This window comes from Pezoporus occidentalis, unplaced genomic scaffold (assembly GCF_034315485.1).
Source record: "Pezoporus occidentalis ecotype Australia unplaced genomic scaffold, CSIRO_AGI_Poc_V1 ctg15, whole genome shotgun sequence".
Lineage (NCBI taxonomy): Eukaryota > Metazoa > Chordata > Aves > Psittaciformes > Psittacidae > Pezoporus > Pezoporus occidentalis.
The window spans coordinates 3853164-3980136 of record NW_026913316.1 but is presented as its reverse complement, the minus strand read 5'-3'; the positions used below and the strand labels follow the sequence as shown (position 1 = coordinate 3980136).

The 126973-nt window shown below is 40.2% G+C and overlaps 3 protein-coding genes across 10 annotated transcripts; 2 read left to right on the top strand and 1 right to left on the bottom strand.

Moving 5' to 3' along the window:
• Nucleotides 1-5883: 5883 nt before the first annotated feature.
• Nucleotides 5884-29497, bottom strand: NSUN2 (NOP2/Sun RNA methyltransferase 2). Its single transcript, XM_062610880.1, has 19 exons — nucleotides 29369-29497; nucleotides 29133-29290; nucleotides 28917-29021; nucleotides 28708-28813; nucleotides 27997-28068; nucleotides 25323-25407; nucleotides 24322-24514; nucleotides 23857-23931; nucleotides 22675-22805; nucleotides 15541-15614; nucleotides 13763-13893; nucleotides 13550-13646; nucleotides 12268-12443; nucleotides 11639-11731; nucleotides 11128-11263; nucleotides 9763-9843; nucleotides 9402-9540; nucleotides 8324-8363; nucleotides 5884-7626 (listed from the first exon to the last, which is right to left on the bottom strand). The coding sequence occupies exons 1-19, from the start codon at nucleotides 29459-29461 to the stop codon at nucleotides 7221-7223; spliced, it is 2391 nt and encodes a 796-aa protein (XP_062466864.1). The 5' UTR covers nucleotides 29462-29497; the 3' UTR covers nucleotides 5884-7220.
• Nucleotides 29498-29834: 337 nt separating this feature from the next.
• SRD5A1 (steroid 5 alpha-reductase 1) lies at nucleotides 29835-46883 on the top strand. Its single transcript, XM_062610911.1, has 4 exons — nucleotides 29835-30148; nucleotides 39358-39459; nucleotides 41006-41156; nucleotides 44033-46883. The coding sequence occupies exons 1-4, from the start codon at nucleotides 29971-29973 to the stop codon at nucleotides 44097-44099; spliced, it is 498 nt and encodes a 165-aa protein (XP_062466895.1). The 5' UTR covers nucleotides 29835-29970; the 3' UTR covers nucleotides 44100-46883.
• A 14635-nt stretch (nucleotides 46884-61518) lies between these two features.
• On the top strand, nucleotides 61519-121872 carry TENT4A (terminal nucleotidyltransferase 4A). Of its 8 annotated transcripts, none has more exons than XM_062610866.1 (12): nucleotides 61530-62641; nucleotides 76791-76914; nucleotides 78433-78479; nucleotides 81556-81676; nucleotides 82680-82787; nucleotides 83488-83616; nucleotides 84622-84835; nucleotides 91293-91419; nucleotides 98084-98184; nucleotides 98443-98615; nucleotides 110378-110536; nucleotides 119603-121872. In XM_062610866.1, the coding sequence occupies exons 1-12, from the start codon at nucleotides 61818-61820 to the stop codon at nucleotides 119777-119779; spliced, it is 2304 nt and encodes a 767-aa protein (XP_062466850.1). In that variant the 5' UTR covers nucleotides 61530-61817; the 3' UTR covers nucleotides 119780-121872. The 8 variants fall into 8 exon arrangements, with proteins under 8 accessions (XP_062466854.1, XP_062466851.1, XP_062466855.1 ...); XM_062610872.1 differs by lacking the exon at nucleotides 119603-121872 and adding an exon at nucleotides 109860-109916 and having other exon boundaries at nucleotides 110378-110516; XM_062610865.1 differs by having other exon boundaries at nucleotides 61531-62641; nucleotides 119600-121872.
• The last annotated feature ends 5101 nt before the right edge of the window (nucleotides 121873-126973 follow it).

Sequence of the window (126973 nt, the reverse complement as noted above, 5' to 3'; positions counted from 1 at the left end):
ACCCTGCCCTCATTTCATTTCATTTCATTATAGTTTTTTTTTTTTCCAGGAAATGAAGATGTTCTAAAATCGCTCAGATCCGCCCTTTCTATCTGAAATTCATAGTTGTTATATACAACTCATGCTCTGCCTCTAGAGACAATGTAACATTTACAGCTGAACATATGACTTAACGAAAACAAGAACAATTCAGATCTGTAGATGACTCACATTACTCGTGTACTGCAGCTTCCTTCAGTTAGGAATGCAGCATTTTGAAACACAGGACACGATTCACCAGCCTTGTGCCTTCTGTAGCATTACTGAAGCAATGGTATGGTGTGGTGACACAAAAAGCAAAGGTGGAGGCTCCTTTCTACCATAGCAATCTAACACTAACAATTTCATCAACAGTTTCAACTCAGTTCTCATTTATTCTCTGATTTATGACAAAGTTGAACTAACAATAAGGTTGTTCCTACTGCATTTTGGCAGATTCCACTGAATTAACGTGAACTACAGTAAATGAAAAGCACTAGCAATACTAAATGACTGCACATAGTCAGGGGATGCAGTGACTACGCTGTTAAACCACTGCACCTGGTTTAACTTGAGTTAAACGTGCTCACATTCTTCCCTCATTGCTAAATGCAATACTTTGATGTCTGAATAGCCAGAGGGTGGCAAAGGTGCATTGAGCAGAAGAGTCTCAGAGAGCTGCGAGTGTCTGTACATCGCTGAAGGCATTCACCTGGGGTGATCTGGAGGTTAGCTCAAAGCAAGGACAGCTTCACAGCTAGATTAGTTTGCTCAGGGCCTCCTCAGCCAAGTTCTGAATATCTCCAAGGATGAAGACCCACAACCTCACTGGGTACCTTGCCCCAGTGCTCAACTCCTCATAAACTGGAGCGTCCCTTGCTGCATCTTCTGTCCTTTGCTATGAGTCCCACCACTTTGCCTGGAGAAGTGGCTTTGTCTTTTCTATTGCCACCTGTTACTTACTAGAAGACAGCAATTAGATCTTACCTACCATTTCTTCTCCAGGCTGAACAAACCCATTTTTCCCAGCCTCACAGGCCATGGGCTCCAACCTCCTAACCACATTGGTGGTCCCTCACTGGTGGACTTTTAATCAGAAAAAGAACCCATAAAAAGAATGAAAACTTCTTCTATTTACTAAAGTAAATGTAAAAGAATACATACATCTAAGGAAGAAATATGTGAGAAATGAGATTCAATTTGGCAAGAGAACTACAGGATATCAAGAAATCACTCTGCAGTTTGTTCTTACCTTGTTGAACAGCCCGAAGAAAACACTGATAAATAGATTCAAGGGAAAGGAATGAGCAGTTGATTTCAAGCTGACTGCCTATTGCTCCCTTTGAATCTCTCCTCTCTAAATAGTAACTAACATATCTAAAAAGACAAGCTATCCCTTTAAACAGATGGGGCTGTTCATGCACATAGTCTTAGTGAAAAGGTCTGAGGGACCAGAGAAAGAACCAGATAGAGAGTAATGAAATGTTAGACCTAACGGAATAAATAAGTTAGACATCTTCAAATTATACAGCCTTGATAAGCATTACCTAAGGATGCCTAGAGATGTGGCTTCCGCTGTCTCAGAAGCCTTAGCAGTCATCTGAAAAACTGAGTTATGGGAGATTAGAAAAGAGCAGATGTCTGAAAGGCTGGAAGAAAGGAGCTGGGAAATAACGAAACGATCAGCTTAACTTCAAGGCTGTCAATCTGGCACCTTCTACAAGCCCTGAATTATTTTTACCAAAACAATAAAAAAATACAGATCCAGGTAACTTAAGCTGATTTTGCAGCAACCAATTTAAACTTCCCCCCCCCCCACGCCTTGCAAATGTATTACTAAGGTGTAGAGGAACACATATTTCTAAGACCACTTCAGATCAGATGAGTGTACTTGTCCCTCTACACTCAAAACAAAACCAAGCCCTGAAAGCTAGGAAATGGTAGGATATAGAGACATGCATGAAAAATAAGCTTACTGTAACCACCATAAGGTCTGCGTGTATGCAAATGACAGATTTGGCACTGCAGAACTCAAAGAGGTGTTATAATGTCCATAGCAGCAATTAAAGTTTCACAAGAAAAGTGGCAATGTTCAACCATTTTGGAAAGTGGGAGGCTGGTTTCTTTCTGTCCTTGTGAACAGCCATTCAGGATGAAGGTGTCAACTCACTGCTTCTGTGGATTCCTGCTTAAGATCCTATAGGTGCTAAGAAATTACATTACAGAGGACAGAGGGAGCTTTCATCAGAAAAGGTGGATATCTGGGCCACTAACAGGCGGCTCCTCATGTTATCTGTGGGAGAAGGTGCAAATACAAAGAGGTAAGAGCTCCTCTTTCTCTGTAGTTTAGAGAGGTTTTTCATCAGTGTGATAAGTAACCTGTTGCTAACAGAGACCTGTGAGCACTGTGAGGGCCTTACACCAAATGATGCACATACTCTGGATTCCTGGGCTATCCAGAGGCCTCTTAGCACCAGCCCAAACCTAAGAAAACACAGTATCTTCCATCCGTCATTCTATCATAGTTGTACTTTCTGTTGAGTTTCTCTCTTTTCTAGGAGGGGGAAGAAGTTGGGTGGATTCAGCCCTGCTCAGGATCAGAAGCTGCGCCATCTGAAATCCTAACTTACAGGTTTAATGGGATTTCAAGATAAGGTGGAGAGCCCCGCTCAGAAACCCAGACAGGACCTCAGAAGAGGGGATCAGAAGCAGTTTGCACTGCTGCATCACCAGTAACTGTCCCCGAGAGCAGATCCATTACACACCGACCCAGACAGCAAGACTCAAAGCACTCAAACACTCTTTGCCTGCAGGACATATGTGTGTAGGCAGTGGACGAAGCTGGGAGCTTCTGGCTGTTCCTTTTTTATCATGATGTAGTCATGCCCTTTGGCTCCACTCTATACTGCAGTCAGAGATGAGAAGCATCTTTTCTGCCTCCATAGCCTGTATTTCTAGAACAATGCATTGCTTCTCTAAGTGGAGATCATGTGGCATTCCCATGAGTTCCAGGCCTTTTCTGCATTAAGAGATAAGTATTTTGAGGTGGAAAAGAGGTACGCAGCTTTGCATTAAATATGATCCACACATTAATTATAGTTTTTAAAATCATCAGAGTAATTTACAGTCTCATCACGAGTGTGTCACCACACAAAAAGCCCTTCAGCAACGATTACTGAAAAATCTTTGCATTTCATTTTATTTTCTCTTTCAGTTCAAGAGAACTTTGCACAGTGCTGGCTGTATCCTCTTGTGCAGTCAACTGGCACATTTTGAACAGCTGCACAGATTTGTGCCATCAAGAGAACAGCGATCTCAAAAATCAGAATATGAAAATGAAGTTTCAAGGCATGGAAATCCACCAAGAATATTCCAGAGTAAATGCAGCAGCATATACTTCCTGAAATTTAAAATGCTCATGAAGTCGCTATGGGTTTGAGGACAGTGATTACTCCCCTCTGTTCACTGTTTGTGAGGCTGTATCTGCAGGACTGTATCAAGCATAGGTCCTCTATTAGATTTCCCAGTGAACTGAAGATGGCTAGGAGGATGCAATCCATGATGGATGAAGAGGGGAGAAGAGAGCTAGGTCTGTGCAGCCTAGAGAAAATGGTTAAAGGGGTTTCAGCTGCTCTCTTCAACACCCCAACAAGTGGTTACAGAGAAGATGGAGCCAAACTTTTCCAAAGGGTACACAGTCAGTGACAGGACAAGAGGAACAGGCAGCAACTGTAGCAGGGAAAATGGGAACATGAAAAAACTTCTTCCCTGTAAGAATGGCTAAGGGCTAGAAGAGCTTGTCCAGACAGTTGGAGCATTGTTGGATGGTGCTTGCACCACCTTTTGTGCACCACTTGAGAATTCCTACATTTTCAAGATGGATCTGGACAAAGCTCAGAGCAAACAGGCCTGTTTGCTGGGAACAACAGAACTGCTGTTGTACCCACACCGCTTTGCTGGGCCTTGTTTACAGGATTGATCCTGGAAAGGCAGCAGGGCAAGACCACGGGCCAAGCTCAGCTCCAGCAGCAACATGGCACGAGCACAGCACTGCTTGCTTTCCGGGGTGGAGTTTTGCCACTGGAAGAAACGCATGCACTGATTTCCCTGTGCTGCAGCCGCAGACAGGGATTGTTCCAGGAACTAACCTGCTTTCTTTCACTGCCAAGGTTAACTCTGAAGATTTAGGCAGGAGTTTTTCAAGGGGCCTGTGTACATTGAGAAGTCTCATTGGCTTCTAATAGCACTCAGACATTGAAGAGAAAAATAAATCACTTCAGTGGCCCTACACTACTGTATATTGATTTTGCATCAATCTAAAGTCTGAAAATTATAACAACCTTCCAAAGCAATTACTACCTTTAGATAAATCCTAAAGAAAAAGCTACAAAGGAGTATTGCACGTGGTGTTTTCCCTCCTTTTCATTCTAGGCTTTTCAGTCAACAGATTATCTTCTGAAGGCTCCAGCTGCTTCTCCTAAGGACATCTCTAAGTAGAACATAATCACACCATTTAAATGCAGGAAACTTTTTCTTGCTCCCCCCTCAATCACATACAGAACCCCCCTCCATCAGTGCAAACATCTAGAGTCCAAAAACCAGCAATGCTAACTACAGGAATCTTTGGACTTTAAATCTTTAATAGGGACTGCTTACAAGGATGGACTTAGTGAACTTTAAACCTAGTGATTTTTAAGACTTTCACATTTTCAAACTTAACTTGATTGCGCATTCTCTTTTGCCTTTCGTTTGCAGCAGCCCACATTCAAAACCACCAAAGCAGAGGTTCAGCACCTGACCATCAAAGCTGCAGCAGGACATAGCAGAGACACACAAACAAAACAGTCCCTGTTTCATCAGGCTCCCAGCCCAAGAAGCTAGGACAGCATTTTCAGCCACCATGTAGAGCTTTGGACATTTTCCTTTCTGGCAGTAAAGGCAAGACTAACTGGGACAGAGCAAGTGGTGTAAGCAACCTCAATCTCTGGGGGTTTTTTTGAGATAAGGAGTAAAACTGCTCATCAGCACAAGAAAATTACCCTCCCGGTTTCCTGATGAAATCTCCCACTTGCACTTGACAGGAAAAAAAAACAACTCCAAAAAAAAAAGCCAGATAATGCAGGACAATGGAACTATTCAAAGGATTTAAAATGATGCAGATGCAGGCTCTTACTCTATGACAAGTCTAAGTTATACCCAATTCCAGCTAGTTTATGATCCAATAAGCTACTTTTCTTTACTGCCCAGATAAAATCTTTCTACTCTCATTTTAGTCTGCCAGTGGTAAGCTCAGTCCATAAAAAAACAAGATTCTTTATTTTCTATAAAGTTCTTAGCTTTTGGTGATTTGTCTGGATTGTCTGTATCACAAGTATTCTTATCAGCTTGTCATAAACTTGTATCCTTAGCAGAGCCACTGACTGAAACAAAGCTTAAACTGCTGCTAAGGCACATCAGTAGATACAGGCATAATTCAAAAACTTAATTCTGGTTTCTTCACATGAGTTTTAACACTTGACCTTCTAGCAATTTATGGAGATTATTACAGCATAAAAAGATTAGATGGATTAAAATCAAGTCATCCTCAGGGTTGAGTACTGCAGACTGTGATGGTGATGAGGATTTAAAAATGATCCTGGTCTTCCACTTCAAATGCCAGAATAAATGCAGTGATGTTTCATGCCTGAAGTTTCAAGTTGCTTTTTTTTTCCTCATACACTTGTCAGAATTAGAAATTGTACTCTGCATATACCTCGATTCAAAAGAAATTTCTCCTATGCTTCTCTTCAGCCTAAGGACCTGCCAAAAAGGCACCTGTCCAATTGTAGCTCCTGATTGAAAGAACAAACTCAGACGTTAGCAAAGTACAAGGGCAAGAACTGATGTTTTATTAACCTATTTTACAGACTCTCAAGAGGAAGCTAGTCCTGTCAATGGGTCTTCACTGCATATCTCATCAGAGGACATGCCATTATTTCACTTTTACATCCCTCCCTTAAGAATACTCCCTCTGATGAAGTATTTCAAGGGCAAGCATCACAAAGTGCTGTAGCAAGGTACAGCAAATGGATCCGAGCCACATTAGGACGTCATTGGTAAAAATAAACATGGTGAAACTCAGTTTGACAAGCAACACAAATATTTGCATCACCATGTGATTGGCATTGTCCTACAGAAGGACAATGCCTTGTACCTTGGGTCACTTTCCTTTCAGGTCCACTTGATACAAGTATAAAGAGTACTGCCGAAACTAAGCCACAAAGGATGGAATTTATAAGTTTCTGAGGTAGCCACTATTTTTTTCAAAGTCAGATTAGGTAAATTACCCTTCTGCACCTAAATAACCTCTTTTAGACATTTACTATACAACAACATTTATACCTCCACAGGGCTTTTTAAACTGTTATTTCAGCTATAAACAAGTATGTTGCAAAATCAGAGATTACTCGCAACTGAAGAAATGATGGAGAAACAGATGACTGCAGCAGATTTGAAGGAAAGTCACAGACTTTTAAAACAGGCACATTTCAAGGTACAAGTCTCAGGTATGCTCAGCATAGCTGAAGATCTAGTAAACAACATTCACTAGCTGTGCCTGTCAAGAAATTTGTCACTCTGAAGAAGAATTTCAAACATCAGTCTCCGGCAAAATGTGTTCTGCATTTTTGTTTCCAGATGCGTGGTTTTGTTAACCAGGTTCTCAGTTATTTATCCTATACATGCATTTTTATGCATACTCACACTGATTCCCTTACCCATTTAAGAACCTGTGTAAGTAGTCATCAGACTGGGTGGTAGATGGAGTAAGCAATATTAAGAGAAAACTGTTGTTCCAGGACTAATGTGTTTTGAAAGAAACAGGTGTTTTCTTCTGGAGGAATTCTCGATCAGTTACACAGGTAGTTTGTTTGTACATACCACTATTCCATTTCAAATATGGGCTTTAGCTTTTACTGGCGCGTGGTCTGTTGCCAGCAACAGACACAGAAACCCACCAGTAATAGAGAGCTTAAAATGGTAAAAAGAAGACACACTTGAAAAGAAATATCTTTATATATAGTATTCGCTTAAAAAATAAAATAGGTGGAACTTTAAAAGAGGAACATCCCATTCCGAATGAAAATTTAAAATACACTTCCATGCTAAAAGCACAAGTCTGGATGTCAGCCTCACAGAAGCTGCCAAGTAACAGAGAAAGAAACCTAATCTTTCACATTACTCTTCTCTGTGTCTTTGCTTTCCTGAATTACATGACTATTGGCATTTTTACCAGATTGACCTAAATCCTCGATTTTATTTTCTACTTCCATAGCACTGTTTTCCACAGGACTGTGGGAAGATTCTTCACCTATTTCTGCTTCCATTTTTGTGACTAAATCATGTTCTTTGTCTTCTACATCCATTCCTTCCTCTGTTTGTGCCAGCCTATGTTGAACTTCTTCCTCTGCTTTACTTTTCGATTCCTCATCTTTCCTCTTTGCTTTAAACACTTCAACTCCCATCATCCTCAGGTAGTGAAGTCTCTCATTCCTGGGCACAAAGGCACGGAGTGATGTCTTCCCTTGCCAACCACACAGCAGTATAGGGCACTGAAGATCATCAGGTTTCCTATAAACAAGCAGTTACATTCAGTTGACTATGAGAAAGTTAATCTTCAAAACTTAACTTAATAGCCATACCCTGTCTGCACGTACATTAAGTGCACAATCTTTAACACTGAATGCATTTTATAAGTAATTACAGAAGACAAGTAAATTTGTCTTAACTTATAATATCTAAACTTAACTTACTTAATATCTAAACAGACGCCTGGCTGTTTACAAGCAAGCAAGCAAAACAAATAAGCTCAATGTTATTAAATTTCTGCAACAGGCAAAACAATTTTCTAGCTCTGGTTTCAAACCAATATAAGCAACAGCAAGATGAAAGCTTACATTTTAAAAGTTCTCAAGAGCTTCTAATACTACTTTACAAGAAACAGGAACAACAAAAAAGTTTAGCTTTTTCTATTCCAAATACTGGACTCCACAGGGTAACAACCAACCAAACATGCACACAAATCACATGCAATGATACTGTGAACCTCTGGCAGAACTACTAGCTCTCCTTTATAAAGCTAAACCCTACAGCTGTTTTAAGAATACACAAGCAAGATAGCTTCTTTCCCTGTTATATTCTTTGTATCCTGTCTGGTGCTACTGTTGGCCTCACAGCCCCTCTATGCCTCCACTTCTGTTTTGGCCGAGTGAAAAATTCTTGTCTAAGTTATAAAACTGCATCAACAGAAAGCAACACATCTACTTACGCAGGGTCTGGGTCGTACTTCAGAACTATACTTCCCATTGCTACAAGGAAAGGGAAGGGGATGGGGGAACAAAACCAAAACAGATGACTTACTTGGTACAATGTTAAAATTACTGCAATTTGAAAATGTTCAAGAAAACAAGTTTTTAGACAGTCACAAAGTACGAGCTGTTAACAGTTATCTATGTCAGTACAGTGAGCTATAGACAGTTATCAGTTTTAATCTTTTTATTTTGTCTTTTTTTCTCCAGACCAAAGTGTTTCTATAATTACAAAAGCAACCGCTAACCCTGCTCCCACACAAACAAAGAAATCAAACTAAAAAAACATGTAGCGGATTACTTTACTCAGTGAACCTAGGAAGCCACTTTCACTTAAGTAAAATGAACATTAAGAGTATACCAGCCCAAACTTTAGAACAATTGTTCCTCCCATTTCATCTCATCAAACACTGAAGTACAAGGACCAGCGATGATTTGGAAATAAACATAAACAAAAGACAGAAAACCAGCCTTCCATTTCTTCAAGCATGCAGCACAAAGGAAATAAAAACTTATTATGACTAGACATTGATCCCCATATTTAAGAAAATAAAAACCTGAATAACTGAATTTGATACAGAAAATAATGATAAACAACTGCAGATGACAAACAGTTTCAGCTGGAGCACTAACACATAAATATCAGTAGCATATATAAAATCTATGGTCATAAGGTATTTTAAATGCTGCCTCACACCACTGTGCCACAGAAGTCACAAGTTTGGTGTCTTCTGTTCTCTGGAGTTCATAAACGTTAAAGGCTGAGATCAGAAAGGACTACAGTTTGTAGTAGCACGCTAGGTTTCCATAATGCTTACTTACTTAATTACTAAGTATATTTAAGATAAATCTAGCCAAAATTTTTAGCAGTTTATGTGGCAGGATTCTCATAGTCTTTTCTATATATATATAAAATATATATATTATACTACATTATATATAAAAATATATATGTGTATATATATATGTTACATATATATAAATATATACAATATGTATATACAATACTTTTGTCATAGCACAAATTAGAAGGCTTACCCATGTCTTTGACTTTCTTCTGTGTTTCACTGCTAAATTTACTTAAGAATGGATTTTCCTGGGTTAGCAGAATTTTAACATCTTCTATGCAGACATTTATAATCCTTGCATGAATGAATGGGTACAGAGTATAAATTCCCTGTTTAATAAATAAATGTAATTATTTCAAATTGCAATCTCTACTTTCTGAAGAAAATTGTTAAACCAGTATTTTCTTTAGCTAATGTCAGAAAACAATTTTCACATTTTAAACCATACTGAAAATGCTAATTGTCATTAATCTGACAAAGTTAATGCCAGCTGTGCTATAGGCTTTAGGAGAAATGAAAGTATCTCCATTGAAAATACATTCTGAAATTACCTCTTGTGCTAATCTGAACGCACATCCAAACTGTTCCCCATCAGTGTTGCGAGACCAGACTTTTATCCCTGTGTTAATAACCTGCAAATGGCAAAGCCAAAGATTATCATTAAGGAGTATAAATTCTAAATTACCACTCTGAACTTTGCTTTTTCTCAACTGTTTTCACTAAAAGAAGGAATAAAGAATAATTCTGCTGTAATGTTCATTTGCACTGGACACTAAATTAAATTCATGTGAAAATTAATTCAAGGGAAAAAGGAATTCCTGCTATCAAAACACAATTCTCTCTCAACATAAACGTTTTTTACTCCTCTTCATGTTTAAACCTGAACACTGTGAAGAAGTGGCAGTCTTAAAATGAGGGCACAGAACTATTAAGATCTAATTTTAATTTTGAGAAAGAATTTTCTGGGTGATTCTGGGAAGGTCGATCAAGACAGGATTTTTAAAGTGCACAAGTGCTTAATATTAGGACACGACATCCTTTGCAGTACCCAGAGTCTCACTACCTAACATAACTGACAAAACTTTAAGGAACTGGTGCATTATGTAGCCACTTCCTATATGTTAGATAAAAGCGTAATTATTTATCCATCTCAAAGACCTGCAAAGATGCAATGAGTATCTTTGGACACCTTCAAGATTTGATTTTACGAGGCCCTGAACTCTCTTACCTAGCTTTGAAGTTAGCTCTGCTTGGGGCAGGAAGGAAGCTGGACTAGATATCCCCATTCTAACTTACATTATTCAACAAGTTGTCAGACAAATCTTTAGCATTTGCAAGGCATTTTCTATGGGGAGTCATATAAAAAAAAAAATATATATAAAATTTTCCCCTCTAATTCACAAAAAATACTTCTTATCCCATTACCATTCAGCTTAATAACTTTCCAAAATGTTCAGTAGTTAAAATTATTTAAACAATGTCCCCATGTAACACAGCCAGCTAATAATTCAGCTGAAGTTAACTATTATTTTTGGTAGGTTTCAAAGCTCTTAATACTTTTATAATTAAGGGGCTCATAAATACAACAGCCTTAATGTAAACCTGTGAAAGTAGCTGAAGACCATGCAAAAACGCCGGTATACACACAGCAGTTATAGATTCCCTTCTTCTATTCTTAAGTTCCCTTGCATCTGCCAAAAAACATACCGATTTTAACCTTGGAGAGCGTTATTTACTTCTCAGAGACAACTCCTCATCTCTTGAAGAAAACATACATACAAAAAAAAAAAACCAACGCAAACAAGGCCTATCAGAGGGCTAATCTATATAAACAACAAGATCTGCAATAAAGTTCAAGGCGACATTCACTGATGTTTATAATCTCTGTTGTGAAAACATGAAGAGATGAACCATACCTTCATCTTCTCACTGTTGTTCAGAAGCACATTCCTTAGCTCCTTAGAAACCATGTACAGCTGTCTCTTCTTTCCTTCTTGAGTTCGGGTTAGTAAATTCATCTTGGGAAATGATGGGTCCAATGCATAAAACTTCCTGTGGCCATAATACTTGTTTTGATTAACTAAGCAATGAAATTACATACTCAAAATGCATGGCTCAGCCCATTTCCTCAAGCTATCTCTGCAAACACTTAACTCTGGCTCCAGAGCTAGACTTTCTAAGATGCATGACATCAGAAAAGACAAGCTGTCACAGACATGAAGATACACTTGAAAATTTCCAGTGCAAACTAGAGTTGGCTATTTTCATATAACAGTTTTAAGTGTTGAAGAGAGGGGCACCTGGTGCAAAGTCAGGGAAAAGTTTTATGTATGACTAGCTGGGCCCATCTTTTGTGATGAAGTGAACTACTGATATTCTTAAACTACTAGAAATCTTACAGCCAAAACAGAAACATTTTTTTCTTACTGGATAGGAAGGAACAATGGATCATCTTCAGGGAGAAACACAAAAGGGTCTTCTTTAAAACCAAACAACTTCATTTTTTTAGATGGTGGTGGTCTGAAAAGAAAATGCCACTGCAGTTTCAATTTTAATAAAAGTAGCCGGTTTAAACTCAGTATATTCAGTTCATTTAGTCAACATTTGTCTTATGGTAACGATAATATACCAAGCAGAATACTGACGTTTTCCTGTGCTTTATTAAGAAAACACTACCCACAATTTAACTTCCTCATTTTAAGAAGTGAAAGCAATGCTTGAGAACAGAAACCGTAGAAATGGTAAAAAGATATTTCTGAGGGAGTAATTGTGAAGACAGTAAAGATCTTCCAAAGGTTAACTTCTGAAAGTTGTTTTTTTTTTTTTCCTTAACAGAGAAGAAAGGACTAACAGACTTTACAAATGCTAGCAAGAAAAGTAGTTATTTTCCTAACTTGCTGAAATACAAAACAGAGAATGTGGAAATAAAGGACAACTGATCAAATTAATTTATTCTTCTTGATCGACTTCTAAATGAGTCCAGTAACAAAAGAACTATAGAATACTCAGCAATTACGAATCTGTCATAGGACAAATACTGAGACATGGCCTCTTACCCACATACTCCTTCCTTTTTGCTTTGTTCAGTGTCTGAATTCTGCAATTCTTGCTTTTTCTTAGACTCTTCATTTTCATCAAGTGTTAGTTCTTCAGTAATATGTTCAGAACCATTATCTGAATTGGCTGCTGTCACTTCAGCATCTCCTGTTCTTTGTGGTAATTTCTGATGAGCCTATTTCAAATTGCAGTATTTTCAACAAAGCAGAAATAGTGTCTAAGTTGTAGTAAGAGGTACCTATATTCTCTCTTTGCACGTACTTAATGCTTATCAATTTGTATGTAAGGACTTAAACAGATCCATTTAGGGAGTTAATCTGATTACTAAATGAAGATACCATTACAAGTTGCATTTACCTCTAGTACTGATCTGGACAATTTCTTACTAACTGTTTAGGAAAGCTATTTTTGTACCATTTACAAAATCGTGTTCAAGCACTCAAAGAGAAGACTATTTTAAGTCAGGATCTCCTGCTTTCCTTCTAGCACTCAAAATGACTCACACATCTTGCTGCTGCACCCTTTTTGTAAGAGTGCTACAACATTAAACTTAGAACAGTATAAACTGTTTGGATGATGCTTGCTTCTGAATAAATGCTTCTTCCTTACTGCCACATACACTTCTAATGATGCAAATCAAATAAACAGAAACAGCTAAAAAGGGTACAAACAAGAAGTTTCTCTCAAAGATATCAGCAACATAAGAGATCAAACAAATCATGTCAACTTAAAATCCTGTTGACAGGATTTTAAAGACAATTGACAACAAATGGATTAAAGTCAGGTGGCTGAAGCTGCTGCTGCTCCTAACAGGTTTATATCCATTCCCTGGCTGCTGAGCTGCTAGACTAATCTGTTGGTGAATCACTTCTGAGCAACCAGCCCAGAGTAAGATAAACTGAAATCAGAATTTGCTTACAACACAGCAGAAAAAAAGCCTTCAGCAGAAGGACGAAGGAAGTGACAGCTCTAGCAGCCCAACCTGATCTGCTTCTGTAGTTCTTTCAAAACCTTAACTTCGGGTTCAAGTTTTACCTTGCTATTTTACTATGATTTCAAAATTTTTAGATTTTTTTTTTTTTTTTGTTTGTTTGGTTTTTTTTGTTTTTTTTTTTTTAGTTCTTACAGGATTTAGGAACTTATTTTTAACTGACAATCTGAACTATGACTGAAAGGCAGATACAAAACAGTTATAGTATATTTTCTATCATATAAGCTTTCCAAAAATAATCCAGAAATGTTAGTAAAAGTTAACATTTTAGCTCCTTTAAAAGAAGTTACCTTAGGCTGGCGTTTATTCCAAGGCATTGGTGATTTTTTTATTAACACAGCCACAAAGAAACCTCCTGTGTTCTGATGATGTGGCAATATCCTAAGACTAGAGGAGAAAAAAATGTTGCAATGCATTCATCAGCAGCATTCAGGCTTTCACAGTACTAGAAGCATCACATTTATATTTACTTTCAGGGTAAAATCTACTCTTGGAAAACTTACCAACGCTCTAGATTCATTGCCTTCAGCTTCTCTTCATCTTTTACAGGAAACATAGTGGGACGTATTTGTGTTTGTCTATTTGAAGGCACATCTTTCCACTCTTCAAGCCACTGTCCATCTTTCAGCATTACCTTCAAAGGAGTAAATATAAATACTGTGAAGAATATGCATCACCATTTTACAAGTTTTAATTAAAATACATTCAAACCAAGGTTCAGATGCTAAGAAAGGCAAGTTATTTTCTGGTATAGTAAATCAAGTTCTTCAAAGTGTATTGTTTCTTTGTGCACTGTATGTGTACATGAGATTCTTGCCAGCTGTACCTCTTAGCTTCTTGTATGCTTCAAAAAGTGTGTAGTCAAGTACAGACTTGTGAAGAATAAAATCCAGTGATCTCTGGTAACTTGCTACAACATACAGACTGCCAAAATCCAAAGGAAGAGTAGTGGTAGAACATGTAAGAAGATTAGTAAGGCATCAAATTTAAGATACACTACTTTTCTGCCATAAGACTGGCTGTGAAACATTCTGCTATAGGCAGCTTCTGTGCAATACACCAAGAGGATACTGCAGCCTAATAAGGGTTTACAAACAAGGAATCCCAATTTCATTACATAAGAAAGATCCAAGAATGCAACACAACAGCTTGGTAAGCATGGACCCCTGCCATAGCACATATAGGTCATGATAAAGATGTTTTCAAGGGAAGTTACTGAAGAACCATAAATTTTGTAGTGCCTGTATTTTCAGCCAGGATTCAGAACGTATCTGTAACTGCGGTCTAAGATTAATTACATAATACAGTATTATAGGGAACAAGATATACTCTTAGGGATCTTTATATATATATGTATATATTGTACCTCTATGCAGTAAAAATATAGTAAAATTAAAATCATAAGCCAGTTATGCATTTTACATTTATCCTTCAGTTACAAGCATGAAATTTAATTTTTCAGAACTTTCAGAAGAAAGAAACCAGCTGGTTTCTAGGCTGAATTTCCAATGGCAGAACATAAACAAATCTTTATTCCATGCATCTTGTGGACAGGCATAAACCTGCCAACTACCATTGCAAGAGACTAGTGAAATGGTGAGAGAAGACAGAGCCACCAATGGGGTCACTAAGGCACTCGCTCATAATCAGAAGTTCATCAGAGCTTCTTTTCCTACTACCAGGAAGAACTTCTACTCTTCTGGATTATACTCTTATCACGAAGCTGAAGCAGCTCTGGGGGGTTTTGCTCCTCCCTGCTAGTCTGTTTCCAGAACCGAAACCACGGAAGTTGTGGAACAGAATATATAATTCCACTAATATTCTAGGATTGCTCGCAGCACTGCAGATTTTATTGCTGACTTCCAGAAAGGGTTTAACAGCTTTTACTTCCAAATAACTCAAACGGACCAGCTCAAGAACTGTAAAATCTAACACTCACAGGCCGTACAGGCAGGAGCGGTAACTTGAAAGTGGCTGAAATTATGTTGCCACCTATAGGCCACATGCGCACGTTAGAAAAGGGAATTCTATAAAATACAAGAGACAGCAAAGAAAGCTAGAGGAAAAAGATGACAGCAGATGAGGAAGTAAGAACTTACCATTAGAAAGGTTTTTAGCCCTCTCCCCTACAATGCTATATTGTCTAAACCTCTAAACAGCAAATCACTACCATTACTTCAGCTCAATCTTATGTTTTGAAATGTTAAATAAACTTCAATATCTCCCTAACTTAACACTCGACCACAGACCAAGAACTTCACAGAAGCATGAGGTGCAGTACCTTCCATTTTGTAACTCCTGGCATCCTCTTCAAACCTGGTAACTCAGAAGAGACATCGGCAAGTTCTAAGGCACCTGAAATCAAGAATATACACGTTCTTTAAAACAGACTTGACAGTTGTATTCCTAATTAACTTTTACAAAGATAGTTTTCTGTCAAGTTTAAAGACCATTTTAAGACCATTGCTTTTTAAAATTTTCAAGGAACAAAATATTACAAAAGCACTGCAATGTAAATGAACTAGATGTCAAGAACTGTTCGTAGTAACTCCGTATGTTTGCAACCTATAAATTAACCAAAACATAATGGTAAGATATTTTTTGCAGCAGCTGCATAGAGTAATACTGTACAACCCATATCATAAACGTCAGTGTTCCAGGCAATGCAGTCATAGAAGTTTTTATCCTCACTTACTCAGTATTTCTCAGAAAGGTACTCTTTTGGGGTGACTAAGCCTTTTAAAATGCTTGACAGATTCTCATTTTATGGACTTAAAATCTTAATTTATTCCAGTGTGAGAGGAAAAAGAATTTATTTTTTTTTTAATGGAAAGGAAACTTTCAAACTGTAACAGTAAAGTACATGGATGTGCTTAAACAGTTCCAGAGGAGTGCCATGAAGATGATCAGAGGGCTGGTGCACCTCTCCCATAAAGACAGGCTGAGAGAGCTGGGGTTGCAGAGCCTGGATAAGGCTCAAGGGAGACCTTATAGCAGCCTTCCAGTACCTAAAAAGGGGCTACAAGGAAGCCGGATAGGGACTTTCTACAAGGGTGTGTAGGGATAGGACAAAGGGCAATGGCTTTAAGTTGAAAGAAGGTAGATTTATATTAGATATTAAGGAAGAAGTTCTTTACTGCGAGGGTGGTGAGGCACTGGCACAGGTTGCCCAGAGAAGTTGTGCCTGCCTCATCTCTGTCAGTGTTCAAGGCCAGGTTGGATGGGGCTTTGAGCAACCTGGTCTAGTGGAAGGTGTCCCTGACTGTTGCAGAATGACTCTAAGAGCAGAACCATAGAGTTCTGGAGGACTGTGCAAGCAAGGCAGGGGGTGGCCCCCACAGGTGGCCGGAGACCGGACCTGGGAGGAGAATGTGGAGGAAGCTGTGGGGGCTAACCAATACTGTTGTGCCAAGAAGGAGTGGCTGAATACCACTCCTATATATGTGTGAACTGCGTCACAAATAAACCAGAAGTTGTTTATCACTCATATTGGGTTGGCCTGTCTGCTTCTCCTCGCCGCTTACAAATGGCGCCCGAACAGGGACGCGGATTACAGGGCCCTGGTCGCTGGGGACCTGGATTATACGGCTCCGACTAGCGGGGACCCGGGATACAGGGCCCCGACTAGCGGGGACCCGGGATACAGGGCCCCGGCTGACGGGGACCCAGGATACAGGGCCCCGACTAGCGGGGACCCGGGATAAAGGGCCCCGGCCGACGGGGACCCGGGATACAGGGCCCCGACTAGCGGGGACCCGGGATACAGGGCCCCGACTAGCGGGGACCCGGGATACAGGGCCCCGGTCGACGGGGACCCGGAACGGCGAGAGAGCGGCGCCGGCGGCAGCGGCCGGGCAGCGCGGGCAATGCTGCTGCGGTGGCGTGACGGACCCGGGTGCTTGGATCAACCGAAAGAATCCGCCGCTGGGGTGAACCAGACACTGCTGCGTCGGGAGGCCGATCCGGAGACTGAGGTTACAGGACGACCCAGAAGAAGACGATCCGGAAAAGGCTGGCCATGAAAATGGACCGAGAGGTAGCCCTGGACTTATTACAGTGCTTTTTATAAAAGCGGGGAACTGAGCCCTGAACTTTTTACAGTGCTTTTTATAAAAGCGGGGAATTGAGCCTGAGACTCTAAAGCAGCTAGCAGGTCTACTGCCTGTAGGGAAGGCTAAGAGATTTTTTTTGCAGATCCTAATACAATATTTGAGGAGAGTGAGTGGCGAAAGTTTGGTGATGAACTATTTGACTCAGTGCTTAATGATTATAAAAAGGCAAAGAAACTCGGTAAACCACGGAGGGAAGTAATGAACTGTATAAAAAGATACAAGGCAGAAAAGAAAACTGCCGCGGTAGCAACGGAGAAACTAGGAACAGACGTCCCCGGTCGGTTGAAACCGGGGGAAGATTACAACTCGTTCCCCCCCCCCCCAACTCGCGGGAGCACAGGGTTTCCCACCCCCCCCTTCCTTTTCTCCCCCTCCATCAGAAGGTGCCGCGGAGGAGGTGTAACCCCTGCTCCCCCACCACCCCAGTTCCGAAAGTAGGGACTTTGAAAAGGACAGAGAAAGTATATTAGAAGGTATACGCATGATAAATGTCGAGGAATCCGAATGAAAGAGGGCGGTGCCTCGGCGCCGAATCGATTGCAGCGCCACTGTGAAGCACGCAGTAAAAAATAGGGATCATGCGCTAGCGGGAGACTTAAAGGAACCGTGAGCCTCTCCAACCCACTATGCCCTAGAGTGAAAAAACTTTTAACTCAGTCACGGAGGAGCCAGGTCTGCAGATGGCCACATACCGAACGAGATACATCTGATAAGAAAGACACAGCTGCGAGCAACGGAGACCCCGAGTTCGGCGCAGGATCAGCCCCCGAGTCCCCTGAATCCGAGCCAGATTTGTGTCCTCTGCTTCCAGACCCTGACTCTTTGTCTCCCGGGTCGGTCTGCTCAGACTTGCTGGCCCTGAAGACGCTCAGTTGTAACAATGGGTAACCAAATATGTGATCATTACTGGGGAATTTTCTGCAATGGGCATTTTTGCATATCTTGTGTTTACTACACAGCAGGGGCTAAAGAGTGGGAAGCTCTTGATCTCAAAATAGTTAAGGAGGCCTGGCAAACGGTGACCACGTATGTGTTAAAATCCTCTTATACTCAAGCTGTATATATTATGATTTTTTTCTTGCAATTGACAGGGGGAGCCCATACAGTTTCTCTGTGATACTCATGTACCAGAAGTTGGTAAATATAAGTATGTCCAGGTTTCTGTCAACCCTTGGAGACCTCTGTAGATACTGCTGGCCACTTCTTCCAGCACAGGCTGGCCACCTGTGTCGGAATGAGTGTGCATTTTGGTCAGTATAAAAGCCCAAGCCTCATACAATGTGGGGGAGGCAGAGCCTCTGCGGGGACGCCCGCTAAGGTTGAGCCTGCCACCTCGCACTGCAATGATGCTTCTCGGAGCTGGTTTGCTGTTAGTCTCCACAGGGTCCTTGTGCCACGTTCTGTACGTGGGACTGTAGTGGGAGTAATGATGGCTTTTGCAGGGACTCAAAAAAAAAGAGGGGGGAGAGAGAGAGTAATGATGTTACATTTAACTTTAACCTGTCTACTTCTCAAGAACTGATAACCTGGGGGAGGGGGTATATTTGTGCCCTCCTGCCTACAGGTCCATGGCGACTGTGCAAAGTTTGTGAAGCCCTGCCATGAGCTGGACAGACGAATGGATAAACCTGATGCCTCAGCTACAGGAGCTGACCGTGATTACCCCAAGCAGAATGAGATGGAGGAAGAGAAAGAACAAATAACTGCAAAACATCACTTGGGGGCAACTGAAAAGTAACATCCTGAATATGTGTGCTTGTAAAGTAGCTATATTAGAGGTTGTGATTTTGTGTATAAAACCACCTGTATTTACTAGCTAGTTGTTAATAAGAAACTGCACCTTGTATTGTATAGATTTGTCACTTGTAAATGAGATGTTAGAGTATGGAAATTTGCAGTAGCTCCTAGAAAATGCTAAGGCAAAAGCTAGAAAAATTTTAATACAATGGTAGTGTTATAAAGCAGGTGATGGAACAAATTAAGAGGGGGGAGAATTCCACTGGTAAGAAATTTCTTTGGCTAGTCCTTCACTGCCATCAGCATCTTCAACATGCTGCTGCACCCTGTAATAGTTACTCTGCTAATGTAAATGTGTGTGTGCCTTGCTGTAGTAGCGACTTGTTACTGGATAAAACAAAAGGGGGGAGATGTGGAGACAGTGTTCTCACAGGAGAATGCATAATTGGTACATAAACTTTGAATAGTCCTGAAAGACACAGCAAGGCCATGAGAGGCCTGAAGAAGCTTAAGCAAGCAAGATAAGAGGCTGGAATTCACCAAGTTAATGAGAACTGTGGACTGTTGGCAAGCTTTCAAGGTTGAGTTCTCACACCTGTGTTTAACCAATTATATGTTAGTCACTAAGGGTCTTCAAAACATGTATCCAATCATAATATGCCGAATCACTGTAAGTGCTTCAGCCGGGGCCTTGGCTCAACTAAGCAGACTGGGTTGCTGAGTTGCTAAGCAGACAATTCTACATCGAAGGCAATTCCTGATTTGTTTTAATGTTGACTCTGTAAGACATGCAACACTGCAGAACCTTTTGTTGTTGGAACAGGGACATGGATGTGAAGAGTTTGATGGAATGTGTTGTATGAGTCTCTCTGATTATGCTAATTCGATGCACGCACAGCTGAGAACCCTGGCTCAGCTTACCCAGCAATAGTAAATGAGCAATATCCTAAGAATAACTAGATGGTTGTCTTCACGGGGCATTACAGGTTGAGTCAAACACTGCTGTTTAAAGTATTGCACTTATGTATCATTGTTAGGTTAATCATCGTAGCTATTAGACTTGTTTATAGTTGTGTGATAAAACAGGTGAACAGAATAACCCATAATGCCTTGCTTGCACAAAGAAAAAGGGGGGAATTGTTGCAGAATGACTCTAAGAGCAGAACCATAGAGTTCTGGAGGACTGTGCAAGCAAGGCAGGGGGTGGCCCCCACAGGTGGCCGGAGACCGGACCTGGGAGGAGAATGTGGAGGAAGCTGTGGGGGCTAACCAATACTGTTCTGCCAAGAAGGAGTGGCTGAATACCACTCCTATATATGTGTGAACTGCGTCACAAATAAACTAGAAGTTGCTTATCACCCATATTGGGTTGGCTTGTCTGCTTCTCCTCGCCGCTTACACCTGCCCATGGCAGGGGGGCTGGAACTGGATGATCCCTTCCAAAACCAAACCATCCTATGATTCTACGACAAAAGGCGATGTGCCTACAATACATAATGCTACAAATAACATATAAATAGTCATGCTACAAAGACATATAAAATAAATACATCTACAAATGACATCAACAGAGTATAACTTCCTCTACTGAATAAGAACTTAAAGCTGTCCCAACTCCAGAAAGAATGGTATAAAAACTTACTGTTTAAATAGGTGATCTCTCTAAAGAATAACCTGAAAATTTCTTTTTTGTGATTCTGAATTCTAACAGCTAGGTAGGCTTTTTCTCATGTTGTACACAATTTAACAACCTGTTCTAAATGACTAACCATTTACTCTTACAGTAACACTTTAAGCAGGTCTTAAATAAATGACTGATACATGAATTTATGGATGAACTCCAAAAAGACATTTCAGATCTGATTAAACCTGTCCTTTAAATATTCCTGCCTACCTACAGCATGACTTCAACTGATACCTCAAGACTACATCAGACTGAGCAGGCACTAAATAGTTTGTCAGAAATACTACAATTCTCAGTAGAGAAACATGGTACAAAAGTGCCTTTTTCTTACTCCAGGCCTAAGGGGAAAGCAATCTCTGATCTGCTCTACAAGTAGCCATGTAACACAGTGCTAGGATTAAGTTAACACCCAAGAACCAACAAATCTTCTAGACTGACCTGAGCAAATACTTGAGGTTCAATGCCCCCTGCAGACTACTGTGTTACTTTATCCTTCTTTTGCTACATCTACATTGAAGCCCCAAGGATAACATGCACTCACTGGGACACACCATAGCCTCCAAGTAAGCTTCAGAATACCTCCACTGGGCAGAGACAAGATCCAAATGCCACAATAGCCAGTCAAGATCCTTATTTTCAAGTACTGAATTTGCCCAAGATGCTACAATTGTTGGCCTCATTAACATCCATACTGCTCTATGCTCCTACACAAATTAGTCCTTACTGCTTTCCAATAACCTTTTAACTTAACTCTGGTGTACTACAGCCTTCAATAAGCCAAGCATACTATAATTTACATGAAACATGTCTATGTCGTATAACACGCTGTTCTCCCGTTCATCTACCAAAGAAATTACCTCTAAATAAAAATGTCCTTTGACTGGAAATTGAATAGTCAGTTCTTAATTATCTCCAGGCATTTTAGCTAAACTGCTTTTCTGAGACAATGAAATTTCACACGTAATTGGTGGCCAGAATAGTGACTGGAACAAAGAAAACATTACACAAAACAGACTAGTCTACTTCCAGAACCAGCTCAGCTCCAGAGGCACTACAACTGCTTCTGCTCTGTACAAGGCTCAACTTAGTCTGTGGAACTTTTAATGTGAAATCCAATTAGATATCTCCAAACTTCAGGTTACTCACTCGGAAAAAAGTGTCCATCCGCTCAAGACCATAAATCTGGGCTACTAAACCCTACCATCACAAACCGGTGCAGCGCTGCTTCCCAGCTCATCTTAATTTTTCTACCTCTTGTTACTTCAGATGATAAAGACCTAACAGCAACTTAAGCAAGCCTTCATATGCAAGTCAAAAGTGTAAAAAAAACCCGTAAGCTTAAAGACTTTAAAAGTCCAAGTCTGCCAAACTGTGGGTCAAAAGCTTAAAGACTTTAAAAGTCCAAGTCTGCCAAACTGTGGGTCAAAGGATGCTAAAGGTATCAGTGACCTCCACCTGCTGATGCACAGTAACATTCCTCTACCTGCTTAAAGTGTACTCTGGGCTTTTTACTCCTGCAACATACAGCGCTAGTGTCCCACACCATGTTTTCCGAAGGAAATATGAATATCAGACATGGAATCCAAACAGTGGAATCAGTTAGCAGAAGCCAGATAACACAGACCAAATTCCACTGATCTGTAGAAGTCTTTTGTGTATTATTAACACAACTTGTTCAGGTTTTATATTTGCATCCGATTTAGGCCAATTTAAGATGACTGCTCATATCAACAACACTGGTAAAATCCTACAGCTACCAAAAAATTGCTGCAGTTTTGCATAGTAGGAGCATGTTACCTACACTAAGCTTATTACTAGTAGTTTCATACACATACTGTGTTTTGGCCTCAGGAAAAGATTTCCCCATCTTGGGAATTCTCACCTTGGCTCTTTTCCAGCAGAGATGCGATCACTGCTTCATTTTCAATGGGGTTCAACGAACACGTGGAATACACCATTCTCCCGCCTTCTGCCAGCTGTTCAACACCACGGGTTGCAATTCTTAACTGCAATCTAACAGAACACTCTTGATGTAGCCAGGTATCATTCAGGAACCAGAAATATTTGTCATCAAGTTTCTTACATGTGAAGCTATACCGCAGGCACATAATGCTCCATGGGCTAAACAGCCTATACTGCAGACACACTCACAATTACATCTATTAAAACAGCAATTAGGTCAAACATTAACAGTACTGCATGATAACTTCTAACATAACATTCTGTATGTTGTTCTTTCTAGTGTCCCATTAAGTTTATTATAAAGTACTCCATACTAGAAAAATAACACCCCAAAACCTGGCTCTCCTTCTCAGAAATCTACAGTCAAAATGAGAAGCAATCTATTACAAATATTATGGACAACACAGCTTAGCTAGTATTGGCTTTCTGAGAAAAGTAACACTGAGCCAGATGATGAACTTATAACCTGCTTGCATATTGACAACTAAAACAGAACCTGCAATTATGAGTTATCTAGCATTACCACCACAGGTCAGCTGAGTCACAGTAACTGACAGCATTCCCAGCTTGTTACAAAGGCACAGTAAAATGTTCTAAGCTTCTCCATCTGTGTTTAAATTACTGCTTTTTACCATGTGCCTGCACTAGGCTAAGTACTCATTCACCACCATTTAACATAAACAAGTCTCAGGTAACTGAAACCGTGTATGTATCATCTCTAATATTCTTAAGACTTTAAAACGTTTCTATTAAATCTTACAAGTTGTTGTATTTTCCAACAGTATTTTACCTGCCTAAACACTAAGAATCCCAACCAAATTATTTGTTCTCTCTTTCATTAGCTACCTTGTCTAAATGAACTCAAAGAATGTTAGTATGTCAGATATGCTTAAGAAAACAAGCAATTTAGATTCACAGACTACACTCCTCATATCTGAAACACTACACTTTCTCTGAATGGTACATCAGCTCTTGATCTGAGAGAAAAGTGACTCTTCTCAGTCTCTGCTTTGTTATATATTAACATATGAATGCATGCAGATGTTAACAGGAAAAGGAGCAGAGAGAAATGAAAGTGCAGATGTGTAATAAGCATTTTTACCCATGGAGCTGCAAACTGTTTTGTGTCGTCCATTTCTTCCATACATCAATGTTTTTCCTCATAGTTCCATCTCCACTGTAACAGAGGTCAAACAGATCTGTATTATTTGTGGGTGAAACTTATTTCATATCAAAGACATTTATGGCAGCAAAGTATTAACAATCCCTCTCCCACATTAATGAGTCCTCCTATGTCATATTGTTTGCTTCAATGCTATCTTTGTATTTCAGAATCCTGAGCCCAAGTTCAAAAGTGGTCCAAACTTAAGTACCCCTTAGAATGAAAAACGTTCACCTTGATTTGGTATCTTCTTACCCAAGAAGTTTAAGGCATTCACCTGCTTTGGAAGTTACTATAAATCATAACTCACTTAACAACTCAAAAAGCATAACTCAGTAAGACAAAAATTGTAACACTGCACTTAGTGCACTAAAATCTGCACACCGAAGATTGCGTGCAAGATACCTGCAGGGGACGTCACATAAAATCCTGTCATAGAAGAGGATCTCTTTTCTTCCATCAACATCTATTTGTAGATTAGGAATGCTGGAGGCATCATGATTTACCACCATGATGCACGGACTGTTTAACCTCTTAGCCTGATGAACCAGCAAATAGCAGCGCTTGTTGTCGACATCATTAGCAATTACAAAACCCTCTGGAAAAAAAAAATATTAGGAAGATGCTTTACTACTCAACAGCTAAGTAATTTTACATAGTTTACTGCTTTATCTTCAAAGTTGTGTAAGCCTTTCACTAAACAGTTTTACTTAAAAGACTACTTACGAAGAGAGGACCCCTTACTGAACATAAAATAACATGAAGTATGCTGAGGTTTAACTGATGTGTCAAATACAGTCTCAATAGTTCTAGCTTCCATGCAGCAACAATAAGTAACTTCTCAAAGTAAAACCTCTGTAACAGAAAGAACCTCCACTGCCATTGAACACAATCTCTGTACATCAGATTTCCAGAAGAATCCAGAAAGAATCCCCTCCCCCTAACTTCGCAATTTCCATGGGCACTATTTTCTGTGAGCATCTAACTGAAAGTAAAGATTCTGCAGCTTAAAAAGAAATAAACAAGATAAATATAATGACCATTCTAAGGCTAAAGCTCCTCAATTCAGTGTTTGCAGGATACAACTGTAACACAAGGGTTTATGGGCCACCACCTACTAGGTAAACCTGATATATATAAAAAAATTAAGTGCTAATCAGATCTACTGTAGTCTGAACTGTGAAGATATCTACCTATATCTATATGTAATCTATCTCTCTCTTCTAGCCAAGGAAGCCCACAAAGTTTCAAAGCAAAGATGGGGGTATCTTGTATCATTCCAACACACTGGGGGTTCAAAAGGCAGTTAAATGCAGTTACTTAACTGTGATAATTATAACAATCTTTTACAAGAAAAAGCAAAAATTCAAAGTCACAAAAGTTTTTGGTAGTTTTTTCAGACTTACTGGGAAAAGGATCATTCATGTCTGCATGTAGCATTTCAATCAGTTGGGCAGTCTTAGATCCAGGTGCAGCACACATATCTAGAATCTACAAACAGTAGAAAATTAAATAACAAGTCCTACCTTTACATGGTTTTTAAGTCTGGGAAATTTACTATGTGTTCTTGTTGAAATTAAATATTTTTGCATACAGCTGCAGAATTATAATTGTTCTGAAGACCAATTTACAAAAACATAAAGTTCTAGGTTTTGTACGCTTTATCTCTGAGGGTCTAATATGTAAAAAGGACTTTAGTTTCTAGCGAACAAATGCACGAGCTGAAAAAGAAAGATCTGAAAGAGAAATATGAATGTAGATGGGGGATATGGTCTTTTTATCATCTCAATTTCAGCTGAACTGGAACTTTACATACACACGCACATTAAAAGCAAAGTCACGCTAAAGAACAAGTAGTATTTTCCTTTAACTATCAGTAAATTAATCAGCCCAGTTAATTATACAGATTTCATAAAAATTAAGTTCTATCTCTCCCCACACATTTGCATTTTAATGCCAAAAAAATCAGGGCAGTATAAACCGCTTCTTTCTAATATCCTTGAAGAAGCACTTGGAAATTACCTGAACTGTCCTCAGCAACAGCACAGAACAGCACAGCTACCAACACCTGATTTCTAGCATTACTTCTCACTCCTGGTTCATCACAAACTTGGCTTGTGGTGGAGTCATTCATACAGTCACTTTCACAGCAAACCATCTGACAGCTAACACTGCCTTCTTAAGTAAGGAAGCTTACAGTCTTCTTGCATAGTTACATAAACATATGAATATCTTTGGACCTTTAGCACAAGAAACGTTAGCTGAAATTGTACAACAGTATAAAAGACAGGGATGGATCTGATCCAGTTCCCATACAAGCTCTTGTCATGAACAAGACTAACCTGGATGACAGATCCCAGGGAGATGCAAAGAGCACTTATGGAGAGCTTCAAGGAGCATGTGATAAGCACTGCTTAATGCATCATGAAACACACTCAGTAAGACACTGTCATGCCTGCCATTTAAAGTAACAGTTGTAACACTGACAGTTTCCACTTTTGCAGATAATGCACAAAAAAACCAAGAATGCCTTCTGCTGGAAGGCATGCTAAGGCACATGAAAAACAAGTGCGTTGTGACAGCCAGCATGGCTTCACTAACGGGAAATCCTGCCTGACCGATTTAGTGGCCTTCTATGATGGGGCTACAGAACTGATGGACAGGGGTAGAGCAGCTGATGTCATCTATCCGGACTTGCGTAAAGCGTTCAACACTGTCCCACATGACATCCTTGTCCCTAAATTGGAAAGACATCAACTTGAGAGGTGAACCACTCAGTGGGTAAGAACTGGCTGGTGGCTGCACACAAAGAGTTGTGGTCAATGGCTCAGTGTCCGGCTGGAGACCAGTAACGAGTGGTGTCCCTCAGGGATTGGTGTTGGGACCAGTCCTGTTTAACATCTTCGTCGCTGACATGGACAGTGGGATTGAGTGCGCCCTCAGCAAGTTTGCCAATGACACCGAGCTGTGTGGTTCGGTCAATACGCTGGAGGGAAGGAATGCCATCCAGAGGGACCTTGACACGCTTGTGAGGTGGGCTGATGCCAACCTCATGAAGTTTAACCATGCCAAGTGCAAGGTCCTACACCTGGGTCGGAGCAATCCCAGGCACAGCTACAGGTTGAGCAGAGAAGAGATTCAGAGCAGCCCTGTGGAGAAGGACTTGGGAGTGTTGGTTGATGAGAAAATAAACATGATCCATCTTCAGTGTGCGCTCGCAGCCCAGAAAGCCAACCATATCCTGGGCTGCATCAAAAGGAGCATGACCAGCAGGTCGAAGGAGGTGATCCTGCCCCTCTACTCTGCTCTTGTGAAAACTCACTTGGGAGTATTGTGTGCAGTTCTGGTGTCCTCAACATAAAAAGGACATGGAACTGTTGGAACAAGTCCACAGGAGGACCACGAGGATGATCAGGGGACTGGAGCACCTCCCGTATGAAGACAGCCTGAGAAAGTTGGGGCTGTTCAGCCTGGAGAAGAGAAGGCTGCATGGAGACCTCATAGCAGCCTTCCAGTACCTGAAGGGGGCCTATAAGGATGCTGGGGATGGACTCTTCATTAGGGACTGTAGTGACAGGACAAGGGGTCACGGGTTTAAACTTAAACAGGAGAAGTTTAGATTGGATATAAGACAGAAGTTCTTTCCTGTAAGGGTGGTGAGGCACTGGAATGGGTTGCCCAGGGAGGTTGTGAATGCTCCATCCCTGGTGGTGTTCAAGGCCATGTTGGATAGAGCCTTGGGTGGCATGGTTCAGTGTGTGAGGTGTCCCTGCCTATGGCAGGGGGGGTTGGAACTAGATGATCTTAAGGCCCTTTCCAACCCTAACTATTCTATAATTCTATGAAGAATAAGCAAGCATAAACATGCTTCAAAATTGTCCAGCAAGCTGATTGTGAGGGAAAACGAAATTGTGAAAAACAGATTAAAAATTAACACAACCACAGAGTGGTTTCATGGACATCAAGCTGATTCTTCCATAACAGAATTCTGCACCAGCCTTGATACTGCTCTTGTAATTTGTAGTGTAATCAAACTATCTGCTAGGAAAAAATCCAGTACACAGTATATTCTGGAGTTACCTTATGATGAGGGTTAACATTAAGCAGCAGAGGTGGGATCATACTAACAGCCTCCTGTCGACTGATATTTCCCTTGAAAGGAACAGAACAAAAATAAAGATCAGCACCCCCTCCTTTTTATTGCACAAGAGAGCACATTTCTCTTGCAATACTTTTTTAAATCTCTATAAAATAAAATAAAGCAATCTAAACCACACTATTATAAATTCAGGATTGAAATTTGGTAGCAGGTAACAACAACAACAAAAATCAACATTTTTCATCCAACTGAGATCTCTGGTAATTGCATATTTGTTCTAATTTTGTTAAATCTATAGATATAATTTCTGCTCAGCAGAGATGAGAAACTGGATTCAAGCAAGTGAGAAACATGCATTACTAAAGGTAAGTGTTGTTACGTATGCACACACGCTTTTTACAGAATTTAAACACCTATTTTCTAAGAGCAACTCATTATTTCACAGGGACTCATTTTCACATTCTCAAGCAAAAAACAAATGCAATTAGCACAGGAGAAACATCTGTAACTGCAGTTTTGCAGCAGTTGTAGGATTAATTACTGTCAACACCAACACTAAATCGAGATTCTTCTGAGCTACTCAGCTGCTGAGAGAAAAGGTGCGGTCTCAATGTCTCATAACACAGCTAAACAAAACACGGCTCGGGATTTGCAAGAGAAAAGAAACAAATCAAGGTGTATCTAGGACTTACACATTCTGTCTCGCTAACCAGAAACTGATGAAACTTCTCCAGCTGCGGTGACTTGCGCAAGATTTTTCTGCTCAGGTTGGTGTGCCAGGCTAGCTCTTCTGGATACCTGGGGCAAAGAGGCAGAAGAAGAGCAAAGGCAAATGAAACCAATTCATGAGGCTGGATGCCGGGACTGCACAGGATGCCTGTCTGACTTGCACCTCGCTCACCAGCTCAGCGCCTGCGGCATTTCGACTTTCTGGCCATCCACTTCCAGGTCCTCCAGCTCCTTGAAGTACTTTTCCTTTAAGCAGTGGAGAATCTCTCTGGCGTGGCTGCACAGGAGGGAGGCGCACAGGATGAGGCAGGATGGGGACCCGCCTTCCCCAGGCGGCAGGTAAAACCGGAGGGTACCTCCGAGCCCGGGGCCCCCTGCCAGCCCCTACCTGCGGTAGCCGGTGATGCGCAGCGTGGCGGGCAGCGGCTCCCTCAGCGCCGCCATGAAGTCTCCCCACTCTCCGTCGGGCACGATGCCCAGCTCCCGGTAGTACCGCTCGAACAGCTCATTCTCCTTCACGATCTCGGGGTAGCCGCCGGCCCAGCCCTGAAACACGCCGGCACCGTCAGCCCGGCGGCGATGCCGCTGCCCTCCCCTCCCCGCCCGGCCCGGCCTGGCTCTCACCGCCTGGTCCCCGCCGCCGCCACCGCCGCTGTCACCGCCTCGCTCCTGCCGCTGCTGCTGTTGCCGCCTGCGGTCGCGCGCGCGGCGGCCCATGGCGGCCAGGCGCCGCACGAGCCCCGCTACGCGCCCAGCCGTCGGTGCGGCCTCTCCCGCCCCTCACGAGCAGAGGGGCCGCACGCACACACACACGGCAGCCGCACCGCGTGCTCGCGCCGGTATGCGCATGCGCTGGTCCTACCCCCGGGAGCGCCATTCGGGTCACTTCCGTGCCGCCGCCACCGGGGCGGAACTTCCGATCCGCGAGCGCCTCTCCCGCCGGCGGCAGCCCCACCAACCGGAGGGTGGGGGCAGCGGTGCCGGTCACGCCCCCACACGGCGCCGATTGGTCCGCGGCGCAGGTGGGTGTGCCCTCTGCCGGCTGATGAATGGAGGCGCCGGGGCGCGTTCGGCTGTGCGGTGTGCGATGGGTGTCCGCGACGTTTGCGGGTTGTGGCTGCGGGTGTCGGGCCCCGAGGAGCAGCGGCTGCTAGAGCTCCTCTCCTACGGGCTGGTGGCGCTGGGCGCCGGCTCCGCGGTGCTGCTCCGCTTCATACGCATGCCCTATGGGCGTTACTCCTCGCGGCGCTTCGGCTGGCTGCTGCCCGCCCGTCCCGCATGGGCGCTGCAGGAACTGCCTTCACTCCTCGTCCCGATCTGGCTCGCTGCCTGCGGCGGGGCGGTCTCCGCCGCCTGGCCCAATCGCATCCTGCTGGGCTGTTTCATCGTGCACTATGTGCAGAGGTGCGGTGGGGTCTGCGATGGAGCGCTCGGCGGGGGCGGGGGGAGCTCCTTTCTGGCTCGCCTGGAGAGCAGGAAGGACGGGGGGGGGTGGTGGTGGTGACAGGTGAACGGGTGTCGTTCTGCGGCAGCTTAGTGCCAGTCCCGGCAAAAACACCTGGCTGCTGCTCTCTGACTACAGGGACTGAAATTCTGCCTTTGATTAATTATTATTAACTCTTACTATTCTCTGTAACAATCGCTAACGTTTTTTCTGTATGTGTTAAGATGCTGTAGGTTTTTACATGAGCTGAGCAAGTAATTGTGGTGGTGCCGTGCTCGCTGCTTTGCCCTGCTGTGTGGGGTGAGGTGGAGTGCTCGGGCATCTTTCAGAATAGAGTATTTGATGTTGTAAGAGTACAATGTTCCAACACGGAAAGGTCCGCTGTAGGTGCTGATACAATTTTACTAGGGGGAAGCGGTAGTGATTTTTCAGTTGCGTGGGGTTTGCTTCGGGCGTTTGACTCGATTCTTGTTTGGACCCTCCCAGCTCAGGACGTTCAAGGATTAGTTAAAACACCTGCATAGCTGGGGCTGAGTGCCCCGTGTTACTATGCAGTCAATGGTATCTGGATATTCTGTAAGCTACTTAGGAGAAAGGAGACTGACTAGAGCTTAGGCAAGATTCTGCTGTTCCCATCAAGTCATGGTAGCTACTGGTAGTACTCCACAAGTGATAATATGGCAGAGAAAGATTTGTCAGGCTAATTTTGAGTGTGTGATATATGTGTTGGTATCAGCTATGTACAGTACTTATTATGACGAACTGTTGGTTTTAACCAAAAGTATTCCATATCTTGGTGGTAGAGAAGAATGCAATGTAGAGTTGGCCTGGTGGCTAACTGGCTTTGCAAACCCAGGACTGTGTCTTTACTCCCTCTTTTCCAGCCTTACAAATAAAGACATTAGGGTTGACATGGGATGTTAACTCATCCTCTGTGTCTGGGAAAATCTGGAAATGAAAAGGCAAGGCTTGCACAGAAAGCTGAGCTGTACTGCAGCTTCTTTTTTTCCAGTTGCTTTACTGCTGTCTCTGAACAGAGGGACTGTTCTGTAGTTGAATGTAGACTGTTACCCATTTGTTGTAACCTAGCGGTCTTTAAGTAATTTAATCGTATTAATGATTTTGTTACGCTTTCTTGAAAGCTGTCACGGCTTTGCTTCCTCTGAAGCCGTAATCCTGGGGTAGCTGGAAAAACACGCAAAGAACGTTCAGGCTTCAGTAATCCTGTTCCTGTATCATTATAGATTGCAATTAAATTGATAGGTGATGGGAAGTTGACTAGCCATGAGAGACAAAGCACAGAAACCCTCACCTGCTTTTCTTGTTTGGAGCCTGTTTGTTTACTCATGATGTAATTGCCAGGAAAAGCAATCAAGATTCCTTTCCAAAATGAGATAGCAGCTGTGGATTTGTCACCTGCCTTTATCAGGTGTCATAGGGTAGACCAAGATTATCAAGGCAAAGGTGAAATTAATATTTTTAGGTAACCTTAAGAGTAAGGAGGAAACCAGGTTAATTTCAAGAGGATTGACTTTCCCCCTGGAAGTGCTGGTGGATTTGATGTAGGGATTGTGAGACTTGGCTTGTTTCAGAAAGCTTAATTATACTAATGAGGACTCAGGAGCAAAGGAGGACAAAAATATGCTTAGAACACCAGTTGGCTTTACTCCTATTGCCAAAGTAATTGGCTTGGATACAAGGTTCAACACTTCTGTCATAAGGAGTGAGAGGACTGATAGGGTCCTGTTAGGGTGGTGAGGCACTGGAATGGGTTGCCCAGGGAGGCTGTGAATGCTCCATTCCTGGCAGTGTTCAAGACCAGGTTGGACGAGGCCTTGGGTGATATGATTTAGCGTAAGGTGTCCCTGCCCATGGCAGGGGGGTTGGAACTAGATGACTTTAAGGTCCTTTCCAACCCTAACTATTCTGTGATTCTATGATCTTGTAATTCTGATGAGGCAACAAAATCATTTAGGTGTCAAAACAAGTGTAACTCTCCTTCTGAAATGGGATTAAAGACTGCTGAGAATTTCAAAAGCAGGATAATATGGGCTATGGATTACCGTTCTGGACATCAAAAATATCTTTTCTGTTTGTTAATGCAACAGTTTTTCTTTCCTCGTCTGTTATAGGGCACTCATATTTCCTCTTCTGATCCGGGAAGGAAAGCCAACACCGTTTTTCACTTTTGTGCTGGCGCTTCTGTTCTGTGTTTACAATGGATATTTGCAAGGCCGAAGCTTAAGCAACTATGCAAAATACCCTTCAGGCTGGTTAAAAGATCCGTGTTTTATTACAGGTGAGTTAAAACATGTTATGAGAATATTAGGTGTAGTTTTCCTTTGTCTTCACAGCTTTTTATTTTTCATTACAATTTTATAGTGTCTTCAATCCCATTTTATAACTTTTCTCATAGTTAATTCTTCCATTTGCTGTAGCTGGAAGCCTTTAACCTTTTTTCTTTTAGAATTGTGAACTGGCACTTCTTCCCACAATGTCAGTCTTAGCTGAGCTGACTGTCATATTTATTCTTTAACACCAAAGTAAATATGGGTCATGTGGTTGGTGTTTTTTTTTGTTGTTTTGTTTTTGAATATAAGAACTTGAGGCCTGAAATGAAACCATCAACGTGCAGGTTTAGAACAAACAAAGCAGACTTTCCATATAATATGTAGATTAAACTGAAATCCCTTGTTCCTCAATGTTGTGGGTAGTAAAGGTTTGTATGTGGCCAAACAGAAGTGAATGAATTCATGGAGTACAAATCCAGTAAGGGTAGTTGCTAAATACCAAGATACCATTTCTAATGCCCAAAGTCCTCACTGCTAGGGTATTTAGGCGTGCACTCACACACATGCACCACCCCCCCCACCCCTGTAATATGAGTGGGCTTTGCCGAGCAACATAACTGGTCCCCCAAGAAGGGTTTGGAGAGGTGGATCACTCACTCCTATCAGGAAATGAGGTTGCATTTATAGTTGAAGTCATGCGTATGATTAAAAGGCTATGAAGTCTAGTGGCACCAGGAAGATCTTCTTGATCTAAGGATAAACCAGAATATTTTTCCTTATCATTCAAAGGCATAATACTGGGCTGTGTGGATCCTTGATCTGACCCAGTACCACTCTTGCTCCGACTCTGACTCTGGAATAACAAATGGGTGTTTCTCCCAGATTTCTCAAGACTTTTAGAATAAGCAGCTTTTATCTTAACACAGCAGTCTATTGTCATCCACAGTAACACTGCAGTAAAATGCTGTCGTGACTATAAGATTGACAAAATGTAAATCAAAATAGATTGTCTTGCCAGGATTACGAGGTGGTACTGCTTGTGTTCTAAAAATGGAGAAATTGAGGCACAAGGGAATTACTTCAGTGGGTGGTAGGCACTTGAAGTGCTTGAAATTCTCTTGGTATTTTTGAAATTCCAATCTTGTTAAACTTGGATCTGACAAAAAAAAAGATATTAAAAGATCAGTGGATCAAAACTGTTGAAGGCTGATGCACCATAGATTTGTTTCTAATGCCCTAGTTTAGTACCTTAATCAAAAGATATCTCAATATAGTGCTGTTAAATCATGAGTCAGGAGCCATAAAACAATTCATCCTTACTGTAAGATCTTAAAAACTTAAGGTCATAAGACTGCTGCTCAGGTTTCATTGGTTTGTTTTTTTGCATCAATGATTTCTGAAAGACGTAAATGTATAAACAATAGCTGGATTCATGTGCCTTCTGTTGTGAATACTTCTGTGTATGAATTAGTTTAGTTTGGTTTTGTTTGCTGGGTTTTGGGTTGGTTTTTTTTTTCCCCAAATAATATCAGTTTGGAATATATGCTTATGTATATTTCTAGTAATGCTAATTGTAAGCAAAGTGTTGCTTTCATGACTGTTTTGAGTCAAAAATATTGCTTTAAAAAGTTATCCTGAAAACTATGAAAGTGAACATTCCTGTTAATGGTATTAATGGTACTATTATGAGTACTATTAATTATTAGTATTACTAATTAATGCTGTTATCAGTTCTATTAATAGTACTATTAGTAATGCTGCTATTAATGGTAGCAACCATTTTGGATGTCACTTGCTGACTTTTCTGAGTGTTATTACAGTAAATTTTTAGTTTGGCATGGCTATGAAACAGCCAAACCGAAGATGTCTTGTTTTTTATTGTACTAGAACATCTTCTGGGCTTTTTGGGGTTTTCTTTTCATTTTGTAGTGCACAGCAAGATAATTGGAACACAGATGATATTTATAATTATTTGGTATTCATCTCAGCTAGGTATCACCAAATTTGCAGTTTATGCTTGTAGCTTTGTTTAACTTGAATGCAGCAGTGCTGTATTGTACACCGGATACTCCCTGAACAACAGGATTATTATGTTCTGGTTCTTAAAAAACATCTGGCAGAAAAAAATGAGTAAAAGATTATAAAATAACAATTGCAAGAAGGCATATTTGCTCAGGGTTAATGAGGTATTTCTTAAGTCCACATAAAGTTACTGAGTAGAAGAGGAATGGGAGAGTGCTTACAAGTAGCAGCCAAAACAAGGTTCAGTAGTTGGAAGCTGAAGTTAGATAAATTTGCAGTGAAGACAAAAATTTGGAGAAGTGAGGCTGATTGACCATCATGGTGGGAGGTTTCAAACAGCTGATGTGTTCTCTCTGAAGCCTTAATATACAGATGGACTGTTTTCAGATGTTTAGGAGTTAATTCTGGGAAATAAATAGCTTATCCTTACTCCAGCAATTATTTTAGAGCAGCATACAGTTTTGATGTGGTTTGTTCAGTTTCTCTGGACTGCATGTAGGTTTAGGTCAGAGCAGTGAACTTCAAATGCAGTGCAACACTTGATAAAACCATGAGCTTGCAAATCAGTGTGGGAGCAACTTTGTGATTTTTTTAGCATGTACCTTACACACTTGTGCCAGTAGAAAGCCTGTGAACTTGCCAAAAGAACCCAAGATACTCTGAAGTGGCGAGTGCTGTAAACAGGCATATATATGCATCTGCATGTTTTCCACTTGTGTTCTTTCCTAATCTGTCTGCACTTCTAGTTGGAAGCTCTTTTCCTTTGCTTGCTTTAGCTTCATCAGACCTGTTGTAGTATGGGAGTGTGCCATATGGCTTGTCTTACTACTTTAAATCCTCCTTCAACCACTTCCTTTCATGTTGATGGCTAACCCTTCTGTTCATCAAAACACTTTTCTCTGCAGCAGCTATGTGAAGGAGAGTAGTACCTGTAACTCGGAAGGCGCAGATGACAGAACATCAGCACTTAATCTGTTGCGTGAGGCTTGTTATCTGGCAGTCAGGCAACCAAGCACGTGTGCCACCTTAGCCGTCTATACAGAATAGACGTGAGAAGAGCATGGGTGTATGTCCATATCTGCATATGGTCTTGTGACTGAGGGATGAGGGTTAGTCAGTATATCTCCTAATATCTATTGGCATCTGGATGCTCCAAATGATTTTGTGCCTTCTTGGAGAGACTCATCACAGACATGAGATGAGGCACTTGTTCACTCTAAGTGTCTACAAGGCACTTCTGGCACCTGTAGAAATTGGCCTTCTGCTGTTTTTTATATATCATCTTGCACTGCATATTCCTGAAACCCAGAGTGCAGAGGTGAACCAGATGGCAGTTATCATGCTGTCATTCTGAAATAGTCTGAAGAAGGATAGGTCATTTTGCATGAGATTCTATATAGGTATGGGTGAAGAGGGCAGTGGTGCAACAACGCATACGTGCTCTACTGTTGCACTACATTGTTTGGTAATGTACACCTAGTTGTTCTTATGCAAGGGTTCTCCTAATATGAAGCCAGGCCTTAACCTGCAGGTTTATCTAGATGGAGAAAAGCCTCTTGAGTTGAATAGATGACCTCACAAGACTATTATGTATGGGGTATCCTGTGGTTCTGAGAATCTACTGGGATATGCTGTGGCTTCCTTCCTGTTTACATGTCCACGTTTCCCTGTGGTGGAAGCCAAGTCAAGTAGATTGTGGTGCATAACCAGCTCTTCGCTTTGTAGAGTGCAGTCCTAGGACTTAGTCATGGTGAGAATCTGAGGATTAGGACAGTGAACCAATCACAGAATCGAATAATCATTAGGGTTGGAAAGGACCTCTAGAGATCATCCAGTCAAGTCCCCCTGCCAAGGCAGGGCCACCCAGAGCAGTTATACAGGAGCATGTCCAGGCAGGTTTTGAATGTCTACAGAGAGGGAGATTGCACAGCCTTTCTCTCAGCCTGTTCCAGTGCTCTGCCACCCTCGATGTAATGAAGTTCTTCCTCATGTTGTGGTGAAACTTCTTGTATTTTAGTTTCTGGCCATTGCTCCTTGTCCTGTCGCTGGGCATCACTGAAAAGAGTCTGGCACCAACCTCCTGGCACGCACCTTTGAGATATTTACATGCATTAATGAGATCCCCTCTTGGTCTTCTGTAGACTAAGCAGGCCCAGCTCCTGCAGTCCCCCCTCATGAGAGTGGATCCAGACCTTGATCATCTGTGTGGCCCTCTTATGGACCTTCTCCAGTAGCTCCTTGTCTGTCTCGTGCAGAGGAGCCCAGAACTAAACACAGTACTCCAGATGTACTCCCAGGTCCTTCTCAGATGAACTCTAGTAGGTCAGAAAAGCTGGAACACAGCATTGTACTAGCTACTAGGGAAAAAAAACTATTGCAGCTGAAACCAGGACAGTATCCACCCTTTATTGTATACCATTTACGTCATGCTCAGGTCCCACACTTTCCAATATACCATCTCTTTAAAATATCTCTATAAAGTTTGAGTTCATTCAGCCTGTGATGTTGGGTTTCATCTGTCGTAACAGTCCTTCAGGGCAGGAGAATGGTGTTGGATTGTTGCCTACTGACGTCAGTTATGATTTCATCACTGCTGAGCTTATCTGATTTCATCAAAGGTCATCCGCTGTTTGGGTGATGATTGAAATGAAGTCATATTAAGTCAGGGGTGATCTGTGGACAGTACTGGGAGACTCCCACTGCTGGCGTTCCACACCTTTATTCTCTGTCCATTGAGTATAGGTGCAGGAAACACAGTTATGCACAGTACTTCAGCAGGGGAAAAGTGGATCTCCAAATCAAAGAGGGGTGCTGTTAAAATAGCCTACCTTCATTGGCTTGCTGTCCATGAAGAAAGATTTGGTTTCCTTTCAATGTGGTAGTTTTCAACAAGGAGGGGTAAAAATGCACAAAATCAAACTCATCTTCTGTAGTAAATGGACACTCTTAAACCAAGTTCCAGTCTTTTTGCATTATCTGAAAACTTTTTATAGTAATTTGCAAACAGATATGAATACTGAATATGCAGATAATGTTCTTGAAAATTATGGTGGCATTTCAGAGTAGAAATGTATGCGTAGAGACAATGACTTGCTTGTTTAGTTATGTGAATAACGCCCCTTATTTTCCAAGGTAGTCTCCATCTCCTCTGGCAATTAGCAAATTGATACATAATTACTAATGCTAAGAGAAGCAAAATATTTTTGTTGCTGAATGCACTGGAGAGTCAATATTCGTTGCTGGGATAGCGATCTGCTCTGAAGGAAAAAAGTTGAATTACACTTTTAGGAAAAAAGATAATTTTAACAGCATTTGAATTATTCATCCTGTGTTTTTTTTGAATGTTGTTATATGAATTGGTCTGTGAATTCCTCATCATGTTGATCTAATTCATCTCTATCTCATGATGATGTCATTACATTGAATATATAGTTGAAAGGATTATGGTAAAATTTCACTGCAAAAGACTTCACATACAGCAGTTACACACCTTGACTGCTAATGGAAACTTACTGCACTGTGCTGTATGAGCAAAAGGTTAAGAAACACTCTTGTCCACATGACTAAATTTTGCAATTAGTTTTGTAATGTAAGCAGATTGTAACAAGCTAATCAAGCAACTTTCTTTATATAGGTAAATATTGAAAGAGCTTTCATGCAGAAACCTTCATTTCTCTGCAGAGTAGTCATTTCCTCCTAATCCCTGTGAAAGCAGACAGCTAGATGCTTTAGGTAAACGTATCCCATAGGGGAGCGTGAGAATAAACTGCCCATTGAACAACATGTTTGAGAGGCAATGTTCACTTACATCTGTAGTTTCACTTTGAAATGTAGCTTAAGTCTCGGTAAAGCATGTTCTGACAACCTGCTGGTCTTGCAACATGGCCCTTTACATCCTGATATCCACTTGGTGTCGTTGCTGAGATGGTCATACTACTGTATTGCTCTGTATTGAAAGAGAACCATCTGAGAGACTCGCATTATGGGTGCAAAAAGGCAAAGCTGTCTTAGTCTGATATCTAAAGGACTTTGTCCTAGAAGCACATCACTGGCATATTTATCGATAATAAAAATCGATAACTTTGGATGTAGATTCAAAGCAATACAACGGATCTGCCCTCAAAACCTGAATCCTGTCTGCTCCTAGTAACAAGGAATGCTGCCTTCAAAGAATGATAACATAGGTAATGTAGCCAAAGACTCAAAATGGAAGGGTGAAAATACCAAATTTCAATCCTAAATTTCTTTTGATTTATCTCATGCAATTATGGCAACAAAACATAAGGGTGCAGAATGCAACAATAATCTTAGTTTCTGTGAAAGCCTGGTATAAATGGTTAACACATTTTATTGAACAACACAAGTAAATGGTGCCTGAATTCTTTCACAGTTTCATTATCTCTCTTATTGCACAGAAGCCTGCTGTGGAAACTCTGGTGTGATGTCAGTAAAAAAAAAAAAAAAAGGTGGGACAATGGGACTAAAATGTAACCCTCTGGCAGGAATAAGAACAGTTGTTACTTTCAGCGATTGAAATTTCAAATGTATTTTCCTGTATGGAAGTCAGTGAAATATTACATCTGTATATATGTACACATGCATACATTTATATAAGAATAAACTTTATACTTACAGTGCTATTCCTTTCTAGAGACCTGTTGATCACTGTGAGCTCTGCTGAAGAGCTCAGTGTGGGAGTGGGATTGTGCAGGATGTCAACAGAAGTGCTTATACTGCTTACATTATTACTGCTTTGAGATAACATGCCTAATAAGTGATATATGACTGTAGTTTGTTTTCTGAACATACTTTGGCTCAAGTGTATTAACAATAGTACTTTAAATATTTCTCTTCAGGTTTTATGGGGTGGTTGATTGGCATGGCAATCAATATTCATTCTGATCATATTCTCAGAAATTTGAGAAAACCAGGAGAAACTGGCTACAAGATACCAAGAGGTGAGTAAATGTGTTAGAAATCTATATAGCAAAAGAAGCATCTCCCATACGAGGAGAGGTGGAGAGAGCTGGGACTGTTTGTTCAGCCTGGGTAATTGAGGGCTCAAGAGACTCTTACTGATGTGTAATATATAATGGGAGGGAATGAAGAAGAGGGAGTTGGGTTCTTACCCTACCTTTCATGAGAATAAGTAGGTGGATGGAGCAAGAAGACCTTATCTAAGGTCTTAGGTAATCGGAAAGCAATGACTACTGTGATAAGGTAGACACAGGGAAAAGGGGACAGACACCCAGAGGAAAATTAGGCATTATAAATTCTGTTCTTTGTGCGAAAAATGAAGGCTATGAAAGGACTTTTTATGGAGTCTAGTGAAGTGTTAATGCTTATTGACACTTTTGGAAACATTAGACTCTTCCAGGTATATTACAATGTATATTACACTCAGTGCGAGAAGAAAAATAGTGGTTACCTCTGAATTCTAATATTTCTAAGTGTTTCCCTTAAGTTGTTGCTCTTTTGGTTTTTAGTGAGACTTTTAAAACTAAAACTGGAATAACTATATATATAAGGCAATAGATAGTTATTTTTCACCAAGGCAACTTATTAATAGGAGTAAATCCAAGTGCCCATGTGAAAATAAGTGTACTGTATTACATTCAGTGTACAAAAAAGTTCTGAAGGAAATAATGTATTATTTGGTGTACAGTCAGGATGAGTTGGTCTTTTTGATATTGCTTATCCAGTTCAAGTCCTAGAATTCTGCTTCTCTTTTCAGAGGCTAAGGAATTATAATTAAAGCAAGGTCAAAACATGTCCTTTATTACACTTGGCAAATACTTGTTTGTTTAGTCCCACTGGTAAACCAATGTGAAATGTTAATCGGTTTGTACACTAACTTTGGAACTAGGGTGCAAGTTCTTCTTTTATAAAATTCCCAGCAGGTGAGTACTGATTGTTTATGTGTAAATGGCTATAAAACACATTTAGTGCAGACTGGTAATCGCTGCTTTCACTGAGTGCTGGGGCTGAAGCAGTAGACCGGACAGGGGATGATCTACTGCAACGCATTTTAAGCTAGAGGATAAATTTGGAACTTTAATTCATAATAATGTTCATAATTAATTTCTGAACAACTTAAAGAAATTAAACATTGTATGCTAACTAACCCTATGGGTATTTTTGGGGACTCTTAAAGGGGAGCATATTTTCTGTTTTTACACATTATAAAAAAGGTTTAGTTTGTGATCAAAAAAAAAAGTTTGATATCATTTTTAAGTAATTATTTAGAAAGACATGAACTCACTTCAAATATTGATAAATCTGCCTTTCTGTCACGATTTAAATAAGAAAAATGAAACTGGAGAAGGTCAGTCTAGGAGTAAGGTCTGAAGTGATCCTTTACTGTACAGCTTGACATGAAAACCACTGCCTTTAAAAATTATATAGAGACACTGGTGATATAGCTCTTATTAAGTTCTCCTTGAGCTCTTATTATGGCTCTGAAACCTTAATAAGAGTTTTAAACTAACTCTGCCCTGCTTTCAGGAGGAATGTTTGAGTATGTCAGTGGAGCCAACTTTTTTGGAGAGATCCTGGAATGGTTTGGGTTTGCCCTTGCCTGCTGCACTATTGAAAGCCTTGCATTTGCGTTGTGCACACTTTTCATCTTGGGTTCAAGGGCAAAACAACACCACCAGTAAGTGTTTGGGGTTTATAATTTATGTTGTCTCTATGCCACTCTTCATTTCCATTTCACAAATTAACACCTCGTTCCAGAGAGATGTTGCAGAGCAAGTATTGTGAAAGACTGCTACTGCGGTGGAGAGTACAATAGAGAACACTGAGTAGTATTAAGCGCTGCTGAATTGCAACAGGATAGTACTGAGCATAAGCACAATGAGGTGGTCAAAATAATGCTTAAATGAACACAGTTCATCCTGGATCTGTAAAGATTATGGATGAGTTTGGGGAAAATTTTCTTAATTGCTCATCTGCTATACGTTCCCTTGCAATTCAAATTTATTGCTATAATATTAAAATCTTGAAAATCACTCTGAAGTCTTCTGTCTCAGGCACATTTTATAGTCAAGTCTGTATCATATTGTCTATAATCAACTGTACAGACAATATGAAGACATTTCTGGTAAGTGATACTTAATAAAGTTTCTGCTTTGTAACTAAACAATCTGACTGCTAATATGACTTTTCTGCTAACAGAAGGATCATAGTTTGAGAAGACTTGTTTCTTGAAAGGAGTGGTGCTTAGGGACGTGGTTTAGTGGTGAACTTGGCAGTACTGGGTTAATGGTTGGACTCGATGATCTTAAAGGTCTTTCCAACCTAAATGATGCTATGCTATGACTCCCTTTAAGGAACAGCATTTTTAAAGGAATTTGAACACCTTAATCTTTTTTTGGTTATTTTCAGCTTCCTGCTTTGGTTCTCATGCTCAAACATAGTGACATGAGAGGAAATAAACATGAATTTATGGAGGAAATAGGTTGGGGGAGGGGAACCCAACAAAACATTGCTAACAGCCTGTCAGGGCAGCCGTGGCTATGTCTAGTGGGGTCTTGAAAATCTCCAGAAACAGATGTTCTCCTGCAGCTTGTACGTAGGGTGTTCCAGATCTGTATTATCTTCTCAGTGAACAAGCAGCCTGCACCTTCCAAGCCTATCGTCTGTGACCATCTCTCCTTGTTTTACGACTTGCTATTTCTCTGGAGTCACAGAGTATCTTAGGTGGGAGGAGCATCCAAAGGTTGTCCAGTCATCTGGCGTAACCTGCTCCATCCAGGGCTAACTGCAAGGCTATACATAGTTGCCCAGGGACTTGTCCAGTTGAGTTCTGAGTGTCTTCAAGAGTGGAGGCTTAAGCACATCTCTGGCAAAGCACTGGAACAGGGTTTTCTCCATTCTCACTGGGAAAAGGGTTTCTTCCTTGCATCTAGTTGAAATTTTCCATGCTGCAACTTTTATCCCCTGCCACTTGTCCACTTGCTGTGTGCTTAAAAGGGAGGATATGGTTATGCTTTCTCTCTAATATGGTGGTAGGTAGCAGAAGACTGCAATTACTTCCTAACTTCATTTCCAGGCCGAACAAGCCTAGTTCCCTGAACCTCTCCTTTTATGTGTTCCAGTGATGTAGTCATCTTAGTGGCCATCTGCTGGATTCTTATCCAGTTTGTGGACATCTCTGTAGCACAGGAAGCCAAAAACTGGAGACAGTAATGCAGATGCAGGCTCTTAACTGCTGAACAGTGGAGAATAAGCAGTTGGTGGCTCTATGCTTGTTAAAGCAGGACAGTATGCAGTTAGCCTTCATCATTACAGGAATCCGTACTGACTTGTGTTCAACTTGTACACCAGGATGTCCATACCCTTCATGCACAGCTGCTGTCTAGCCAGTCAGTCTCTGGCCTGTACTTTTGCATGGGGCCATTGCATTCCAGCTGCCAAGTTTGCATTTCATTCATAGTTTGGCTCCATTGTCTTTAACTCCCCTTCCAATACTTGTAGGCAACAATAGCAGTGACTCTTAGTCTCTTCCTCACCAGACAAAGCAATGCCAGGTTCCTCAGCCTCTCCTTGTATATTATGTTCTATCTTATTATGCCTTGACAGAACTCTTTCAGAGCTCTTGACAAACAGGGCTTTATGAAAAGGTAAATGTTACAGGAAGTAATTGGCACTAAAGGAAAAATGCATAAATGGAAGAGGGGTACAGAAAGAAAAAAACAACAAACTATTAAAAATAGCAAATCCATGTAAGTCAAGAAATATTTTGATGTAATCTGTTTAGTGTGAAACACTTAAGTTACTGAAAAGGATAGATAGTGTAATGCTGGCATTCCACAGCTGCAGATTATCATACATTGCATGCTGCTTGCTTCAGCTTTGATCTTGCAGTTAGCTAGTATTAGTACCTGCACCTCCAAGGAGCCCAGATGAAGTTAATTTCTTTTGTAATCTTAGAGAAGCAGAAGGATAAATACTTGAAAATGGGAGTAAATGTGTTTGTGTTATAAAGTCTAGATTTGAAAATGGTGGTGGTCTTTGAGGGGGATTAGCAGTAAGGGTAGTGTAATGTTTGTCACATTCAGTTTTATCTATATTCTGACTGGAGCTGATGATCACAAGAGGACTGTCATTCCATTATATGAAGTATTCCTTGCTTCCACATGAAGTCATACAATTTGACATGTTATCCCCTTGAATGCTTTGGATTCTTCTTTCCCTGTACTTCTAAAATGCAAATATTCAGGATGCACAGCAATATTATTTTGCAACAGCAGGCTATTCCTTCCTTTCCTGGCTGCTCTCACCATACCTGTTGATTTGATTTCCCACTGCCTGCAGCAGTAACTTTGTTTCCTTATAGCTGGTGGTTAGATGTCATAGGGTGAGGATGGGAAAACAATTTTCTATCCAGAGTATGTTCTAAAAGCTCCTTTTAGTTGTTTGTAGTTTTAGAATATACGGATTAAATTAAATGCATTGTAAAGTTACATAATTTTCTTGACAGCATTTTGAAGATTCAGTATTCATGAGATCCCTGTCTTTCTTCTTCAGATGGTACCTTGAGAAATTTGAAGACTACCCGAAGAACAGAAAAATTGTGATTCCATTTGTGTACTGAGCTGTCCTTTTAACATTGGTTTGTGAAATGGATGCTTTCTGTAACAGCTAATACTTTACGGGTGGTACTCTGATCATCACTGTGACAAAGGCCTTGCATCAGTACTAGTGAATTACTGCTTTTCCTTTTCATGAAAACCTGGAATCTGATGGATGTGGTTAATAGGAATGGAAACTCTTTTTCAACAGTGGAGCACCATCATAAATACATTAGGCAATGTGTCACATTATGGAAAATACTGTATGGGACTTCTAGTGCTTCCTTTTCTTTCTATGCAGGCTTCTGCTGTTTCCACTCAATATAGCTACTGTTCTGAGGATTATGCTGTTAGTCCAGTCACCCTCACTGCAGTCTGGATGGTGTGTTACTTGCCAGCCTACACAAATGGGGTCAGTTTTCTCCCTATGCTTTCCTAATCCTTTCTTCCACCAACCTGCGTTTCCAGGAGAACTGATGATGCAGACCAAGGACATTAGATGAATATAGTTGCTGTTAGGTGAAAGACAGTGCTCTTCCTCCTCTGCATAGGTAAGACTTAACACCATTTACATAAACAGTTTTGTGCTACCTTTCTCAAATAATAGATTGTCACCTACCTCGGAATTTGATAAGTATCTCAATATTAATCTGTTTTCTCACTCCAGACTGTTTTTTGGAAGACATTATGTATTGTGGGATACTTAGGCCAGTACAGGACTGTGAACAATTGTGTAATGTTTTCTGAGTTACTTTATAAAAAAACCTTGGATTTTTACAAGAACTCCTTACTATTCTGTTTTAAAAATTCAAGTGTCTTCCTACTCCTGTGGTAACACCAGATGATTTTATAATCAAAAAATCTGGAGTTTTCTAGTGCTGCTCATTTTATTAATGTCAGTTCTCATACACCTACATTTTTCTCCTGAAGGACTCCAGAAGGGTTTCAGAAATGTGACTGAATCCCAGGTATACTGACTTTCAAGTTTAAGGCATATCTGCATCCTTTGCATGCTTGTGATGCTAAAGAATTTTTCAGAAGTGCTGAAAAAGAAAATTCTAAGAAATTCTACAGAAAACTTAAACCTAAAACCACAAACCAAAACCAGCCAAACAAAACCACCACAAAGTCAACAAACCCAAACCAACAAACAAATAATAATTAAAAAACCCAAAACCAACCAAAACCACCAAACCAAAAAGCCAACAAACAGAACAGCTTCCCACAAAAAACAAAACCTGCTGCTGATACGCTTTAGAAATCAAAGGAAATCAAATTTCCCGATCTTCTGATCTCTTTACACTTGATATTTGGGTTATGTTCTTCTAAAGAAATCAGTAATACAAGTTTGCCAGATGTTGAGTTTTCCAGTTTGGCATTGCAGTAAGCTTTATCTCAAAATTCTGTGTTTGCTGTTGAGTTACACTGCTGTAGTAACCAGAGTAATGCATATGATGAGCTTTACCTTTAAATTAAAATTTAAAATTAAATGCAAGTTTAGAAAAAGTACATTCAGGAAATGAGCAGTGAAAAAGGACTTTGTGACCCAAGCTTCTGCCATGTTTATTGCAGTACTTGCTGCAGTAAAGTTCTGGCTATCTTTAAGGATATATTCAGTTGTGCAGCAAAAAGTTCTATTGTTATAGGCTGAAATAGTCAAAGGAAGGATGGGAGGAAAACTGGCAATCCTGCAGCGATAACTTATCTAGAGTTAAACCCTTGGACTGCCAGTTGTTCCTCACAGCATTGACAAGGATGACCGATCCTGCTCTCCGCTAATACCCAAAATGTCCAGTTCCAAGAGCATTTAATAGTATCTGTTCCTTTAATACTAGTGTCATTACTCAATTTTCAGATTGTTTAATAATTTATTTAGTGTTTATATCTTTCCTTAGTGTTTTACAGGAAGTTTGAGGCTTCCCTTTTTTTTTGTTATTACACTATGATTTGATATTTGATCCTAGCTGTTCTGATGAGCATGAAGTACCCTAGGGAGAGGACAGTGAGGAAGATGACTTATTCTTCAGTATGTTAAAAGTACTAAAGTGGTGTTACTGGACAAAAGAAGTTCAGTAGGATCACTTAAAGCATATTCTGAAGAGAATTTTAGAAACCTAGTCTTAGATGTTAAGATATTTCTAAACCATATAGCATCCCTGTGGCAGTTTTTCTAACGCCTGGTATCTAAATCATTCCGCTATCAAAATCTGGTTTAGGGGAAGAATATAGGATTCAAAGAGCACTGTCTACTCTTGCATAGTTTAAATACTTGCATAGTTTATGGTAAACTAATATATCTTTAGGGGTATTTGTTATTAAAAAAAAACACACCTCACTAATAGGACAAGCAACCAGTAAAAACAAAGTCTGGCTGCAGCACTTTACTCTCTAATCTACCACCTCTTTTTATTTTTATTTTTTGGCCTTTATGAAAAGGCAGACATTATTTTAATAGTAAACAGTGAGAAACTGCTTAGTGTTAAGTATGTATCCTCATATTTAAGAGCTGTGGCTCTCTGTAATTGGTAGTCTTTATCATAGTTTACAGAAAATTTGTATTGATGCCTCAGTTTTGCTGTGGTGCTGTGCTGCTACTTATCTTGACTAAAAATTCATCTTATTTGCTTACATAATGTTAATTTATGGTTAACCTATAGTAGGATAGGGATATGATGCTTGACAGCTGATCTGTGTCCTTTCTCTTTTCATGAACAAGAAAAGCTAAGGTCTATGGGATGTTAATATCAGTGTGTTTAGAAATTTGAGTTAATTGGATATTTAAAAAAATAAAGACAGTTTTGTGCTTTGTGTGTTTATATTTTATATTCTCATTATACTGCTGGAACCTTCCTTGAGTAAAGTGCAGAATTTGAGGCAGTTCATTAGAGGAATGGCTGAGGGAACTGGTTTGCTTTTTTTTTTTTTTAGCCTGGAGAAAAGGATGCTAAGGGGAAACCTTATCACTCTTTACAAATGCCTAAAAGGAGGATGGTGCAAGGTGGGTGTCAGTCTCTTCTCTCAAACAACATGAGGTTAGATTGGAGGAAAAATTTCTTCACCAACAGGGTTGTCAAGAACTGGAACAGGCTGCCTAGGGAAGCGCCCAGGTGAAATTGCCATCCCTGAAGGTCTTTAAAAAGAGGCATGTAGGTGTGGCATTTAGAGACATGATTTAGTGATGCACTTGGCTGTGCTAGGTTAATGGCTGAACTTGATGATATTATGGGTCTTTTCTAACTTTCCTGTATTTCAAGACCAAGGTACATTGGTGAAAAGCATACAATCAACTTGGTCAAATGCTAGAACTGCCTTTTGTTTAAACAATATCCTGTTTATTTCTCACACTTCACTCATGCTCCCTTCCCCTTTCAGCAGCTTACAGATTTTCTCTGTTTGAAAATATCTGATACTGAAAAATATTTTCTTGAGAACATGTAGTGTGAAAGTGAACTCTGTTCTGCCTGTTCCAGAAGGAGAAAACATGTATGCTTGCTACTGGGTATAATACCTGTAGCAATTTTTAACAGAGACAAAATCCTCTACTAATAATGGTTTGCAGGGTCTTGCTTGAGTACTTTTTTTCCTGCTAATAATCCTTGCTGCAACTTGTGAAGGTTGGCCAAGGCTTTTGTACCATTGATTTCAATATCTCAAATGAGGTCTTGAGGCTTGCAATAGTAAGGTTGTATTAGAATAACATAGATGGATATGGGAACTTGACAAGATGTACTCAAAAAAAATCATTAAAAGTCACAAGATTTTTTTTTTTTGTCTAGTGATACATTCTGAATTACAAAAAAAACAAGTATGTGGCTGAGATTCTCTACACTTGCAGTTAGAGCAGAATTAACAGAAGCAGAGGTTACTTGTTTGGGTTTCTCTTCTGTTGATAGGTCATGGTGAACTTTTCATTTGAGACAACTGTAGTGCCTGCTGTTTCAACTATTTTTAGTGTGATTCAGCTAGCTTGCTGTCTTTTTGAGGAATTAAAATGGGCAAAGCAGGCAAGAGGTACTGAGTGCCTAACACAGTTTTTACAGCCTGTCTGGGGAGAAAAAACACCTCTAGCAGACACTTGCTTGTTAATTTGAGAATGTCCAGCTTGTTCTATGCTGTTAAGTTTTACCAATAAGTTGCACTTGTTGGGCAGTCTTTCCTACCTATGGTAGTCTGTTTTGTGAGGAAAACAGACCTTTGGGTACAATTCCACCACTTTTTGCAGTGATGCAAAGTGTCTGTCAGCTTGCATGTGCCCACACAAAAACAGATGTGAAATGGTGGAAATGCCTATTGCAAGGCAACTGAAGGGATGAGGGTAAAACAAGGTTTGCATTTGCAAGAGTTGCACAAATGGAACTTCTTGTTGAGCTTCTAAATGAAACATGTTTTGCACATCCCATGCCTCATTTACCATGTTTGCTTTGAAAGCAAAACCAGTACATTATCTCTTGTTTTGTACAAGTGGATGGTGGAAGCAACTGGTAATTTGTTCATGGAGATGAAAAAATGTGTATCACAATTGGTACAACATTTGGTATAATGTCTTTCTGAAGATGACCAATGTGCTAGCAAGAGCCTAGGAGTGATGATATTTGTCCCTGCTCTACCTGTCAATTTTCTGAGAGGACACAGGTGGCTGGATCTGAAGAGGGAGCACTAATGAAGCCATGTGTTCCAGCTGCTCTGAGAGGGAGGGCCCCACTTCTCTTGCACTATTGAAAGGGAGAAACAGTAAAGAAAGAGCTATGTGATCATATCCATGACTTTTTTTTTTTTTATTGACGAGTCCACTTTCTAGTAAAACTAGATATAAAAAAAATCAAGTTCCATTCAAAACTTGGCATACGTGTGATCTCTGATTCAGTCCTCATTTTGTTATTTCCTTTGCTCATCAAGGTCTGGTGTTCTCACTAGAATACCAGGTAGCTATCCCTGGTTGAAGAATCTCTTCCTTCAGTTTCTCTTCCCTTTGTAAAGTAGTTGCTGGAACTCCCTACTTTGGTTATTTGCTGTTTTTTGTTTTTTTTGTTTTTTTTTTTTTTTTCTTAAAGTTGTGGTTAGAAGTACCTGTTTTCCCTTCTGGTGAGTTGACCCTGGCTGGACAACAGGTGCACACCAAAGCTGCTCTATCACTGCACTTCTCAAGTGGACGGGAAGAGAAAATGTAACAAAAAACTTGTGGGTTGAGATAAGGACAGCAACAGCAATTACTGCCATGGGCAAATCGGACTTGATTTGGGAAATTAATGTATTACCAATCAAATCAAAGCAAGATAATGAGGAACAAATCTAAATCTTAAAACTTTCCCACCACCCCTCCCTTCCTCCCAGGCTCAACTTTACTTCTGATTTTCAATACCTCCTCCCCTCCAGCAGCACAAGGGAATGGGGAATGGAGCTGTGGTCAGTTCATCACATGCTGTCTCTGCTGCCCCTTCCTCCTCAGGGGAGGACTCCTCACACTCTCCCCCTGCTCCAGCCTGGGGTCCCTCTCATAGGAGACAGTCCTCCATGAACTTCTCCAATGTGAGTCCTTCCCATGGGCTGCAGTTCTTCATGAACTCCTCCAGTGTGGCACCCTTCCATGGGTGCAGCCCTTCATGTACAGACTCCTTCAGTGTGTGTCCCTTCCATAGGGTGCAACCCTTCAGGAACAGACTCCTCCAGCATGGGTCCCTTCTGTGGGTGCAGCCCTTCAGGAACAGACTGCTCCAGCATTGGTCCCTTCCATGTTGGAGCCAACTGGTATTAGCTCTGTTAGACATGGGGAAAACTTTTGGCAGCTTCTCACAGAAACTACTGCTGTAGCCCCACCTCTGCCAAAACCTTGCCAATACAAAGCTTTATGTTATAAAACTGCAAAGTAAAACAATTACATGGCACTTGCAGGCAAAAGCCTTTTGTTAGTTGCTTTAAGTGAACTGACAGCTGAAACTCTGAAACTGTCAGGCAGTGTTTTGAAAGGTAGACATTTCAATCCCCAGTGGATAATATGTAATTACTACTTTTCAAAGGGTTACTAGCAAAGGTCCATAAAAGTGAAGCAATTGTATTTTGTTTCCTAATTCTTCATACTAGATGAATTGCCATTGCAACAGCTTTTAATTTCAATTCCAAGTAGACATAACAGGTGACAAGCTACAATTGCCTTTGTAACCCCAAATGCTACTTTCATAACATATTTTTTTTCCCTGAATTAATTTCCTTTTAGCAGCATATATTTCCCTGAAATGGTGATGTAAATACAAAATCTGCTCTACAGCCATTAGCACAAATGGTTCACACATGGAATTTTAACTTCTCTATCCACTTCCCCTAGGTGAAGTACTCATGTAAGAATAACTATGATGCCGACTGGCCCATATACGTGCAGGCTGAGCAAAGGGGCCTTCCAAGAATCAGCAGAAAGCAAAGTGAGACTGTGGCCAGCTAGGAAAAGCAAGCTTTTGTAAGTCACTCGGATGACTTTGTTATTAGTATGTCATTACTATTCTCATTAGTCTGACAGTATTAGTCCCTATCTGGGAAATAACTGTGGAGAAAAGATTGCTTACTGAAGCACAGTGTTCCTTTGTTGTTTTTTTTTTCTTGTTTTTCAAAAAAATAATATCAAGACTTTAACATAGAATTGTTTGTGCTGGTGAATTTTAGGCAAAATACTGTTTGCAGGAGGAGCAGAAAGGGAAATGCTGGTTCTGACTAGAAGCAGTTTGGTCCTACATTTATTAGTGATTTGCAACTAAAATATGTTCTCAAGTACGTGAGCGTCGCATAAGTTGTAAGCAGAAGTACAAAATTCAAAGTACAGCTCTACTGTTTATAGAGATTGTTTTCCATAACAGCATATTTATCAGCCTAAGGAAGCACGTCTCTGTGGGCATTTTGAATTGCAGCCTTTGAATGTGCTTTCATTTTAAGTAAACCAGTTTTCCTAAATGCTCTCCGGAAAGCATTCGGAATGGGTATTAGTGAAGTCTCCAAGCAATTTTGGTCTGTGGGAACAAGGTCTCTTACCTCTGTTAACCTCTGTATAGATTCCTTCAGAGAAACATACTGCCTTTTTCTACTTTCTGCTCCAACAGGAAGGCCAGCTGTTTGGCAGCAAGGCTGGGCACTCAGCCAGAGCTCTACTTGATCTAGAAAAGGTTTTCTCTTTCCTAACGTATACTGTAAATGTTTTGTTCTAGCAGATCTGATTTGAAACTTTCCTGGGTGATTGATAAGATCTGCCCTTTGACATCACAGACCATTTCTTCTTCCCTGTGGGTAACTGCAAATGTAATTTCTGTGGGACCAAAACGTCTTGTCTGTAATTCTTGCTGGGTTCCACATGGCCAAGAAGAGAGAGTTCAAAATGAATGAACAAGCTTTAATCAGGTCCAGCAAAGAATTATGCCATGCAATACAAATGTCAGGAAACTGTTCTTAGCAGATGTGCAGAAAACTGATGCAGAGCTGTCTATCCCATAAATGGCATAATCAAGGTCAAACCACTTCCACCCAGTCTCCTAGCCTTATGCCAGAGCCATTACTAGTAATAACAGATGGTTTCCAGGACAGCAGCAGGCAATAGGATCCTTATGGCTAGGCGAAGTATCTCATTATGCACTGTAACCTGTCCTCAACAAGAAACATATTGCACTCAGGGCAGAGGGAAAGATTTCTGTTGTCACAAGGATGCAGAAACCGGAAAATAGCAGGAAGAAATACAGGGCAAAAGGTGAAAAAAAAAAAAGGCAGCTTCCAGGTCTTCAGGACAACATTTTTAGACAGATCCTTGTAGTTTTTACTTTCTGTTCCCAACAGACATAGGCCAAAGGAAGACTCATTCAAGAGTCAGCCATAGATATATACGCTGCCACTCCTGAAGTACTCCACTAGGTAGTATGGGGTATAGACTGGTGCTGTATTGTTCTTAAAGGCAAGTTAATGAAGGGAACAATCAAGACAGAGTCCCCATTAGAGGTACAGAGGGGACTGGTCACTCTGTACCAACAAGGAGCTAGAAGAGGATGAGTGTATCATGTAGGAATTGGTTGAGTCCCTGACACAGCATCTTGTGAAACACTACTGTCAGAAAGGATCACCTCTGGACAGCATAATCTACACAATCAACAAGGGAATAAATAAACAAAAACATTTAAAAAAAAATGGCAACAAAGGTGTCAGAGAAGCACTTTTCAACCAGTAAGTGACAAATGTGTGCGGTTGGAAAGGGCAGTAGCATGTCTATATGCTCAGAATCACTTCTGTGGAGTCGTCTGCATGGCCAGTCTGATTGAACGGCTCCTCACTCATGGTAGATTAACTGAGCAAATAAGAGGCAGAGACTGTACAAGAGTTATACATTCAGTCCCTTTTGTTCTACAGTTTTTTCCCGCCATGCAAGACTCATTGGCAGCACGGATCTTAACTCTACACTCTGGTAGCCACATGGTTTAGCTGTGTTCTGAGAATTTTCCACAATCCTAAAAGGCTTGAGGTTCACACTGTGTTAATATCTGTCACTTTCCGACTATATGCTCAAGAATTTATTTCCATCCATCAAAAATAGGTCCATTGAATCATATCTGTCACCACCTCATGAGGAACCACCTGGGATAAACTTCATAGGTATCACCAGGCAACTCTGAATGAGAAAACATCTACAGCCTAGTGATGAAAAAAAGCTCTCCAGGTCCCACTAGGCAGCCACAGAGCCACAGGCACATCTGGTTTGTGTCTAAATCAACCTGTTTCCAATGAAAAGCAAGTCCTCCATCTACCTTTTTCATGGCATTAGTCAATACCACACCATGAGCTGTGCCAGAGACTCTCCAAGAAAAAAAGTCTTCCATTGTGAGCTTCGTCTGGCAGCAACTATGCAAACAAGCAGCTTCTAGTTAGGGTTATAGTACTGAAGGCCACTGTTCAAAGGCAGGTTGCTGGCTGCAGGGCAGTCAAATCTCTTGCTCAGCTGGGAAGCACAAGAATCATCAGTGAACTATCTGGAGACCAGGACTAAGCAGAGAGGATCACCAGGTAGCAGAATTTGGTGCAAGAAAGTTGGAATGCTGGTAGAAAGTCTGGGGGAGATCTGTCTGAATACTGTTCTGAGGGTCCCTCTCCTTGACTTTGGCTCCTTCAAAGAGCAAATGGCAAATGTGTGTGCTGATGGATGAGCCAGCGTTCTGCCAGTTTTCCTGCCCCCTTGCCAATGCCCACATCTGTCCACTCCGCCTCCTTTGTTGTCCTTCTTCCTAGACCAGGTCTTTCTCTGCATCAGATTAAATGTTCAGCCATGTTCTCTTAATGACACACTTTTCCCATCCTTGTTCCTATTGTGATTCCAAAGGACCTGCTAAACCCTATTACTCTTTCCTATCAGTCCCTATCTAATCTATCCTACAGCTGCTGCACATTAACGTTACCTAAAAACCCTGCCAAAAAAAATCTTGCTCTCTTTTGATCTTCTGTACTCTTCTGCTAACTTATCCTTTGGCCAATGTGAATATGGCTCAGGTCAGCACTTTTATACTGGCATCAAACTATTTCTCTTCTGAAAATCTCCTGCCTGGGGTGTCCAAATGAGTTGTGGCCCAAGAACAGTTAAAAATAATAGCTTTGAAGGTGGAGATGCAGGACATAGATATACTTGAGACGGAGGTGCAACAGAGTGCAGTTTCTATTTAAAAAGCAAATGTGTTTAGATATGTGCATGTGCTGCCTATAGATGAGAAACAGTGGGCAGAACCAATGAAAAATACTTAGGCAGCTGACCATGCAAGATAAATTAGCTTCTGGAAATCTGCACAAGATTAAATATGGCTTTGATCTAGCTTGGAAGCTAATAAAAGTGAGCTACATCTTTCACCATGATCATCTTTGCTGACACCCAACGTAACTTTTCTTTAATTCTACCCACAGTCATTCTGCTATGCATAAGTGATGCTTTCAGGTTTAGTATAGAAGCAGCTGGTGCCCTATCTGATGCCATGTTAACATGGCAGATGAGAGCCCCAGGGCACATCCTCACTAAGCAAATTTTACATCAGATGTGTCACAGCTTGTCCTGTATATCTTAGCACTTATTTATCCTGCTTTTTTATAATAGTATCTTGCTCTTCTCGGCAGAAATCTTAGATCTGAAGGAAAGCATTTTAATTGAATATTGCTCCTAGAAGGAACAATGCATTACTTATGGATTCTTTTCCTAACAGAAAGTCTAGCTAGATCTGATTTTTTCCTTCCATTTTAGAGCACATGCAAACACACTGTAAGCTGGGATCCCTTCTCTTTGCCAGGATTCACACTGCTGGTTCTGTATGCCCTCAACTGTTCTCTATGCAATAGTCTGGAGAACGACAACTTGAAAGATGATCCTGGGACCTCCCAGTTTGGAAACATAAGTAAGGGAGGAATCGTGACCAGTTCATTCCCATGATTTTTCATAGAAGTCTCTTTGACGTCTTCTCTCAACCTGTAATTCAAAGGCAATGATACAATGATGCTGTAAATGGCTTGGGGGGGGGGGGGCTGGGAAGGTAAGAGAATGTCTCCCTCATAGGCTGACCACCCAAGGAGGGGAAAAAAGATGTGTAATTGCTATACGCTTCTATTATATACCACCCAAAGTATAGAGGTGGTGACCACACTGGGAACGCAAGCCAGATCAGTTTTATGATCAATGATTCTATTATATTACAAGTCATTACCATAAAGTACAATGAGACAAGAACCTTAGCCCAAGCCCCCCACCTGATAAACACTAACACAGCAAATACAGGCTCTAAGTAAGGTACGACATGTTGAAACTGTGAGATCAGAAGCAACAAGTTTTGAGCACCAATAAATCAGCATTGTGATGAGTGACTATTAATCCAAAACAATGTATGTTTATCACAGATATGATTAGACATGCTCTGGTCAGATCTGTTGTTATCTCAACCCTTTGTGCTCCACATTGGGTACCAAAAAGAACTGTTGTGGTTTAAACCCAGTTGGCAATTCAGCCACACAGCCCTCGCTCACTCCCCCCTTTCCTCCCCTCACTCCTGGAGGGATGGGGAGGAGAATAAAAAGAATGTCACTGCCATGGGTTGAGATAAGAACAGTCCAGTAACTAAGGTGTAACACAAAACCACTACTACTACCACCAATAATAATAATAATAATAAGAGAAATAAGAAGGGAAGAGAATACAACCGCCCACCACCCGCTGACTGATATCCAGCCTGACCCAAGCAGTGATCTAGCCCTTCCAGGTAACTGCCCCCAGTTTATATACTGGGCATGACGTGCTGTGGTATGGAATACCTCTTTGGCTAGTTTAGGTCAGGTGTCCTGTCTCTGCTTCCTCCCGGCTTCCCCTCCTCCCTGGCAGAGCATGAGACTCAGAAAGTCCTTTGTCAGACCAAACACTACTAAGCAGTAACTAAAAACATCGGTGTTATCAGTGCTGTTCCCAGGCTGAAAGTCAAAACCACAGCACTGCACCAGCTACTAAGGAGAAAAATGACTGCTACTGCTGAATCCAGGACATCTTGCTATCACAATTTAATTTATCACAATTTGTTATGACTAAATAAGGTTTTGAGGTAAGATCTAATTGTCTTCAATTAGGTGTTAGTGCTGGCAGCACATTCTCTCTTAAGAAAACTGCCACGTCTTAAAGGCAGAAATTCCTAAACAAACCTTTCAAACCCTGTATCCTTCCAAACTTTCTCTAGATGAGGAACAGAAACAAAATATAACACAATAACAATCTGAAAATTTACATAGACCACCACTGATAAAGAACACTTAGTTTTTAGTGACTTAATACATATAATTAAATGTTTTAAGTCACTGAAAACTGTAAAAACTGCTGTATAAGTATTTAACTACTGTGTAATAAGCCAAGATAAATACTCATAATAAAGAAGAATTTTAAAAGAAATCCCTATTAAAGCCCCAAATATATCAATGGAAAAAGAACGTGGGTATATCAAGGTGACATGCTTATCTTGCTCCTCTTGTAGTACTGCACATCTATACAACGTGTGCAGTGCTGAAAGGTCTCAGAGCATTGACACGCACCCAGCAGCATGAGGCAAGGACCAGACTTGGCTGTCCATGCAGCCTCTCCCCCAAGCTGGCTGCAGGCATCACTGAATGGTGTGCGAGCCACCTCCCACGCTCTCTCCATTTATCGCTCAGCTATTTCATACAGGCAGCTAGGGAAGGGTTTTCATGTGTATGAACATGCCTGGCTGGGAGCTGCAGCTGCTCAGCTGTTGATTTATCATCTGCTCAGCTCCTCTGACATAGGGCTGGCAACTCTTGTAGGGGTGGGGAAGGACGGATGGGAAGAGGAGGCGGCTGGTCGTTGACAGCTGTTTCAGCCTCTGCACTTTAATTGGCTCTGAATATGCCTCAACACCCTAAATTTGGCTGATGCTCAGTGTTCATCGGAAGAGGAAACAGAGCAACAGAGGAAGAACTGAGCAAAATGAAAGATTTAAGGAGGGACAGATAACATGATTTTAGCCTGTTCAGGGTTACCCATGCCAGGCTTTCTTTAACGGGAGGGAGAAGCCATTTTGAAGAAGGTAGAAGCATGTGTTTCCAGAGGACACATATGAAGAATGCCCAAATCATGCCTTGTAAGAACCAGAAACTCCTGTTCTAGTATTCTGCTTGTGTCCCCATTGTGATCAGCTCATTTTCAGAGATGAAAACTGTATCTCCACTCCCCCATCCAGAAATGTATTTACTGACAAAAAGTTCACAAGACTGCAGCTAAGGAAAGTCTCTACGTCCTCCCCAACACTGTCTCCTGGTGACTAGCACATTCTGAAGGCAACTGGTTAGAGATGCACCTCCCTGGCAGGACAGCCTGTGTCTCACACCCCTTCCAGCTCAAGACCGTGGTTTGTTCAGGTCTTCTGTCTTCCTGCTCCAGCAGACACAAGTCTGGTCAGATACACTGTTGAGCCCTACTCTCTGTGCCTTCTCCATCCATCCCATGTGCTGCAACGGCTATGAGGAAGGAGATCTGGTGACCACAAATGTGGTGATGCGTAAGAGGCTTGCAGCAAGATTGTGGGTGACCAGAATGAAGGTCATATGGGACAAAATCCTGGAGATGTCCTGAAGCATGTGAACTCTTGGAGAACCTGCTGGTCACCTCTCAGCTGCTGTGTCACCCTGGTGGAATCACACCCGAGCCAATTCACAGTTTCAGAGAACAGAACTAAGATTGCATCACACGGGTATGCTGTATTTGCATCTCATCTTTTCCAGGGGTGTAAACCGAGCCACTTAAAAGTATGAGACACTATCTGTCTGTATCTGTGTTAATGAGTTCAGAGAGCTTGTTAAAAAGATAGACTAGCAAGCATTGTGCAACACTGCCCCGCATATATCCCATGTAGGTATTCAACTCAATTGTTATTACTTACTAAACTATCTAACTATTCACAGAACATGCGCAGCAGTGTGTCCTTGACATAAAAAGGACGTGGAACTGTTGGAACAAGTCCAGAGGAGGGCCACGAAGATGATCAGGGGACTGGAGCACCTCCTGTATGAAGACAGGCTGAGAAAGTTGGGGCTGGTCAGCCTGGAGAAGAGAAGGCTGCGTGGAGACCTCATAGCAGCCTGCCAGTATCTGAAAGGGGCCTATAAGGATGCTGGGGATAGACTCTTCATAGGGACTGCAGTGATATGACAAAGGGTAACAGGTTAAAACTTAAACAGCAAAACTTTAGATTGGATATAAGGAAGAAGTTCTTTACTGTTAGGGTGGTGAGGCACTGGAATGGGTTGCCCAGGGAAGTTGTGAATGCTCCATCCCTGGCGGTGTTCAAGGCCATGTTGGACAGAGCGTTGGGTGGCATGGTTTAGTGTGAGGTGTCCCTTCCCATGGCAGGGGGTTGGAAGTAGATGATCTTAAGGTCCTTTCCAACCCTAACTATTCTATGATTCTACGATTCTATGATTCTAACTGGAATTGCAGTCATCAGAACATGGAACTGATGTCAAAGTCATCAACTATAAGGTTACCAAAGACTCTGGTACTGTCAGTGTTGCCAAATGAAAGATGTATTTGGCTGAAGCTGAAACTGAAATACAGTCTTCATCCAAGAAGGAGCTGTCGTTGTGTTTTCTGTGACAAGCAGCCACATTAAAACACTTTATAACAGATTAATTAAATGACCTCAGAAGTAATAAGCCTACATGTTTAGTCATTAGTTCTGTAATTTCAAAGTTAAATACTACCTTAAAGAAACTGAAGTGATGAAAAGAGAGTAGACATGAGCATATTGTGTTAATGGTGTGAGACAGGCAATGCTAGTACGAGACATTTTAATATGACATTAATAATCTGAATTAAGCATTTAAACTTCCCCAAGGCAAACAAGGCATTGTGTCTCCTGAGGTTAGGATCTTTTCATTATCTGTGCCCTCACAAGTTCATCATTTGGAAGGAAACTCTTTTCAAAAGAAAGCAATTTTTTTCTGATGATCAAAACTATATTTGACTTTCAAACTTTCTGAGTCTTACATTCAGTAGGTAGTTTCATTCAGGAAAGGACAACTGAATTAAATTCAACCAGTCTTAAAAAGAAAATGAAAAAAAAAATCAATCCTTGCAAAGTAAATTCTCACTTACTTTTAGAGGGAAATTGTTACTTTGACAAGATTAGAAATGTGCTTTATCTAGTAAAGATGCTGTAAGAGTAAGAGCTGATGTTAGAAGACATAATTCTTCTTGTCCTTGTGCCACAACAGGCCATTGGGTGTTATTTCTTCATATTACATGTAGTTATGAAGGCAACATTTGTCTCCTTTTCTGCAGAGATAGTTCAGTGACTTGCCGCAAGCTTTGGTGATCACCATAGGATACATGGGGAAACTGGTGTATTAACAAAGCATTGCTTATAGATTTCTTGAAAGAGACTTTCTTCTCTGTGTTCTTCAGATGTGGACCCCCAAGTAGATTGTGCCCAGAACTTCCATCCCATGGTCTATTACACTCACAAGGTATTTGCTGCCTCGATCCCACAGGAAAAAACTGACAGAGCACCATTGTAGCTTCATAAATTCTTTCTACAGAACGCAGTTTAAGTCACTGAGACGCAAGCACTTCTCAGAAGACTGTAGCTACTTCAGGAAACAGCCTGACCCCTTTCAAGACAGCGCTGAGAGTGGTGAAAGTGTCAGGAATACTGTGTCTCAGTCAAAGATGCTTTTGAGTTATTGCCTCTTATAAGGCAGCAGTCTCTAGCAGCTAGACCTCAAAATGAAGCTGGAGATAACCAAAGTGGGAAATCAGGTCCCTTTTGAAAACACTGACTTTTAAAAAATGGCAGCAGGGCAGGGAAGGAAATAAAGAAAAGCAGTCATGAATCTGCAGAGCTTGGAATTACCTCCTTAAGATCAGTCCTTGTGTCTTTTTTTTTTCCTTTTTTTTTCTCCTTTTCCCCAAAATACTTATCAGTATTCATTAAGTAACTCAGCAGCTTTAAGAGGTGATCTTCACCTGCTGTGTGAAAAAGTCATAACACAGAACTAAAAAGGTTGAGATCTGGGATCTACAGCCTCCTCAGTACTTCAAAGTGGATATACAGAGTAACCATTCCAAACACCAGCACACCATACCACCTAGCCTTGCAGAAATACTGCTGATCCAAGCCTCTCCTTCCTGAATCCAGGCCATCATAGAGGCAAGAATGCAAAGTATTCAGGGTTAAAAGAAGAAAGACACAGTATAATTCTGTGGTTTATTCTCATGGCATTTAGATAAAAAGAATGGATTTAAGGGACCTGTTTGTCCCCAAGTTCAGTGAAAAACAAAACAAAAATATCAAAATCCTTCGAGAAGATGAACTGTAAAACCAAGGACTGCTGTCAGTAATTCAAGCAGCTGAAATCTATGCAGGTGATTAATCAAGTCAGAAGGGTGCTTTGATTTCATCAGATGGAAATTTTGGTGAATGTGCTTTTATATGAGACAAGTTTAATGGCTCCTTCATGTGGTTTAGTTTTGGTTAGTTTATTGCATACTTTTATGTTTAATTTGGCTGATAATCCTGGAAAGAGATTTGTTTCTTAACATATGAATGATTTGCTCTAAGTGACTTCCAGTTTCTCTTGCTCCTAACTCCAAGGGAACAGTTAGAGAAAACAGCTGCATGAAATACGACTGCCCTCTGCTAACAAGTAACAGTCCTGCTCTCTTGCCCTCTTTCCAACCCCGTTTTAGTGCCAGCTTTGATCACAAAGTAAACTCATTAAAAATGAACTGCTGAAAACTATTACTTTTCTTCCTATATGGTTTTCTGCTGAATTAACAAGTTAAATTGGCTCACTGATCAATATCAGGGATTGTGCAAGGGAGCAGGGAAAAGGAGTAGCAGGATTATGGAGAGCTGGACCTCTCCTCATTTTCTCTGGCAGTAACTTGTTTCATCACCCAAGATGTACCATACAACTGTTGTATAACTGTCTTGTATTTATGGTTCCCTGATAATATTTGTCAATATGCACGTACAACTCTAAAGCATGTACTGTATTGAACAGAGTCATGATTCCTTGAACACTGGAGGCTCTGGGGGTACCCTGGGGAGTACTTGATCCATACGGGTCCTGAAGCTGCTCAAAGAAAAGGCCAAATGACAGGATCAGAGAGAGAACAGGTGTGGACATCATTCTGGACAGCTAAACTGACCTTTAGACCACGGGAGAAACACAGCGTATTGGTACTTGATCCAACAGCCATATGTACTTCATCCAGTCACCACTGCACATCAAAACCACCCAGAGAGGGTGAGAGACATCCCTCGGAACAGCGCTGATCCCCCGAGATTCAAGCCCCAACCCCCCCCCCCCCCCCCAGTGTATCCAGTGGAAATATAGCACTTCACAGGGCTTTCCCGGCGCCAGGCAAACGGGAAGGAAAACTTCCCCTCACTCACACACTGTGTGCTGCTCCTGCCGCTCCTGAGCCTCCTCCCAGGGGTCAGCCCTGCCCAGCACCCCAGGCCATTCAGCCCCTTTAGAAGCAGGTCTGTCAATCCCTGCTGCTCATCTCGGTTACTCTTCAGAATTCGCCCTCTTATGTCTGCGGGCACAGGGGTACACCTCTCCAAAGAGCTAGCACTCAGCTCCACAAGCGCTGCCTGCGAAAAACCACGACCAAGGGACGGCTCTTACACCTACTACGAGCAGCGGCCCCTCACCCTCCTCCCAGCCGGGGCCACCCCGCGCAGGCGCAGCTGGGCACCGAAGCCCGTCCTCCAGCCCCAAAGCTTCCTAACCCTTCCGACGCCTGCCTGGCGCGCATGCGCAAGGGGCGAGCGGGGGGTAGCTGAGGGAAGCCTTCCCGACGTCCTTCCCCCTCTCCGTTGCCGCCGGTCTCACGTCGGGCACCGCGCATGTGCGGTTGCCAGGGCGGCCGTCTCCGGTGAAGGTTTAAAATCCGCGGGGCATGCGCAGTGCCGGTTCTGGCCCTGGTGAGGGGGACGCCACATTGGAACGGCGAGGGGAGCGCTCCGGGCAGGGTACAGTTTGCGCCGCCTTCGCTCCTCCTCAGCCGCTCTCGCCTCCCCCGGCTCTGTCCTCCTCCCCCCGCACGACACATGCCGGTGCTCCCGGGTCGCGTCTAGCGCCGCTGCCGGGCCCGGCGCGCCGAGGCGAGAGAGTGCGCGGCAGGCGGTGAGCGGGCGGCGGCGCGGCGCTCTGGCCGGGCCGTGAGGGTCGGCGGCGGACGGGCGTGGATGGATCCCCGCGTGGCCTGGATCCAGCCCGAGCAGAAAGGCCCCGCGAATGCGCTGTGGATGCAGATCTGGGAGACCTCGCAGGGCGTGGGGGGCCGGGGCGGCGCCAGCTTCCCGCACTACCTCTGCCTTAACTCCCCGGCGCTGGACTCAGCCGCCGCCGCCTCCCCGCCCCGTGGCCACAGCTGCGTGCGGCTCGGCGCGCCCGGCGGCGGTGCCTGCTGCTCCTCTTCCTCGCCTCCTTCGCCTTCGCCTTCTCCGCCGGCGCTGCTAACCGGACTGGTTCCCCCTGCCACCGCCGGCCCCGCGGCGGTCAACGGCGGCGGCGACGGAGGGCGGCGGCTGCAGAAGTCGCCTTCCGTGTCTTCCTCGTCCTCCTGCTCGTCGGTGGAGTCCGGCACCGACAGCCCCGGTTTCTCTTCCTCGGGATCGTGCAGCGGCGGTGGAGGCGGCGGCTCCTCCTCTTCCTCCAGTGGCCCCCGGGCGGCGGCGGTGGCTCCTCCCGGGCTGCTGGGCAGCGGACCCGGACCCGGGGAGTTTTTTAACTTCCACGAGAACAAAGTGAACGGGCACCACCAGCCCCCGCATCTGGCGCGCAGCCCCCACCCGCCGCCGCCGGCTTCTCCCCAGCAGCACCAGTACCACCCGGGCCGTAGGAAACGAGAAAATAAAGCCAGCACATATGGGATGAATTACCTGCTGTCCGGCAGCCGCGGCGTCGCAATCAACAACTCTCCACACCAGCAGCGGCAGCCGCCTCAGCCGGCACTGCAGAGCCCGGGCACACCCTGGAAGACTAGGAAATACAGCCCCGGCGTGCAGGGGTGAGCAGCCGGGGCCCCTGGGCCTGCTGCAGTCCCAGAGGAATGGGGGTCCTCGGGAGCTTCTCCTACAGCCTTTCCGGGCGTGGGGATGCGTGGGTTGGGGGTCACGCAAACTCCTCAGGAGCCGGCTGTGGCAGCAAGGTTGATGATAGGGGGTGGTGGATCACAAAAACGTGTTCTTTCGTAAATGACCTTAGTCTGTGCTGGCTGGGTGGCTCTTGGCCAAAGCAGTGATGCAGGCAGGGCCTGGGAACCCACGCATTCGAGGGGTTAGGCCTTGCCTTGTAGTAGCGTGAGAGGTGAAGTTCATGCTACTGTCAAGGGGCACCTTCAGTAATTAAAGCAAAAATGGGTGGGGGATGCCTGTCAAAGCTCATGAGGTCAATTCATAATGTAAGAGGAAAGTGGAAGTCTTCAGAGGAGCTCAAAGAAGAGCCTTGCACTAATTTTTAAACGCCTCTCCTTAGGCTGTAGTAGACTGATTACTTCGGGGAGTGTTAGGAACATCAGTTGAAAGGGGTGTGCCCAGTTCTTGCTGAAATAAGTCTGAAAGTCAATGTGGTCTTAGAACATTTTTGAGGGAAATGGAATAGGATGGAGCCAGCCCATATATGAGTTGAAATCTTGACTTTCTAAAGCAAACATGTCTAAGAAGCTCATCCTATTCTGTGGCCGTAAGTTTCTCATATCAGTAAGTAGTTATTTAGGCTGAGTATTCAGCTTGGTTCAGTCAGTGTGTAGAAGGGACTAAACTGGAAAGAAGCGTCTCTCAGGTGTTCTCTGAGATTTCTTTGTTTCAGCTGTCAAATTTCACTCTGGGGGAAAAGGTTGATCTCCAGTGTTAAAGGTTCATGGAAAAAGTGCATTGATTGACCACAGCAGATTTTTGATGTCATTTCAAAAATAGTGTCTTGGAGATCCTAAAGTCCAGGACCCTTGCATGCCCATGGAGTAGAGGCAGTGCATATTTGTAGAGGGAAAAAGATAAAGATAACAGGGTATGCTTTCAGAGCTGGAGAAATTAAGTGGGAGATTTAACCTAACGACAGTGTCTTGCCTTTCTGTTCTGGGTGGAACTGTCAGGCACTGAGTATGTCAAAGTTAGCCAAAAGTATTAAAAGATATTTTTTTCAAGTTTGGGGTGGTTTTTTTTTGTTTTTTGTTTTTTTTTTTCTTCAAACGGTAGCCTTTCCTGAGAAGGACAAGACTACTGTGTTTTAATTCCAAACTGACACTGAAAATTAAAATTGTTTACAGAAGGTGTCATACGCTGGGAGCTTTGGGTCCTATGTTAAGATGTATGTTTAAAGTTCCAGTAGTATCTTAAAAAATATTCTGAATGTATTTGTTTTATTTCCATAGAGATGCAGTAGAACACTGAGTTAACATTTTAATTTATCTATGTTAGACAAGTCAGTGTAACTGAGGTAGATCTCCAGGCAAGTGGATGAAGGAGTTCCCCAGGTCACCCAGCAGGTCTGGGGATTGAATTTGAGCTCTGCAGGTTCTGTCCTCTAGCTGTAGGCAGTACCACCTATGCCAATGACATATCCTTATCTTTCATTTTCTGCTCCCACCTTTTTTCCAGTTGGTTTTCCTTAATAAAGGTTATGTCACCTTTCAAGTGTATAGAGAATCCATAGACAAGAAAATTGTTTAGCCAGGCTTCAGTTGCACTATTCAGTTCTATTGCTGATGTGTTAATGACAAGTTCTTGGCTAAATATCTTTGAAGGTGAAAGCTGTGTTTCCTGATCTTCTGTCAAGGATCTGTATTCCTGCAGTGAGACCTGACAGTGGGAGTGGGACACTAGCAACTACAGTATCTGTGATTCTGTAGTTCTAGTTTCCGTAGAGTAGCAGGGAGCTAGTGCTGAAGGAGAGCATGGAAGCTGGAACCGTGGACTTATAAATATGAGAAGCAGTTTCTGCTTTAAACATCGAGTTCTGTTACCCAGGGTGAATCTTGGACAAGTGTGTATTCTAAAACAAGCTTCTGTTTGGTGTTAGAGTTGTGTTTTTTGTGTTTTTTTTTTTTTTTTTTTTTTTATTCGTGAAGTACTTGCATGGTTGAAATAACAAAAATATTGTCACTGGTGAAGTGGCTGTCTGCCTTCTGCAGTAATTCTTGACTACTGGTGAGTTTAACTTAATTTTCCTGAAACCATATTTGTGTATTACTTGGCTGTTCAAATAAAAATGTACTGAAAAGATGGAGGTGGCAGCAGATCCCCGCAGAAGTTTGTTTGGTTCATTTACGTTCCTCATTCGTTGCCTGGTCTTGATTGGAACTGTCAGCCCAGTCACTTCCATAACTGTGATGGTCTCTTGACAGAGCACCTTCAGTGGTGGTAAACTGGTGTATGCAACTGTCAGAGTCTTCATTTGCAGTCTGCTTTGGACATAGATTCTAGTTAGAAGAACTTGATTATAGATGCTCTTATGCTCCTGTGCATGGAAGTTAGAGCTTACTGTGCTATGAATGTTGTTTTCTGCATTTTTTTTTTCTAATGATTTTCTACAGCAAGCTGCAATGTCTGAGTGACATGCATTAGCTCACAGTGTTACTGTATTGTCTTTTGGTAATAGACTAAGAAGGGTTATCTCTGTTCACCCTCTCCCAGGCTGCAGTAGTACTTTTGATGAAATGCCTGCATGCTTTGAAATAGTACTGTGCTCTCTCTGCTTTCTTGTTCAGAGGTGGAGATGGTCTGTAGCAGTGCAAGTCATCATTGTTTTTTCAAACACATATTCAGTGGCATTCTGGTGGTAGGTGTGATGATTTTTAGGAATGCTTTGTGTTCTAAAGGTTGTGCTTTGCTCTTGTGTATGTACTGCATTCGTTTTTTCTGGTGTACTTGTATCCACTGCTTTTACCACCTTCTGACAGCAGCATGCCAGTCTTTGTGTTGTAAAGGAAATTCTCCCTCTCATAAAACTCAAGTGTGAATAGTCTTGCTTGATTATTTATATCCTAAAGCAGAGCTTTAGGATGCCCTGGATTGACCTGTGTATCTCCAGATTTCTGGAAGTAAGGGATGAGGAGAGTGAAACCATATTTTCGACCAGCAGGTCGAAGGAGGTGATCCTGCGCCTCTACTCTGGTCTTGTGAGAACTCACTTGGGAGTATTGTGTGCAGTTCTGGTGTCCTCAACATAAAAAGGACATGAAACTGTTGGAACAAGTCCAGAGGAGGTCCACAAGGATGATCAGGGGACTGGAGCACCTCCTGTATAAAGACAGGCTGAGAAGGTTGGGGCTGTTCAGCCTGGAGAAGAGAAGGCTGCGTGGAGACCTCATAGCAGCCTTCCAGTATCTGAAGGGGGCCTATAGGGATGCTGGGGAGGGACTCTTCATTAGGGACTGTAATGATAGGACAAGGGGTAACAGGTTAAAACTTAAACAGGGGAAGTTTAGACTGGATATAAGGAAGAAGTTTTTTACTGTAAGGGTGGTGAGGCACTGGAATGGGTTGCCCAGGGAGGTTGTGAATGCTCCATCCCTGGCGGTCAAGGTTGGACAGAGCCTTGGGTGAGATGGTTTAGTGTGAGGTGTCCCTTCCCATGGCAGGGGGTTGGAAGTAGATGATCTTAAGGTCCTTTCCAACCCTAACTATTCTATGATTCTCTGATTCCACTGCTTCAAGAGAGTGATTAAGATAGCAACAGTGTAAGTTCTTAAATGTCTGGGTTTCGGTTAGGAGTATGGATGACAAAATGGTTGGTTTCAGATGCGATGCAGATAAGTGTCCTTTAATATTATGAGGTTCAAACTGTTGTGACTGATGTTCAGAGCTACATGTGGTTTCTTGATAAAGTATCCTGTTGAGAGGTTTTAAACTACATCTAGTATTCTTGGGGTCTGACACTTTTGTTCTTCAAAGTAATACTTTTTGTTTCTGTAATGTAGATATTTTAAATATATGAGTAATTTAAGCATCCAGAGGCTTTAAAAGTGCTGAAATTTTGTTTCAAAATGCTAGTACCACCAAGCTATTCCAATTCTTTTTACTAAGGACTCTACTGCTAGGTTTGCATTGGTTGGGTATACAGGTAATAAGGCACTTTTTCTTAAGATGTAGCTAATAGTTTATTATTAGTATAAAATCATACCTAATTATTCTGCTTCTTAATATGAATTTAACAAAGTAAAGAGGGCATTTTTAACAATACAAGTCTGTTCTGCTTAATACTTTCAACTATATATTCAGATTAATTGTAGATGTTGAATGACATTAGTGCTAAAATACCTGGCGTATCTGCTTGATATGTTGCAGTGCTGTGCAGAAACAACACAACTGGCTTGTTGGGGCTTACTGTGGACACTAGAAGTGTTATGATACATTAGTATGGTGCTCTGCCCAGGCTAATTAGCATTGCATGTCCAGAGTTTCGTTTCTGTAACTGTTCAGATGTGGTGGTGTTACTATATTCGTTTATGTTAGTCTATTGTAAGTTTTGTTTATTCCTTCACCTTTTGCTGAAGCGTTTCTTAACTCCAGTTGTACTGGTCTTTTTGCTTTTGTGGTACATTGCTAAACTTTGGTAACCAAGGTAAACTTAATTCCTGGGTTTTGTGCAATGCACTAAAAATGTATTGCATTCAGGACCTTCCATAGCTCTAGTTGCATGTTTGTCAACCCTTGCTGCTTATTATGCTGCTGTCAGAGATGGGCAATGCAAATTAATGTGTAGGGATGCCATGTTGTCAGCCCCTTTTGCAAATTCTGTTGTACTTCGGCTGAGCTGAAAAAATGCAGACTTTGGAAACTCTGTGTAGCCTTTACTGTCTGCACTGGCATGTCTAGCACATGTAAAGGCTTTAATGGATTTGCAAGGGTGGTATCTTAACTCTTCCCTGTACTTACAGTGCTCTAATACCATCTAATAAAGAGTCAACACAGTGGGTTACGCTTCATGCACACCACTGTTAAATCATTAGTGTCTGTTATCTGTGGTGTTAGGTGGATACCTGTAGTGATCTTAATGTGAGGCAAGCAGTGCTGGCAATGTACACTCAATTTTTACTTAATCTGGCTTTAGCACTGGGGCAGAGCTAGGCAGTATATACTGTAGTATGCGAGGAGGGTGGGAGTGGTTGCCTGTTAGTCACAGTAGATTCCTGGAGATGGGCTTGAGAGAGTGTCAGGATGTGGTTGAGTGATTTGTTTTTCATGGCTAAAGTTTGGTACATAGCAGAGTTTGCTGGTAGCTGTTGGATGAGTTGTCGAAAGAACAGAACACCTCTTTTTTTGTGGTCAACTAAGTTGAGTGGTGTAGGTAGAGATCAAAGATTCCTTGCAAAATGGACACCTAGCGTAGCATTAGAGGCTGATGCTTTCAGTAATGGAATGAAAATATTTTGGCCGCAGTAGACTTGAGAGGACACGTAGTACTAGAGGTCAGAAAGGCTGAGCTACAGTAGTAAAACATTGAGAAGACTTTGCATGACAGGTGCTCACATCTGTGTGTAAAGGAGAGTGGGACATGTTTGGAGCAGTTTAATCCTGACATCAGCTTCGAGGTGCTTTTCACAGTTGTTGGGCTTTGGCAGTAGAGATGATTGGTACTAGGAATATAAACAGCTGTATGGGGTGAGACTATTGGAGGCCAATGCCAAATGTTGGGAGATGAATATATTAATGTGAGCCTATGGTGATATTTCCTGGAATAAGATCTCAGTTTTAAATGATCGATGGTTCTCAGGCTACCTGGGCTACAGGCAGTGCATTGTTCAGCTTGCTATGGATTTTATGTATGAATTTGTCTTGTCTCATCTTGAGCTGGTATGAGCTTCTGAGATCAGCAGTGTACTGTGGCAAGGTGTTCCTCAGATAAAGTAAGCATTATGTAAAGATCCTTCTTTTTTTTTTTTTTTTTTTTGTCCTGAGGCTGTTACTAAGGTTGTCGTTGCTGCCAGCCACAGGTCTGAGGCAGTCCATGAGTGCCCTTTGCAGCTGACTTGAAAGAGAGAAGGAAAGAGGGAAAAAGTTGAATTGCCTGACACTTGTCTGTTTTCCAGTCTATTTAATGGTTGTTTTTATTGAAGCTGTTTCATGCCTCTAGATGTTTATCACATCTGTATGTTTTTCAGTTCTGTTGTGTCTTTGGGACTTGGATGAATCAGACCTGTGTGTGATAGTGTCCCAGTATTCTTACATCGTGGGCTATCTTGTTCTGTCTTGTACTTTGTTTCCTGATTATTAACATCCCATTTGCCTGTTCTTTTTGGCTACCAAGTATTGAACTGACCTTTTAACAGGATTCTTATTTCAAGATCTTGTTTCTCAGTGTTTAGAGCTGGTGCAGAGCCTGTCATTGCATCTTTGTAAAGACAGAATTTTCTCATGTGCCTCTGTTGTGCTTATATGTATCCTGTCTCAAACTCTGCCTGCTACTTCATTGTGCAGTCTGTATTTTAATGTCCATTTGCAGTTCTTGAGCTGGCTTATCCTAGGTAACTTTGCAGTATCAGACTTTTCTGCTTTACTCTTTGTTCCCTTGCCAGATCAATTAAGAGGATGCTGACTAGTGTAGGGCAATTTGGGGTTTCACTAGTGACCCTCCTTTAAGACTGAAACTAAGAGTTCTAGCTGCTTGTTTCTGTTTAAAACACTTCTTTAAAGATCTTAATGAAAGTCTTCCCTCTATTCCCATGTAAGCTTATTTTGTTCATAAGCCTTGGAAATCCAGGTTGATAACGGGATTTCCTTTGTGGTTCACTGATTCTTGGAAATAATTCCAAAGGTTTTCTTTCAGATACTACTTCCATTTACAAAATCTGTGTTGACATCTTGATATAGTCATAACTATTCAAGTGTTGCATTGATTCTACTTTAGGCTAGTTTGACTATTATGGGTGTCTTAATGCTTTTAATAAAAAAAAGAAAAGATTACTGCTTCACATTCTTCTGATACAAATGTGGTATTGAGTGAGTGGTGATTTTGGTGAATTCCAAGTTATTAGGAACAGATTTTGTTGTGAAGTATTTTCTACCAAAAATTGGATTTGGGACAAGTTTTCCCTGTATAGGATCAGGGAAACCTCTCTGGTATTAAAAGAAAAATAAAAGAAAAACCTCATCAGCGTCTCTTCTGATCATGTAATTCACGTAGCAGGTTTTTGGGCTTTTGAGCTATTTTATCCTTTCTCAAGCACAGCTTTGCATCTTGTTAAGTTGTTCCTCATAATCCTTTTTGATAGCCTTAATCATCCAATCCTCTTTTCCTGCTTTGTACATGACTTTTGGGGTTTCTGAAGACATCTTCTGATGGAATCTTGTGACAAGGTAGCAGTAGATCTGATTAGTGATGTACACTTCTGCCAAACAGCCAGTGTCATACTTTAATAGTCTCTGAAACACCTTGTTCTTTTGGTTGAAATTCTTAAAATAAGAAGCTTCCTCTTTTATATGTCAAAATGAAGCAGTACTTAAATCCAGGAAAGGCCTTTCCAGCTATTGTTGTCTTGCAGAGATACTGACTTTAATGTGCAGGGTTTGCTGCTTGTGGTCCTTCGATGGATGCGTTTTGAATTAGACTTTGCTGCTTGAGATTATGTAAGGAGCTGCTGCTCCTCTTAAAGGTTTCAGTGGCTAACCTGATGTAACACATACCTGATCTACATGGACATAATGAGTCTCTCATCACTATTATGTTTGTGCTGTTGCAACCTTTCTGGCTTGTCTGGGATGTTAATCGCTTGCTATATTTGGGCTTTTGGAAAAGAATAGTATAGAGATAGGAATTTCAGTGTTTAGCGGTTCTATTTATTAGCATAGCAAGCTTGCTGATTCAGTTCCAAGATTTAACATATGGTATGTACCTTCACTGATACAACAAAATAATTGTGATGTTTTCTTGGTGGTGTGGTAAAGTCCAGCAGCTTAAGTCACAAGTAATGTACAGCTGTTCAGAAGCTTACATAGTGGATCTATTTTGCCATGATCAATTTGCCATAGATCAGTTTCTTTTCTAGATATTTATAATGCATTTTTTTTCCTAAGTACGTCCTGTCATTAATAAGGTACTTGGTTGAGTTTTACTGGATTGACGTCCTTAACAAAAATAGTTTTCTTTTTCTCTTCCAGAACACAAACAAATTTTGTTACTCAGGTCTACAGATTTGCAGTGTAAATCAGTCCAGCAAGCTTTGGTTCTTGAGTGTGCGAACTGTCAAAAATGCTTCTAAGAGGTAAAATTTAATTGCAAAACATTGTAAAATCTACAACTAGAACTGGTTCTGACTTGCAGGAGTGTGGGATAAAGAGAAAGCTTAGAGAGGAAGTAAGAAAAGTATGATTTTTGTGGAAAAGGTACAATGTATTATGAACTACTCTGTTTGTAGTTGAGAACAAAAGTACTTTTTTCTTTCATTCTCTCTTTAGTAGCTGACTTGCAAAGTAGCCTTCATTCTTGTTTGAGTTTAGGGTAGCTGCCTGTAAAACATTTCACAGCTCTGGTTTGTAAGTTCTGTTTTCTTTTACTCTGTCTTTGAGTTTGCTAACTTCCATACAATTACACTGGGGGGGGGAAATAAGATAGTTGTTCTTTGAATTATGTAGTAACATGAGATTGATTTGGTATGACACTACAGTCTGTGAATGTAGTACCATGTTTTCATAGCTTTTCTCATCTGTAAGCCTAGAACATTGCATAAGGCCTAGAGTACTATTACCCGATTGTTACTGGTGATGAGGAGGACTGGTATAAAAAAATAAAGGCACCTGGTGGGTGCTGTGAGTAGGGTGGGAGGAGAAGAATTGTAAATTCATCTCATTGGACATACTTCTTTTTTTGCTATTTTTGCAGCTGTCTTAAATCTTGGATTATACGGGAAAAAGTCTGTATCTCGGAATATGCTATATTAAATCACATATATATTCCCCTTGATTTCACTAGACTGTTCCTGAGTTTGACTGTAACACTGATTTCTATTATCAAATGCATTTGATTGTTGTAGTGTAAGATTTCACCTGCATTTCCCAGATAATGCATTTCAGCTTTGCAGGAGTGTAGGTGAAGGTATAGTTCAACAGATTTCTGAAATACACACAGTGGCTACTGGGCCATTCACCATTCAAGTCTTGAGACAGCAAAGTCCTCATACACATTTCGGAGCTCATGCTTCATTGAAAGAACATATGGTGTTATTTGCAACCTTTATTTCATCAAAGCTTCTGTTGAAAAGCTGTTTATGCCTCCCTGTTTCTTTGCCTCCCCGTTTCTTTACCTCACCCACATGCTTCAACTCTGGCATCTATTTTCTTTTATAAGGATTCTTGTCTGATGTGTTGGACTTTTCAGTCAGAAACATATTCTATTCTAGTCTAGTCTTTTTATTTTAATCATATTCTTTACTTACTAGAATGTTTTTAAAAAGAATAAGTTGTTCCATGTAAATGATGCATTCTTCTGTATGTTCCTTCAGAATAAATTAATGTGCTTAGTAGTGTAGATGTGATTAAGAAAAGAAACAGGATGTTAGTTTAAAAGATTAAAATTTCTACAGCTTTTCATTTACCTAGTTGATGCTGTTTGATAATTTCATTTCACTGCATTTAAGTTAGCCCTTGAAGTAACAAGTCAATGTTATATATGGTAATAGTTACAGATCCATTAAACGATGAGAGTAGATGATCCTCTTTCCTAGAAATGTGTCTTTAAGGAAAGGCATTACAAAAATTTGAGACTGTCTCCTGAGTATCATTTTAACCTGAAGACTGAAAGTGTGTTTGCCTTTCCTAAAACAGTAAAAGGGATGAACTTTTTGGTAAACAGAAGGTGTCAATTCTCTTGCATAGTTAAGCCTGTAAGCAGCAAATGTTTGCTGTGCTTTCTAGTAATAGTATAAAGTGAACAACAGGTTCCTTCAGGCTGTTAAAATTGGCAAGCTGAATAATGTAGCAAATATTAGTAGCCTCTCTTCTGCATCCCTGTGTTCTAAACTTTTCCACCTTGTGTTAAAAGGACAGTTGTATCTCCAAGTGTTTCTGTAAGTATAGTGAAACTGCCATGTGAAAAACACCATTAAAATGCCTGGTTTTGCTAGGCAAGTAGCATAATAGGCATAAAATGTGATAGAAGATAGGTAGGTGCTGAGGTGCTGTTGACAGCCCAAATTCTTTAACAGACAGAAGGAGGCTGAGAAAATTGACCTGTGCTATATGTTGAAAGAAGTTATATTTTTTTTAAACAAAGAGTTAAGGTGTTGCGTACATCCACATGTACATCATGTGCTGCAAATTAAAATTCTGTTCCTAATGATTAGTCATAGTCCAAAGAAGCAGCAAGTGCTTATGAAGATCATAGAGGTTATGTGGGCAAAATACTTAACTAAAAACTGTTCCTGTATTGGCTGGGCGAATATCATGTAGTGATCTTTTTTTTTTTTTTTTTTCAGACAGCAAATTATTATTCCTTCAGTTAGTAGAGAAGTTACTCTAAGATTAGTTCTGAGCAGTATAGAGCACCTTGTTTTATGTATATCAGAGCTGCCTTTTTTGTGACTGTGTTTCAGTAACCTTGTCTGAGCAGAGGTGTTTATGAAAATGTAAACTACAGTAACAGTACATTTTTAAAAAGCATTTCAGGTTTTCAGAAGGTTCTTGAGGAGGTAGCCTAAAGAATGAAGTACTTGAAGAGGATATATTAAAGATGGTCATGTGCTGACTGTGAAGATAGCATGGATTGTCTTATGGACGTAGTCCAGGAAGATGGTATTCTCTGAGATGTAGAAGCTGTCGAATTAGAAAACTGGAGAAAGCAAGCAAAATAGAAGTCTGTTAAGACAGAGGATTTGAGAACAGGTTTGCCAAGTGTGTTAAAACCTGAGAACCTTTCACATTGAAAGCAAGAAACATGCAAGTCTCTAGGGCTCATACAAAGACATGAAAGGGCACCCAGGAGAAGTTAGATCATGTAGTAAAAACTAAGTGAACTAATTGCATTGCTTTTTGTCAGAGAAGGGCTTGAGACTTCTCCCTAGAACTTTCTTTGACTCCAGGGAACTGTCTTTTTAAATTTCAGTAGGGAGTGTTTAAGTCCATCAGTGGAAAGAAAGCTGTTGTACAGCTCTGTATGGTGGCATACACTGAAGAATTCCAGATGAATTTAACTGTGAAGCCACAGTGTATGGTTTGAATTTTAAATGAGTTTTGATTATCTAGCTTTTGTGCTGTTATCCTGTGCAAACTGAAATATTAAATGAAGTGCTGCCTTGCCAGTGCAAGGTAGGAAATATGAAGTTGACTTGTTAAGAAGTAGATCAGGGAAGGAAATGCAGACTAGTTGGTGGGTGGTCTTTTTTTGAGTCTTTCATAACATGATTGAGAATTGCAGCAGTGTTAATCATCTGAACAGAAGCTTAGTGGGGCATGGCAGTGAGAGTGCTTGTGTGCTTGCTATATTTCTGACCTTGCTGACACACTAGGGGCTGCTTTTGAAAGACTACTCTGTATGGTGGAGGCTGCAGTGCACAGGGAAACTGAGATCCCTTCTATCTCCTCCTTCCCTAATATGGGGTGGCTACTGTAAATGCATTTATTTTCAGGAATGTCTGTGTCTCCTAGAGTGCTTGGATGGGGTTGATTCAGGAAGAATGTGTCTTTTTTGAGGACTTCGTACAAATTGAACAGTCACAGGTTTGCTGGGCTTATGGGTTAACTGCTTAGAAGTAACCAAAGGAAAGAATAAAATACTTTATAATAGGGAAGTGTTACCAGTGGAATTTGTCAAGAGTCTGTTGCCTGATATATTCATAAACACCTGGAGGAAAGAAACGAATGAGAAAAGGATAGAAGGGATAATAGCTGGAGCTGACTGCAGACAGTCACAGTGGGAGTTTGTTGTTCATTAGGCTATAAAATTGCTGGGAAAATTAAATTCTAGTAAATATGGAATCGTGAATCTGAAGGAAGGTAATTCAGACTGAATATACCCAGTGGGTGGGCTTTATGTTCGTGGCTATTGTTCAGAAAACACCTTGAAGCTCTTTGATAATGGTTTCTTTGAAAGAGCCAGCTGTATGCACAGATATCCTTAAATTAGTCATTAGTAGCAATCTTTGCAAAGATACGAACAGTGAAGTGAAAGCAAGTGGACTGAATGGTGTAATGCTGTATTGACTCTGTGCATTTCTGGCCACCTGTCAGAGAACATGGTGCAACAGAAAAGCTGAAGAAGGTCAGCAGTGATCAGACTTCGGACTTTCTCCTGTGTATAGAGAGAGAGACAGATGAGGATTGCTAACTTGAAAAAGAGCTAGTGGATAGAGACAAGTGGATATGAATCAGGAGCCTGAGAAGTGTTATGCTTGGAGATGAGCTGCCAATAACTTTCTTTCCCTCAAGAAAAAGAACATCAGATAAAATCATTAACCAGCAACAGTTAAAGTACTTCTTAGTTCTGATGCGTATTTAAATTGTCATAGAATGCCATGAATTACAAAAGCATAAATGGTCTAAAAAGACCTTGAAAAATCAACGGAAGATGAGCTCTTTGAGCTAATATACATTATGGGTGGGATCCACCTTTAAAATATGCCACATGAAATTGCTGGAGGCTTGGAAGGATTGCTGCAAGGGAATTGGATAACTGCTTTGTCTTTTCCTGCTTTCAGCTACTGCTGATTTTTATAAGCAGGACAATGGCTCCATTGCTGTTGCGTGCATTCAGGTATTCCCTTCACTGGTCTTGTCATCTTGGAAAGGGGAAAAATCCCCAAAGCATACTTCTTAGAAACAAAAAATAGGAGCATCTTGGTTTGTATTTTCTGTCTTCCTCTGAAGGTTTGAAATCAAATAGATTATCAATGAAGTGACATGCTTAGTTGACAAGTCTGCTGTGTAGTTAAAAGTTCTCTTGTGGATCCAGCCCCAGTTTAAGGTAAGAGAAAGGGCAAACAGTAATTTTAAGTATATATGCTTTTTAGAAATATTGTTGTGCTTAGCTGTTAAAATCTATTTGTGTATGGAAAGGAATCCTGACACTTAAAAATTGGACACCTGATCTGTTGGAGGGTATCTGTTATAGTGAGAATCCTCTAGTAAAATGAGTTGTAAAAGTTTCAGGGGAAGAGTTAGGAGTTCTACTAGGGATGTATAAAAATTTCCATTGAAAGGCCAAGCATGTTAACTGAGGATTGACCTGATATTTTTATTTTAGGACAGTATTTGTATTTCACTGCAATATTGAATTTATATGTTTCTTGAATGTTTGGCATGGCTTGATACTTTTTCATTGAAAACAAACGTGATATTCACCTGAAAATTCAAATTGATCTTTCAGATTTGCCAGTGAGTGTTCTAAGGTACAAGGATATGGGAAATAAGTGGACTTAACAGGTGTATAAGAACCCAGTATCAGAACTCCTCATGTAACACTGGTATTAATGTACTTTCCACTTGAGGATACATTTAATACTTCTACACTTTGAGTAGATCAGTTGGAAGGTTGCTTCCTATATAAATGAATTGCTAACAAAGGGCTTGAGTGGTCAAAGGAATCCCTGTCTGTTGAAGTGGGTATTTTTGCATCAGGGAACACTCAAATGTCCCCCTTTTATCACCCTCTACAAAAACTCAGTGCCTGTGGCCTGTTTGCAAGTCTGTGTAAACTTCCACATACACAGGAGTAATAACCCCTGAAAATAAACCCACTTGAAGATTTTAATGGTTCTTGTGCTGCTTCACATTTGGATCATTGTATAGTTTTTAAGACTATGCTTTATTTTTTTTGTTGTTTTACTTTTTTCTTTTTAAGAAAGTAATCTTTGGGAATCAGGAATTGAATATGACCTTCACTGTTGAGCCACTAAGAAGGTCAGTAAATGTCTACTAGTGTTTGCATCCTGTGGCTTTTGACATCTTTGGTATTTAGGTAAAGTGATGAGGGCTGGTGTGTAGGTATTGCTTAGGTTGCTGTGAGGTGCTGCCATAAAAATCAAGTATGAATACACCTGTCCCAAATCCCAGATCCCAGACCCTCCAATTACCTATGTGAATGCCACATCACTTAGGCTTTCATATTCCTTGAAAGTACTGCATGTTTTGGTTAAATGATGATACTAAATAATGCCTATAGTTTGTTTTTGTTGCAGTTTACTGCGATAGCTAACTTGTCATTATAACTGATACTACTTTCTCCTTTAGACTACACGAAGAAATAATTGACTTCTATGACTTCATGTCCCCTCGTCCTGAAGAAGCAGCTATGAGAAGAGAAGTGGTGAAAAGGATAGAAACTGTCATCAAAGATCTTTGGCCGACAGCTGATGTGAGTGTAATTTAAGTGGTGATTTGCTTCTCTGGTAAATTATAGAGCCCTGTTCACTTAACCTTGCTATTATCTTTCTGTGGTTTAGAATTGAACCGATAAGGCTTCAAACTTAAGGCAGTTGACTTAGTATCACAGCTCTTTCAGTACTTTGCAGTTCATTTAAAAAAATGGAGGAAATTTAAAACCTAGATGTAAGGTTAATGAAGGCTACTGATAATTTTATTTTTCATTTTGAGAGCCACAGATGTGAAGAAATTTCCACTTTAAGAAGTGCATTTTTTAAAGTAAAAGCTTATTAAATTGATTGTCACAGTATAACTTAATATTAAACTGCCTTCCTATGTATCTGTTTCTGCAAGGAGTCCTGGCTCTGGATATTTGTAAATATAAATATTTTACAAGAAAATGGTTAAAACACCCAGATTTTTATTTTTTTTGGTACTCGTCATAAATTTGACATTCAGTAAATTACTTTAACTCTGCTTTAGTGTGAACTTGACTTCCTGAGCTACATTGCAGCTGAAGTTGCTGTATTTTCAAGCCCTTTATTGCCTAAACAGTAAGTTTCTCCTAGACAAAAAACATATGGAAGTAGTGTAAAGTGTATCTATAGCATCACCTTTCTGATTACCAGATAGTAATGTTGTGAAGCGGCAGAAACATTGGGATTTTATAGCCTTCAGAAAAAAATCACAGAAAAATTGTGATTTTATAGCCTTCAGTGATGAAAAGTGAGGGCTGTGGCCACAGTGCTGAGCTAAAGATACAGAAAAGCTTCTCTGCTGCATCTTTATCTGTGATTTTTCCTTAGTGATAACATTTTTCTAGCTTGTGGGAACAGAGAGAAACAGTGAAATGGGCTGGTGTTGCCCAACCTTTTCATAGGTAATTTCAAAGAAGTGAACTTGTAAATCGTGCTCTGCTGTAGCGGAGGGAGAAGAATGTCTCAGTTCTCCTCATTAGAAGCATACCAAAGCATTTGATGTGGGCCATGAATGTCCCTTCAGCGTGCTTTCTTTTCCACACACAGACACTTGCCACAATTTCATAACCGTCCTTGCAGTAAAATCTGCAGTATTCCTGTTTATCTGAATCGTATGTTTTAGATGCATTTGGTGTTTTGAAACCTAAAAATTTGGAAAAAATGTTCCCCTTGCACTCTTCCAATTTCAGTAAAGCTGCCCTAGGAGGAAAGAAGGACGTGTGGGGGAAGGAAATTTGTAGCAGCCTATACTGACATCAAAATGGAAATAAATAGCAAAAAGTTGTTTCAAAAGATTGTGCTCTGCTGCTAGCAGGATTGGTTGTCATTTCATGTTAAAAATCAATCCTCTAAAGTTGCATCTATAAGAGAAAGTGTATTTCTGCAGGTTTCGCACAGTATGTAGTAAAGTTCAATAACTTTTTGCTGGGCTGTATCCTTAATGAGTCCAGAAGAATCTTTGTCTTGTGAGAGTGAAATGAAGTGAGCATTCATAATTACAAGTTATTTCACTGGTGTGGGTTTTTTTTCAGGTCCAGATATTTGGCAGCTTTAGTACAGGGCTTTATCTTCCAACCAGGTAAGTAATACTTTATATAAAGATTGTCGTTTAGAATAATGGTAAATTTCAAAGGAGAATTCAGACTGGAATGTGTAAACCTGTCAAACTTCCAGTAAATTTTTTTACCTAATGTCCCATGTTACAAGGGGAAGAGTTTTTTAACTTAGAATTTCAAGTATTTGGTATATCATTGTACTTCTCTAGATACTTACTGACTCTTAGGTGAATTACCTTTACTTCCTTGTGTCTGGGGTTAGTCTTTGTTTTCAAGATAGTGAAATCGAATGTTCAGTGTTTCCTATGTAAAGATTGTGTTAAAAAAGGTGAATTACTGACTGTCACCACAGAGTTAGTGTGCAAAGTTACAAGAGTCATCACAGTTGTTTTCCCATATTTTTGAGAACAAAATTTCTAAAATGTCTCAATTCAGTGTTTTGTATTACTTAGTGGTTCAATAGGTGGGTGTATAGAATCATAGAATAGTTAGGGTTCGAAAGGACCTTAAGATCATCTAGTTCCAACCCCCGTGCCATGGGCAGGGACACCTCACACTAAACCATATCACCCAAGGCTTCGTCCAACCTGGTCTTAAACCTCCCTGGGCAACCCATTCCAGTGCCTCACCACCCTAACAGTAAAGAATTTCTTCCTTGTATCCAATCTAAACTTCCCCTGTTTAAGTTTTAACCCATTACCCCTTGTGCTATCACTACAGTCCCTAATGAAGTGTCCCTCCCCAGCATCCCTATAGGCCCCCTTCAGATACTGGAGGGCTGCTATGAGGTCCATGCAGCCTTCTCTTCTCCAGGCTGACCAGCCCCAAGTTTCTCAGCCTGTCTTCATACGGGAGGTGCTCCAGTCCCCTGATCATCCTCGTGGTCCTCCTCTGGACTTGTTCCAACAGTTTCATGTCCTTTTTATGTTGAGGACACCAGAACTGCGCACAATACTCCCAAGTGAGGTCTCACAAGAGCAGAGTAGAGGGGCAGGATCACCTCCTTTGACCTGCTGGTCACGCTTCTTTTGATGCAGCCCAGGATATGGTTGGTTTTCTGGGCTGCGAGCGCACACTGCCTGCTTGTGTTCATTTTCTCATCAACCAACACCCTCAAGTCTTTCTCCACAGGGCTGCTCTGAATCTCTTCTCTGCCCAGCCTGTAGCTGTGCCTGGGATTTCTCCGACCCAGATGTAGGACCTTGCACTTGGTATGGTTAAACTTCATGCGGTTGGCATCAGCCCACCTCACAAGCATGTCAAGGTCCCTCTGGATGGCATTCCTTCCCTCCAGGGTATCAACTGAACCACACAGCTTGGTGTCATCAGTAAACTTGCTGAGGGCGCACTCAGTCCCACTGTCCATGTCAGCAACAAAGATATTGAACAAGACCAGTCCCAACACTGATCCCTGAGGGACACCACTCGTTACTGGTCTCCAGCCGGACATTGAGCCATTGACCACGACTCTTTGTGTGCGGCCATCCAGCCAGTTCTTATCCGCTGAGTGGTTCACCTCTCAAGTTGATGTCTCTCCAATTTAGAGACAAGGATGTCATGTGGGACAGTGTCAAACGCTTTACACAAGTCCAGGTAGATGACATCAACTGCTCTACCCCTGTACATCAGTTCCATAGCCCCATCATAGAAGGCCACCAGATGGGTCAGGCAGGATTTCCCCTTAATGAAGCCATGCTGGCTGTCACCAAGCACCTTGTTGTTTTTCCTGTGCCTTAGCATGCCTTCCAGGAGAATCTGCTCCAAGATTTTGCCAGGCACAGAGGTGAGACTGACTGGTCTGTAATTCCCCGGGTCATCCATTTTCCCCTTCTTGAAAATGGGGGTTATATTTCCCTTTTTCCAGTCGTCGGGAACTTCACCTGACTGCCATGATTTCTCAAATATGATGGCCAGCGGCTTCGCAACTTCATTTGCCAGCTCCTTCAGGACCCACGGATGGATTTCATCAGGTCCCAGATGAACGTTCAGATTTTTAAGATGATCTCTAACCAGTTCCTCTCCTATAGTGGACCCAAGGTCTTCATTCTCACAGTCCCTGCATCTGCCTTCCAAGACTTGGGTGGTTTGGTCAGAGCCTTTGCCAGTGAAGACCAAGGCAAAGAAGTCATTCAGAACCTCAGCCTTCTCCAAATCCTGTGTATCTAGTTCTCCCGAGAGCTTCCTGAGGGGGCCTACATTCTCCCTAGTGTGTTTTTTATTTGCTGTGTACCTGTAGAATCCCTTCCTGTTATCCTTAATATCCCTTGCCAAGTTTAATTCTAACTGGGCCTTAGCTTTGCTAACCTGGTCCCTAGCTTCCCAGACAGCATCCCTGTACTCTTCCCATGACACCTGTCCTTGCTTCTACTTTTTATAAGCCTCTTTTTCAATTTGAATTTTCCTCAGGAGCTCCTTATCCATCCAAGGAGGTCTCCTGGCCCTCCTGCTGCACTTCCTTCTAGTTGGGATGCAACTCTCCTGAGCTTCTAGCAGGTGATCCTTGAATATCAACCAAGAGTCTTGGGCCCCCCTGCCCTCTAGGGCTATATCCCATGGAACCTTACTAAGCAGGTTCCTGAAGAGGCCAAAGTCTGCTCTTTTGAAGTCCAGGGCAGTGAGCTTGCTGCACGCTCTTCTCACTGCCCTGAGGATCTCAAATTCAAACATAAGCTGTGTCTTAAAGGTTATGTTGTCTTTATATCATTTAAAATTTTGCTTAGGAAAGCACTGGACATTCCACTTTTATGAATAACAATCACTAAAATTGTTTGGATTATTATTGTGCCTGTCAACACTGGGACACGAGGGAAGGATTGGGGTGTGGAAGTCAGAGGGGAAGGAGGAAAAAAGGCAAAAGGAAGAGGAGGATAAAGAACTCGGCAGAGAACTGGAAGCAAGAAACTAGAATACTGCTTTGGGTCTTAAAGCACATTAGGCCATCTCTTTAGCATTCCTACAAGCATTTTATTGGGAATCTAGGTTAAAAGTTGCAAAATGGTCACGCTGGAGGACTTGCAAGGCATAGAGTGCCTTTTTTTTTTTTTGCGGATTATTATGTTTTAGACTTAATGGATCTCATGTTGTGTTCCTTTTGTCTAGTGATATTGATCTAGTTGTTTTTGGAAAATGGGAACGGCCACCTTTACAGCTGCTGGAGCAAGCACTAAGAAAACACAATGTGGCTGAGCCATATTCCATTAAAGTACTTGATAAAGCTACGGTAAGTGATAGTCTTTGGAATACTGAACTGAAGAGTTTTCAGACCCCTTAAGATGTTGGTGATAAATAGTGTTCTTAATTCGTGAAGCAACTTATATTGCCTTAAGTACAATGTTTTGCTCTGTCTGTGCAAGATTTTGGTAGAATCTGTGCTTAACAATAGCATGCAGTGTACTGTATTTGCTGGAAGGCTGTACCTCTGCAGTTGTTGTGAAATGGTGCTATGCTGCTTTTGTTTTCTTTTGGTTGTTTGTTTTGGGGTTTTGTTTTTTTTGTGGTTTTTTTTGCTTGTTTTTTTTTTTTTTTTTTTTTGTTTCCATTTCAGAGTTAAAATAGATGTTATCAGCTGATGTTTAGGCTATGACTGAAGATAATTTTGTGGGATAACTGTACGCAAGGTGGAGGTGATGTGAGACTGAGACTGAACTACAGTACTGGTAGTTCCATAATAATTCATTGCTGCCAAAAGAGGAAGTATTGCTATTCCTGCTTTGCTTTTATCCAGTTTGGCTTTGGTTTGACTCTGCAGTGAACCAGTGCAGCTTGACAAACCAAGAGACAGTGCTTTATTTTTTTCTGCTTGGGTAGTCTTCTATCAGTTTAGCAAGTGAATGGTGCAGTGTTGGGTCAGATGAATGCAGTTTCCACAGGTTATGAGTGTAGAATGTCTCCTATTAACAACAGTGAGTCATTAAATAAATTTGGTTGTCCTACAAAACACTGACATTGCAGCTATGGAGACAGATATGTAATAATTACAGGAAAGTACATGAGTGATGAGAAGTTAATGTGAACCTATACGCCTGTGTTTTTAATCACCTCACTAAGAAGCATTTGCTTTTCATCAAATGGATTATTATCTTTTCTCAAAACCGTATTTTTTTTAGCTTGATAGTTGTATTCATTTGAACTGATAGTATCCTTGTGTCTTAAGTAAATAAGCTAGAGAACAGCACTAGTATTGCATTCTGGGTATTCATAAAACCTTATTTTAATCTTTTCAGGTACCAATAATAAAACTTACTGACCAGGAGACAGAAGTGAAAGTTGACATCAGTTTTAATGTAGAAACTGGTGTGAAGGCAGCTCGATTTATTAAGGAATACATGAAGGTATCAGCCGTGTAATGGATGTTATACTACTTGCAGGGTTGTGCTAGATGCTCAGCTAACCTTTCTCGATATGGCTTAGACTTTTGAAAGCTGATTACTGAAGACTATAAACACTTAATTTAACATGGATATTTTAATTGATTTTCTGCTGGTGTCTGTTTAGTGTTGCCTTTGAGTGCTAGGTGTTTGTGTGGATAAACCTGTGCACTGAAGGGACTATGCAGTCATGGTTAGATCTACAGATAGGTACTAAACTTTACAAGTCTGAAATTTTGTTTACCTTGAATTTGTGATGCTTGATTATTCTTCTGTAGTTACATATTTAAAATCAATTCTTCTGCAGTTACCTACTTAAAATCAAGTTTACTTTTCATGCTCTGCAGTAACAGTATGGTTTAGATAGAAAGCTTTGACTATAATGAGTGACACTGGCATTCAAAGGAGGATGTGAAAGTCTTCCTGTTTGGGGGTGGGTACCAATCTGATACGTAAGCTGTTTGATCAAATAAGAGTTGAAGTTAGCCTTCTGTTCGTAGACTAAAAAAAGGCATGTTTCAGTTCTTCCAGTGGAAACACTTTATAGCACACCACTGAATAACATTTTTGTATGAGAAGATTCTTATTGTGTTGAGATTGTGTAGTTTGTTCTTTGTTTCAGAAAGTTGACACTGTCACTGATAAGACTTACTTTGCTTTGCAGAAATATTCTTTGCTGCCTTACTTGATTTTAGTATTAAAACAGTTCCTCCTTCAGAGGGACTTGAATGAAGTTTTTACAGGTGGAATTAGCTCTTACAGCCTAATTTTAATGGCAATTAGTTTCCTGCAGGTAAGTCTGTTCCTTGTTTGTGTTCTTTAAAATATTTTGGTGTATGTACTTATGTCCTGTTATGGTGCTGGTTCTTTAGACTCCCCTAGCAATGCACAGCTTTACTGTTACGGTTCTAGGTATTTGTTCATTGGCAGCTCCTATGGACTACAGAATTGAACTGAAGCAGCAGCAGGAGCCTTGCAAAAAAGCAGAGGCTGTGCATTGCTTTTTATATCAGGGCCTGTGATTTGGATTATGCTGCTGTCCTGGGCAGCCTATTCCAGTGCCTGAATCATTACTGGTGTTTTGTAAGTCTTCCAGGGTGCAGTTTAAGTTGCTTCTTAGACTGATAGAGTAGTTGATTTCAGTGTTTATTAAAATTCTGAAATAAGTCAAGTTGTTTTTAATTACATGTTGGTTTGGTTTTGACATACTGACAAATATTGTAGGAAACTAATGAAATAGCTAATGAGTTATAGCATCTTCTAGTATATTTTTGTGACAGTAAAATTTGTGTATGATGAGGTGCAATGTTAGTATCTCTCATGCTGTGATAATGGAAAAACCTCCATATTTTGCCGCTGTTAATGATTAATTGAAATATTACTATAATTTTTACTTACCATATATAATATGGGGAGGTTGAGGTAAAAATTGTATTTTAGTTAGGGTAAATAGAGCCCCCCACTACTTTTGAAAACATTGGCGATGGGTTTTCTGGGAAGAAGCAGGCATTACTCTGTTACTAATTAAGCTGTAATGTAGTTTGCAGTACTTTATTGCTTTTGGCTTAGGGAAAAGAACTTACTAAGCCTCAGAAAGCTGGAAGAGGAGGGAAGGAGTTGTCTTCCGGGTGCTACTGAAGTGCTGCCCCCTCTTGGTAGTTTAAGTAGGTGAAGAATGACTCAATTCGGGCTTGTGTAAAGCATTTATACTCAGCTGTTTAAATGAGAGCTTTTTATTGCACTGTGTTGTGGTCTGAAAAGCATTAATTTTTAATAATTAACAACTGCTCTGTCACAGCTGCATCCAAGAATTGATGCCAGAAGAGCTGATGAAAACCTTGGAATGCTTCTGATAGAATTTTTTGAACTCTATGGAAGGAATTTTAACTACTTGAAAACTGGTATTAGAATAAAAAATGGAGGTGCCTATATTGCCAAAGAAGAAATAATGAAAGTCATGACTAATGGATACAGACCATCCATGCTATGTATTGAAGATCCTCTCCTGCCTGGTAAGATTGTACACTTGCAATATTCTGGAGCTTTGGCTCAACTTGTGCTCTCTCAGCTTGTGTTAAAGTCTCTAAAGTGTGCTGCACAGAGAAGAGACTGATGCTGATGTCAAGGTACAATTGTGAAGATGGGCTAAGGAATAAGGACCTGAAGTCTCCCAAGATGCATTGCCTGAGTAAATTGGATTGCATTCAAACAGTGCAGCTACATAATGCATTGGAAATTCAGAACTGTTGAGTGTATAATAAGATTCTCTAAGTAGTTCTGAGGGGTAGTGAAAGAAAGATGTTCAGGAAATCCTAAAAGAGGGTTTGCTAGTAGGAACAACTTTGTTATTCTTTATGAGAGAATGAGAGTGGAGGGTGTAGCTTTTTCTGCCCACAGTCTGTGTTGCCATACCTCAAATATATTATAACATATGGGAAAGGAATGCCCCAGATGAGGTATGTGTCCTGCAGTGTGGTGCAGTAAAGACTGCACTGAAACGTGTGTATATCCATGAATGTGTAGCAAGGGACCAGCTTTACTATGGTGTTGGTGTGAAGAGTGGCTTGCATAACTGACTTCTGTGCTGCACAGGGACCTTCAGGGAATGCCAGTTATATTTGCATGTACTTTTGAAAGTAACTTAATTTTTTTTTCTTTAAGATCTGGTTTTCATTTGGTAATCTTCAAAGTAATCAAGATTAACTTTGGCTGACCTCCTGAAAAAAAAAAAGTCCAATGTTATAGTACTCAGTTTGGATTCTATTTAGACTGTCACAAGTAACTGAAATTCCAAAACAGCTTTTTAACAAGTCAATTTTCAGTTAATTTGGACTTCAGCATCAGTATTTCTGGAATGTAATTGGCACTCAAACTCCATACTGTCACATCTTGTGGGTAGACTGCTTATGTACAGCACTTTTAAAGCAAATACCATGGATCAGGAGCTGAAGTCTGGCACCTTTCTATAAATATTCAATAGGCTGAATGCTCATAGTTCTGTAGAACAGGTTTCAAGCTAATCTACTCATTTGCCTAACCACATCTCTGATATGTTTTTAGCCATGTGTTTGTGTCCCATCATGACTCTTTCATTTGGCCAGGCATGAGACAGCATTTGTAGAACTTTCACTGTGTTATTGAGATTTCCTTCAGTAGCTTGCCAGCAGATCCATGTGAACAGCAGCATGAGCTGCATTTCTTTATAGTCAGAAACATTTACTGTCTTCCAGTTCTGTTCTTCCTATCTGCTGAGGAGTAAAAGAGAAGAAATTACATATGCTGCACAATGTTTTAATCACCGCTAATAGTGCTTTGGAATTTTTGCTTCTCTTTGACTCTTCAGAGAAGAAAAAAAAGTTATAAATCCGGTATGGGCTCTGAACTAATTGTAGTATAAATCTTGCAGAAGTAAAGAACTATAGTTTATAAGACATCTGTCTGTCAAAGAGCTGGTAAGAGTTAAATTTTAGATGAGGTTATATGGGCTGAGATAATGTAATTTTTACAGGATAGGAAGTTTTGGCAAGGGAAATGAAAGCTAACAATAGTTTGATGTTATTTGACTACTGTGTCCTGTAGGGATATTTTCTGGCAGCTACCACAGAGCTTCAGAACTTGCCTTATGGAACTAAGAGGAAAATTACATAGAACATACAGGATGGCTCTTTGAATCAGAGGAATACAGCCTCCTCAGATCTAGACTTAAATCGCATATTCCTATAGTATCTAAAAGTACCTGTCAAGTGTATGGAGATAATGTCTAGAATTCTGCTAATTAGTTTAGTTCTATTACTGCTTGTGTCCCAGTACAAAAAACTTTTCTGTTGCTTTAGGTCTTTGCACAGATGACAAGTAGTCATCTCTACTTGATTAGCTTGTGGTCAGACCCACTCAGTGTCGTAAGGGTCAGTGCCAGGAGGTGGGAACAAGTATTTTGTTAAAGAGTGGACACAGATAGTTCTTTATTAAAGTGTGAATAAGATTCTGTAATTTTTTTCCCTTCAAACCTTTTTGCACTGTACGCATAAGTTTTAAATCTTTTTTTGCTGTCCTTCTTTACCCTCATTGCAGCTGCTTGGAAGAAGACTTTGAAAGGTGACTCCTTAATCCAGGCATCAGCCAAAAAGTATAGGGTTGAAAATAAAAAAATCAATGTCTCGAGATTATCCAAGTAGTGTAAAATTCCCTCTGTGAGTGTATGTACTAGTTCAGTAGTAGGATGCTGAAAGGTATAACTCGTAAGAATAGCTTTAGATATTCTTTTAGGGAACAGGATTAAATTCAATGGGATTAGCTCTTTAAATTGGAGGAAATGTATTTTCTTTGTGTGAAAAGGTGATGTCTGGCTAACAGATAAATGATGTAATCAGAAGGGTATGATACTTCAATTCTACCTGCTCAGTACCTTCTGTTAGTTCCTAGATTTGGAAGGAACAGGCATCAGTCTGTTGTGTTGTTTTGGTCATAGTGGGTTTTGCTGATTGTCCTGGGTGCTGTAGAGTTTCCTCTGAAATTCTCAAATACTAATTAGGATGGTTTGAGAACCAATATTTCAATAAATATGTTGAGGGTCTACGCTTAAAAGTGGGAAGTGTACTGAAATCCGGATTTGGGATGTCGGGCTAATCTAGTTTGTGATGCGTTAAGTGGTGGTTTATACTTGATCTCTTGATCTTCATAGATAGCCCAACGTTCTTCGTCTTGCGGTAGAGTCCTAGGAGAGGGTAATGAGAGGAAAATCTCTCATCATCATCCAAAGAAGGGAGTTTATATAAACATCTTCTAGTTGACATAATTTCAGTTTATCCCGGTAATTATCCTTTCTTTGATGTATGAAAAGTGAGAGCATTCATTTAGAGAACTGTAAAGCCAGACACTCAGAAATATGTTCACAGGAACATGCTGGAGCAGGGTAGATGATGCCATCCTAGAAGAGGTTTGTGCAGAGTTGGTCTTGCAGTATCATGTCTTAGAACACATGACTCTGGTTGCAGGTGAGATATCTTTAATCTATGGTTGTAAAACAAACTTGGCATTCATTGAGCAGATTGTTAGCGAAGTTTATTATTTTATAATAAGCCTTGGTGAATCAGATCATTATCAAGGTCCTTAAGTCATTTCTTATGCTCAGAACAGGAATGAATTTGATCTTGATTCAGATTGGAAGTGGCAAGAGTAACTAAATCGCAGTTTATGACTTGGAGTTCCACCTGCTCCCTTCATGAGAAAGGTTGTTCTTCATTTTGAACTATGATCATGCACAAAAGTTCTAAACCTTAAATTCAGTGTCTTTTCTTTGAAAACAGACTAATTTGCAACACTGATTATGCTTCATGTTGCTTGCTTTATGTTTTGATAGCTCATAAATACATGAAGTAATTAGATTTGAGATTGGCAGCAACTATTGGGATTATCTGATCTAGCCTCAGTGGCTGCCCAAAATTGTTCACTGTAGCTTTTGAATATGTGGTATTTATCATTAGAACCTACAAATATGTGTATATAAAATATATTTATTAAAATGCACAAATGCATTAAAGTTAGTGTCTGAAAGAGCCCCTTTAACGCTGAATGTTGCAAGAAGTATTTACTAGATAATAACATAAAGGGATCTGCTTCAATACTAGCTCATGGTCTTACCTGTACCTTTTCAGGCCACATTCTTAAAACTGCTTCAGGTAATGAAAGGCTGCCTGACAGGGTGGTAATACTGATAGTGAGTGATAGAAATCTTAGACATGCTCCTTTAGGGATGAAGACTTTGTATGAAAGAATGAGGATTGAATTATACATGAAATCACACACTGTCATTACCTACTGATGTATCGGATAATGAGGTCTGAGTGATTTTATTTCTTTTTTTTTTAAGAATGAGAGCGTTTGGGTTATGTGCTTTAACTAATTGGTCTGTAGACTGTGTCAAAAGAAGGATGCTCAGGTATGTAAGATGTGATCTACTAATGAGAAGGATTTCTCAGAGGAAAATCTATTCAGGGCAGCAAATGCAATTATGTGGCCTCCTGGCTTCTTCCAGTCTGTTGCTTTCTGGATTGGGTAGGGGCAGCTTTGTACAGACATGGCTGGCACAGTTCACAGTAGCCTGTGTAGTAGCTCTGGCTTCTGTACCTGCTTTTCAGCTGCAGTGCAAGTCAGAAGCTCTGCAGATTATATAATTGAATAAGATATGTTTATTCAGATATGTTTATGAACTAATTACAGGTGCAGAATGAGGCAATCCGGGAACCTAGGCATGCTATGGCGTGAGCTATCCTTCCTCTGTTCTCAAACCTGCTTCGGTCAAGACTCATACACAACTTCATTGGTGGTTTAAACTAAACTGCCTGAGTTTGCTGTAAGTGGATTAGGGAAGGCTTATGATTTCTTTTGCTGGCATGACAGTGGAGGTGGCAACAACTGATGAAAGGAGTATCTGCCAGTTTGTAGCAGCAATGTCTTCATTTTGGTTTAACACCATGCAAGATGCATATCAAATGTAGCTGCCTTGGCACCAGATTGGGTATGCATTCTTGAATTCCTGTTATGTGAATTTATAGAATCATTTAGGTTGGAAAAAGACCTTAAGATCATTGAGTCCAACTTTAGATGGACTTGAATTCAATTGTAGGTGCAATTGTGCGTGTTTAACCACTTCTATATATTCCATACCTGTATTGCTTCTCAATTTAGTTCTGTCTTGTGTATATGTTTAGCATGTCATTATGTGAAAGGTGGCGTTGTAGGACACAACGATGTGTCCTGACCCTGGAAAATCTGTACTGAATTAATAATTGTTTTTCCAGTCGCATTAACATTTTTGTGTTCTAATTTCTTGGCCCCTGCAATACCTTGGTCTCTATTCAGCTGCCTTTGGACAAAGTCGTTTGTGAAGCTGTCTGCTGCTTTGTAGTGCAGCTCTGAATTTAACCACGATGTGTTTCTTCCTTGCTGTCCTAGGCCCACATTGTTTTCTACTTCAGGACAGTCCAATTGCAGATATGCCACTTAGAAAGCCTTTTGTAATTTTGATCTTAGTAACCACTGGATACTGCAGCAGTGCATTCAGAGCAAGATAGTTATTTCAGTGAACAGGAAATATTTCCTGATAATTTTTTATTTTACCTTATAAATGACTGAGGAAATTGTGTTCCTCACATGCTCTGATTTTCCCTGTCTGTTTTCTTTGATTATGCTTTTAAAGTGGCATCGTTGGAGAATCTTGAAGGACTAAGATGTATTTTCAAGCAGTATAGCCAAGGCTATTTTATTTTTCCCCTGGATGGCAGACCTCAATACATTTATCTATAATGGCTTGGTGGAGAAAATACTTCAGCAAGTGAAGGGGTCCTGTAAAGTCAAATTCAGCCTCATTGGATTTGGTCCTGTGAAGGATAGAGTCTGTCTTTTACTCATCAATTGTCAAAGCAGATTTTTCGTTAAACCCTGTTCATGGGCTCTGATCTGATTTTCAAGCTTTAAATAAACATGTTCAGTGGTTCATTCCTTTTCAGTGTTCTTACAGCATTTCAAACATCATTCTAAATGATGCTTGAATAAGGGAACCTTTTACTGTAAGCAGCTTTCTACCCACTCAAGATCTAGTCTATATTTTATACATGCAATTTGAAGGAAGTTTTCATCCTGTTTCTTAAATTGAGTGGTGACAGTGAACCTTTGGTGTCTGGTGCCAAATATATCTACAGAAAAAAAACCAAAATGTTTCTTCTTGCTAGAAATAGCAAGATCTTTCTGGGTGCTAAATGGGAGACTGATGCTTGTACATTGTCACTGATATAGAATCTTTGACATGTTGTTAAATTCTGCAGTTCCTCACACATGACACTGGATTCGGAAGGAGTTCTGCTATAAATGTCCTTCATGCTTAAAGAGGGGCAACCAAGAAGTGCCACTAACTTCATCAAAATACAATTTCATACTAACTTCTGGAGTCCTCTATGATAGATTAGACAAACTGGTTTATCCTGTGGAGCTAAATTATCTGTATGAGCTGGTTTATCAGTCTCATTTTGATAAGGTTAAGTGGGGGTTGATGATGTAAGTATACCTGGCCATATGAAGATAATGTGGTTGCACAAGTGGAATTTTAAGCTGAATTTGGCCTGCAGAAACTCTACTGGTAAGTGTGACATGATGCTTTAAACTTGGTAGATTCCCTCTTAAAAGACAGCTCTAAGAACTTTAAGCTGGTCTGTATTTTCTGTTTCTTTCAGGCACTGGTACACCGGTATTTTGAAAGTGGTAAATTGAATGCATAATATTAAGTGTCATTCATAAGGTTAGCTTCTTTTATTGAGACAGGCATGTTTAGTTGTTCCTCATGTGAGTAGGATGGACTAACCAGTTTAAGCAGAGTTAAGCTGTATTGTTAAGGTTTCTGAGCTGTAAGTATGAATAATTTTCTGGTTACTGATATTAAAAAAAGATGATCTGATGACTGTCACATTATTTCAGGAAACGACGTTGGCAGAAGTTCTTATGGTGCCATGCAAGTGAAACAAGTTTTTGATTATGCCTACATTGTTCTTAGCCATGCAGTATCACCACTTGCAAGATCATATCCAAATAGAGATTCTGAGAGGTAATTAGTCCACTTTTTGAATATCCATTTGTCTGTATAATCAATTAGGAATGTTTGGGTCTAAATCAATAAAAGTAATATTGTTATTCTTTAACTGTGGCTGTATTGAAATCTGCCCAGGAATTCAGGCTGCCCAGTGGTGTAAGAGTGGTGTAATACCTCAGTGTGCAGCACTGAAATTAAGACAGGCTGACAAAACCCAAGATGTGTCTAATGTGAGGTTCTCTTAGTGTGGAAGGGATCCAGAAGATAATTGGTCTTTCTTCAAATATTCTGTGTAAAGTGTTTCAAAAGAAGGTCTGCTGGTTTCATGTTTGGAATGATGAATGTCTGTACTATGGCAGAAAGAAATGTGCGTGGTCAGGTTCCTTGTTTAGACACAAAACTAGACAGGGTTAGAAGTTTCTCTCGTTCTTTAATACATGCTCCCATAAGCTGTTTTAAAAGGCTCAATATGTAATTAAGCTTTGAGAAGAATCAGTTCAGTTTGGCCATAATGTCAGAACTGCCATTAAAAGCAGCATACTTCTAAACATGCTGTTTTTAATGCAGTTCTTAATGTCTTTCATAGAAACGCTGTACAGCTAGTACTGTCTCAGCTCTCAACATTTGCAAGTTTTCCTTTTTTTTGAAAGGAGGAGGAGAAAGAAAACGAAGGTGTGTCAGCCATGTTGCATTTGCATTCCATCTGCTCTAGCATCTGGTACACTAACTCTCAGTACAAACTGGGACTAGATCAGAGGATGTCTGTTTCCTGAGACTTCCCTAGAATCCCAGTGGCTTTGAGCTCCCCAGCTAATTGCAGGGAGGGATGGATGTAACAAGTCACATAAACCATCTAGATACAATTCCAAGGTCTAGTCAAGCTGTTAACTCCCAGGGCGTTAATGTCATTGGAAGGCAAAACAGTTCTCCTATAGTAGGTTTACCACAAAGTGGATTCAGTCTTTCACTTGTGGATTTAAAACTGGCAGTATTCTAATAGTGCCCATGAATCTCCAAGTTTTCTGTGATATTGCATTCACAAAGATTGAAATTGCACTTGTGCCTGTGATGGAGATAGAGTTATACATAGTGTTACACGCATTTGAGACTGCTGTTCTAAGACAGGTAAAAGGTATATCTGTTAAATGTGTACTCGATGACAATTCTTGGTACTGAATGAAACTTCTTTCATATAGGTAGGACAACTTAGGGATTCCTAAAGCTTTGCTTGTGTCTTGGGTCCTGGCCTTCATTAACTTCTCTGTGGTTCTCTGAATGATGTAGTTATCCTCTTGTGAGATACTTGTGTTTATTACAGACGTCAAAAAGCATATTTGTAAAATGCATTTAATGGAAGCCTCAGATGTGAAGTGCACATGTTGATGACATGTACACTTCTTGCTGTATTTAGGAAAATGTTTGAATTTTTCACAACTTCAAACCTAGGAAGAAGTCCCACAAATAGTGTTCAGGTGTTGTACATCTGACCTGTCTGCCACTTCTGGGCTGTCTGTGCCAGTGATGTCTAAGTCTTGGAACTCGTCATGCCAGTGGCTGCTGTTCTGTCTCTCCCCACAAAAGGGAGTGGTGTGACAAGAGGAACAGCATTCAACAAAGTCCTGTGTGCGGGTAGTTTCCCCAGCATCAGTCTTGTCAATGCCAAAGGACCTGTAGGTGGATGATGAGCTGTTTGATAGCAGTCTTATTGTAGAACCTCAACAGCAGTCCATGGTCAGTGTCAGTCGTTATTTCATGTGTTTTGGTGATCCAGCTATATTTCAGACCCTTTTTCCGCCTGTTAGGCAGAATATTCCAGGGTCTTTATAAAGACTTTTCTGGTGGCCTGACTTAAGTAGCCTTATCCAGAAGCCCTTTGTCCTGATCCAGTTTTTTTCCCCCCTTTCTAGGCTTGTTAATGAGAGGTTAAAGTGTAAATAATGGGCTCCCTTTAAAAGCTGTGACTAGCTGTATGGCATTCTGCTAAAAGGATCAACAAAGACCAAGCAAAGAGCGCTTGAAAGGCTAGGAACTTGCAGGAGGCTGAACTCCGCAGGCTGTCTCGAGTTTATTCAGTTCTGTCATAATTTGGTCTAGCTTTCCCCTAAGTGGAGTGGTTTGTTTGTGGACTGCCTGGTAGGTTTGAATTCATATTGGCTCTTTCCAGGCAGAATTTTTGTGTACAGAATTCTGTTTTGTAGATAACAGTCTCAGTAGATTTCAAATCTTTCTAGGTGATCATTGTTGCCTCTCTTTTTCAGGGCTGGTCCAACTCAAAGGAGCACAAGCCTAAATTAATTTTAGGTTTTCTAGCTAGCTGTTGATTCTGATTTTCCCAGTGTAGAAAAGAGTCAGATTTTGGTCCTTCAGCATAGGCCTTATTCTTGCTCATGTTCTGTAGTAGTGAGTACCACAGAATTGTAAAGGGGTAGATTCAAATCAGTCTTACCAGCATCTTCCTTCAAGCTTCCAAATATGATATCTGGAATGTAATGGGGTTTGAAAGCTGTCTTCTGTCTTTGTGGAAACAGCAGTTAGCTGAGTCCTGAAGGTAGTTCTTACAGCTACAGAAATTTCCTTAATACTGTTATGTCTCTAGCCTCTCTCAGCCATTCTCCTTCAAGATCAGCTCAGAAGAGGTTGATAAATAGTTCAGTAGATTTTATTAGAGCAGATTCCCATCTGATAGGCAGATCAGAAGCAAGAGAAGCATTAGAAGTTCACATTTGGGGGAAGATGCAGAGAATGGTATTGTACCATTTGATGACCATAAGTTATGCTGAGCTGGATGTAACAAAGATGCATCCTTTGGTGTTAATACATATATCTGTAGATAAGGCTGTTGGCTTACATGTTGGCTTGTTACACAGTTCAGATATAAAAGCGTGCTCAGACTGCATCTCTAAACAGCAGTGTAGCCACATTTGGGAGGCAGAAGATGTCCTATGATGCAGGGAATGGAAGATTGGTTCTGCTTTGAAATGTCCTTTCAGTTATAACTTGACTTTTGAGTCCTGGCTTTTGTTTCCTAGAGTTGCAGATTGGTAACAGGTTCCTCCTTGTTGGTGCCAGACATGTGGTGCAGGTAAATGAGGGAAAGGGGCTGTCATGCCACAGGCCAGAGTCTGAGGCAGCCTTGGCAAGGTTTTGCTACTGCATGACTGGAGTTGTCATTTACAGGTGATAATCTTCAAAAAGACAATAGTCTGGGCCATACATAAAGTGAGCTTTCCATCTCTGTGCTTGACAGCTGTTTGGTCTTTTCCTAGTGTACAGTTCAACTGATCTGACTGCTGACAGGTCTGTATGTTAGGTTTGGATTGCCCATGCTTGGCCAAGACAGTGCTGGGGAGGTGTCAAAGGGAATGTTAAATTTTCCTGCTAGATCTGCTGACACAGAAAGCAGAAATGTGCTGTCTGAAACAGTCCTCCTTTTGCTTCACATCTTGAATGGTGGGTGTGTGGCTGTCATTAGGATGCATGTAGTCTCTTTAGAGAGGTATCAGCAATATCAGCTTTTTCTGCACAGAGTATTTGGGTGAAGGTTTTAGTGTTGTAGATTTTTTTTTAGGGGTGTGGTATGTTTGTGTTTTTTATCGTCATGCTCATGCTTCTTAGTCTGCTTTTAGATGATATTGTCCTTTTAATACCAGGGGCGTATTTTGTAAGCTCAGTTAAGGCCTACTGAACAGTTATTCTGGCTGTTCTTTCACAGACTATATGGGGTTTTTATTCCTGCTCTGGTATTCACTCATTCATTTGGAGCCTGGCTGGAGGTTTAAGTATCTGATTTTACTGAATCTTATGTCAGCAATCTAAGCCTATTATAAGATTTACTTGCACTGTAGTTGTGCTGTAATGACAGCTAGAAAGTGTCCCTATGACCTGAAGGCTTGCAGTGTGTAAAAAGAGGAGCTTCTAAGCTCTTATGAAATAATTGATGTATGTAAATAGCTTATTCCTGGTTTTACTATATGGTAGTATTAAGGGAAAAAACTTAGAGGGGTATCTTTCATAGGAGAGCTGTCTAATTCTATGAACCAGTTAACTGGATAACCACATCTTCGAAACAAGAAGAGTTGTAGGAGTGTCCCATATTTCTGTAGAAATTCTGGGCTCAGAAAAAAAACCAAAACAAAAACAACAACCCAAAAGTGTGGAATTTCCTTATACTAGTGGTGGGGTAGATTAATAGGTTTTTTGTTCCCAGGCATTTTCAGTTTGGAAAAAAAAGAAAATATAAGCACAATTTTTACATGTTTATTAAAAAACCAACAATCCACTGTTCTCTGATCCTGTGGATGTGCTTGAGTCACATACATATGAAATGGTGTACTTGAGAGCAGTATCTACTTGATCACACTTCCTTCGTTGCTGCTATATTAAGTATATGGCAGTATAGCCTTAATTACCTTTCAGTTTCTTATGTCTCCTAATGAGTGTTTCTAATTTTGGCATACAAGCAATGTAGCGTAGATCTGCCTTAGAACTTCTGAGCTTATAACTTGGCAAATTTCTCTTATTTTTCTAGAATTACTTTCTTACCATTTTTGATAAAATGAGAGGCTGGGGCTTGGATCTCTGTCTGTGAAATCAGTTAATGAGAGAAGAGATTTCCACACAGGTTCTGTATGTTTTAACTCTGATGTAATTGTTGGTGTAACAGTAGGTTCACCATTTATGCCTATTTGACAGGAGACAGTTTTGGTGTATCAGTCATCCAGGCTGATAAAAATACCATTCTGTATCATTCATTTTCCTTCTGGTGTATGAAGGTACAACTGTTGATTTGTTTCTGGGAAAATATTCCAAGAAGCTTCAGACTTGACAGACTCCTTCATAAAAACTTGTGTCACTCCATGTTCATTTTCTGGTTCTAAGAACACAGCTGGTAATCTTTGGAAAATGTATAGGTGATTTTGGAGTAAAAGCTCAAATCTTTCTGAAGGCATTCTCGGATGAATTTTTTTGGTTCAGATTTCCTTCTCTGTCATGGTGCTGAAGAGATCCAGCCTGTCTATGTTTGAGTCCCATACTGGCATTACTGTCTTCAAAACTGCAGCTTCAGGGCCACAGCTGATCTCTGCAGTATTTGTAATCCTGTCTTCATTCTGTCTCCTGTGGCTTAACTTCCATTTTTGAGATTGAGAAACCAGAACTGCACTGAGTATTTAAAATGCTGTTATATCATGGAGTATACATTAACAAAATACTGTCCTCTTTTTTGTTTGTTCCTTTCTTAGTGTGCTCTACTTAGCTATTGAACTGTGGTTTCCAAAGAGTTATTTTATTACAGTGCAGATCTTTAGCTGCTGAGTGGTGACAATCTGCATGTAAAATTCAAGATTTTATTTTCCAACATGCATCATTTTATCCACATTATGTGTAAATAGAACGGTGGATGACATTAATTCTGTCCATGAGGGGGAGGCCCTTCTGCAGCTGCTGGACTTATAACGTAGTTAAGCAAATATTGAACCAAATAATATTACAATGCTGGATTGCTTTTTTCAGTAATAACATCCTGACATGTCTCTAGAACTGGAAGACTAAACATGGAATGTGTGTTATCTGGTGTTGCATGAAATAGTAATGTTTAAACCAGTAGGAGAATTAATCCTCCTTTTAAAAGTGTTACTATAAAATGACCTAATAAAGGTAGTCCAGATACATTTAGGTGATGTATGTCCTCCTTTTCCATTATGCCTAAACCAAATGAAAATTCCAGTACAGGTACAGTATACCTTTATGATGTGAAATACCGAATAAGCTTAACTGTAACCACTGAAGATTTTCAAAAGTAAAATAACATCAACTTCTCCAAGATGGTAATTTGTCACAGCCCAGTTTTGTACAATAGTTAGTCCTTCACGTATCTTGAGTATGGAGTTCAGTGTTTCAGCCGCTAGTCCCTGATGAAAGGAAAGCTTGAAAGGCTAGTGCTCAAACAAGGATACAACTCTTGCTCAAGTAGAAGTATAATTCAAATAGCTGAATATTGGGAAGGCGTGTTGGAAAAATATTGTTTTGTGCTTGTTCATAACTGGTCACTGTTCAGCAGGACCATGTGGGCTTTTTTTCTGTACCATTTGCTGTTAAGAATCTTCTTAAATTCTAACTTCGGTTTTGGAGCCAGTCTGTTTCTTGCTTCCACTACCTCACGATCCATGGTACTTCCTTTATAATTGTGGGGATTTTACACCTTTCAAGCTGTCTTGCAAATCTGTAAGCAAAGACTAATGAAGCTGTCTATAGCTTGAGGAGCTGGGAGGTTAATGTCTTCAGTGCGTCTCATAACTATTGTAATCCAGATTCTGTGGAAAAAAATATTTTCTGCATTGAGAAATACAAGAACCTGTAAATTGCTTTTATCAAGTACACTGGTATCTGCATGTATGATCTTGATAATTAAGATGCATTCCGTTTAGAAATACAAAGTAAAAATCTTACCTATGTGTCAGGGCTTGCATGTTAGTATGGTAGAAGATAAGTAACATACTAATTTAAAAATTGTGACACATCGGTGGGTTAAATGGTGTGCTAAGGAAATGAAATTTCAACAGGATTCTTTGGTTAGGGATATATTAAAGTGACTTTTAGCATAATTTGATTGCTTATTGAAATGCGTGCAAATATGTACCCAACAGTCTTTGTTTAATACTTAATTGAAAAATTTTTTTAGCACATTAGGTAGAATCATCAAAGTGACCCAAGAAGTGATTGACTACAGGGCCTGGATTAAAAAGAAGTGGGGGAGCAAAATTAATTTATCACCTGAACTTGGTAGGTATAGCAGGAGTCTTTGAAACCAACATAAAACTTTTTCTTGGAATTTGATGTAATTCAAAGTACTCGTGCCTTGAAATTAATCACTTTCAGAAATGCAGGAAAAAGTAAAGGGAATTTGTAAATTTCTAACCCAAGACTAGTTTTCTCTGAGCCTGTTTTTCAGTTAGCTTGTTAAATTGTAACTCTTAGACTTTGAGGCCCAAGTGTTTGTATTCTGTGCTCTTAAATCATACTTACGTTTTCTGTTAACAGATAATAGGTTGAAAATAAGAGACCAGATAGCTCCGTGCAATGGAGAACAGCAACAAAACAGAGACTCGGAACCATCCTACAACCAGCGCTTGGCTTTGTCACTGGCTAGTACACAACAGTTATCTTCCGGCTCATCTGCCTCTTCTGTATCATCACTCTCCGGCAGTGACATTGTAAGCTTTTCCTTTTAATGGGTTAAACTCACAAGAAGCAGAGTTTATAATTCTCTTCAAAGCCTTTCCTGATACAACAGCAGTTAATGTGATACTATCCCTAAGATGCTACAGCAAATTAATACCCTCCCCTGCTCAGAGCAATTACTGAAATAAAATAACTTTTTCAGTTAATTAAACAGGCCTTAATTCCATTCTAAATCTTTGGTACTCTTTGTGGTAGTCGTTAGATGTAACAAAAATATAAACCCCCAAGTTAACACTAGCTAATTAAGTAGAAGAGTAAAGAATACATCTTCATAAGTCTTCCCATCAGGCAAAATCTCCAGTTGTCAGATTCTGGTCCTTTTTCCCCCCACCCCAAATGGAGCATGAACATCATATCGTGCTGAACAATATTCCTTAATATATTCAGTCAAGCAGTCAGTTCATGTTTTAATAGTAATAGGGCCCTCCTATGTGAAGTCTTGCTGTCAGCTTTCTTGTTTGAAAATAATTGCTGGGCTTTATTGTAACTTACTGTAAGAGCAGGCTGTAGTCTCTTCAGGTATGTTCCCAGAATCTTAAGATTCTGTAAGGTGTTTTTGTTTCAGTATGGAGTAAAATCAACACAGAATTGGACAGTGCAGATTATAAAGCACAAAATTGCATTGCATGGCATGAGGTGCTCATTATAAATCTACTGAAGAGGTATTAACTGGAACAAAATGTAATGTTCAGTTAATTACAATAGTGAATAACTTGATAATGCCAAGAGAGAGGTCCAAGTACCTGTTTCTTGACTGATTTCAAAAACTAGTCTAATATGGAACTAAAGGTTGAGAATTATATTCAGTAAAAATACAATAACTTTTGAGGAACAAGTGCCTTCTTTATATGTTCTGTTTGCTTTCTGTGGTGCATTTATATTACTGAATTTTCTGTATTGAATTGTCTTTTCACTTGTCTAGTGAATATGGTAAATGTTTTAGTTGCACCATCTGGCTAATGGAAAAAGAACGGCATGATGCTTGCCAGTGATAACTTCTAGTCATGCTTCTGGTTTGAGTATGTCAGTGTGAAAGATTTTGCTGTAATAAGTTTTAGGGAAAAATGCAAATATTTCCCTAGGATTTTGCCCTCCCAGCATAACAGGTAGTGAGTGGTTGTGACTTCCTGTTAGTCCTTTTTTGCCTGACGTTGAAGATGAAACTTTATTGCCTGATGCCAGATAAATTAGCAAAAGGCAAAGAAGCTCTCAACAAGAAAGACCTGCAGTCAGTTTGGGCATCCACAATGCAAATGGAAATGCTACCCTTTCTAACAAAATAAAAAGCCTTATGCCTATGCGCTTGTGACAGACCATAGTTTAAGCCCTGGCCTTTTATTGTGTTATGTCCTTACTAGATTGCCAGCATGTTATCTTAATTTGGAATGGAATGGCAGGTTTCTGACAAATAACTAATAAGTCGAACTTGGGTATGTGAAGGTGAGCAAGTTCTGGTTGAACAGTCTTGAGCTGCAACTAATTCAGGAAGAGAAGCCTATTGTGCCAGATTCGAAGAGCCTGTCTGTGGCATGATCTAGCTTAATCCTGTGCCCAGGTTCCAGCAAACGAATATCTAGCATGTGTGACAGCTGAGATTTATGCCAAAACTTCTGCTGCACTCCAAATAGATATGAATTGGTGAACTTTGGTACCAGCTTCAGAACAAGGGAGTATGAATATGGTGCATCTCATCACTGTAGAGCTATAGGTAATGTTAGCTCTGACCTTGTGAAAGGATTGTTCTTCAGGAATGATTCTGTATTCATTTAAACTTCTGCACTTCTCTGATACTGGAGACTGAAAGCAAGGTACACATTATGAAGAAAATGCAGTAGGCAGGAAGACCCTAGATGGACAGTTTGATCTTTTCCATTAATTAAGGTATTATTTCAATGGCAAAATATTCATCCCTATGGTGTCACTGTTTACCTTAAGCACAAGGTCTGCATCCAGACACTGTTTCTGGAGATGTGTTTTGAGTGACTGCAGAGTATCTTTTGCTGTGTATCAACTACAAGATCCTAGCTGTCAAATTAGAGACTTAATAGTGTATTTGCTTTTCAATTTACTTCTGAAGTTTCACTGGTAGTAGTAATCAGCTTCATCTTGACCTTTGAGACCTGCCTGCCAATGTAATTGAAGTCAACTCATGTATGCTGAGGAAAAGGAAATAGGCTTGGCAACTTGTGACTTTATTTGGTTCTATTGCCCCTCCCCGAACTCCATCTTCTACTGAAGTTCAAGTATTCCAGCTGTCCACTCTAGGACAGAGGTAACTGTCGTCTGAAGTCATTGTATCACTGTACACTGGCTGTAAATTTGGAGGCCTTCCATATACTTGTCAAAATGTCCTGAAAGCAATATTAACAGTATATATTAAGCATGCAAGCATTATCAAAGCTCAGAGATCCTAGAATTCCTATTAAACCCTATAGTTTAATAGTTGCTCATAACAGTGGTCAATTTAGTTGGGTATAATGCAGCATTCTGTATGTTTTCTAAACATTTGCTTCCTTGAAGGTCTGGCAGCATTACAGATTTTGCCTTATTCTGTAAATATGGCTCAGTAGATGAATAGGTGAGGCTTCTGGTGTCTTGGACTTTACGGACACTTCAGAGATAGCAGTGGTTATGCATTTATTCAAGGAGCAGGTGTCAAAATAGAACAATGAAAAGGAGAAGGTTTTCCTGGAGACTGGATTGCCATAAACCGGATCTAGTATTTAGAAGTCATCCTGTTGACTTTTGTACATACTCAGAATGTAAGAGCTTGAAGTTGCTACCCTGAGTTCTTTGCATTCCTGCTACTCCTTACTGATGGAGACCATACTTTTGAAGATGAGAATTTGTGTATCACTGAGGAACAAGAGAGCCACCTCCTTCGAGGACAGCCTTCTCTTTCTCCATATATTTTATATGTGTGCACTTTTCCTGAGTACACCGCCTCAAGTTCAGGAAGACGATTGCTTTCATCTTTGCATATCCAGGACTAGCTTGCAGGGGAGCACACTTCTGGGCCGCTATTGGCACAGCCCAAAATGAAGAGCTTGATCTGAGACTAAGTCATAACTCCTATAATCCATATCCTTTCATGGATTTTCCAAGGCAGCAAAACTATTTACAGAATGGCTTTTGCTAGCAGTGTCTGGCTAATGAAATTGTAGTTATGTTGTTTTTCATAAGTGTCCTAGCAAACTGTGAAATCTTAGCCACAAAAGAAAGCTTTCATAAGGGCTGGTAAATTTTGGATCAAACACTGTGTAGGAGAGAAATCTGTCTCCTGGTATCACTATTAGTGAGATAGCTGTTCAGTTTATGGGTTTGTCTTACTGTACATAATACAGAGCTCTGACTCTCTCACTGATACTTCTAATGCAGTTCCTTGCAAAATACTAAAGTGTCCACTGTGTTACGTCAGCTCTGTGAAGAATGTAAGTATTAATGATCAGGGGCAAACTGAGGAACATATGGAAATAAGCCTATGGATACAAGGAATATGGATATCAGGATGTATTCGACTGTGTATACATTTCTCTGGATTAATTATCAAACTGATCTACCTAGTCAGTCTTTTCTGAATGAAATACTCTGCTGTGCAGGTATTTAAGATACCATATGCCGCCTGACAAAAAGGCGCATTATGTGTTCTTCACTTAATCATGAAGCAGGTAAGTTGCAAAATGCTGCAAACTTTGCAAACTGTTCCACAATAGAAAATAAGCCTCTGGCATTAAGAAATCTCACTTTAAACTTCATCAAACTAAGTGATTATTATTTAATCTGAAACAAGAATAAATAAGCTATGTTTGCCCCCAGCTCTCCGCTTGTTCTGGCTTGTTGCATACGTCAGTCTGAGAACCTAAGCGGTGACCAAATTCCTATTGAAGATGCCTTTTTTTATTTCCTGAGTGCTTTTTCTGTTCTGGACTTGCACTCTGTAACTAATGACCTGGATTTCTTCTTGCTTAAGCATTGTGGAAAGCTGTTTTTTATTAGCTCAGGATGTCCTGGAGTAGTGCTGGAGAATGTCTGCTGCCTGATAAACAGTCTCTGCCAAGTAAAAGTAATCCTAGGTATGTTTTTGCAGTCTTATTTTTGTCTGGTATAGTTCCTGGTGCTGAGTATGCTCTGCAGTTTTGATGATGTTATGCCAAATAAAGCATAGCATTTTATTTGACAGTGGTATCTGCATATCAGTAACAGATGTAATGGCTTGTACGAAGGTTTTAAAGCCCTTTTCTGCTACCTAACAGATATATAATCTCATATCCAGTCCAGCACAGAATTTCAAAGTTGTCTGTTAGAAGTTTGGATCTGAGAAATTTCATACACCTTATCTCAGTGTTTCAGGTGATAATGTTCTTCGGGCTTCTAAGACACGATTAGTTTGTGAAGAATTCTGACTTCTCAAGACCATGCAGTCATGTCAAGGTAGTTGAAGTTTCAGTGAACAAAATACCAATGTAGCCTAGTTTGGGGGAGAACACAATCCTTGCCTCTATTTAACTTCTTAAAATTTACAGTATGTTCTTTCCAGCTCTTCCTGAAATCTTAGCCTGTAGCCATTGCTCTTCAGGCTTTATAACAAACTTCCATCAGAATGTCAGTGCGTCATCTGCGCACTGTTCCACCCCCATCAGCTAGGGGATAGGCCGAGCAGTATCTTAAGTGTTTGTGTCTTTGAACTGTCTTCAAGTATATTACATGCTCAGTACTTTGATCAGATGCTTACATGTGAGAGTAGTAAATAAATATGACTGATTAGTACTCATTCCTATCATTCTGCTGAATGCTCACAAGATCCACACTGACCTTAAAACTGTTACTTACTCTGCAGTAGTTGTGGCTTAGTACTTGAACTGAAAATGCTTAATGAAGTTATCACCATCTCCCCTTCCTTCCTAATAGTCAAAGACTGTGAATTTCAGCTTATTAGCAGGAACTGTTGTACTTCACTATTCACCATTAGAGGTGAGAGTATGTAACATATCTTGCCCTAATAAATGTTGAGCTTTTTAAAGCGATTAAATTTGCAGGTGTAAGGCATGTGCTTATCTGCAGTAGAGGAATAGACACCTCAGAATAGTTACTGTAACAGCTCTTCTTGTAGCCTTATTAAATCTGTCTTGATGACTGATTAATATGTACGGTTCCAGCTGAAATTGTGTGTGTAGGGAGAGGGAGAAGGGGGGTGGCCTGGAGCTCTCCAAGAACAAGAGCTACAAAGATTTTCCTTCTTTCTACATGCCTGAATATTCACATGTCCTAACCAAAGTAACAATTTAAATATATGTATAGATGATCATCTTTTTGTACAAGAATGCAGATTTTACTTTTTTTTTCCCCCCATCCTGAACAAATAGAGGTAAGTGCTCTAAAATGTAGGCCTCATAATGTTTAGTCTTTAAAAAAAGATAAAAGTGCTGACTTGCAGCGAGCTTGTTTCCAGATAAAGCAGTGAGCAACCCCTGGGCATGCAAACACAACCAACCTGATGATACCAGGGAAAGCATTTGGTTGACATTTGATTTAGGGAATTTAAGATTTTAAGCCCTAAATCATTTAAAACCTTTTCCTATTCTTGCTGTGCAGATTACTAACAGTTTCTGTAGACCAGAGGCGAGTAAATTTTTCCAGTGCTGCTTTTGCCTGTTTTCCTCTTTCACCATATAGTCTCATATTTGTGTTTTTTAACCCATATCTCTGACCATGTGCTGTTTTATACTGTCTCATGCTCTCTTTCAGTTCTTCTGTCTCAGTTGCTAGAGCAGTCTTTTATCTGAACCCACTGGAAGTAAATTTATGCAGAGCTGCAGGAGGAACAATTTTGAACACAAAATTATAAAGTAATGTTATTAAGTTATTCTTAGCAGCAAAGGGTAAAGATCGAATGTATAAATCAGCAAATAAAATTGGGTTTTACTACTACGGTGCTAGAGAGAAGCACACAGTTTTGTTAGTCAAGCTCACGCTATTTTCTCATGCCAAAGTCTAGTCATATTCTGCCATGCTTTAACATTCTCTACCCTGCAAGAAAAGCCAAATACCTCCCCCCCCCCCCCATTTTAGGATGGAAGAAAAACCTAAATTCAGTATTTCTGTTCTAGTGTGGTATATGTTCAGCTTGTGTTATGAGTCCTATAATTGCTTAACTTGAAAAACAGTAAGTTAAATTATTACTGTATTGTTAACAACACAGACCAATTGAAAGCCTGTGAAATTTAAGCACTGGTGGTAACAAAGGAAGTTTGAAATTACATATTTCTGGGACCTTTATTTAAGATGGCTTGTGTGAAATGCAGCGAATACTGATAAAACATGGAATAAGCCCACAGTCAGACCTGGCAGGGTATAATATGGTGGTGTTAAAGGTGTGCTGTGCTTGTATTTAATTTTGGTAAATACTAATTGGATTACACTTTAGTTGTCTTTCTGTTAAAACAAACACTAATGCTTTTGAAGGCTGCATATTTTTCAGTTTGCTTGTGTTTACTATATCTCTTCTTTCACTTTTCCCCTCCTGTAAGCACAATGGCCACAATATCTTCTTTTTCTGATGAGGGGGACTTAAAGCCAGAAAAATCAGCCAATTGTTCTTTTTTCTTTTTGATTTGGTTTTGTTTTTTACTTGAGACTGTTTTGTATTGTTTATAGGCCAGTAAATGGAAATGGTGCGATTGATTGATGCAAGAATTGATACAAATTGTCCATCCCATGACTGCCTATCAGAAGTAGAAATTTTGTTCATCTCGGTGCAACTTTATTTACAGCATAGTTAAAGTTATGGCTCCACCCACCAAAAGGGGAAATGACACAAGCTGATGTGGAAGAAATGAGATGGGGGGTGTGTATAATCCATGAAATCACCTTGGAAGCAGAGTTAAGTATGCTGGGGCTAAAACCATTCAAGCAAGAGCATGCACTGAAGTTCTCTTCCTGTATGTGGCCGTAAACTATGAAATGCCTGAAGTTTTCTGGTGTCGCTCTGTGTTCCAAGGGATGTGGTTTTACACTTTTTCTAAGACAATCCAGTAGTTTGATGCTCTTGCTAGGAATGTTTCTGTTCACTGGCTACTCCTGCTTTTCTGCACTGGTGTTCACCTAATCCTGTGTCGAACTGAATTGGAAGGTGAAGCTAGTAACAAGGTGATTACTGTTTCTGTGGCTCACCTCTGAGTTGGCTTATACGTATGTCGAATGCTAGTTCAGGTATAAAAGAGAAGACCAGAACAGGAAAAGAGGCAAAAGGACTAAGACTGGCAGCAGTCAGCTGTTAAATCACTTTAATTGTGAGAATGGAGAGGAACACATGAAAAAAATCTATATAGTGTAAAGCGCTAACTATAAACACCAATTATCTCACTATTTTCAGTTCTTTTCTTTCAGAGATGGAACAGTTTTTACTGAAATGGTCATTGTTCTCTCACAGCTTCCAGCTCTTGAATGTTGTGGGAAAGGAAAAAAAAATGTTTAATTACTGGGAGAAGTTTGGAGAATGGAAACATTAAGAACCTATTTGCCTAAACCTCTGTACGTCATTCTTGGGGTGGTGGGGAGTCAGGTGTAAAACTCAAATCTGTCACATTAGGAGGAAGCGTGCATTCTATTGTTTAAGTTTTGATTTCTGAATACTGACTCCTAGGATAGTTAGACTCTTACCACTGGGCCAAAACTTGGCAGACTGGGACCATGAATTAATCTCCAGCTTTTAAAAACAAATTGTCTTGGAAAGCTCAAAATGGTAGCTATTGTTACTCAATTGAAACTTCTCGGCTCACTACATCATGAGACAAAGCAGAAGGCACCACTTTTTTCATGCATATAGAATCATGGAAAGAGAGCTCATAACTGAGTGCATGTGAAATTTATGGGAACTGGACTATTGTCTTGAATTAATATACTGTTACAGTTTGTCTTGTATCTTAAGCCTGGAGTTATTAATGGAGTTGAAATAAGATGCTATAGCCAGACTTAATTAATAAGGAGCTCCTGGTGAGTATTCTCTTGCTGATGAGGTTCTGGGACTTGTTATAATGGGAGATGCATTTTGCAGAACAGTGAAGTATCTTTTTTGTAGTTCTCTTCCAGTGTCAGGAAGAGAAATTTGTATTGTAAGATTGTTTCAGCTCTTCATCTTTCATATGACTGCAGTATTTCACTATTTCTGTCTAGACAGGAGGCTAGAGAGTCCCATTTCTCAAGCAAAATTTGCAATTAAATGAGAGTTCATCAGTAACATTTGGGTTGCTAGGTGTCTTCTATAATTTGTTTTCTTTCTAATAAGGTAAATTAAAGACTTGACTCTTTGGTAATCAAGGCTATGAATAGTAGAAATCTGCCTTCCAGGTACTAAGTTCTTACTCAGGAATTTGAAACTGGCTTAAAGAGTATGTTTTAAAGTGGAACGTTCCCAGTAGAAGAAACCTGTATCTGGCAGGTACCTGAGCCTGTATCTGAAATTCCCATTTCAGATGGGTTTAAACCCATTACTCCTTGTCCTATCACTACAGTCCCCGATGACTCGTCCCTCTCTGGTATTCATGTAGGCTCCCTTTTCTCCAGAATGATCTCTAGACGATATTTTCCTTGCAGGATGAGGGATTCTATGATTAGCATCCATAGTAATAAAATTCAAGACATCAGGAGCTTACCTTGGCTCTTAGTGCAGTCCTTGTAGCTTTTATCCTCAGATTATTTACTAAAATCAGTTTAGGGATCTTACCCCTTTATTTTACATTCATATTTTTACAATGTAAACAATGTTAAAAAGGGCTCTGTAGCCCTTGCCCTGGTAAGGGTTAGGTCTTTTGTCTTCCAGATGTGGATCTAAAGTGTCAGCATTATTACCTGTATGCATTTACTTACCTGAAGATTTTCTGAGCTTCTGTAATGCTTCAAGTTTATACATCACACTTCAGAATCCTGTCCAGAAGACCAAGTAAGACTTAATCCCTCAGTGTAGATAGTGCTTGTGGAAAATCACTTCTGTTCACATTGAGCTCAATTTTCTCATCACTGAGGTTAACGTTTTAGTTTGAGTAAGAAAGGTAATGCTCTTCCTCACAAAAGAACTTTGATGCTTCTGAATCGTTACATCAGCTCCATATAGCAATCCAGGAGAGATACAGTCTGCTTCTATGAGACATGTATTGGTAAATAACATTGAGGCAGAAGAACGTACTCATTACAAAATTTAAATAAAGCAACACAAGCTTCCTTGTGCTGAAATTTATCTAGTCTGAGTTAAACCATATGACTCCTTTTTGTCTTCCATCTGCTGCTGCTTCCATATGGGAGTTAACTTTTTGTTGCACAAACCCCTTAGAAATCTTATAAATGGGGGAAGTGTCCCAGGTGGGCTAGGTATGTGACTCTTCAAGGGGTCTAATTGTATCTAAGCAGAAGAGAAAAATAAGGAGTCTTTAAGTAGAGACTAAAACTATATGATCAGGTTTGTGAAGGTTCCATTGCAGAAGATAATGAATTGGTTTGGAGAGACAGTATGATCCCCTTTTCCGTCTTACCTTCCTTCTCATGGTGACTTGTGAACAGGCTCAGGAGTTGTCTAGTCAAACATGACTACCCCCTCTTTATTTTTCACTACTTTTTTAAATAAGCTTATTAATAATTCCATGACCAATAATGTTTAAAGAAACTTCAGCGTAAAAATCAAAGTTCTTGCCCTTATATCAGACTCTACCATGTAATTAATTAATGCATCAGCTTAATCTTGGTGGAGACCTTAGCCTGTTCCTGTGGCTAATATCACAGGATTGGGCAAATGAGAAAAAAAGCCATCTCACCCAGGCGGTCAACTTTGCATGTGTATACAACTAAGCTTAATATTTTGATCAGTGTTTCAGCATGTAGTTGCCTGAATGTGAACATGTTTATTAAATGGTAAATATCTGATTTCATAAATAAGGCTTACATTTCTGCATGGATTCTTGATACCAGTGTATGATAAGGTCTGTAGTGAATTCATGGTGCAAATATCTGAAACAGCTTCACAAAGGTGTACTGTAGCTTTTACCACTAGCTGGCCTAGTAGGAGAGCAGCTCTATTTCTGGAGCTTACTTTTAAGTAAGCACACTTTATATGGACCAGTAAAGGAGTGATTGTTCTAATAGCTGACAGTTTCATTGAAGACTGTTTCTACTGTGAGTGCTCACTTCAGCTGTGAAGTGAAAACTACTTGCTTTCTAATAGTTTGTTGTTAGGCTGCTTGATACTCACAACTGTCAGTCTCTCTTAAATGATCTTCTTTCTCCAAGAAAAGCTCTAAAATATTTCTTGTTTCTGTTCTTAAAAATATTTTCCTAGACAGCCTGTTCTCTAACTGAAGAATCTAATTTAGAAAGCAAGGCCATATGAGGTCAAGTAGTAGTGCTGGAGATCTATTTAAATATTGCTTTGTTTAAGTGAAGTGTCTTTTCTTCCAAGCAGTTAGTGTTTAAAGAAAGAGCAATAGAATATTTCAGTAATTACTTTAACAGTAAAGATCCACGATGATCCAAGTAATGTATTTTAATATGGTAACTCCTAAACTACAAATTGGCCCCATCTTTTGCTATATTTAGAGCCAGATGGCTGGGAATGGAAAAACACTAGCAGTTTGTAGGGTAAAGAATATTTTTTTCCCATTATTTTCAAGTTCAGAATCATTTGGAGTTAAGGGCGAAGTGAAAAGCAGCAGTGAAATGAAGGGAAAGCTACTTATTTGTTGCCATTGTGTTATGGCTGAAAAATAAGTCGTACGGGATCTGTGTTCAGAGTTGTTTCACAAGACTGTAGCTTGCTTTTCAGCTTCCTCAACTTGCAAAATAATCGATCATTTAAGAATTGAGACAGTCAATTGGGTGGTCTCAGACTCGGTGATTCATATAAAAACCTGCATTTGTGCTTGCCTCCTTGCCTGTTTTTCTGCTAAGTGCTCCAGGCACACAGTATTTTAACATCACCAGTATGATGGCTTATGATGCATCTGTAACTGCTGTTGGTCAGGTTGGAAAGGAGGAACAGTAATCAGTAATACCAGTTCCATTAAAGTATCTTTTTCTGTAATCCTGCATCCATCTTGCTTCCTCTGAAGAATTATCTCTGAGGTATCCAGTGGAAAGTGGGGAGGAGCAGAACTCTTAACTGGCAGTGAAGTGGGTGACTGGTGCACATATACTAGTCTTGACTGGCAGACCATCTCCTTGTTTCTTGGTAGGTGGAGCCCTAACTTTGCTGTTGCTGGGTAGGATGGGAGAAGACTATAACAATTACAGTGAGTAACTTTGCTGTACAGATATGTACAATCCAGAACACTCTTCAGAGGACTGATTCTGTCATGACTCCTAAACTTGTAGCCCTTGTATCACTAACAGTGTTGCTGATCTTGTTCTGTTTGTTGTTGTTTTTTGGGTTTCTTTTCTCAGCCTAGTTTTCCCATCTTTTAATTCAAATTTGGTAGAGATGTAACTTTGGCTTTAGATTGCACTAAATGGAACTGATCTGTGATTGCCATAGCCTGTTGACATTGTCTCCTTGATGCAGGTTCAGTTAAACTTTTGACAGAAGTGTAAAATAAACGTAGTGCTGGCTTGTGTTTTGTTTTTGCCATTGGAAAAAACAAATTTTACAGTATTCACATGAGTTGATATTTGGGTGCATTTTCACATGCATAGCTTGTATATACTGTGCTTTCTGTAAAGTTGCTTTTCTTTTCCCCTTTTTCTCTGCCAAAAGGATTCTGATACACCACCTTGCACAGCTCCTAATGTTTACCAGTTCAGTCTGCAAGCACCGACTCAGCTTATGGCCAGTTTACCACCCGCATTGCCTATGCCAAGTGGTAAACCCCAATCTGCGCCTACGAGAACCTTGATAATGGCCGCCAGTAATCAGGTATGAGCCAACTAAATGGAGCAGCTTTGTCATGAGAAAGCAGTCAAATCAGAAGTGTAGATCATTTGCACTGTGCTGTCAGTCTAAAAGCCTCTGAAGATAATATAGCATGTGCCAAACCTCATGTAATCATAAAAGTACTTATCTGTCATGTCGGAAGTGTGGGAAGAAGAACGGGTGGGAAAGGGTTTGGTGTTTGAGATGCATCTCTGAATATAATAGCCTTCTCTGATATGTAGGAGTAAGTTGAAGGTAGTGTCAGATGTCTGACTCCTTAAGTTGTATTTCAGACTCCTAAGCAGTGGGTTGGTTATCTGCAGATCTCTAGGCTATTTAACTTCCTGTTCTTGAAACAGAAACTTCATGTAGGTGCTGTATCTGTAAGCTAGTTTTTGAAGTATCTGAAGTAATAGTACTGACCTGTCCAGGCTTATCTAGTCGTCTTGATTTTGAATTATTAGAATAGCTCTGACTACACTTTTAACTTTCTGTAATACATTTTAAAGATAGAAAATCAATTATGGGCATGTGAACAAGAATTTTTACCAAAATATTAAATGTATGCTTAAATGTGCTGGGAGGCAAATGTACAGGGAAACTGTATGCTACTCAACTGGCCTGAAGTATTTTAGCTAATGTATCCATTATGGTAGAAGGGGAAGAAAAATCCTCAGTTTTCTTAATAGCCTCAGTACCTCTATTTGTAGGAAAACATTCCCTCAATTTTAATTGTTAAAATAATTAGTCAAAACAGCTGCCTCACATAAGCTTTAATGCAAGTTGTGGGTTGTAGGTTGCATATGGTAACAGAATAATGAGCTGGTTTCTTTGAAACCTAGTTTTGGTCAGGTTCTTTTTCTTTTTTCTCAGTCCTTGGGAATCTAGGCCCAGGATATTTTCAACCTAATGACCTTGTCCTTTTTTATATTAATTGGGGTTTTTAGTCTCCAAGGATGGAGATTCCCCAAGTGCTCTGGGAACTTGTTCTAGTAAAAGCTTTTTCTTAAATTTAGATGGCGTTCTTTGCATTAAGCTTATACCCATTGCTTTTTGTTCTTTTCGTGGGAAGAGTCTGGCTCCATCTTCTTTACCTGTCTCATTAGACCCATCAAGAAGATCCTTCCCAAGCTCCCTCTTTTTGAGATAAAATAGCCCTACCTGTGTCATTATTTCCTTATATCACAAATGTTTTTGACCTTATTTATCTTCATGGAACTTCATTGGACTCACTCCCATATGCCCATGTCACTTTGTTACTGGGGAGCCCAGACCTTGGCCCAGCACTCTGTATGGGGCCTCACCAGTGCTGAGCTGAGGGGAAATGATCACTATCCCTTCACCTGTTAGAGATAGTCTTCCTAATATAGCTCAGGATGTTGCTGTCTGATGTTCAGCTTGTCCACTGAGAATCCCTGGTGATTTATGCCAGGCTGCCTTCCAGGTGGTCAGTGCCCAGTGTGTTCTGGTGCATGAGATTATTCCTTCCCAAGGGCAGAGTTTAGCATCTTCCTTTTTCAAACTTCATGAGATTCCTGCAAGCTTATGTCTCCAGCCTCATGCGATTTCTCTTTCTGGCAGCAAAACTGTCTTATGTATAAACTAGTCCTTCCAGTTTTGTATTTGCAGCCATGCTGAGGGTCACCTCTCCCATAATCCAGGTTATTAATGAAGATGTTAACTAGTTTGACCCTAGTATCAGATCTTTAGCTGCTGACCTAATGCTGAAGTTTGTGCTGCTGATCAAAATACTTCAAGCCTGGCATGTAAGGGAGTACTTTTAATTCATCTTGTGAGTTTGACTTGTATGTCTAGATGTCATCACTGCCACTTACTGCAGAACAAAAAAAAAAAACCCAAACAGCCCTAAATCTGTGCTTGAAAGGTTGAATCTTTTAGATGGATATTAGATAAATGTTATCTGGAAACATTTTCAATGTTCAGTAATACCACGATTGAGTTAGGGTCATGTTACAACTTGATGCCCAAATTCTGCTTAGTACACAAGTGCTTGTTTTAGGCACTTCACTGAAATGTTTTTCATTCTCTTTCCTTTAGACCAGGATACTTTCCATTTGTATTCTACCATTTCATTGAAGGCAGGTTAACATAAAAGGGGCACCATCGTTGATAGCTGTTTCTACATGTTCTTTCCAGTTACCTCTGCAATCCTCAGTCATCTAGTAAGCCCCATTTAATTTTCTAAGGGATGACACATTCCTGCCTACTCTTCTCCCCTTTACCTGTCCTCTCTTACCTAGGCAAAACCAGCTTACCTGTGCAGGAAATACTTTCTATTAGTGAGAATCTAATAGAACAGTATAGTGCTTTTTAGTATCTGCAATTGAATATTCACATGCTAGCGTACAGTCTGAAGCTTTGTAAGTTTTTTTTTAAATAAAACTGGAGAGCTAATTTAAGTTAAATTTCACCTATAATACAAACCCTAGTATAGTTTATTCTATCCCTGTGGAGCTTAACTTCATCAAAATGACAAAATAAAAAATCCAGGTTTGAGTCTTGCAGTTGCTGGTACAAAAGAAGCTGGCATCCCAAGTTTTTGCCTTAGTTGTGAAGAGGCAATGTATTGCATGAATTTTGGATCCCTGTTGGAATTTTGAGTCTTGGAAAACAACTGCTTTGTAGCACTTTTTCTGGCTTTCTGTTACTTGGCTGTCCTTTCCAGTACATGTTAACTCTTCCTTTAGTAGTTTATGGAATACATGTTTAAAAATCAGGAAATCTTCTGTGACTTTTGTTTGACAAAGATGTGACTTTTAGATTCATGTTAAATCACAAGACTTTGTTGCTATCTGCAATTCCAGATCCAGAGATGGGATGATGGGGCTTTTGCATCGAATTTACCAAAAGTTTATGTATTGTGAAGTAGGCATGTTCTTTTTTCATAAGGATTATGGCCAAGCCAGAAGTGGGAAGTTAAATAATTCTACCCAGAATGCTCTAAATGTCTCCTTTTAATTTGTTACTTTCTGGAGCATGACTGAGCTGGATTAGGTTGGTGTGTTTCTTTTTGTAGTTGATTTTGTAGTAATTTAAGACCATCCTACTTTAACTTTTAGTGGGCACATTTTACTAGCTCAGAGGACTCCTATTCTGATAGACTTGAACATGGGCAAGCCTTTTATGTAACAGCAAATGTTCTTTCATATTCAAAAGGTTTTTGAAAGGGATTAATTTGTCTGAATGGTCTCTTCAGCCTTTTCCCTGGCAACTTTCTCTGCTCTCAGTTCAGCTTGGAAGCAGTACCTAGGTGTCCAGTACTACCCTCAGAAGGACAAGGTGGCAGTGTCAAGAGCACTGACTTTACCTTGAACAACTTGCAGCCTCCTGGCAAATTTTATGCCATTAGAGCTTCCTAATACTTTCTTTCTTTTGAAATGGCTTTGGTGTGATTACCAGTTCTGTTTATATACTGCATAATTAATTGGAGAATTTCCAGGTAGTTCAGGGATTAATTAAGCTCCTGATGCAGGTCTGTGTGCTTTTCGGTATCATCATAATCAGTTTTTCAAGGTAATCATTCTTGTGCTTTGCTGTCAAAGTTTGAAATTTCACTTTGGAGAGCAAAACCATGGCTGCCCACTGGAATAAGCAGAAAACCAGGTATTGGCATGCATGTCCAGATGAATGGAGGGGGTGGAAATTGCTTCATGACTTCCCACAGGGAAGAAGGGGCTACTTTCTTTGTTATTTTGGGATGAAATAGTTCAGTTTGTTCATGGATTTCTGGTCACTTAGTCACCAATGAAGATTTAAGTGCCATTATTAAGGTGTTTAAGCACTGAAAGTTTTTCAGTCAACCAAATGGCATTTTTCTTATGTTTTTAGCGTGCTCTCAATTAGAGTGGAATACTTTTTCGGTGTCCATGCATTTTCTGAAGCAAAAGAAGGAGGATACTGCTACTATGGAAGCAGTTTTGATTCTAAATGTCAGACTCCTGTCTTCTGTGTATGACGGAACATTGGTTTTTGATTTAATGCATGCAGAATTATGAAAAGATGATATTTTATTTCCTTTCCTAAAGAGCAGAGAGAAGAAAAATCTTTATCTGTGTTTCAGAGGTTGTTCAGCTGAAAACCATCCTTAAGATACATTTTATCTTGGATTGTTGTGTATTTATATAAACAGTCTTTATATGGTGATATCCTTCTGTGTATGGAAAGTGACTCATCTTGACTAGACCCTGGATAACCTAATCTGACTTAATTTACAACAGAAGGTTGGATGAAATTAATCTCCAGAGGTCTCCATATAAACATCCAGCCTAGATGTTTCCATGCAGTATTGTGGCAGTATCCATAGGCGCTGGAATGGGTTGCCCAAGGAAGCTGTGAATGCTTCATCCCTGGCGGTGTTCAAGGCCAGGTTGGACAGAGCCTCGGGTGGCATGGTTTAGTGTGAGGTGTCCCTGCCCATGGCAGGGGGTTGGAACGTGATGATCTTAAGGTCCTTTCCAACCCTAACTATTCTATGATTCTATGACTGTCTGAAAGTCCCTGACCACCTTGGTGGTTGCTTCCTGAATACTTTTTGGGTTGCAGGAAAGACACAAAGTCTAAATAGTTTTTAGCAACATAAATGAACCTATCATAAGTGAAGGTTACTTATGGAAGTGTAGGAGCAATACCTGATTTTTGTTTGTGTAGTGCACCTTTACCTTCCAATGTCACTGTAATTGCTCCCAAACTGAGATTGATCTGTTTATTCACATATGCGTTTCCTCTACTGACTTTCACACATACTGTAGTGATATCAGCTCGTAATTTGGAAAGTGTTTTGGGTCTGCTCACTATAGTAATATGCTTTTGTTCCAAATGAAAAAGTGAGAAATCTCAGGAAAAATTTCTGTTTAAGGTCTAAAATTGTCAGCTTTATGCTAGAGAAGCTATTATCTCCTGTTCTCCTTAATGACAAGTATGCAGATAACACTTCATGGCCCATGTCACAGCAGTAGCTAAGTTGAAGTATGAATTCTGTCTTACAGTGGTGTTTTGACTCTAGCCTCTCCTTTTTGAAACTTGATGGGTGACAGGATCAAAAAGGGTCTTTATTTTGTGTGTCAGATTCTAATTTCTTTATCATAAGGTAGTTAAATAATATGCTCAGATTGAGATGGTAGTATCTACATCAGTCACTCATTCTGGGCACTAGGCCCTCTGATCTCTCAAATACTGGTTTAGCTTTGAACTGATCATACTAACAGCTGTCTAACCTGTTGTTAAAGGTGAAGAGAACCGAAAGCTGCCCTTTGTTACAGGCTACTGGCAGAGCTACCGCATGAAGTAAAATAAGAAATGGATAATGTAACTTGCTCCCTTGTGGTTTTGAGTCTTTCATTCTGTAGATAAGAAATATCTAAAACTTCTCTTGCCTCTGAGCTCTTTCTAGGCTCCATATTGATTTTATTTATTTTGTTTTTCCCTCGCTGCTCTCTCAGCTGGTTGTATAAATGCTGTTTTCTCCTTTTAATGGGAGCAGAAAGGGGTTTTGGCTCGTTTTAGAAAATCTTTGTAGGATTAATCATTCTTGTAGCTGAAAATAGCCAGTAGGTGGAGGCAAGGGGCCCAAAAAGAGGGAAAGTGTCTGATGTTTGCGGTGATTTGGGCCTTACTTCTCCAGATCACCAGTTCAAAACAACTTGAGTAAGAACTTCTTTTAGTTTTGCTGTACTTAAGTTTACAAATCTAAACCTGTCATAAATCTTTCCAGTTTAAGAGAACATCCAGGTAGCTGGTGCCAATATCCTGTAGAATCCTGTTAACTAATTTAAAATAATAAAGCTAGGTTGAATCATTGCCTAATACTTGATTTATTGCTTGTGCAGTAATGACTAAAATGTTGATTAGGTCATTACCTGTTCTTTCTCTGCAAAACAGTAAATGTATTTCATAACGAACAAGAAGTCAAACATTACCTAGATGCAAGATGCATTTTTTAGTATATTTCCAGATGTTGTTATGCTCCAAAAGTGGGAAAGTGAACATAAATCCTTTAAAAAAGGATTCCTTATGGGTTGTTTTGCTTCAAGCCTATAATAGAGGATTTGGAAATAGGGTGAGAAATTGAAAAGAACTGTATAAAATATTTTGAGGTTGTATATTAAGGTATTTAAGGGGATACTTAAAATGTTAATGCTGCATTAAAGTTCTTCTGAATACTACTCTGATATCTGACATGGAATGATTTTGATCATGAGTTTGATAGCAATTCTGATCAACTGCACACTAGATTCAGTTATGTTGACTATAAGACTATGTGATACTACAGCCATTAATCCTGTAGTTTTAATAACAAAATAGTAAATATTTGATCTTTCTAAATGGTCTTATGACTTTTCTAAACTTTCTTTAGCTTTGTAGGTTTGTGCCAATTATTTTTGAGTGCTGTATTTATAATCTCTTAGAGTACTGATGCTTCAGTTTCATTGCTTACACTTCTCTGCTTTTTTGTCTGCTTACACCAGAGATGCTAGAAGGCAAAAAGAAAGAAACACCAAAACAATTTAGTAACCTGTTTATGTTTAGACTTCAGCTCTGTGTTACTTGGGTTATTTCAAAGTGTAGGTCATTTATTTTTGGCTATAAATTTTCCTTTTCAGTATTGATGGTCTTTGAATTTCAGCACTTTTATTCTTCAGTACTGGCAAATTTACTATACAAAAGTTTTGTTTCCTTAGCAAATAATTACTTGATAATTCAATTGCCACCAAATTGCTGCTGTTTGGGGTAAAGGCCAGGAGCATCCTTTTCTTACATTTCTGTTAAAATATCTGAAAGCTTTTTTTATCCTGTCAGCAGACTTCTGTACAAGAAGTCTTCCCTTCCGATCTTGCAGAGAAGGTAGCAGACTTCTCAAAAATCCTAACAACAAAACAAACTACAAACCATGTCATTCATCAGTAGCCCTATGCTGGGAGAGGAGATTATTCTATTGAGAGAAACAGATCTGAAGAAATCAAAACATCTAAACCAAAGATTTGTCTGTCATCACAGATGAAGGGATTTCTTTTTTGATTTTCTAATACTCTCTGTGGCTGTCATCTGCTTAGAGACATGCAATTTTGTAGTGATTATGGGAGTCCTGAGCATGTGAATATACAGAAGTGTGTGGGCAAGAGAAAGCTGTTTGGTACAACCTCTTGGGATTTCCAAAAGGCATGAAGTAAATTTCTTGTACCAAAGGTTCTGAAAGAAATTAAGGTAAATGTCTTCTTGTGAGCAGGTAACTAGTTAGAAGATGAGAAACTAAGATTCAATTTTTGTAGTAAATGGGAGTTCACCAGCAAAGTCCTGCAAGAGTCTCTGCTGGATCTTGAGCTGCTTAACATCTGAAAGGCAATGAGGTGAAGTCTGGTGAAGTTTACTTGTGTTAAGCTCCTTAAGGGCAAGCTGAGAAGGGATAAAAAAGGACTTTTCAAGCCTGTGCATTAGGGGGGAAGCACTTTAAACTTGTAGAGAGTGATAGGCCTTGGGCTGACAGTTTCTTGCAAAGATGAGATCTTGATGTTTTTGCAGAAAACTGCTTTGATAATGCTTTCTGGATTTCCTACTGAGAATCGAGTGTCAAAAATATAGAGTGTTCTAAATTTTAGTTTCATGTTGCTGACTTTCATAAATAGCTTCTAGTAGATGTTTTAGCAACATATGCCAATAAATAGGGTTTGAGGAATTAATATGTCTTAAGAATGAGGGATTCTTTGATTGCATTGCTTTGTCCTTGAATATTTTACCACTGGTAGTCTTTGAATAGCACCTAGCATGTCTATCTTGAGAGTCTAGAAGTTGCATAATGAAGGTTAGTTAGGTGGTTGTAGGACACACTTTACAAAATAAAGAACAGTTTTTACTACCTTGCAGTTAACTTTTTTCTTTGATACAAGTCTTCACCAGTTTTTCTGTATGCTCAGAAGACCTCCAATTATAATTTGACAGTAAAATGTTGCTTATGGAATTATGCCTTCAATGTTTTGTGCGCTCAACTGACATGATGGCTTGGTGTTCTCATATTTCTTTCTACTCCAACCTTGTTTGGAAATAGGGTTTACAAAAGAAGCTGAAGATATTTCATATTATAAGCAGTTGCCCCAAATGTTAGCTTTGTGGTGTTCCTGTTTAACCACTTATGGTAGACAAAATAATGTATTAGCTTTCGTTAAAGGCAGTCATTTGTTTGTCTTAAGCTTTCTGATGTTTGACAGCAATAAATGTGCATCGAAGTTACCTGTACTTGAGAAGTCTCTGTCAGTTTCCATCTTAATTCTTACACCTATTTTAATTGTATGCCTTACATATTGTACACCAATTTATTGTATGCCTTAATGGGCATTATTAATGGGCATTATTGGCCATAATTAAGTAATGGGGATGCCTGTACTATCTTATGGTGCCGTAGATTTACTGAGGCTGACACTAAAACCTTGTTACCAGTTTCTGTTCCAAGTTACTGGAGATTCTCTCCAACGAAAGCATCATGCTGTGTTGTGTATCATTTGTTCTGGATGTGAGGTGTAGTCTAGGAGATGCATAGGCCAATGATCAGGCCAGTAGGATTTACAAGCTCTTTACAAGCCATAGCTTTACCAGTCAGTGAGCAAGATTATGGACAGAGCAGACTTATGTTCTTGTAGGAACGTGCCCTAACATTTATCCATGATGTTTCTGAAAGTCTTACTGAGTATTTCACTTGGTCATGCTCCTGCTAGGATACCTCTAAAGTAGACAGGACTGTCATAGTTAGTATTTAATGTGAAAGGTCTCTGTTTTTATAAGAGTGATGCAAAGTTGAGTGTATTTTGTACTGAGATCCAAGGGTTTTAAGGATGCTTTGAATTCTGTACCATTTCATTTGCAGGACAAAAAACACTCTTTAAGCTGTTAGTGCCATCAGACTCACACAGCTAAAATTAGACAAACATGAAAAGACCAGTTGCTTCAAGCAGTGTTCTGTGGGAATGACTTGTATGTTGAGGAAATACCACTGGTAATATGTGTTTTGTTTCAGTTGTTTTTATGCCTAAACTGAGTGCTTATCTTGTGGTTTTTTAGCAGCACAGTGGAATGAAGTTTTCCATGAAGGGGACTCATAACCAAGGCAACAGCTACAGCCCTGTCAGCAGTGGAGGCATGAGGCAACCAGTTGGTAACCGAGGACATCACCAGTACAATCGTAATATCTGGAGGAGAAAAAAACACAGAGACAGTTTGCCTATTAGTCTGAGCAGATAATGGCAGATGCCAAAATGACCTTCCCTGTTCAGACAGACTGAGGGAATGCCACTCAACTTGAGGGATAGAGACCAGCGTCCAGCACATCGTTTTATTGGTGTTGCCAAATATCTGCAGCTGACTTCTTTGCATGTTTCTTTGTGTGGTGGTTCAGCCCATCTTCAAGAAGTAGTTGTGCTTATCTGTGAAGCCTTATTAAATGTGGAAGTTTGTTTTCTGCCTTCCCACAATGGTTCATACAGCGCCGAAGCAGCTCTCACAATAGAACTGCAAGGACATTTACAAATGCTGTGGCTTTTTTGCTGTGGCAACATCTGTTCCTTTGTGGGTTCTGTTTTGTTTTATTTTGGAAGTGAAGGAAACTTCAGCCCCTTGGAATTCTTTATTTCCCTCTTTTTTTTTTTTTTTTTCCCCCTCTTTGCAGCAAATCACGTTGGGAATTCATAGAAGTAAATTTGCTGCTCTCCTGTTTCTGTTTCAAAGTTCAGATTTTTTTTGCTCTGTAAATATCGGAAGTATAATTTGTGCAATAACTTGGAATTTTTAATTTAATTTCATATTGTCACATAAGTTATATTTAAGGGGAGGAGGTTTTTTTAATTTACAGATCCTTTCCCAGGTTGCATTATCTAAGTTGGGTTCATAGTTTTGGCAGGTTGTCTGAGCAGTGTTACAAACATGACATTTGGTAATATTTGAGGCTTCTTGATTCACAATGAAAGTGCGATTTGGCTTACAGTTTTAAGAAGATATTAGCTCCAAAGCATTTTGACCCTGTGTTTTTTAGCTCATTGTCTGGCCTCTATCAGTTGTCTTGCTCTGACCAATGAGTTTTAATTTTATTCCTTTAACTAGACAACAAATCCAGCATTTGTAGTACCAGAAATAAAACTTTTTGACGGGCAGGGGAAAAAGGTTGGTTCAAGTCCTGATGTGAAATTAAAAAGCTGTGAACTACACGCTTTGATGTATTTTAGTAACGTAACCTGTTAATGTTTGGGTTCAAACAACATTATTAAACAGAGGTACCCGGCTTAAGGAATGTGGAGAAAGGAAATATGTTGATTCCATTAAGGAATCTGTATAGCAGTATGCATTAGTTCTGTTAAGAGCAAATATATAAAAAGTACTTCAGCTGCTCTAAGCATTACGAGAAGTATCTTTTCATGTATTGCAGGAGAGCACAGCCCAGTGTTGTACACAGTATGAGTGGCTGGCACTAAATTTACAGATGCATACAGGTATACTATGCAAGTGTGTATTGCCATGACAAACACTGTCTTTAACTTTTTGAAAAATGTACATCCTGCCTAACCCTGAGTTTTTAAAGCACCACAGTTGTCCTGGGACTAGGTCACATCTCATGCCCTCTAACTTCACATTTCTTTTAATGAGAGCTCTTAAGCTATACAGAAAACTACAGATCAGTTATATAAATCCACTCGCAGAGAAAGCTGAAGAATCGTGTTAACAGGACATCTAAACTGTGTACGGATACAGAAGGTTTTAAAACTGATACCTGAATATTAAAATGAGGTGTCAAGCATGAAGCTTTTTTATACACTGTATGCCTTTGATGCAGAAGTAGTTCATGTTATTACTGAATCTGTCAAACATGAACAGGTCATTGAGGGGATAGAGGGCAACATTCCAAAGTAGAGTAGCGCATATCTGTTCGCAAAAAGTTTGTCTTAATGCTCCAGACTCATCACAATTTAAGAAAAGTTTTACAAATTGTGAGCTGATTCATCAATAATATCTAAGGGCTGTTACATGAGCCTGTACTGCTTAGTCTTCACACACTAGCAATATTGAGCATAACTGCATTAAAGAGCCTTCAAAGGCTTTAGTTGGTGTCTTATACTAGTGTCCATTTTAAAGCAAAGCTCATTTGAAAAGTGGTATCATGTAACACTTCAGTCATGGTGAACCAAATAAATTGGCCTGGCTATCACTGTGGTTATGTGCTACAGGTTTAAAAGGAGATCATGTTTAAATTTTTTGTGTGGACAACTATGTGGAAGCTAAAATTGACATATTTTTATGTAAAGTTTTCTATTCTTTGATTTTTAATAAACTTTGGAGACCAGTCACTCTTCTGTACATTTTTATGGGGAATTTAATGGATGAAGTAGTACATGACCTTATCCTGCTGTTTGACTTGCACTTTGCACATCTGCTTTAAATTGTTCGTGCTGAACACCTTCAGAATGAGCTTGGAAGGTGGATGGACCCTCTCTGCAAAGGTTTGTGATGTGTTAAGAACTGGAGTAGTGAACATGGCTGTTGGGTTTGTAGTGGTGGATTTGACTCTTTGATAATGAGAGAGCAAAGGAACTGGAGATAATCCCCTCTTTTAAGAATATTGTTGGGAACTGACTAACTGATCCCTTGGGATACCTTAGCATTCTTTACAAGTCTCTTCCTGTAGTTTCTAAATCACTTTTAAAATTTTTGTCCTGTTTTCAGCCTCCTTAGGGCTTGGACATAGCTTGTGAGGGTTTTTTTTTGTAAATCCATGAACTCCAGGAAAGGGAACTGAAGTGTTTTTGATAGACAGTAATGCAGGGCTAGGAACTGAGAATCAAAGAGGTCTGTAGTACTTGGTCAGTCTTAGTGAGCATTCACTGCAGAAAAATAGAGAAGTGATGAGAAAATACTAAGCACTCAATAACAGCTGGGTTAGTAACTTTTTTTCTGTGAAGATCAGTTAGCCAGTGGGACATGATTGACAGAAGAATGTGTAATCTCTGCAGACACAAAGATTTAGTGCAGCAGCGCTGGTCTTAGAATGTCAGTTTTCCTGGGCTCCACCTTTCCCTTTTCTTGTCCAGTTGATGGCTTTGCTTTATTCTTCCCACAGATTCAGCCCAACTATTTATCCTTGTTAGTCTTTTAATGCATTAGGAGTCTCCTTGACAATTTGAACCCTTGTTCTTCAACTATAATTTGATGCCCACATGATCTGTTTCCCAGCCCTACTGACTGTTTTGTACACTGTTTACAGGCAAAATTAGTCATGGACTTTAGATGTGGAAGGAAGAGACCGCAAATTGATTTAATGAACAGGATCCACAGAGTGCATTGTAGAAGGAGCTCAGTTGCTGTCTGTTGCTATTTCTAACAGCTGTCACTGCTGCTGTTGGATTCTTTCTGTACTCCATCCCATTGTACTGAGGCAGGGTAAGAAGACAAAAGTGTGACTGCTGGTGCAGTGTTGTTAGTTCAGCTGTATTTCTTTCCACTGGAACAGCTATGTATGGGACACCATCTTGAGAATGGGCATAGCAACAGTCTGTCAAAGAACAGTGTTAAGAGTGTAGTGTACCTTTAAGCAATGTGACCTCTCTATCATTTGTGGGCAAAAAGCAAACTTACATTTTGAATGCAGGTAACAGATAACAGGCAGCAGGTAAGTCGGGGTATATGTGGATGGGGTGAATTTGTCAACTTCTGAGCTTGCAAGGACAGCAAGCCTTATACTTGGTGGCTGCTGCCAGTATCCTGTTATAAATTTAGTAACACCTGGGCTAAACCCTATTTCTCAAGAGTCAGAGCTGTTGATCAGGTGGCTGATCATGTTCTGTACTTCTCCACAGTGATTATTTTGACTGGGGCTTGGAGTGTTCTGTAAAGTAGATGGAGTGCCAAAAAGGAGGATTTTGGAAGTGGTCTTAGAAAGGAGACCTTAAAAGAAAGACACTGGAGACGATGCATGGAGAAAAACACTGGGTGTGGCCCAGGACCTTGGCTGATACTGCCGTGGACTGGTAACTGGGTAGCTGTATAGTGTGAAGGGACTGGCTTTTCTGCCTGACCTTCATGTGCCAGCAGCAAGTCTCCCTGCTGGGAAGGGAGGTGAGATTAAGCATAATGCTTTGGGGGAGTGAGTGCATGAGTGTGTGAAATAACCAGCTGGGGTCAGAGCTCTAATCTTGTTAGTTTGTGAATAAACCCCATGATTTAGACCCAGTATAGGTTACTGTTTAATTTGCCTGTAACAGAACATGGTGTCAGTTTGACAATATTGATCATTTACTGAACCTTGAGTTCACAAGCAGAAGAATGCTGTGGCTGACCTTTCCCAAAATCATCTTCAGGTAGCCTTAAGCTTTCTTTTCAACCAGGATATTAACTTCTGTTAAATTTGTTTTTGTTCTGGTTGTGCTTGTTTCTGTTTTTACTTCCAACACACCACAAGTTTCAGTGGAGGTGCCTTGCCTATTCTGGATGACAGAAATCCTTCTTATGTTCTTGGCAGTAAGAGATCAATTAAGGAAACCTGTGGACAGCTTGTATCTGCAAGAGATTTATTGGGCAAAATGTTTTTAACCTTTTAACCAAGGATTCTTACTAGAATATCTGCTATATAATGTTATAATTGGTTATGATTGCTATGGTTGCAGGCTACAATTCTCAGTGAAAGGATGATGGGGATGCCTCTTGTTAGGACATCTTTGTACCTGAAACATACAAAATTGTTGCCCAAAGCTCTGGTTGCGTTTCTTCTCAGTGTCACACTACTGCAAAAGTTTTAGCGTAGTGTTACCTATTTCACAGCAGTCTTTCAGTTTCAAATCAGCTGGGGATCCTCCAACGATTTGCTTTGTTAATGAACCATTTTTAATGAGGGACTATTGCATGAACATAAGAATGAGTGGAGGTCTTTTTCCATCAATGAGCAGCCCATGTGCATGCTCATACTGTTGGTATACATATCTACACTTGCGATCAGGAAAACTTTCTGCCATGTTATTGCTAATGGCCCTCGTGCCACTGCCACTCAGGCTAGGATATGGGGTGCAAAGGGCATCTTCTCTGACCCCCCGCTACCTTCCCCTTGCCCACTGATGCTATGTCTTTTTCTGTTGTGAATTCCTAGTTGTGCCACAACTGTCCCCTGCTTCAGTAAGTTAGGATTGCTGAACGGTAGGCTGATTTACTGTTTTACTGAAACATGGGTTCCAAATAAATGCTTCATTGACTCATTTTTAAACCTAAATCAATAGGGATTTCGGAGCTCCTACTACAGGATTTTCTGTGTAAGAGGATAAAGGCAGTGTTTAAACTGGAAGCCCATAATCTCTGTGCTATAAAATTCCCACTTTCCATCAGTGAAAACTTTGGTACTGATCCTTTGCCAAAGAGATGCCTTATTGAAAAAATCTGTGCAAGAAGATTTCCTATTTCTTGCCTCTCCTTTCCAGAGAGGAAAGGCTCAGTCTTCTTATGGGCTATATCCACCCCTTCAGCATCTAGGTAATCTGAGGAGCCAAGACCAGTAGGTGAAATCTCACCATTGTCAGGAGTTGCTTGACCAGACGATAACAGACAACTTGAGTATCGCTTATTGCATAATTGTGGGTGAGATCATCAAATCATCTCTGCTCTCTCATGGAAATGTCATAGGAGACTGAGGAGCAGAGAATAAGATCAATCTACTGGTCCTTCATACATCTATGTGCAGTCTTCTGCATACAAACAAAGTTGCAGTTCTCGACTGGAAGTGTGAATTTTGTTCTGCTGTCCTTACAAGGACCTCGGGGCAGCAAAGTCAGCCCAGCAGACATGGTTGCTACTCAGCTTAAGAGAAAATACTGCCACTTCTGCTCAAGAGCAGCTCTGTTGCAACAGCTTTCCAGTTCTTGAGAAAACAACTTTCTGTTTCCCACCACTCTTTTGTTAAGGAGGAGTCATCAAGGAATGTAAAGTTATGGATGTGAGTGCTAGGAATCACAAGTGGTTGAGCACTGAGAGCAAATACTCTGGAGTGGTTGTGGAATTTCCATTCGTTGAAATCTTAAAAGCCTGCCTGGACAAAGCCCCAAAGAGCCCAATCTAACTTCAGAGTCAGTCCTGTTGGGCCAGGAAGCCAGGCCACATAACCTCTGTAAGGCTCCTCCTGGTCTAAATTTGTATATATCATCACACAAAAAAAAAAAAAAAAATTTTTTTTGGTTTTACTTCATCTCTGTTGGGTTTATGAAGTGCTTTAAGAAGGACAGAAGCCAGGCAGGAATTGTTTTTTTTCTTGTTTATTTTTTTTTGTTTTGTTTTGTTTTTTTCTTTATCCTGCACTTTATCAAGTGTATTGGCACATTCTAGGACCAACAGGATCACTGGTTGAGAAGTAAAACAATAAATCTTCCTGAGTAAAATGCATTGTTGTAACTGATGAACCTACAGCTTGTCTCTGCTGATTTCAGTCAACTTGCATTTGTAATGGTGATACAAGTGAAGATGTGCAGGAGTAGTGGTCTGTGTAAGACACCAGAAGAATACTTAAAAATGTGAAGTCCTTCACCTTTTCTTCCTGTTGATAGTTAAGTACATCCATCATGGAAAACTTTGATCATTAAAATCTGCTTGTTTCCATTTATTCTGCAGTACAGGAGGAGGTAGATTACTTATGCTAATACTACCTGAAAGGTAGGAAAACAGCGTTGATGGAGCTGAATCCATAATAAAAAGCCTCCTTTAGAGGCAAGATTTGGAAGCTGCTATTCGCCTAAGTTTTTTACCCTAAATACCTCTAGATCATATCTGTCTAGATCAGAGCTGTCCCTTACTTTGCACTGTAGAAATCAGAGAATAATATTCACCAGGAGTGGGTATATAGAAAAGAATATTTCCACAAAGCAAAAGGAACTGAAATCTAAGAGCTTAATGATCTTAACTTGAAATACAAAATAACCATCCCAGCAGAATGGGGACTGTGACATGCCAACCTGCAGATCTGCTACTAAGCACTCAAAGCCACCAGCAGATAACGTCATAGTGCTACTATGATGTATGGCAAAGAGCTCCAGGATCTCTAAGATACTCTAAGAAATAGCAAAAGTAATTTTCTGGACAACTCAGTGTTTCATCTTTATTTCTGTGGAAAAGTAGAACAGGGCTAATTAGAAACTGGGTCATAATTTAACAATACATTGGATAAATTAGCGTAATGCCTAGCCCAATGTTTCTGCTATTAAAACCAAATAGTTTGTTTTTAAATTGTTCAGTAAAGTGTATGGCATGATTCAGTGGCACACGGTGAAGGAACCAGGGTGTTACCTTCTACTTAACCGGAGTGGAATCGATAGGTGGCGCTGAGTGCAAATTTTTGGGCCAAGGTGGTGCAGTTAGTTGAAGATTAACTTTGGAAACAGCTAACTTGGCTGTGTTTGCTGAAGACCGTGGCACAACAAT

Coding starts and splice junctions, on each gene's coding strand:
- SRD5A1 (XM_062610911.1), top strand. CDS start 29,971: ATGGGCGTTACTCCTCGCGGCGCTTCGGCTGGCTGCTGCCCGCCCGTC. Junction 30,149..39,357: donor ATCGTGCACTATGTGCAGAG/GTGCGGTGGGGT, acceptor ATTTCTCTTCAG/GTTTTATGGGGTGGTTGATT. Junction 41,157..44,032: donor AGGGCAAAACAACACCACCA/GTAAGTGTTTGG, acceptor TTTCTTCTTCAG/ATGGTACCTTGAGAAATTTG.
- NSUN2 (XM_062610880.1), bottom strand. CDS start 29,461: ATGGGCCGCCGCGCGCGCGACCGCAGGCGGCAACAGCAGCAGCGGCAG. Junction 25,408..27,996: donor ATGTTAACCCTCATCATAAG/GTAACTCCAGAA, acceptor TACTGTTTGTAG/ATTCTAGATATGTGTGCTGC. Junction 8,364..9,401: donor GAAGAAAGTCAAAGACATGG/GTAAGCCTTCTA, acceptor CTTTCCTTGTAG/CAATGGGAAGTATAGTTCTG.
- TENT4A (XM_062610865.1), top strand. CDS start 61,818: ATGGATCCCCGCGTGGCCTGGATCCAGCCCGAGCAGAAAGGCCCCGCG. Junction 83,617..84,621: donor TGGCAATTAGTTTCCTGCAG/GTAAGTCTGTTC, acceptor GCTCTGTCACAG/CTGCATCCAAGAATTGATGC. Junction 91,420..98,083: donor CCAAATAGAGATTCTGAGAG/GTAATTAGTCCA, acceptor AAATTTTTTTAG/CACATTAGGTAGAATCATCA.